Source organism: Sphaerodactylus townsendi, linkage group LG08, assembly GCF_021028975.2.
Source record: "Sphaerodactylus townsendi isolate TG3544 linkage group LG08, MPM_Stown_v2.3, whole genome shotgun sequence".
In the NCBI taxonomy this organism is placed as follows: domain Eukaryota; kingdom Metazoa; phylum Chordata; class Lepidosauria; order Squamata; family Sphaerodactylidae; genus Sphaerodactylus; species Sphaerodactylus townsendi.
In genome coordinates this window covers 89,821,960-89,965,970 of record NC_059432.1, presented here as the reverse complement: position 1 = coordinate 89,965,970, position 144,011 = coordinate 89,821,960, and the positions used below count along the sequence as shown (strand labels likewise).

At 44.1% G+C, this 144,011-nt stretch overlaps 1 protein-coding gene across 2 annotated transcripts; it reads right to left on the bottom strand.

The window, feature by feature from the left end:
- Positions 1–23,531: 23,531 nt before the first annotated feature.
- On the bottom strand, positions 23,532–99,899 carry LEKR1 (leucine, glutamate and lysine rich 1). Of its 2 annotated transcripts, XM_048504918.1 has the most exons (11): positions 99,689–99,899; positions 91,482–91,601; positions 88,499–88,674; positions 80,556–80,741; positions 68,981–69,062; positions 54,366–54,443; positions 52,601–52,804; positions 43,314–43,395; positions 30,334–30,489; positions 28,055–28,354; positions 24,639–24,885 (listed from the first exon to the last, which is right to left on the bottom strand). In XM_048504918.1, exons 1-11 carry the CDS (start codon positions 99,835–99,837, stop codon positions 24,784–24,786), a joined length of 1,635 nt encoding a protein of 544 aa, XP_048360875.1. In that variant the 5' UTR covers positions 99,838–99,899; the 3' UTR covers positions 24,639–24,783. The 2 variants fall into 2 exon arrangements, with proteins under 2 accessions (XP_048360874.1, XP_048360875.1); XM_048504917.1 differs by lacking the exon at positions 80,556–80,741 and having other exon boundaries at positions 23,532–24,850.
- Between the last annotated feature and the right edge of the window lie 44,112 nt (positions 99,900–144,011).

The following is a 144,011-nucleotide window of genomic DNA, read 5'->3' as shown; positions in this document are numbered from 1 at the left end:
TCTGACAGGGTGAGATTAGTCGCTTAAACTCAAGGAATTCAGTGGTCTTTAAAAAGTCATCTTGAATTGAACCTTGAGCATATCAAGAATGCTGGATAGCTTGATTACATTCACAGTCTCTGTTCAGTCAATTACAACACCACCTCTTATAGAAGGGTAACTATTTTTAGAGTCGTGTGTGAAAACAAAAACGTCAGCAGTCCAAACAGAGTGTTAAAGTAGCAACTGGCACACAGGTCTGTCACCACACCCAGAGAATCAGTCTGTTTCAGTTGACTTTTGATCTTTCTCTGGAAATTGTTGACTACTTTATGGAGTGACTGTATAAGGTTTGGCCTTCCCTTGCCAGGCACATGCTGTCCTTGGTTGAAAATGTCACACAATGGAAGCTTCCATTCAGACCTCAGAATCTGAACAATAAAATTTGCTGCAGGTACACAGCTGCTGTCAAGCTACAGGAAACAACTGAGTGGTAAACCAGTTAAAAGTAAACCAGTTTAAAAGTAGGGTTTCCAAAACAGGCCACAAGCTAGGTATACTACTGTTCAAAAGCATGGCATCAGTCATGAAACTAAGGCCTGGTTTGACACATGCCAAGGGATAGGGTAGAATACTGAGACGGTTGAATGGAGTGCACAGTTTTGGAATGTAGGGGGATGAACGTCAGCTTTTAACGTTTCTTCAACTGCCATCCTTTTCTCACATGCACACATTAACACGCAAAATCATGAGCACAGTGTAATCCCATGTCACAAAGAAGTGTGTGAATATCACAACAGGTCTAATTGCATAGGTATATCCCACCCAACTGACACCTTAGGAGCAGCAGTGGCGTAGTGGTTAAGCGCAGGTGTACTCTAATCTGAAGGAACCAGGTTTGATTCCCCACTCTGCTGCTTGAGCTGTGGAGGCTTATCTGGGGAATTCATATTAGCCTGTGCACTCCCACACACGCCAGCTGGGTGACCTTGGGCTAGTCACAGTTCTTTTGAGCAATCTCAGCCCCACCTACCTCACAGGGTGTTTGTTGTGAGCAGGGAAGGGAAAGGCGTTTGTAAGCCCCTTTGAGTCTCCTTGCAGGAGAGAAAGGGGGGATATAAATGCAACTCTTCTTCTTTCCATAGAATGACAGCTGAGGGGGAAAGATTTATACCACTGATCATTTCTATGAGGCTACAATGTACACTGCAGTGATGTGGATTACATCACTGGAAAGAAAACCTCAGTCTTTGGGATGTTCATGTGAAAGGGACCTTAGAGTACTGTGGAACTGAGGGTTATGTCAGATTAATTGTTATATTTCTCAGTCTTGGCTCTAACTAGCATTTAAAATGATGTGATTTTAATTTAGAATGTGTGTCCTTCCTGAAAGATCCAGACTGTGGGGTAAGGCAGCCTCGGGCTAAGGATGTTTATGTGAGGTAAAGTGTGAAAATAGAGCTCAGGAAAATAAAACTAAAAGCAGTGAGCCAAAAAAAAATTAAATAAATCTTAGGATTTCTCTGCAGAGCATATGGGCAAGATTCTGTTTTTGCCTATACCCTGGCTAGGAAAAGTGAGATTCACAGTTCAACAGTATACTGAGAAAGAAGATACATATTCTGAGTTCGGGTGTTTTCACATGGAGATGGTTTTCACATCATAATTTACAGCAGCAACGGAATACCCACATGGTATTTTTTGCCCACGGTTTCCTTGATTAACCTCCCATGGCTCCCATTCCTCCCTCACACCACTGGAGGGCTTTTTCAGGTTATTAAAAAAATGGTAATTGACATTTCATGATAGTATTATAATGCTATAGCAATATGTCAATTACAGTTTTCATTTTAGCCCTGAAAAAAACCCTTTCCATTGGGGCAGCTGCAGGGCAAGGAAGGTGGTGCCAGTGTGGGAGGGACTGGGGAAAAACACACACTCGAGCAAATGTGCTTGGGCTGCAATCTTTCCTGCTGTATTTATGGAATAAGATCTTCAAAAACTCCTTCACACGTGTTGCTTGCTGCGTGGCATAGGGCAATAGTGATCTCATATGTCAAGAGAAGCTAATGCATTAAATATTAATGAATTCTTAAGGTCTATCTCTCTCAGGAGGCTTGCGGAAAATATCAATAGACATGATCATTGGAACGTGACAGAAATGCACGGCCTTTCCATTTCCTGCCTACCTTTATCCTCTTTAACAATCCAAAGGAAAAAATCTATCCCAAGACTAAAAGACCCATCATTTTTCATGACAAGGAGATAAACAGAAACAAATAACTGTGGCTATTTTAGGAACTGAGGAACGAGGAGAAAATGTTCTGGGCCACCTAACTCATCGCTGTCCCAATGCACAAAGGTTCTTCAGATAATATTTTCCATGGATTTTTCCTGCCCAAGCAAGCACTGAACTTTCCAGCACTCTGCTAACTATAGGAGGGAATAGAAGAGATCTCACACGAGACCATTTCTCTCTCACTGTGTCTGCCCAAAATTCCTTAGCTAAAGGTTACTTCAAATCTTGCATTTTATGCTTTGTCTTGTGAGGAAGCACACAGAGCGGCCTCAAAATCACTACTGGCCTGTCCTTAAGAACACCAAAACTTGTCTTGGTGAAAAAAAGAAACAGTGTATGAACTGGAATGATGTAGCGGAAGCTGGGAGGATTCCGCATGGGCCCAGGGAGCGACAGGACACTGGCGCAAATGACACCGATGTAGCCCTTGGGCCATTCGCACACTTGTGTGGGTGGCCGGGGACTTGCTGCAGCCCGTGGCAGAGCCTCTGTATGAGGCGTGCCACTTTTTAAAAAAAAAACAAAAAAACACCCCTTCCTCCATGTCCCTGCATAGCTCCGTCAGGACGAGGGGACATGCCCCTGGGGCCCAGGCGATGCCCCGGGGGTCGGAGAGCAGGGGGCGTGTCCCCTCGTCCTGACAGAGCTACACAGGGACATGGAGGTAAGTTTTTTTTTAAGTGGTGCGCTGGAAAACAGCGACATCCACCACGTGCCGTTTGCTCAGTACTGGGTGGACGGCACTGTTTTGCATTTGCCTCTCTCATTGAGCGAGACAACAAAACACTGTTTGGGGAGGGAGAGCGGCGCTGCCTCGATTTGGAGGCAGCAGCCGTGGGAAGTCCCCCCCCCCCCCATGGTGTTTTTACCAGGCCGACACCAGTGAGTTCGGACCATGCAGAATCCGGCCTGGTTAGAGCAGCTTTTGGAAAAAGCAATGTTGTTTCACGTGAATGATAACTATGGCATATAGTTATGACGCAGTCAAATTGTGGGCCCTCCCCCAAACTTTTTATTACTGTTTTATCACTATTGCTGGAATTCTTTTTATATCTGTTTCTGTTATTTTGTAAATTCTGATCACCAGTACAGCAGTATAGATGTTGAATTTTTATCAGTATGGATATAATATAGAGGCTTATCTGTCTCCTGGTTAACCATGTGATTCGTGTTGTGATGCATCAACTTCTGCTATCTCCTCTCTCTTCCTGGTCACGCTGGCTAGCTAACTCGTGCTCTCTCCCATATGCCCATGGCAATGCTTTGTCACTGCAAGCACAATACAATAGAAGACAACTACAGCTTCACCAGGGCTGAAAAATGTCAATGTGACAGTGCCAGTAGTTAAAAAGCATGTCAGTCCTTTGGCATCCAGGTCAACACTGGATTTTTATGTTCTCAGTACCGAATAGAGTTAAATCTAAGCTCTGCCAGTGCCTACACATCTTCCTCACTAGACAGAAAATAGGTGGCCTTATTTCAGGTCAGCAATTCAAATGAGAGTGTCACAGAACAGCAGAGAATACATGCTTTGAGCCAGGAAGACCTTATTCAGTACACCCTGACTCAGTGCAGTTCAGCCAAGAATGTATGTGTGGGCTTTGACAAGTCACTGTCTCTGAGCCACGTTCTTGCATCAGCAACACAGAGACAATAACAGCAGGCAACTTTTTAGACTGTTGGTATTACTGAGGTAATGTACTGCTACGTCTCACCACTTTTTTGAGTCATGAGAAGTTCCAGGAGGGAGCAAGGTTGGTTTCCTTTGGAGAAAAGAGCATTGGAGACTTGTGGCATTTTTAAATATTTGCTTTTTTATTTTGCAAATGTACCAGCTGAGGCAAAGAGGTACTCTGCTATGCTATGAAATCCAGAGAGAGAGAGTTACCCAAAAATGCTTGGAATACACATGAAAACTTGCTGTCTTGTGCACTTCCAGATCTCTGTGTCGAGGTATCTTTGGTCTGTGCTTGACACAAGTAACATTTTGGGCTATAGCTCAGAGAAGGACTTAGGATGATAGACAATGATGAAGTTTTAATCTTTTATTGAACACATACAATTTATAGAAGGAAAAGCAAGAAAATGCAGGTAGATTGAAAAGCCATAAAACACTAAATTTGGGGAAATATTATGATTCCTGGTAGAACAGGCCTGGGTATGCTAGATTTCCTTCAGGCTTGACTAAAATCAGAACCCCCACCTTCATTGTTTGGTATAATCATAGAATGTCCCAGGCTAGTTCTTATGTTTTTAAAGGGAGAGGTGGAATAGGTGGGAAAGAGATGCAGTTCTATCTGAGCAGCACTTTGAGGGAAGGAAGAGATGGAATGTGGGAAGGAGGAAAACAGAGAAGCTTAAAGAAGTAGAGCAAAAAGTTTCATCCATTGCCAGATTCTGCAGTACTAAGCAGGAAGAGAAGTTCTGAAGAAGCAAAACCTAAACTCAGGTTGCCAGTCCCCTAGTGGGAGCAGGAGATCCCCTAGCTCCAACTTGTAAAAAAATGTCCCTTGGGCCCATGCCATGCCATGACATCATTTGTGGGGAAACTCAGAAGTAACAGTATACCATTGCTGATGGCTGGCCCAGAAGTGCTCGCACCTTGGTTTCTCCAAAGAAATGGCCAGGCAAGAAGGAGGAAGTGTCTATCCAGTGGTTTCAGCATTTTAAAACAGATTTTTGGATCTGGTAAGTTATTGTCCTTCAAGACCTCAGACATTAATCGTAGCCTGAACTTTGATGTGCCCTCAGAATAGAGCCATTGTCAAAGGAGTGTCCCAGCTCCCAGGGAACATGGATATTTTCTTGTGAGTAAGCCTTTCAGTTGCCTGTAGCCTGATCCTAATCTCTCACCTTTGATATCAAACATGGATTCTCTCCCATAATCTCAGGCAGCATAAGGTTTGAGAAGTCATGGAGAGGACTCAAAAGAATGACTCCTAACCCATGGCTGTGTGTTGGGAGAGAGACCCATAGATGCATCGGCCAACCCACAGCTGCGTCTTTTTGCTTCTCTCTCTGTCTACCAGAACCTGAACTGGTTTTCACGCCCACACCACTCATCGACTGGAGAGGGAGTCTTCTCTGCCAATCCCTGAGGGATACTTTTCCAAACAATAAAGACTTACTTAGGAGACATCTACACTTCTTAAGAAACACCACCATGCCTTTTATCACAGGCCCTGGCTCAGCTGAGACATGCCACTTTAGCCCAAGTCCATAAGCCAGATCCATTCACAGTAGACAGACTCCAAACTCACAACATCCCATTAAGCCTTTCATTTATGAATGCCACATTACTAATATTAATTATAATGGGTCTGAACCTGCACTTCTATAGAAATTCTGAGTAATTATCTTCATCAAAAGGTACACTTTCATTCACTATAAATCTCATGCTGAGTTGCTATGCATTTCTACATTTTTGCCATTAAGGGATACCTTGAACCTGTAGTCTTATATATTTCACATGTCAAAATTCAGAAAATACTAGTCAAGTTATGAGACCCATATAAGACAAGATCGTGACCATCCAAATATTTACAATTGTCAGATTAGCCCCAGAATTTGGTATAAACCCATGAGTGTGCATAATCACAAAAAAAATAGGACATAGTGTAGCTGCTACTTAGTTTCAGTAGAGTCCACTGTCTGCCACAGGGAGGCACTTCTGGTTTCTGGAAGAGGAACAGAGCTGTACCAGAATTAAGAGTCTGTTCCTTAGAGCATCACAATAGAGTGCTTTGATTGGAAACTCCATACTGAATGACTGCAGCAGTTTGTCAAAAGGAGGGGATGAACCAGTAAAATATGTGTTTGTGGGCTGTAGGTTTATGGCTAGCTGGATCCTACAGCTCAAACCATTTTAAAAAGGCCTCTCAAATGTTGCAAGGTGACTTCTCTTGGAGTTCTATTCCCATTTGTATACATTATGAGCTCACCAACAGTACTAACGCACAACTGAGATACTGAGATTGTGTGAGCCCCGAGGCTCTGATAATCATTTTTCATTGAGATCCAATGATGCTTTGATATCTTTTTTGTCTGGGGCTTGTTTTTTTTCAAGGACCCCAGGCATCTTTAAGTAGCCAAGGGCTCCAAAGCTGCTGAAACCCATTATGGGCCCACAGGTAAACATTCCCGGAAGCGCAGCCCCCTCACCCCCACCTTCAGAGGAATACACTGAAAGTACTTGACTAGAAGAGGGGGCACATCGCTTGGTTTTCTGAGCCCGCATAATGACTGTCATTTGTGGAATTTTGCGCACATAGGCCACCTCCCCCTCCCCACACACACACCAGTGGTGGCCTTGAGAACCCCATTCTTTACCCATCCTTTTCTATTGGTATTTTTATTCCAAAGACCAGAACAAAAGCAGCGGCAAGTGCTTTTAACAATCAGTTTTTGCTAAGGTAAACAACCATCCTATGACAGTCACTCAAGGACATGGGGTAGACACACAGATACAACCAGGTTTCAAAAGAAACAGCACCTTTTCATTGAGGTTTCACCCTCCCCACCGCGGCATGTGTGTGATGAGGACATCCATTTCAATTATGCCTTCAAACAAGGGGGGGGGGCTGGTTACTGCTGACCCTCACCCCTCTGTGGCACATCCATTTTGTGTCTCCCAGTCACACTTTATGCCAATTGGCCATGCTGACAGGGGCTGATGGGAATTGTAGTCCATAACATCTGGAGTGCCAAAGGTTCGCCACTGCTGCCCTAAGCAGAAGAACCAGCCCTAGGTTTTACTGTACTTGCATAGGACCATCAATTATTATTTACTGTCTAGGAACTTACTCCCTAGAAAGTATGTTTAGCATTTCAGTTTTTATTATCAGAATCTGTTGGGTTTTTTTAATGTCACTGTAAGACTGGATCTCTCAGGGTCCATTTTCTTCATGAGGGTGTGGCCCACCCAAAGCAACTGCAAATGTAACCTTCCAAAGAAGCTATTTAGTTTTCCTGAGTCTGCAATAAAAGCAATCTGGACCAACACAGAGGGATTTATTAACTCGGTCTTTCAGCAGACAGACATCCACCAAGCTTTGTTTGAGAAGAGCCCCAAGATGTCTCTCCTTTTGTGTCTTTGAAAACTTGCCTCTCTGATAAGCTTGACACTTGGAGGATGAACAAGGCCCTTTGCCCCTCCCTGTGACCCCCTTCCCTGGAGAAGGTCAAGCTTCCTTTCCATTAAAAAAGCGGCAGCCACCCACAGAGTTGTTTACAAAAGAAGCTTAAAGGCCTGCTCCCTCACACTTGCTTCCACACAGGTTTTCTTTTGTCACTCAAGCAACTGCGGGAGGGGGGTTACCCTCTGGCCTCTCCACTGCCTTGAGTGCCAGCAAATTGCACTAAGTCTAGTCTCTTACAATATTCCCTGTTCATAGTGGCTGCTCTGGTTAGAACCAGATTTGCAAGAAAGGGAGCACAGGGATGCCATATGATATCTCCCTCCTCTCATGGCACAGCAGTCCTTTTCACCCCTTTCCACTGCCCTAATGAATGTTCAAGTATGGAGGCTGCTTTCAAATCACTAAAATATTATCCAGCTATGCCAGGAGTCATTGGGCTTTTGTGCATTTACTGCTTGCTGTGTGGCTGTGTGCTTCGCAGTGGGGTTTCTCACAGTTTTCCATTTAAAAGGGAAGTCTCCTGCTGCAAAGTGTCCCCAGCCCATTCGATCTGCCATTTTGCTCACCTGCTGCTTCCTTTCCATGTAACCTTCCTCTGGGGAGATTGCCTGCTGCTTTTGGGGTGGGGGGGATAGAGTGCTGTCTTTGGTCTATCGATAGTTTGGTAGATCACGTCAATTTCACTGGTCTATTGAATTATTGGTAGACCAGCAGTGTGACAATAAAAGGAACAGCATGGCCAGAGGAGCTCTTGGGTGGACGGGGAAAGGCAGGAAGGATTGAGAAAACCCAAAGGAAGGGGAAAACATCCTGATTGCAGGAAAAGCGAAGCGGGCAGAAAAGTCACATTTCACTAGGTTTCAAAAACAATGGGGCTTCTCTGACCTGAAGCGCAGTGAGTTTGCAAGAGGCCAAAAGGAATGTCTAACTGAGAATCTAACCCAGAGGGAATGTGAAGCAGAACACAAGTGCTTGAATGAATACCCATCATGTATTGCTTCTCTAAATGAAAGGGAGGTTGTATAGCTGTGGAGGCGAACCAATTGGCCATGCTGGCAGGGGCTGATGGGAATTGTAGTCCATAACATCTGGAGTGCCAAAGGTTCGCCACCACTGTTGTATAGTAATAAAATAAAAGTAACTGCTGAAAAAAAGGCAGCAACCCCCTCCCCTTCTTATTCTCTATAATGCCCTCTTTTCTCATAACTTGTCCAAGTGTATCAAATTCCTGGAAAGCTATCACTAACCATAGAAACAAACTAGACATAACTGTGGGGATTCATGACTGGATCTTCCAACATACAGCTAAAGAACAGTTCCGCATCCATGCCATGTAAAAATGTTGCTGTTCTCAACCATAAGCTGGGCAGAACATCCCTGACTTACAGATAGGTGCTATATAGCCAAGAAGGGTGCAGCTCTGTTCGAGCACAGCTGGATGGACTTTGTGCTGTCCTGGAGGAAAAAAACTAGATTACTAGGCAGCAAGGTCAAGGTCAAGGCCAGAACTTAAAGTCTAACAGGGTAACATCTGATTTCAAAACAGGGAACTTTGCAACAATGAGGGGGAAAGTTAAAAAGAAGATCTTCAGGCCCTCCTGCAAATCCCCAGGCATTTCCCAGCACAGAGCTGGCAACCCTGTGAATGGTGATTGGGAAGGGAGGGAGGGAGCAGAGAAAGATAAGGATATGAGGGCTGCCAAGAGGGAGGACAGAAGAAATAATGGAGGGGGGGATACAGGAGGTTCCCTGCAGTGTAACTGGGCCCAGCTTATCTGGCACCAAGCAACTGAGCCATAGTTCTCCTGGGGAGAGGCTGCCAGGGGAGAGAAGGAAAGAAAGATGTAGGCGGGAGGCAGATACAGGTAGGTGGAAAGGAAAGAAGGAAGCAGGAAAAGGGGAGAAATTTCAGGGAAAGGGCTTTCAGGAAAGGGAAAGAAGACATAGCAGGGGAGGGGCCGGCCACATCCAGGGATTTCTTTTAAGGAAACAGTTCGTGGGAGAAGGGCAGTGGTGGGATTCAGCAGGTTCGCACCACTTCGGCAGAAACGGTTGTTTAAATGGTGCTTGTAAACAACCAGTTAAATTATTTGAATCCCACTACTGGAGAATATGTACACAAACACATATATCCCTGTACAAGTATTCTGATCCAGATTGGCAGATCCAGTCACGGAACTCCAGCATCTCATATAGTTACTATCAAGAGTTTTGATTGGCTTTTCCTACTTTTTGTTCTGCTTTAACTCTTCAATTCGTTCTTTACTAAATTATTCTGCACCCAGCTTTCTACTTTGTCATTGACTTTCTCAGACCCTCACTGTATTGCATTCTCTGTTCTGTCACTTGGATACTTTTTTGAGAAGAGCCTGCCATGGGTCCAGTGTGTGCCGTCTCCTCCAGTGTCTTTGGGGTTTTCTTGGGCTTTGGTGGGCCTATTTGTTGTCAGCTGAGTGCATGTTTGCAGTGGCGAAGCCCTTTGTGCCCAGCAAGGTGCAAATGCCTCCTTGCACATTTTTAATGGGCTGTTAAGTCCATAAAACGTGTCACTAGGACACAAGAGCCCCCCCCTTTAAGTAATTGAAATGCAATAACATGGCACAGCTGTCAGGCTATATTTTCAGTTGACCTAAAGGACTGGTTGAAAGACACACACATGAGGCTATCCTTTTGCCCTCTCTCTCCTTCCATAACTCAAAAGAAAACCAAAGTCATTTGTTGTGCAAGACCCGAGGCCTTCTGCTGAGTGAACTTTGACAGAATGTGTCAGGCTGTGAAACAACTTTTCATAGTATGGAAAGAAAGTGCTGGGGGTCGTGTAGTGGTCAGTGTCATTCCCTGGGTACCATAAAATTAGACAGGGTCAACATAAAGACTTCTTTCATTTTACAAGGCTGCTTCAGTTCCTCACAAAAAAACCCCCCTCTGATCTTTTTCACTATCCCAGGGAACAGGGCGATTTTTGTTTTCCAAGGATGTCCAAACAGAACAGATGCCACAAGTGAGAAGGCCCATTTTCTTGGCAGTGACTCAGAGTGAGGACGTGGCTCTTACTGTACCGCTTCACTGCACTAGTGCCAGATCCCTGGTCTGAAGAGATTTGAGGTAAAGTTGCCCCAAGCCACATGAGACTTTGCAAGTGCTGTGGTACACACGAGAGGAAACACTATATCAGGGTCCCCAAGATTAAAGTTAGTATTGTGAATGGGGCCTAGAAATCATCTCCTGTTGTCTATGTCTGATCACTTTATTGCACAGGTGTCAAACTTGCACCCCTCCAGATGTTATGAACAGCATGATGCTGGCAGGGGATTGTGGGAACTGTAGTCCATAACATCTGGAGGGCTGCGAATTTGACACCTATGCTTTATTGTGTATTTTCTTTAGAGGTCTGTAGGATGTCTGGAGAGGTTTTGCTCACACTCAAGACTTAAACTGATTGTTATATTTGGGGTTGGGAAAGAATTTTCCCCATGAGTAAACTGTGAGCCTTTCTTTCTACTGCATGGTTTTGGCTCATTTTCTTGGGTTATTTGCTGCCACCGGCATGCCTCTGCAACACACCCACATGCTGTAGCATGCTGGGATCCAGACTGCATGACCTGGCTTAGGATCAGGATCCAAGATGGAAAGCTCTAGAAATGTTGAGCAGAAAGGAGATCTCCATCAACCAACAGCTAATGGGTTGATTAATGATGCTGTCCCTCAACATGCAGCCGGTCCCCAACAAATATGAATATGTATTTACATATTTGGATGCTCCTTTAACACACCGACATTCTCCCATCCCGGCTTTTCTGTGCTGTACTCACCACGTAAAGTGCGGGGGAATGTACACTATGTATAACCACACAACATTCTTTAGCATACTACATCAGTGAAAAATGGTTGCTTTTATGTACCTGAAGTAGAATCATGTTACTATAGTAACATGTGACCTTCCCATGCAGCCTTCTGCATGAAGAAGAGCTTTGGGCAGATGGGGAAAGGATGAAAGAAGCATGCAAAAAAAAAAAAAGCCCAGAGCTTTGAAGAGAGTTTTCATTACGGATATATTTAGGATAAATTAATGGTATTAAGTATAGTCTTAAATTACACCGCGCATTTGCATTTGCAGTAGCAATGGATGTAAAGTGGAGAAGCCTCCCTGTGTGGATGCAACCCACAGATATATTAATTTGGCAGCCACGCTTCGCTATAGGCAACTGCTGAAATGAAAGGTATCAGACTTTCACATAGTACATGAAATGGCTTGTTGTGCAAAAACGGGAATAAGAGTTGTTACTCAATGTGCCTCTCTTTACCCACTGAATGACTGAAATAAAAACATCCACAAGATGGAGAGCTGTTGAAGAGTCCCTGAAAAGATAAGAAAACAGCTGGCGGAAACACTGCTGTTAACACGAAGCAAAAAAGCTCTCCTCTTCTCTCAGGAGTTTCTCCACTTCACCACAGCAAAAAACAAAACAAAACCCCATGCACCAAAGAGAACTTGAGATTCAGCAGGAGTTGTTCCCCGGTCTGTTATAACACTGATGATTTTGCTTGGTAATGACTACTCAGAGACTCTCCAGCCAATTCAACACAGTTATGTTCTTTCGGAGTGATAACGCCAATAAGTATACTACTGACCTTAGTGACAGAAATGGATCCTTCAGAGCTGTTGTGTGAAGGACATGGTGTTAGAAAAACAGGCTCTTAGCTCCCTTGGTATTCTGAGGGAGATTCACACCCAGCCTTTTTTAAAAATCTGTTAAATCCTGAGAAAGAAACCAATACAAAATGTTAGTATGGCTGGAACACAGCAAAATGGGATGTGATGTAAGAGTTTGTCTGTAGGTATTAGTTTAACAAAACCCAGACCCAAAATGCTGTATTTGCATAAAGAGAATAATGATCATTAATCCAAATGAAGCTGTTCACGTATTATTCAAAAATCTATTATTTAGACCTCTGGTTGGCTGGTTTAGTTTATAAGGCTGGGGGATGGGGGGGGGGGGGTAAGGAGAGGCAGATAAGTAATAAATCTTCATAATTCAGCATGCTCAGAAACATTTTTATTAGAGCAAGTCAGCCAAAAACCAACTTGCAATGACATCTGGAAAAATAGAAATGTGTAAAGTCACCCTTGGGTTTATAAGCATTGCTTAACCTACAAATTGCTTCCATGTTGCATTAACTGCAGACTTAATGGTAAAGCAGGGATTCCATAGTTACAGTATTGGGCCTTCTTGGATGCTTCTGTGCCTTCACCTCAGAGTCTCACTGTCCCACCATTACAGTTCTCCAGTTATGGCTCAAGGCGTCAAGTATCCTTAGGCCTCTATTAGTCTTGATCTCCATTGCCCCCCCCCCCCCCAGCGCATCTACCTGAGAGCCAGTGTGGGTGTAGTGGTTAAGAGGAACAAACTGTAATCTAGAGAACTGTCCCCCCCCCCCACTCCTACACATGAAGTCCACTGTGTGAACTTGAACTAAGTCACAATTCTCTCAGCCCCACCTACCTCACAAGGTGCCTGTTGTGGGAGGAAGGTAAGGTGATTGTAAGCCACTTTGAGACTCCTTAAGGTAGAGAAATAGTGGGAGATATCTAGCCGCCACGTGAAGGTTGGCAAGACTGGTTATCTGGCAGAAGACAATAGTATTAGTTGGACCTGTAAAATATTGGTGGAGTTGCAGTCCTGGTCTTGGTGTTGGGGACCTTCCAGCATTTCTAAATCACCCTTTATCTACCATAACAAATGCTTCTCTTCTTGCAATAGCAACATTCCCTTAAACGATTCAAAGCTTTTTTTACAGAAGCTGAGCATCTGTGAGCTTGATTTTCACAGTAAAGAAAATAAAGAAATTGCCCGCTCATCTATGGGGTACCATTTGTTGTTATCAAACAACCACAGGTGCCAAAACTAGGCCTTTGAACAGTGCAGGTGGGAACTCTTTAAAAATCAGTCTTTTTCTTCTGCTCTTGACTTTTGTCCCCAATTTTCCTTTAGGAACTTTGTCCAAAAAATAAGGCGAGCTGTAAAAGACCTCCTTCAGCAGGCTGTTTGCTGCAGCTGGTCTTTTTATTTTGAATGTGTTCAATGTAATCAAGTGCCTATTTCTGGTAATTTTTTCTTCAACGTTTACTACAATTGAAGTCTTCAAAAGCTCTGAAATGTCTCCAGCTGTAACCAGGATGCACCACACCTTGGTGCTGACGGGGGACACATATACCCCCCCCCCACGACCTTTTGAGAAGCATCTGCCACTCATGTCATCTTGGAAAGTGCAGAAGATGCTGTGTACTTCCTTGGCCTCCAGAAGAATGGGCTTCCAGAAGAATGGAAAGGCTCCTGGTACAGATTTAATTCCTCCAGAACTTTCCAAAGCCAGTATTTCCAGGTGGAAAAGGATATGTTGGCAGCTGCATTCACTCAGATAAATGAGCCAGGAATTATGCCATCAGTTTGGAGACTTGCTCTCACACTACCAGTTTATAAGAAGGGAGAGAGTGGATCTATCTAACTACAGGCTACTTATCCTTTTATCATGGCCAGAAAGCATTATACTTTGTCTCTTTATTACTGAGTTATGGGCTAGTTGGAAACTGAAAAAAATCCTGGGGAGGAAACAGGCCAGTTTCAGAAAGGGGCTGATACAGATGATTATGGAGAACAAGAGCTGGATTTATACCACCCCCCTTCTCTCCTGTAAGGAGACTCAAAGGGGCTTACAAACTCCTTTCCCTTCCTGCATCACAACAAACACTCTGTGTGGTAGGTAGGGCTGAGAGAGCTCCAAAGAACTGAGACTAGCTCAAGGTCACCCAGCTGGCATGCATGGGAGTGCACAAGCTAATCTAGTTCACCAGATAAGCCTCCACAGCTCAAGTTGCAGAACAGAGAATCAAACTCGGTTCTCCAGATTAGAGTGCACCTGCTCTTAACTACCACGCAACACTGAGTATCTTTTGGCTTCACAGTTCTTAATCAGTAAATATATCTGAAAGTCAGGGGATCCTTGTTGCTGCCTTCATGGATTTGAAGGCAGTTTTTGATATTATACCCCATGCCCAACAGTGGAAGAAGTTAAAATTAACATCTATTGACAATAGATGATTGGCTTTGACTGGGATTCTGTATGCTCGACTCGAACTGTACAGACTCACTATAGACTAGATGGGCACCTTTCCAACAATTTCCCCACAGAAGGGAGTATGTCAGGCGTGTGTGTGGGCCCCTTAATTGTTATCCAAAGTCACTGTTTTTGGCAAAAAATCTCACGTACACCATGAGTGGCAAATTGATGGTAGTGGTATCAAGGAGATCCCTTATTTTAATTGCCAATGGGTTGGGTCCGACCAGAGATTAACTTGGCTGATGCAACCTGCTCATGTTAAAAGATTGGCTGTAGCGGCAACAAATATAAGTCACCAGCAGTAAAGCAGACAAGAACCAGAAGCTCTCTTAGGCCCCTTCCGCACACACAAAATAATGCATTTTCAAACCACTTTCACAACTGTTTGCAAGTGGATTTTGCTATTCCACACAGCTTCAAAGAGCACTGAAAGCAGTTTGAAAGTGCATTATTCTGCATGTTAGTTTCATATGAAGCTGAATGTGAAACCCTTTCTTTCAAGATCTATAGTCCACCGTTCCATAGTTCAAAGTAGCACTAGGAAAACAAATCAAACAACCAGTTTCTAAGGCATTTCAAATTTCTGACTTAGCTTTAAAGGGAAAGTAGACAAACTGATGTAGGATAGGACAATCAGTTGTTGTTAGTGATGGTAGCTAGGCTGATGGTAGCTAAACATAAGAGGTTGGGGGTAACCGTAGGAGGAGATCATGGTCTTCATGCCCTACTTGAAGTCTTTTGGGGGCAACTGGTCGACCATTTTGGGAAATAAGATGATGAAGAAAATATATATTTTTGATTGTATCCAGTAGGGCTCTTTTCTGTTCTTGCTTGAAAGAATGTATTCCCACACACATGGCACATGCTATTTTTACTCCTTAGCATGTTTTTATCAGCCTGGTTTGTTTTTTATTCACTTGATAGTATTGTTTTAGTTGTGAGCTGTCTTCAGGTTCTAGGCAGGCGGCATGTCATTTTTCTAACGGACCTTCTTTGCCAAAAGTCACATAGGAACAGTTTATTTAGTAATTACATTGCTATATTAAAATATTTATCCCTTGCCTTTTCTTGTGGCTTAAGGCAGCTTAGAAATCACAATTTTTAAAAAGCAGATTAAAATAAAACCTTAAATAAACCCTGTACTTTAAGAGATACTTGCATTTTTCATCAAAGTGTTGGCAAATAAAATGGCTTTACAGTTTATTACTTATCACACAGATCTATGTCCATTTTGTTCAATCATAAACATGATTTTGGAAAACAGTCTTACAGAGACATATACTGCTATTTCAAATCAGGTGTTTATTTTAGCTTCCAGTTTGGGAAGTTGTCACTACCAGCGTTGCTTCCATGACTCTCACCTAACCCATATCTTTTTGCATCCCAAGATGGCTTGGATGATGCTGTATTTTGCATCTCAAGAGGCTTGGATAATGTCAACAACAACACAAGCCTTTATTGGCATATAGGCTTGGATGATGCCGTATTTCGACCCTGCCTTGATATCAAAATATTTTGATTGAATTGCCTCAAGTAAACTGCTCTGGATTGTTTCCATTCCGCTTTCTTGTAATGCTACTCTACTGCTTTCCCCTTTTCTATTCTGTATCTAGGTTAGGTCAATAAAACTTAACCTGGTTGACCATCTAACCCACTCTTCTTCGGTCCTTCCATGGGAGATTTATTGCATTAGTCTAGGAACTTGAGTATACACTGGCAGGGGCGTACCTAGGCAAACTGGAGCCTGGGGCAAAACCTGAGTTTGATGCCCCCCCCCCCACGGGCTGCCAACCTCTCCCACAGTAACCAAACAATGATTTTTTTCCACCAGGTTGTTTCAAAGTCACCATCACATTATAGAACATGCCCCAACTCACAAATCTGAACACAGCAGAAATATTTTTGAAAACATTTTCAAAATGCTTTTGAAATGTTTTATTACTGCTATGAAAACATTTTATAGTGTTGTATCCAATCCCCCCCAATTGGGGAAAACAGCATCACTTTCAATGTTATTTAAACAGAGGACCCCAGATTCTCCCTTTAAGGTGGATTTAAAAGGAGAATCTGGGCTCCCTAGTTTAAACAAGTGATGCTGGAATCCACCCCTAAACAGCATTATTTTTCAATGGTGTTTAAACTAGGGAGCCCAGATTCTCCTTTTAAATCCAATCCTTAAAGGGAGAATCTTTGGGTCCCCAGTTTAACGCTTTTGACATTGAAAGTGATGCTCTTTGGGGTGGATTCTCCCCACCCTGAAAACAGCATCACTGTCAATGTTAAACCCGGGGACCTCAGATTCTTCTTTAAATCTATGACGAAGGGGATGGATTTAATAATAATAATAATAATAATAACCTTTATTAGGCATTGAGAGAATAAAAGAAAGAAAGAAAACAAGCATTGGCAGGGAGTGGATTTAAAAGGAGAATCTGGGGAAATTTAGGGGTGCCTACTGTCAGGGGTGCAATTATTAAGATATAGCACCAAAATTTCAAGAGTATCTTCGTGAGACCCTACCTGATGATACCACCCAGGTTTGGTGAGGTTTGGTTCAGGGGTCCAAAGTTATGGACCCTCAAAGGTGTAGCTCTCATCTCCTATTAGCTCCCATTGGAAACAATGGAGGATGGGGGCACTCCCTTTGGGAGTCCATAACTTTGGACTCCCTAAACCAAACCTCACCAAACCTGGGTGATATCATCAGGAGAGTCTTTCGAAGAATCCCTGAAATTTTGGTGCTGCTAGCCTAAAAACTGCGCCCTCTGCAGGCCAAAAATGGAAAAAAACACTGAAAATACAAGAAATTCCACAAACGAACCTACGCCCCCCCACAAGGCTGCTTGGGGCAACTGCCCACTTTGCCCAATGGGAGGAATGCCTCTGTACACTGGAATCAAACACTCCCTGCCCCAGAATCCATGTTCTCTCTATATATGTGTAGAGAATGCTTTTCATATGCTTGCCCTGACATGGGGACTGATTTGTTAGCACCAAAAATGCAAACCACAGTATGTAGAATAAAGAATACAATGTCATTCAGATGTCTCACTGACAGAGGCCCCTTCGGGACAGGCCAATAAACCCGGACTTGGGCTGGGGAACTCCAAACCTGTTTGGAGGGGGGAACTTCGCATGGCTCCTGCCCCCCAAACGAGGCTGCCCTGTGTTCCCCTCCCCCAAACAGGTTATTCAAGAATCGCACTATCTGCGATTCTCTCATTTTAATGCAGAGTGCAGCCGCTTGTGAGTGAACGGCTGCCCCGGGAAATACTTGCTTCACTGTTTTTAAAAGTCCTCCCCATGCAGCTACACATTATGGGAGGTGGTTTTTTTTTTAAAGACTCACCTTTGTGCGAAGGTGCAACAGGAGCCCACATTGCTTCCTCAGGCTCCGTTTGCTGCCTGCACGGGACAGCAGGAGAGCAGGTTACTTTATCTCACCTGTAATCCGCTCTCCTGGTGCTATGCGGAAGAAGCCAGAAATACAAAATGGTTACGATGTTTCTATAACTGAGTTGTCCATTCACACTGAAATGGACCAAACTTTCCCCCACTCCCCTGGATTTCTGCCAATTAAATAATTTACAATTAATTTAGTTACATATTTATTTATGTGACAGGCTTCAACTTTCTCTTGTGAGTATAATGCACAAAAAAGCCCACAGGGCCTTGCTTCCCAACTTCCTCACTCCAAATAAGCCATTCCACAAACATTCAGCACCATAGTATGAGTGCAGTATTAATTAAGTAAAAACCACATGAAATGCTGTTACATTCAATGGTAAAATAAAATATATATCCAAACACGTGTTTTGAGGTCAAAGAATAATTTTTTAAAGAACTCTCTGAAGGAAAGACCGAAGGAATAGGATACCTACATGCAGCTAATTAGAGAAATGATAAAATGGTGCCAAGGGGATTCATTCATCATTACTGAAGCTAGAACAAGTAATTAACTACATTCAAAAAAGTTGGTATTGATAGACTTAGGAGAAAATGCTAACCAGGTTAACAAATACATGTTAGTAGTGATTAAACAAATCTTGATTGGTAGCTCCAGAGTCCCTTGCTGATGGAAATCCTAATTCTGGCATATTAAAGAGCATCTCTTAAGTTTCAAAAGCAAGAGCATCGAAAAGCAAGATTTTGATCATCAAGTTTTTTGGGAAAATGTATGTGCTTATTATTCAATGTTGAACAGCTTTAAAAAGATCCCCAATATCCAACAAAAGTGCTGTTATTTCACGTTTTGTCATTCCAGAAACTCAGATTGACCAGGGCAAACCAAGACCCTCCCTCCAACATACTGACTCAGAGCAAATTTTCAGTCAACTCCAGCCAGCATTTTTTTGAGTGAAACAAGTTGTGTTAATAACGCAGTACACTGTGATCTTCAGACCGACGCAGTCCAGAACTAGGTGTCTCTTTGGATAGGTTGTGCTGTATTACTAACCCTTAGGGGTCAAGAGTTTTGGGAACCTATGCAAAAACATTATGTCCTACAATAGGTACAGAACATTCACTAGTAACCCTGGGATTTCGTTTGGAGACTTGTGTTACAGTCAGTCATTTTCCCTTAAGGATTTTTGTTTAAAAGTGTCCCATTAAACATGTTTAACTCTTTGCATCTACTGTATCACAGTTAATACCAATCTAACAGATTGGTCTTTAAAATATGTCTACTTGCTTTACTTAAAACACTGGCAGAATAACAGTAAATTGAATCAGCATATCCTTTCCATGCACATATCTTTCTCTATTTAATAATTAAGGCAATGTAGTGGTTTTTCTTGCTTATTCTAGTGTAAAGAACTCTGTGTAGCTCTCTGTTAACAGAATATTTGGTGCCTTGTAGATACAGAGAGATCCTCCTTTTATTTGTTAGGAACGCAGAGTCATTCATATCATAGCAGTGTGTTACATTGACAAATGCAGAGTTCTGGATGGAAAGCTCTTCATGATGGAATGTTTGTTCTCTTCTTTGTGCACCATGGACAGAAGGGTCTCTCTTGAGGCCTGCCTAAGATAATTTTGCTGGGAAAAACTTTAATCACCTTGGCAATATTTCTTATCAGCAGTGCGGGGCACCAGTTTTCTTCCTCACGAATCAAATCTCTACCGTTAAAAGTATTTTATGCAAATTCGTCGTGCAGAACACTTTGAAGAAAAGTTTAAAAATTAGCTACTTTCAGTACAAGGCGGACACAAATAATGAATCATGGTCTAATGGTAGCCCAAACACAGATATGAGAGAAGGAAGTGGCTTATGTCTGTTGCTGTGGGCTTGCTTCCACTCCTCACTACCACATATTCAACTGGAGGTCTGTAGGCAGGCAACATGAATGCAAACGTATCTTCACAGGGCTCTGTGCACACTTTTCGGGATCTTGCCTTTTGTGGAAAGAGCTTGTGTGTTCCCATTATTACCTACAGAGACCTCCCCCCGTGTAACACCAGCCTTGTTTTGATCAATCTCCAGTCCTGCCTTTGTCTTACTACCATTTACAGTGTGTTATGTTACTATACTTTAATGATACTGCCCATTAAACTTACAGGCCAGGAGCAATGTCACACTAGATCAGTGGTGGCAAACCTTTGGCACTCTAGATGTTATGGACTACAATTCCCATCAGCCCCTGCCAGCACGGCCAATTGGCTGCCATGCTGGCAGGGGCTGGTGGGAATTGTAGTCCATAACATCTAGAGTGCCAAAGGTTCGCCACCACAGCACTAGATAATGTGTTACCAAACATGATTTGTGCTAAGTAAAATGTGTATCGTTAGACTAGTTACCATGTCACGGTGCATATTTTTGAGGAAACATGCACTCAGCGTGCTGTTCTATGAGTAGCCATGTTTGACTGCAGCTGCAGGTCAGATGGAGTTGTCCTTCTGAGCATTAGGTGAAGTGAACTCAAGACTCATAGAAGCTCATGCCGGTATAAGTTTGTTAGACTTGAAGATGTCTCGGTACTCTTATGTAATGTGAAGTGGCCTCATGGCTTAAGTCACAGCAAATTAAATTTGTTTTCCTAAACTTACCAGGTTTGTTAGTCAGGTTTTTATATTTCCCAGAGTCAAAGTTAGCTGCCTGCTATCGAATAAAGTAGTGGATTGTGTGAAACTGGAAGGAAAGTTCCTTGCAATCATTTCAGAATCTCATTGAGATCTACCTTGTACTTCTACGCCTCACGGAATGCTTCAGGCCTTCATTCCAACTTGGCTGCCCTGCAACAGTCCAGCCTAATGTGATGGAATCAGATGGAACCATTCCTGATTTGTTCCAATATGAGCTCATATGAGCTAACACTTTGTTCTATTGGGAGAGAACTTCCATTGCCATTTCTCAATTTTGAGTGATAACTGGCTCATGACTCAGAAAGTCATGAGCCTGATTCACTGCCATATCTCCCTAGACCTGCTTTTGGTACAATATTTCTGGAAATATTGCAGTTAAAACAGATTTGGCCACAGACTACGCTGATTTTTATTTTTAACTTCCTCACCCACACTGGCATTATTTTCTCATGGTGTTTCTTTGCAACCACAATTCGTCCCTTCCCCACATCACCAGCAGGCTTTTTAAAAATTAAATATTGGTAGCTGTGGTATCATTATAGTATCATAACACTATGGCAATATAGTTACTGCCAATTTTTAAAAAGCTGGCAAAAGGCCAGCACGGGGGGTGGGTGGGTGATAGCATGAGAAAATACCAAGGAAATCACAAGAATACCCTCAGGATGGATTATTACTGTTGTGATTGCTTCTGCATTTGGAGCAGCCATGAAATCAGAATGTGGGATTATTACCATGCAGGTACATCCAGAGAAAGGTAAAGCTAAGTGGCAGAGCACATGATTTGCATGCAGAAGACATTACATTGGATACCCAACATTGCCACCTGAAGGATCTCAGTAGCAGATTCTGGAGCAGGGGTAGGGAACCTGCGGCTCTCCAGATGTTCAGGAACTACAATTCCCATCAGCCTCTGTCAGCATGGCCAATTGGCCATGCTGGTAGGGGCTGAGGGGAATTGTAGTTCCTGAACATCTGGAGAGCCGCAGGTTCCCTACCCCTGTTCTGGAGATTACCTTTTGTCCACCTGCTATGCCTTGGAAAACCATTAGCAATAAGAATCCTCAGTTGGATGAACCAGTGGTCCCGCAGTACATTCAACTCAAAGGTGAAAGAGTACGAGGATGAGTGTCTGTAACAAGGGAGCTTATATCTCTGTGCCTGTGTGGAAGCTGCAACTTCCCAAGCCCTTCTCAAAGCAGCACTCCAGTAGATGGTCGGTGGGGTTTTGCAGCTGGGGACATTTCCCAAAGGAAACCAATTCCGGCCCAGAAATGCAGATTCACTGAATATAGGAAGTGTGAATTCCATGCAGCTGGAAATGTGACTATTACAAAGACAAAATATGTGTTAAAATATGATAATAATACTTGTATGGGGGGGCCAGGGAGAAGGCACCAAAGTCTCTAAACATGGTCTTGTGCCCAGTATAGCAATGGACATTCTCCATCTGTAGTAGGCTTAAAATGCTATATAGCCCAGGTGGAATGATACCACAAGGAATCCATACTCAGTAGATGTGATGGACCTAAGGAAAATAGTGAATAAACACTCCATTCTGTATATTATTGCAAACTTAAGTGCATTCAGAGGCAGAAAACCTGACTGTGAAGAGTTAATTCCTCACAGAGCCTGTGTGTGAGAGTGACATGCTAGGAGTGAAGGTTAGAAAGAGCTGCTGAGAGAATTATTGGTTGGAACTCTTGGAACCAGAGGTTTCTGTGGTTTGGGCAGAGACAGAGTATTTGGGGGAAAAGGACCCTACTCTAGCCAAAGAAGGAAATAAATTTCTAGGGAAAGAAGAATCCCTAGCCTGGTCCCAAAAGCAGAGCTAGTTTGTCTCCTGAACTGTGTGTGCAGAACAGAGGGAGCTGGCTGAGAGAGAGAGAGATGGTGTCACAAAGAGATGAATCTCTAGCTAAGAGGCTATGTGGGAGAAAAATTCCCATCCCTGGTTCTGAGGTGGATTTGCTTCAAAAGCTCTGAAGTGGTATCACAGCTTGGGAAAGGCTGAAGGGAGGAAAAAGGGAAGTTGGGCAAATACTCCATTCCTTATAGACTTTGGACACTAGAGTTTACACTGAGCCCTTCGGGGGAGGGCGGTTTATAAATATAACAATAAATAAAATAAATAAACATGAACTGATGAGTGCAAGTCTGAATCAAAGCTGCATAATAACCAGAAAGTCTACCTATTTTTTAAAAAATTAGAAAACTGTAACTGAAAACCTATAAAATGGCCAAATGTCATCAGAGTTGTACTATTAAGAACATCTTAATATTTGTCAGTAAGTCTGCTTCTTTCCTTCTCACCAAATTTTCTTTCTGCCCTTATCTTATTCCCCAGAAGAGTTTAATAAAATTCTAATGTTTTATGGCCAAACCTTGAAAAGCATCTAGTGTGATAATTTCTGAGATCGAACTCAAGGGCAAAAAAGGTGGGGAGTCAGCTCAGTTCCAAAAGCTGGTTCAATTATACATTTTCTTTAGTGAGGTACGGGGTGGGGCAATTGAATAACTCCCTCATCCCTGGAAGGTTATATATAGTAAAGCTGACCAGTAAAACAATCAGAGGAAGCGAATATCAGAAGAATTAGGGAACATTCTTGCCTCTGGGTGGGAGACGCTCCAGCATGACGATGGACTCCATATGATATCTGATATCTGAATCCCCCAGGGAAAGGAGTAACTGGCACATATCCATCAACACGGAGTTTAATAAAACTGAGGACTGCTCAGAACTGTTTCTGGATCATTTTTCTGTCAAATAGTTTAGCTGGTGCTTGTACAAATGTGTGGTAGTCTCCTCTGACCTGTTAAGCAGCTTGCTCTTTCCTCAGAAAAACACTCTAACGTTTTCCTCCATGTGATGAACTGGGATCAGACAACAGAACAAGAAAACAAAGTCTGCAATAATCATGTTTTTAATAAGAGCAGTTAACCCAGGCTGCAAGAAAAAACAGAGAACCCCAGAGGGTCTGAAAATAAGTGTACACATTTTGCTTACTTTTTAACTACCACCGAAACGAGCGGGATGAAAATACTACGATGCACATGTGTGTTGAGTGCCTGAATTTATGTACCATATTTTATACACACAAACACGGCATTTAGTTCTCACTGAGGTGGCCCACCTGTGTCCAAATCACTTCAGACGGTAGGTGGGGGTTCGTATGTTTGAATGCTCCTCCATATAAAAACTTCCCTCAAGGAAAATCAGATCTCAGAAGGACATGCCCGTTCTCCCTAACAAGTTGACTTTCTGTGAATCTTTTTGGCATGGAAGATATTTCAGTCATGTGAAACTGAACTAGTATAGTCCAGACACAGATTGACCACTTTAGTGATTGGCTCCCATGGAAAAAATATACAGGCCTGAGTGTATTTTTCCACCAATGCCAATTTCAACTTTGGGAGCAGTGTTCCGCAATGTATAACAGATATGGTAGGAAAGGGTTAAACGGTGTCTTTCCCCCAGTGACTTTCCCCTGGTCTTCAGAGCGCTGCAAATTAGCATTAAAAAAAGAGAGAGAGAGAAACCACAGAAGCGCCTATACAGGGGTCAAGTCTGCTTCGACCAGAGAACAAGACTTAAGACACCGAAAAGCTGATTCATGATTGTACTGTAAAACATAAACATATGAGCTATTTTTTTACATGACCTTTAGCTTAATTTGATGTTATCTGTATAAAACATTCAGTCCTAGAAGTGTGCTAATTGCCGGAAAGAAACCCCACGTTTCACTGGTAATTGTTGTCTGATAAGGCCGGTCCAAAGACTTGCTCCAGAGTTTTTCCCCTACTCTGGACAACCGGAGTCCCTGAAGCATCACTGCTGACTCAGCTGCCTCGTTATAGCTGCTGCGATCCTCCTCCTGGATTCATCCAGAGAAGATACTCTTCTGCTTGATGGTGGCAGCACAGGAAGTCCAGGCTCACTCCCATTGCCCCTGCTCTTGTACCAGCTGCAGGATAGTACATTAGAGGCTCTTGAAATGCCACAGAGTCCCGGGGGTGTTCTTCCTCTCCCACGACTTGAGCTTTTATGACTGTGACCATTGACCAAGGCAGGGCAGGAGGTGAGGCTGCCCTGACTGAGAGAACACTGTGACAACGGGAAATTTCCACTGAGCTTCTTTAGCTCCGTGACTTGTTCTCTGGCCTGGGTTAAAGCTTCGGTGAGCTCATAGCGTTCCTCACACTCCCTGCGCACCGTGTCCTGGAGAAGAGCATTCTGCACGCAGACAGAAAGGCATATTTCATCAGATGCTATCCAAAAAATTAAAGATAAAAGGAAGCACATAAATGTTTGGGTGGTTTCTTCACTTTTCAGCGTTCAGGGAAGAGGGCACAGGCTGGCCTGTGACGCATCGGAAGGCTCACAGCATGCCTCAGACAAACCACTTCAACTTTATTAATGTTTTGGCTGCTGCATTTTCTTGCATTAGGCGCGATGGGGGGAAAATCACAGCTGACATCAAAAGAACTATTTTAGAGGTACTGTGAGAGGGCCTTTTAACTCCTTTGCTTTGAATAGCCACATCACAAATAGCTTGGGGGGGGGGTTGTTTCTGAAACGTAAGGATATAAGAATCTTATATCTGAAATGCTTCAAAATAGGAAGCATTTTACCACAGTTTTGTTTTTTTTTGTGGATGGGACTCAGGATGGAATGGTCACTGCACACATCTAAGGTTCAGTCTGACAAATTATTTAAGCTAGTGGCTGCCATCACGTCTTGTGGCGATGGATTTCATAAGCTAGTCATGTGTTCGTCTGTGGGAAGTACCTTTCCAGTGAGAATCACTTCCATTGGTCAGTTTCTGTTTGTTCACTTTTGGCTGTCTGACCACCACCGTCAAGCAGTGGATCAAGACTTCTACCACATCATGAGGGGATATGGACAGAGAGAATTAGGTGATGGCATTCAACTCCAAAGCTAAAAATGATGCCTCCTAAAGGCTTGACAGAGAAGTTGCAGATGAGAAGGAGATTGGATTTGGCCCTGTGGAAACCCCCCCCCCCCCCCCCCCCCGGGCAATCTAAGGCAGCTCACACACCTAAAATAGCTAGTCTCCAATGGCAATCATTTGAGTCTAGTCCATGAGGAACAATTTAAACTAGTCAAAGGCACATCCCCTAATTCTGCCTCCCAGTGCCTCAACAAGATGGTACGATCTGCTATATCAAAGGTTGTAAACAGACCCAGAGCAGATCAGCTGCTCTCTCAATCACTTTTCCAAGGCAGGGCAAATGAGAGAGTGGGCAACCACTGGCCACATCATTCTTTTCAAGTGGCCGGGGGAAGGTGCCATCTGTGATTTATGATGGACATCAAGGGCTCATTAATATGGTTCTTACATGCTTTTAACAGCCAGGATGGGCAAGAATCCATAAGGGGCGGCCCTCATAGATCCCAGTCCTCATAGATCCCAGTCCATCAAGGTAACTGGGTCAAAAAAGTATATAAGCACACCACATGGTGTATTTGTGTTATTCTTATCAGCAAAAAAAAAAAAACCCCTGTGAAGGTATCATAGCTAATTGCCTATCCTAAGATGCCAAAGGCTCAGATTTAGGAAGCAACAGATGTTGAGATACTTAAAACAACTAGGATGGTTGTAACCGAGCTGACACAATGGTTGCAAAGAAATCATATTTCATTGCTGCTATCACCACAGCTTCCTAACTCTTCCAATGGCTTCTCCACTTGCACCATCAGATTCAGTATGAGTTTTCTGGCAGCGTCTTTCTAAATATCTTCTGGCACTCTTTAGGTGATTAAGCTCTGCTGTGAACCACGAGACCGGCTTCTGCCCTAAGGCCAGGAGAGGTCAGTGAGAAGCAATCTCATTATGATTCTGAGAACTCAATCATCCGTTGAGATCATTAGGGCTGGGAGGCCTGGCCTGTTACCCAGCAGGAGGTTGGGTGGGGTGACTGTCAGCAAGGCGATGAAGTAATTTCTCAGGAAAACCCAGATGTAACATCAGTCCTCTCAAAGAACTGCCAGAAAAGACTGCGGTAAGACCATAGAACAGGGGTGTTAAAACATGTGGCCCAGGGGCCAAATCAGGCCTGTGAGCCAGTGGAGGAAAGCGCCACTTCCCTGCTCCCAATGTGACAGCAGGCTTGCCAGTCCAGGCACACACACACACCACCCACTCCCAAGCTTTTCTGGTGAACATGCTGTGAGCTCACAAGTCCAGGCATCTAATCCACCCTGTCACAAGCTCACCTATGCAAGCACCCACCCACCCACCCCACTCCTGATCTGGCCTGGTGTTGCCTGGTGAGGCCAGGTTACATTTATATCCTATCTTTGAGTTTGACACCCGTGCCATAGATGATCTGACAATTTCAAGAGAGGACTAATATCACGTCTGGGGGTCCCTTGAAAATGATGTCATGCTACCAGTGATAGGGATTTGAATTTTTTTTTTATTAAAAATCTTTTCTGTGCCAAGCACTAGACTGCTGGTGGGCAAAGCCCATGTCACATGACAACCCCACTTCCCAAAGGACTGTCAGCTTAGGCGAGTGAGGAGGAGGAGGAGCAGAAGAAGAAGAGTAGTTTGGATTTATACCCCACCTTTCTCTCCTGTATGCTTGAATGCTAGCCCCTTCAACCTGCTTCTCCATATTAGAATCCACCTGCTCTTAATCACTACACCACGTTGGCTCTTTTATGTGGTTGTCCCCTCCTATGGAACTGCCTCTTAACCTAGTACCATCTATATTACCCTTTAGGCACTGGAGAAAGTATGTCCCCTTTGCCATTTGCTATGTTTCTCTCTTGCACTGGCTCCCACCCAGCACTTCATTCTAATTTTGGTTATACTGCTGTCTTTATTGCAACTGCTTTTTATTGGGTTTTATTTTATTGGTTTTCATATCAGTGTTTAGATTTTTACGTACCATAAGCCATTCTGACTGCCCCATTGAGACAAAAGGCCATCATATGCCTTTCAACACTAGATATATACACCCAGTGAGAAATTCCCACGCAGAAGCTCCATTGCAATGCATAGGAGCTTCAGGCTTTCCCCAGTAATTTTTATTTAACAGCTTGAATGCTAGCCCCTTCACCAATAATGTCCATGTTTTCCAGGACATCATTTCAGCAATTTACAGACATTGTATTTGAAATGGAGCAGGTTAAAAATGTAAATAATGAAAAATAAATGTCCTGCCTGCACTGAATCGATAATCACTGGACATGAAGACCTGGGAAACGGTTACATGTATTTGCAAGGAAGAATTAAACACATGTGCACAGATGCAGAGGGATCTAAGGAAGGATCTAAATTATGAGCCAGTAACTTTTATTCAACTAGTCCTGAATCTGAGACCTTATTATGCAAGACATGATGACACACCTGGCTGTATAAAACTAGTTTTTGAGTATCTTATGGTAAACCTTTGGTTAAATCCTCACCTCTTCTTGAACCTGATGCAAATTCTGGCTCAACCGTGCAAGTTCGTGGGTTATCTTTCCCAGCTCATGGGACTTCTTTTTCATTTCTTCTGCCATGTCTTCTGTGACTGCTTGATGGGTACTCTGTTCTTCTGACAGCTGGATCTCAAGGTACGCCACCTGCTTTTCAAGGCTTTGCCGCTCTTCTTCTGCCTCCTTGTTTTTCTCCGCAAGTTTGGTCTGTACTTCATGAAGCTTCTTTTCAAGGATGTCCATTTCCATTTTCAGATTATTAACGGCGCTGTGTATTAATGAAGGTACCTGGAAAAGCAGATCTGACAGTCATTTGTCTGCAAGACTTTTTCTTGATTAAAATATGTTTAAAGAAATTTTTGCAAGAGAAAGTTTCAGGAGGACAGCCATGGCGGTCTGCAGCGAAAGGCCTAGATCTGAACACAGTCACGCCTTAGAGATCGGCAACACTTTCAGGGTATAAGCTTTTGAGAGTCAAAGGTCTCTGATGTCTCTGATGAAGGGAGTTTTGACCCCAAAATCTTGTTTGCCTCTAAGGTGCTTCTAGATTTGAATCTTGCAAGAGAAAGGACATGCAGCACTAATGCCGCTTTGTGTTGGTCAAAAATGAGTGGTATAAAAAGGTGTTTTGCAGAAATAAAACATGGAGATAGGAAGAGAGTGACCAAACTGCCCAAGGTCATCAAAGCATTTGAAATGGCCATGAAGGAACTGAGCCTCATGAGTCGCAAAGTCTGGGAGTTGTTTCGAATTATCCTCTTTTAAGTGAGCTGCAGAGCACTAATATTTAAACGGTTCTGGGATACTCATGTGACACGAAAGAAATGGTTAATTAAAGACTTCTAGAGCCCACCCACAGATAAGACTAACTGATGTATCTCGGTAAGATTTATTTGTTTACATTATTTACAGTCTGCCTTTATTGAGATTCAAGGCAGATTACATAATGTCAATCAAATACAATCTATGGTGTAGCCAATAAACAGAACAGAGAACCCGAAACAGAGCTGAAGTCTGAAACAGTCTGAAAAGTCTGGAATGGCTTGAAACTTCACTGGGAGCTAGTAATTTTGTAGCTGATTTAGGAGGGACTGAATGGTTTGCAAAATTCTGCCTGTTGCAGAAAGTGAGCAGGCTTGTCTTGCGGGTGGCGGTGGTGGTTGCCAAGTGTCACTCCAGATGCCCCTGCTCTGGGCTTGCAGAAGCACATGGTGCTCCTGCAAAGGTATGTGAGACTTACTATTACACACTGCAGATGTTCTGCCTGTAAGGAGCCTACATTCGATTCTAATTTGAAAATGAGGCTATCATGCATTGAGAAATGCTCCTTCAGAGATTGTTCAGAATATCTGCTTAATGTTAATGAGACCATGGCATCTTTAAAACCTTCAATCAATTGCTTGCACCAAGCAATTACCAAGGCCGTTCTGTGAGTCATTACATAAAAAGAAAGAAGTAACGTTAAATTTTGAGAAAATGAAAATACAAATGAAAATCTCTTTCAGAGCTGAAATGGCCATTGGAGACTGTTATTGCCTCTTTAAAATGGCTAAATCTGCTTAAACTACAAAAGAATTAAGCTCAGTCCTAGAATTCTTGGCTTGAAAAGAATTAAGCTTGCTTGAACAACTCACTGTTCTCTGATAAACAGAATTTATTCCTAGCCTACTAGGGATGGAAGAATGACTTATGAGACGTTTACATTACTCGTTACCCTGGGACAACAGTCCTTGAAGTCATTTCATTTCCGATTGGTCAATCCATCCAATCTAGGGTTGAACTGAAAAGGTGAAGCGAACTAAACAAGAGCTGGAGCCTCTGGAGTCATTTCTCTTCCAGCCTGGCTCAGTGTAAGTAACAAGATTGTTTTTGATGGAATACTCAATTCTACAGAACATCATGACCCATGAGTGACCCAAAACAATCATCTAGGGGCGTGACTGAATCCCTGGAATTCTTTGTTCTTGTAGACAGGGCAACAACTCAGGAATGGCAACCTATGAAGCTTGATCACATAAACAAACCTGTTTTGAACAAGATTACATGCCCCAAACGTCCTTAGATCATCTACCCAGGTCAACAAGAATGGTTGGATTATAGATTGTTTATAAACGTCAGCCCTAAATAATCAGATTCTGAAGGAGCTTGGTCATTTGTGGCTGTGTCTTAACATCATTGCCTCATATGACCTACATGAAGAAATTCAGTGAATATTATTTTTCCAGTACATCTGTAATCCCAAAACAGTTCATATTTGTTGCTAAAACCTTTCTCTGTAGCAGTTCATCTTGATCTCTCTGATATTTTGCTGTCATTTCCTGATGCTTTTGTTTCTCGATGTCTAATTCCATTCTAGCTTCATTCTGGATTCTGAGAATCTCTTCTTTGTGATGGGCCTCTTCTTTCTGCTGATCAGCTTCGATCTAGAAGGGAAAATAATTTGGCTTGTCGGTAAGTATCTATTCAATGTACATAATATCTACATGGAACATCCAGTGCCCGATCCAGTCTAGTCAGCTGAAGAAACAATCAGACTTTTAAGTTAGTCAAGACTGGGAGATGGGGACAACATAGTTTCCTCAGAAGTAAGTCCCATTGAGTTCAAGGGAAGACACTCCCAGTTTGAGACCCATTTTATTCCTTTCAAAGAACTTGTTATGAATACCTTATACTACATTGTGTCTTGTGTTGTTTAAAATGATGATGTGATGAGGAGGGCAATGATTGGTCTAACTCTATGGTCTTGCCTAAAGATTCGCCTGAGGGGATTCAGGGATTTGATATGGGAACTAATCAAGAGCTGGCAACTCCATGATGACTTTAGTCTTCAGAATGTCAACTCTGTTGGCACTAGAGATGGAGCAGAGGCCCCTTCCACACACGCAGAATAATGTGTTTTCAAACCACTTTCACAACTGTTTGCAAGTGGATTTTGCTATTCCGCACAGCTTCAAAGAGCACTGAAAGCAGTTTGAAAGTGCATTATTCTGCATGTGCGGAAGGCGCCAGAGAAAGAGTTTAGACTGACAGAGATTGAAGGCCAAGAGATACATGATTAATATACTGATTTTTTCCTTCAAAGTGAAAACCTATTGTGAAGGAAAAGCCTGCACTAGGACGGAGAGGTTTTAACCCTTTGCCCAGTGTTGAGGCAGGGAAAGACAGATATAATACAGGTAATAGAAGCTTCAGGATGGCAATTTCATTCGGGACTATTTTCTAATGCAGAAGTATACTATTTCCTCTTCTTCCACACCACAACTGACTGCAATTCAATCTTTTAGTGGGGAAAAAAGTATAGCTGATGTCAGTGGACATGGGGTATGCTTTCTAACATCAAATTATTCCCACTAGCACACTGGGTAGAAGAAGCAGAAATAGAAACTGTTGCGCTAAAATATATATATATATCAATCAGTAGCTGTCTCTCAGATGCCAGACAGGAGTCCTTTTCCTGGTTCTTTTTGCTACAGTTGGAACGTTCCTGTCTTTAGCTACTAAATTCTAGTATTCCCCAAGGAGACAAAAAGTTGGTAACTGTGTTGATGCTTTGAAGTGACAGGAAGAAGCATGTGCTCAGATGGACAAAGAATTCATTTCAGGAGATGCAATAACTATTGAGGACTGTAGATTAACTCTTAAGAGGAAGGGCAGGAAGGTAGTCAGAAATCCAGCTTCTAAGTAGGGTTTCTTTTTACCCTTGGAAAATATTTGTGGAGAGCCAATTTGTACATGCTTCCTCTTATCCACTGGGGCCAAAGTGTGTGTGTGTGTTTTCCTACCTGGATATTATCTTAATGTAGGACAAAAATAGCTTTCATCACAGCTACTGAAGCATGGAACAAGTTTCATTTTGCTTTGAGTTTTGGGTCAGGCAGTAGCCTGAAGTGTTTATAAGGACCAGCCTAGTTTGCAAACAGAATTCTTTGACAAAAAGGGCTGAAATGAATTTTGACAGTACTGACATCTCTGGAAGTTACCCTGTGAATGACAATGAGTCCCATTTGGCTAATGCCTAAAACCAGGGTAACTAATAAGCCAGACTAATGAACATCCTGAAAGATACTTCTCTCTAACTCCATTCAAGTTGCATAGCAACTACCCATTTCTTCTCTCTTTTTTTGTAAAAAAAATTAATAACCAAAATGCACTTAATGCCAGCATGCCACTTTAAATAACTCAGTTTTGAAAGATTCCCCTCTCCCCCCATTTTTTTTAACAAACTCATGGACGGGAAAGAATTTTTTTAAAGAGAGAACATTGTATGCCTATGTAATGGCACAGTGACCCTAGGAAAGGCGACATCTCTTTGCTCTGATGAGAGCGTTTTCAGAACACTTGACATCCAGCACATTTTAATAGCTGTTAGCAAATATGTAATTGCGGTCTCCTACTTCTATTAGTTCTCTCTCCTGTTTAAATGTCAAGCTGCACAACAGATTCCAATTGTGAAATCAGAATAACCTCCTGCTAAAATTATATCCTCCATGCGAGAAATTTAGTTGTTTAAGACAGCTCGATCTACGTATTAGTGAAAGTCTAAAATTATGTCATAACAAGGGTGATCTATGAAAGGAAAGGCCTGACGGTCTGAGGCCCCTTCTGCACATGCAGAATAATGCATTTTCAATTCACTTTCACAATTGTTTGCAACTGGATTTTGCTATTCCGCACAGTAAAATCCAGCTGCAAAGAGCATTGGAAGTCGATTGAAAGTGTGTTATTCTGCATGTGCAGAAGGGGCCTGAGAGCCAGACATTGAAAATTGAGAGATAATGACTGACAGTGAGTAAACAATAAAAGGAGTCTTTCAATACATGAAAGATTTTAAAGGCAGCAATAAAGCACAGAAGGTGGAGGAAAATGGTTCATACATTCATAGATGTCACCTGATGTAAACAGCATTCAATTGTGATGCACATCCATGAAAAAAATTATTGCTGGTCAAACACCACATACAGAACATAACATCCTGAGATCATGACATGGCCAGGTGAAATCAGTTCACACGTCCAAGTTGGAAGTCATCAAGTGTTGAGTATTGAAATGATAAGAAATCATGGGTGCTATATGGCCTGTGTGAAAAGACATGCCAGAGATTTGGAACACTCAGTGAAAGCTCTACATCACCTGTTTCCATGGCAGAATATGCCAGTTCACCCAGAAGATCAACATCCTTTGATTGTATAACAACCAACAAAATGTATGCAGTTTTTAAGGGATAAAGTGATCTCCAACTGGAAATCCTCACTTATTTCTGCCTCATTCATCCATACAAGGCACAGCTATTCTCCATCATATTAACAAATATAGTATGCATCTACATTTTTTCAGTGTACTCCAGAGAGTTGCTGTATAGATGTTTATTACTTAAGTGGTCCAGAGAGTAATTGATGAATCACACAACTGACACAGGCTTGTGCCTTGTCACCCAACTCCCATATAGAATATCTACAAGATCGAAATATCAGCCGAATTTTGCCATGGAAAAATCAGCCAAATATTGCCATGGAAAAATCAGCCGAATTTTGCCATGAAAAAATCAGCCGAATTTTGCCATGGAAAAATCAGCCGAATTTTGCCATGGAAAAATCAGCCGAATTTTGCCAGTCTGTAAATTTCTCTTAGCAGAGTTGGATCTTGTCACATTTTTCACTGATGCAACAGGAAACAAAGTTTTTTTTGCACACACGACCCCGCCCCTGGCTATGAAGAACCAGGTGACGGGGTTGCCATCAGGAAGGGAGTCAGACAACATCACCCCTCTTTCTTTTTGCACCAACAATAAATCTGTAGGATCCAACCCCAGTGTGTCTCTTATGTTATGCATTTATGCTGACATGTATATGTTTATTCATGCAGCAATCCAGACACTGGCCTTGAAAGAGTCCCATCCCTGCTGGCCCAGCCTCTTATAGGCTGGCAGGCCCTCGTCACGTGCCGGTTCCTGGCCATGTGACCGCCTGCTCGGCTGGCAGAGGGAGGAGGCATTTCACTCCTTCCTCCCCCGCCGCAACAGCATCCCCAGGCTGAAGCCTGGGACGCGATTTCTGCTGGAATGCTTTTAATTTTGAACATGAGTGCATAATGCATCTAAACGTCCATGGAAAAATATACACAAAGACTGTCTCAGTGAAGTGATGCATGAATATGGTTGCACAAATAAGTGGACAGGAAAATAAGTGAGGTTTGGCATAGCTACTCTTGGGTTTTGGAAGTTTTTGGGAGATGCTGCTTCCGTAAAATTTCTGTCTGGACATTTACTATGCTCATTGATGGTTATGTATTATGTGAGAAAGTACACACACACGAAGAATGTCAAGAGGCCCTAGTCCAAGGACATCCTGTTAAAGGACAGACCCAGAACAAACACTTACAAACCCTGAGGTCTGAATCTAGAAACCCCAACTTTGGTAAGCTGCCACCAGCCCCTTTGGTAAGTTGCCACTACCCAAGCAGCCAGAAGCCAAGGGGCAAGTTTTCAGCCATCCAGAGATTACAGTTAAGAAAGTCACCCCATGAGGCAGATCACTTGCAAAGTTAACCTGATAGTATGTAGCTACAATGGTCTAGGATTTAGACTGGATTTAGATTGGATTTAGACTGAAGCCATCTAAAGACAAAACACAACAAAATACGATTCAAGGAAATGTATTAAAATTGTGCAAGGATATGTAATCAAAAGAACATTAGCAGTGACAAATAAAACAATAAAACCTAAAGCAAAAGGAACTAACAACACACTAAAATAGCCTTGATTCAAAAGGCAAGATTCAATCCAAGATGCTACCATTTGTAGCTGTGCTCCTTCATCTTCACAAAGGTCTCTTTATTCAGAGTAAGAGTCCCAAGGTGTCAAGAGGCCATAGTGCCAGGAACTAAGAACAAGCTGGTCAAGGACCAAAATACTGAATCAAGGAATAATAGAGGAAGGTACCAAGAAGCACACTCAGCTAGGCAGAAGTGATAATGGCCCAATGACCAATCAAATCCATGCCTGGGGAACTAAGAAAACCATATAATTCTGTTGCCCGTGCAGTGACCTCAAGGGTCTGAATGAGATAACAAAGTAGGATTTATTCTGCAGCCATAAACCCTCCCTTGCTTACGATGACACAGCAAAAATCTCATCAGTTTAATTACTTGGAATGTGAAGCTATGGTTCTGTGGCCTTGATGACCTAGAGACTGAAGCCTGAGACCATATTTTACCCTCAACTCCTGGTCCCTTATCAGTATGTAGGGCTTAGAGCTTTGCTGCATTACAAGCACACAGTTAAATTCTTCTCTATTATTTGAATGTAGGCCTCAATGATTGAACTGATGTCTGAAAGAACAAGAAACTGTTCAGGGGAACTCTGTTTCTTGACAAAAATGAAGAAGAGGAAATGTTTGGATTTATATCCCGCTTTTCTCAATTGTAAGGAGTCTCAAACTCTTTCCCTTCCTCTCCACAACAGACACTTTGTAAGGTAGGTAGGGCTGAGAGAGTTCTGACAGAAATGTGACAAGCTCAAGGTCACTCAGCAGACTACATGTGAAGGAGTGAGGAAGCACGCAAGATGTTCTTTCCATAGGAAGGTTTTACTTTAGCAGTTGCAAGATTACAGAAGCCTATGCTATACAAGACTGTAAGACTACTAGCAGGGCACCCGTGCTTCGCTACTTCATCACAGGCTCTCTATGAATTTCGGGGTGACATTCAACATACTTCTTTACAGCCTGTTTGTGAACTTAGGGTATTGTAGTAGTGCACTGCCGACCCAGCAGTGCCGTAGTAGAACGTTGGGGCATCCGCCGGACCTGCGGCCTGCGGTGTATCGCACCCCACTCCCTCATCCCCATGAGTCGGGTCCAGTGAACTGTCTGGCTCAATCACGAGGCATGGGGACAATGGTCTTGCCCCAGGTGAGGATTAGGCTCGAGCAGCGTGCAGCTCTTCTCCTTACACATTAGCCAGATGAATCATGCATCACATGATGATCTCCCGACCTCCCAGCTCTCCGGAACTCCCCAGCCCTCCCTCCCTACCGCCCCGATAGAGTAACAATAAAGGTGCCAGGAACCGGCGGGCGGAGACTTCGCTAGAACCGCTGGACCTCCGGTCTCCCGCTGCTGGCGATCCACCAGATGTTATCTCGGCGTCTCGTCCTGGTTCTTACAGCTGACCCGGCGTGGGTGACCTGGCTGGTGCGAAGCCAGGAATCCTCGAACCTCCACTCTGCTTTCACGCGTCGCCTGGGAGACGCGATGCGAAGTCCGGCTGGATCGGCATCCCAGGGACCCACCGTTTGGGTGTCGCCTGTCCTCTGAACCGGCATCCAAGAGGGCTCGCGTCCTAGGACGCTCTCGTCCGTGAATTACCGGTGAAGTATGGGAGCTTGCAAAAAGCAGGGCTTATGAGGCAAACGCGTTGGCGAACTGGCGTTAACGAAATGCGGCAGGGTCCCGTAAAGAGAGAGCTGCGCAAATTGGTTGGGAGATTGAGCTCAGTGTCCATGGTACCCAGAGGGGGACGTGATCTTAGGACTGGGAAAACATCGGGCACTCTTAGCACCCAAGAGCCTCAGCGCCCGATATTAAGCTGCTACTGGCGATGGAGACAATGTTTTGTCGCCATCAGCCTGCAGACCCTCTGTCTCCCTTGCAGTAGAGCGCCCTCCTTCGATCTTTCACCTTCAATTTCCAACCCGAATTTTCTCTATCCGCTAAGTTGGGCCGCCTGTCCTCCTTCTGCCCCCCCACAAGCTCCTTCACCCATTTCCAAACTCTCCGGCTCAGCCGCCCCCCCTCCCTACTCCGCCCTTCATTTTTTCGAAGCCACTGCACCTCCGTCCGGCGCGCCAAGTAGCACGGGTTTCAAAACTCTACTTAGAGCATTATTAGCCCGCGATCTGCAGAAGAAAAAAACCAGCGGAGAGCGATGCCGGATTGCTTGCATTGTGCCCGATCCACTTTCACAGATACTGAGGGAGGGTGGCGTCATTGACGGGTTGTGAGTACAGCCAGCAAACTATAACATCCTCACTGAGCTCCGCCAGCGTCGCGAGGCGATAGGAATCACTAGCCCTACATTGAGAGGCATGCTGGAGAACTGTCGCCGAGGAATCACCTAATGGTTCCAGGCGACTGGAAAACCACCTTTCGCGTGCTCCTGAGCCCTGCACAATTTGTGATCTGGAAGCGAGAGTTCGCCAGCAGTGCATCAGCAGGGGAGCAGCCTCGGCAGCGCCCTACCTAACGCTTCCAACTTTACGGTTTGATGCTTTCGCCAACCCCAGCGATCGAATTGTCCTGCCTGGGGCCCGCGCCGTTGCAGCCTCTGGAGTGCATTACAAGGCGTTATCAAAGTCCCCAATGCCGGCCAGCCAACCCAGAGTTTCTCCACCATCCGGCAAAACCCCAAAAGAGCCCTATGCGGGGTTTGTGAACGAGGCTCCAGGGAGGCCCTCAAGAGGCAGGTTGACAGCGAGGGAGGCCAGGGCGAACTCAGCAAAAGCGTACTTGCCAAGGCATACTCGCTGAGAGTGCCGCCGCTGATCACAGGCCTGGGAAGGAACCCGAGCTGGCGATGCCAAGCTTGCCAGGATATGGTCTTTTAAGCCCATCAAGCCAGCCTTCTGAGTGGCCGCCCTCTCCGCTGCCATGAGGCAGCCCAGCAAGTGTTTCAATTGCGGCAAGCAGGACATTTCGGTGGCAGAGCTGCCCGGCCCGGGGCCTACCCTGGCGGAGGAGGGGTCTCTCCCCAGAGGCGAGACCCCCCAAGGAGAATCTGGGGCGGGGCTCCCAATGCCTGCTGGGAGGCCCGGCCAGCGGAACCAAGATCCGCGCCTCAAACCCTTCCCGGAGCTCCCCATGAGATGCCCGGCTGCCAGCTCAGTATAGTGGTCCCATCCCACGGGAGACCGGTAGGCTGGTCTTGCCAAAAGCTTCCGCCCGTGAACAGGGGTTGTTCATCATCCCAGGGTCATGCATTACATGCACCAGGGAGCCATCCACATCCAAGTATGGTGAACATCCATAGAAACTGCAAGTTCACCTGAACACCCTGCCTCTATGCTCTCACTTGCGGTCTAATCTAAGTTCCGGCTAATCTAAGAAATCTGATTTGTACAAAACCCCCCCTCTATACTTCCTGCTCCTGCTAGCCTTCTACTTCCAAAGTCCTGCCATGCCTCCGCCGGTGCCCCAGAATAGCCGCATTTCAAAATCTCTGCAGAGTCCACAGTCACTGAATTGCCACAGAAAAGAAATGCTGGCCAGGAAGGGACTGCAGTTTGCGAAGACCCTCACTCAAGTGCCCCATGGCAATCACGGGACAATGGGGCATGGAAGGGAAGATGCTCACACAATGGCCTTAAGCCCAAAAGTCCTTCGTGAAGAAGAAGCCCCTTGGCCCTCTCAGCTGTAAGGTTCCAAACCAGATCTCACTTAGCCTCTAGCCTGTGCAAAACCTAAGCTCAAAGCTCCCAGTGGCGGCAATCGTTGGTACCTCAGAGCAAGATCTCAAATCAAGTTGTAATCCTCCCTTGCTACTATATGCTCTGTGCCTATGTCTCTGTATGTCCTGCCCCTTTCAAAGAGACCCTAGAGTTCTCCCCTCATAGGAGGATTTTTCTATTCGCTTCTAAGCTATGCTCTTGTGCTTCGTTAAAATTTTTCTCCCTTCTGATTATGTGCCAATGCCTTGAAGGCTTAGCCCATTACAGCATCCGCTCGCGGGACACAGCTTCGTCGCGTGTTCCCCAGGATACCGATAAGGACCTGCTTCAAAGCCTTTCCATCATAGTTTAAACCTTCAAAACTTTCTTCAAACCTCTCCTTGAGAACCTTTTTCCTTAGTCCATCTGAGCCTACACTGCCACATTGGCGTGCAGAAGCGCCGGAAGGTTTATATAAAGGCTTACCGTCACAGATCCACCGGATCCCTATAGGTGCCTTCAAAGACTACTTGCTAACTTCCATTAAGGAAACTGTTCCCTCTCCCTTCCTCTTCTCTTTCTGTTTTCGACCAGTAGAAGCGGAGGGCCAATTAGCTGACTGGCCCTCCTGGATTAAAATCTGGGCCCGTCGATACCGCCAGCACTGTTAGGACAGGCCCCAGTTTAAAGGGGCTGCCGCCATTATCTTCATACTTTAAACCGTTTGGGTTATGGCTGCCAGCGCCACAGCAGCACAATACCTGTTAAGGCCAGGCTCGGCGGTAAGGAAGCGGAATGCCGGCGGACGGCAGTTCCCAAGATAATTGATCACCAAAATTTAGCACCATCCAGCTTCTGCATTTAACCGCCAAGGTCACCCGGTAAGTGCAACTCCTTGCACGAAACCCCCCTTCCCTTTCTCCTTTGTTATTGATAGCGAGGAATTTGCCTCTAATTGCCTGATTGCTTCATTCCCGGATGCACCATCCCCAAAAGGTGCTTCCAAAGCCCCCCTTTATTGTTTGCTGATTAAGCATGCATACCCACAATCCCCAGGACTTCGCCTGTTCCCTCTCCCCTGAGGCTCGGACCCTCGCCTTGGCAGCACCCTGATGGCCCAGCTCTGAAGCCAATTCCACCAGAATTATACCTCCCTGCCACTCCTGTCAAACAACTAAAGAAGAGAGGTGTAAGTGACCCCAGGAGGGTTGCATTAAAGCAACCTTCTGCAGGCTGCAAAACAAGCCTTCTTCCCTTCCCATATTAAATCTAAGCACTAACTTCGATCCCAATCTCCTTCATCGCTCTAGGAGCTGAGCCTGGCGGGGACCCGACCCGTAACCTGGAAGGTGTGACGGTCCCTCTTCCTGGTTCCGTGGACTCCGATTAGCCATGACAGGCCAACCCGCGGAATGAAGCCGGAAAACCAACCCCATCCCGAATTAAGGCGCTGTCTCTCTAGAGAGTCCCTTAGCGATCCCAGCGGAGCGCCCGTGCGTAGCGCTTAAAGACCGAATGACCTGGGGAGGCGTCAAAGTGACCACCAGCCGAACTAAGCTGCTCGCGTAGCAAAGACCACCCGAGTTACCGAGAACCTCTGTGCAGCTCTCTTTCGCGATCATCACCACCAACTCAGCGACCACCATCCTTTGCCGCTCTGCTGCCTCCTGCCGTTGGCCGATCGTACCCTGGCAAGCTTTCACCAGACCAACATCTGGGAGCGGTTTGCTGCCCGCTGCCAACGTCTCATCTTTCGCTGCCCACCAGGCCGGTACCGTAAGTCCGGAGCCTGCGCACGGGCTCCTGCCTGCTCCCCGTCTGCAAAGCACCGGAACTCCCTATAGCGAGGTCTGGGCTGAGCCCCTTCATGAATGCTCATCCATCGGGTATTCTATAATGGCCGACTGGGGACCGATGGGTCAAACCCTCCCGGCTGGCGCTCTTTCCCTTGTCACCAAGGCGATTAAGCTAATACGAGTCCAACACCTGCGCCCGCATCACCGGTATGGCAAACGGAGGAACGACCGGGCCATTAAGTCGGCTCGACCAGGTGGAACTGCACACATGGAGGACGTTTCCCCAGTGTTCGAGAACATCCACTCCCCAGGGGCTGGTTCTGGACCTGCGAGGAAGGCCGTTTAACTACATTCCGCCCGACTCCTGCGGAACTCTTTGCTGCCTCGGTAAGCCTCACCATTGTCTACCCCAGGCTCCACCCGGGGAGCCGGACGCCCGCCCGCCCGCCGCTCGCCCTGCCTTTCGACCCCTCCTGTCCGGACGGCGGTCGCCCTCTCAGCGGAGTTAGATCTCCCCAACTTCTAATGGGAGTCCCGGACTACGCTTCCTACAATGCTAAAGACTATTGGCCGACTGGCTATTGCCCACTCTGAGGATCCATCAACTCTACCTCCACGCTCTGGATGCCCTGGCCTCCGAGCAGCAGAAGGTTTCGATCAGCGACCCTGAACAATCGTGCGCTATTGATTATTTGTTGTTGTTACATCGCAAGGTTGTGAGAATGTACATAATATGTGTTGTTTTAATCTTTCTGATAATTCCCCAGTTGATCCACATGAAAGTCTGCGTGAGCTGCAAAGTTGTATCTAATCTGAAGGTATGATGTTTGCCCCATTGGTGGTCAGCCCTCTGGGCCTTTGGCTGCGAGGAGAATGGTTGAGTGCTATTGTACAGCTCTGCATTGGTTAATTGTGTGCTTGTTGTCCGGATCTTGTTTACGTTCAATCGCGTCTAATATTATAGCGTGTGTAGAAACCCCTCGCATTTCCTTACCCGCAGCCAAAGTTCTAATGTTGCACAAACAGCTTAGCCAACTTGATGGCGGCGGAGGGAGACAAAGCGTCACTTTAAATCGCCCTTAGCGTTTACGACCCCGTTTTCTAAAATGTAAAAGGAGGAGATGTAGTAGTGCACTGCCGACCAACAGTGCCGTGGTAAGCGTTGGGGCATGCCAGGACCTGCGACGCGATTATCGCACCCCACTCATCCCCATGAGTCCGCAGTTAGGTGAACTGTCTGGCTCAATCACCGGTAGCAGGGACAATGGTCTTGCCCCAGATTTGAGATTTAGCTCAACTGGCGATAAATAACTATCATGCGGTAACCAGATGAGATCATGCATCACATGATGATCGCGACCTCCAGCTCTCCGGAACTCCCCAGCCCTCCCTCTGCGCCCGATGGGTAACAATAAAGGTGCCAGGAACTGACGGAGCGGAACTTCGCTAGGAACACGGACCTCCGGTCTCCCGCTGCTGGCGATCTCCACCAGATGTTATCTCCGCGTCTCGTCTCGTTCTTACGCTGACCGCGTGGGTCGACTACAGGGTATGTTGTTAGTATTTGGTTGTAGCGGTGTTCTTAATGTGAGGGTGGGTGGAGGAGTACTTTTTCACAGCCTGTCTGTTAACGTTGGGTGACATTCAGCATATTTCTTTGCAGCCTGTTTGTGAACTTTGGGGTGACATGCAGCATATTTCCTCACAGCCTGTCTGTGGACTGATGGGTTTGTTTCCGCATATTTTGCAGCAGCTTCCTGTAGTTGTCTTTTTATAATGCTGTGTATAAAGCGCTTTCTGCATTTAATTCCTCTTCTCCCTGTAGCAATTTCAGCAGAAGGGACAGGTTTGCATGCGTTGTGGAGGGCAGCGTTAGAGTGCATTTGGTGCACCTTGGTGAAAGACATGAAGCTGGTAGTATTTAACTGTCACCCTTAGAATGTTTGTGCAGCATGCCTGTGGACTGAGCGGTTGGTTTGCCCTTAGAATATTCGTGCAGATGGCCAGAGATGAGCAGTGAAAACAGTAAATGTGTAATAACTCAAGTAAAACTGAATATTTTGAAAAATCCTTTCTTAATGAGCACCTGGAGTACGTAAGGAACAGGTGTGCCATATTTCATGTGTGTGGCTTCAGTGGTTCCTGAGTTCTGTGCATGAGTCAGTGAGTGGTTTTTCGCATTTATATATATAGATACAGAACTCTTCAACAAGAACAAAGTTGAACACACACAGAACTTAGACTCTGGTCCCTTGTCAGTCTTTTCCTGCCTAGATGTTTCAGAAGTTCTGAGAACAGTTTTGACATTTGTGTATGTGTGGTGACTCTTTTAGCTTTTTATATAGGTTAAGTGGTTTCTATCATACCACTTTTTAAAGAGATTCCTGGATTACCTAGCCTAACCCACAACCTGAGAAGAACAGCTGGAGTCATTTGGACTTATTTCCCCTGATGCTATTATAGATTACATTAACAGCATAATTTATGGGATGGGAAAGCATCTGCTTGTTTCTCAAGTGTGTTTCCTGGAAGCAGGTATGTCCCAAATCTTGTTCATGAGCTAGCTATAGGAGGAATGACTCATCAAAAGAGGTGTCACCATTTCAGTTTCAGTTCTACCAAAATTGATGAAAACCTTTTTTATTCCATCTGCCATTTGGAGTCCATCACTGAAAAAAAAAAAACTATCCGTGTAGTTTTTTTAAACTTGAAGATGCTCGTTCTGTTTACGGTCAATAAAAATAGTTTTTATGGTGTTTTATAGGTTGTTTTTAAACTGCTTCTACTTGTTTAATTTAATGTTTATTGTTGAACATTAATCAGTGTCCTGAGAGTCTGTCTGTAGTGTCACATGCCCTGGATAAACTGTCCTAAATAATATATAAATAAATATTTTCTTGCTGACTAACCTTAATTTGTACAAAGGATCCTAAAGCATCGTAGAACAGAAGCTGCTGAGAAACTGCTGCCAGATTTATTTGCCTGACTACTGACTGAAGTGAAAACGAATAAACTGAAAATTCGTTATTACCTTTTCCTGCCAGTTCTTTTCCCTCATCACCTTCTGCCTGAACGTTTCCTGTAGCTCCTTCATTCTGCTCTGATGGGAGTCCCTAAATGTGACAAATATCCATTTTTAACACATATTACCAACACACAGCTGAAAACTTATCAGTAACTGTGGTTCTTAACCTTTAGCAATCTAAGGAGATCCTTTATAATTTAGAGTATTTCATGGACCTCATAGGCCTCCCCATCTGTGCCTCACAACACACTGCACAGCCCCGTTCATAACTGGAGGGGAAGGTGGCTAACTGCCTCCTATCCCTTCTTCTTTTCTTCACCTATCTGCTACCTGTACAGGTGTGAGGCAAAGTGTGTTCTCTTTAGCTACCTCTCAGCCATTTGCAAAGTGCACATGGAAAATCACACACGTCCCTGTTGTTCGCCTCAGTCCCTGTCCCGGACATTTCAGGCCAGCTATTGTATGCTGTCTACTGTAGCAAGTGGCATCATAAAAGTGAGCTGAACTTTACTCTCCACACATTCAAGCAAGACAGTCAGAGACAACTTGCAAACTCCATGAAGTATTTTCATGTTTGTGTTTGTAGACCACAGTTGCAGAAATATTGTCCTAGATTATGAGATTTCTCCTTTAGCTTGCAGTTCAGATACAGTGCATGCTGTTCTTTTTTTTCCATTGATTTTGTTCACTGGGATTACAACATAGAAAGTAATCCTGTCAGGGCCTGCCCGTTTCCATATTACATTATTACACACATGTAGCTTTCTATATGGATAACTTTCATTTGTTTGTGATGATTTTCAGTTCACGATTGAGTACAAATTTGCGCAACAAATAAAAATAGAAATTATTAGTACGGACAATACTGTAGTAATTTTCTCACATTTTAAAATCAGGACCTCTAATGAGTTCAGAGTATTTTGCCTGAAGGACGATATGACAGCCATCATTCACAAAACAGGGACAGTCAGGGCACAGGAGGGAGGGAGGCCATTTGCCCTGGGCCTCGAATTCAAAGGGCACCTCAGATTTACAGTGCAATCCTGAAGAGAGTTATCTCCAGTCTAAGCCCATTGAAATAAATGGGCTTAGATTGGAATAACTTTCCTCATGATTGTACCATTTGACACTTGATGGGGTTTTTTTTGGCATTTAGTAAGTTTTGCAACTTGACACCCTTTTTGATGCCTTATTTTATTTAAATGTGTCATCATTGTAATGTTTGTTATCGTTAGGGGGCTCAAAAATCTGAGAATGGGTTGAGCCTCTCCAAAGTCAGCAGTTTAGCGCATACAGAAGTGGTTGCATAATGGCTCTGGCAAGTGTAGAAACTGCCATTCTGGTTCAAATCTCACTTCAGCTGTGAACTCACAAGATGGGCCTTAGGCACACTATTCTTCTGCTCATTCCCCCCCTCCTCCACCATGTTGTAAGAATTACTGACATAATACGAAGTGTCTTATAGACCCCATGCAAACGCTAACTATTATTAAGTTCAAGGTTTGCCAAGCTCCGTCCTGTCTGGGTACTTGCTCATTTGATTGTGGGACTCCATCATGAGCTTAAATAGCAATCAATACTTGCAGTGTCTAATCATGGACTCTATAAGAGAGGCTACTCTTGCCACGCTGACCACAGTATAATCGCACAGTCATTCTGGTATGATTCAGTTTAAGAAAGGGCAGGGAGTAAGTCTTTGCCACTTGTGGTCTAAGGGTTATCTGTCTGTAGAAGAAAATCATGACAGTAGAAGGAAATCGACTGCTATTCCAATTTGATTCTTCCGACAGTACAAGGGAATCAATTGCTATTCTAATTTGACTCAATTTATGGGCAATTACAGGAGGAACTATAAAAGTCACTTTTCAAGTGAGATAGCAGACTGTTTGGTTCCATCCCTCAAGCCTTCTCTTTCTACAGAAACCTGTAATTTATTTTAATTAACAATACATAATTTTAATTTAATTTAATACTAATTATATTAGTTATTCATTTTACGAATGTAAATTTGATATGTATTTGTGATGGTATAACGTGCACACCAATAAAGATTTTTATGATGATTATGATTATGAACGGGCAGGAGACTCAAACCACGGGCATATATCACTCAGAGAGGAAGGGGATTATTTTGGACATTGTGTGCAGAAGATTAGTGGTGTGGCTGCGTCTACAGAAGTACAACCCACAGGGAAGAACTTTATCCGTGACACCAAGCTACCACACCCAGAACTGGTCACACAATTCAGCCGCGATTTCAACATGTTCATCGTTTGTACTTCATTATTCTCACAAGACACGCAGGCCAAGCGCCAACATGCCCAATCCCAATTAGCTCGAAGTAAGTAGTAATTTGGACACAATTTATCTCTTATACTAATCCCCCTCAGAGGCAATCTGTCATGTCGGGAAGAAGGAAATGTTTATTGTTAACTTCTTGACCTTTGTGTTTTGAACTGGGAGAAATTCTGGAACTTGCAGAGCTTTGTGGGTGTGTTAACTCTGGAAGAGGTTTTCCTGGATTTTAAGAAAACAGGTGAGACTGAAAAACTTGGGTCTAATGAAAATGCCATTAAAAACATAAAAACAAACCTGCTGGATCAGACCAGTGGTTCATCTAGTCTTACATGGTGACCAACCACTTCCTCCGGAGGTCCAATAACAGGGCACAGGGCCTACCCCTGATGTAGCCTCCTGGAACTGAGAGGCTTACTAGTGTGGAGGTTTGCTTTGTCACCATGGCTGGTAGCCACTGATAGTTCTGTCCTCCATGAATCTGTCCAATCCCCTTAAAACACCACGCAATGCCAGAAAATGTAGCTGCGACTCAAACAGAAGCTCCACATTCCGTAGAGATACAAGAGTAGGCGTCAATTCTTTAATGAACAGGACCATACAGAGGTAAGGCAAGTGTTATTTTCATATACCTATCTTCTTATCCTGTTCTTCCTCTAAGGAGCTCAAGGGCAGCATACATAATTTTCTCTTCCCCATCTTAAATCTTCCCCATCTTTTCCCCAGCCTTGGGACCGGACACCATTGATATAGTATATTAATATAGTATATTAATATATTAAAAAAATAGCTAAGATTTTATGATGCTGCCTTGCTATTTTAAGGATTTGATATTATAGTGGCTATTCATAATTTATTGTTTTGGCCTATGTGGCCCTTGTACACCACTCAGAGTCCTCTGGGGGTGAGCGGTTTATCAAATGTAAATCATCATCATCATCATCATCATCATCATCATCATCATCCTGAAAACACTAGGGCAGCAAACATCTTTGAACTGACAAAATTAACATCTGTCAAATTCAGAAGGTAGCCCTGCTGGGATCCGCACGAATACTACGCCGATACATTACAACTTCCTAGGCCTCTGGGTGAGGCTCGAATTGTAATAAAGGCCAACAACCAGCTAAAGATCTGGCAGCTGTGAAATCTACAACAACAGCAACAACAACAACAATAATAAATCTCACCACAACCCTGATGAGCAAGTTAGGCTGAGAGAGAATGTATGACCCAAAGTTACCCAGTGAAAAGAACGAGGACACTGCTTCAGGTGACATAATGAGGGAGAAAACGAGAGTGAATGAGGAGTGCATGGGCTCCACTCTCACCTCTTGGCAGATCACATTGATACCATCCCCCTCTTCCACCTATGTGCAACTGCCACAATGTGAGCACAGTGCTCTGTTCTGATCAGGGAGGCACACGTAGGAGGTGGAACGATCATGGTCTAACGATCATGTTGTGCAGGTGAGGGGAGAGGGCCAGCACAACTATTGACACATTCCCTTTATATTTGTTGTGACCCAGTGTGGTGTAGAGATTGAGAGCAATGGACTCTAACCTGAACTCCCCACTCCTCCACAAGAACAGTGGACTGCAATCTGGTGAACTGGGTTTATTTTCCCAGCCTGCTGAATCACCTTGAGTCAGTCACAGTTCTCTCAGAACTTTGTCAGCCCCATCTACGTCACAAGCTGCCTGCTGTGAGGAGGGGAAGGGAAGGCAATTGCAAGCCACTTTGAGACTCCTTAAAGGTAGAGAAAAGCAGGGTATAAAAACCAATTCCTCCCCCCTGCATTTCCTTCTCCTTCTTCCTCTTCTTCTCTGGATATGTCACCTGAAGAGGGCTGTTAAAGTTGTGATTGCACTGGAGCCAGCATCTGGAATTGCTCTACAGAGAGTCTAGTCCCACTGAATGCCTTTTATGAAGAAAAGACAAAGAATCCTTATTCACAACAGGGAAAAATGAAATGTGGCCTGTCTTTTCATACCAATAATTTCCATTAATGATAACTTATTCAATTAAACGCTCATTTGTTTCAACTGAAAAGCTTATTGGTAAATCAGTTTTAAATAAAAAGTTTTTCTGAGAACAGAACAGCCTGTGAATTAACCATAAAAATAACAAGAATAATCCTGCGATTTATCTTTTTGGGGGGTAGGGGAAATCTAAAATAGATGTGATCTGTGGCCGATCAGCCAGGCCAAAGTTTTCAACTCCTGACCTGACCTGTGTAGAAGAAACTTAGCATGTCACTTGCAGCTTCCCCCATGAAGAAAGAATTTGTACTTGCTGAAGCTTTTACTATCAAACATCTCTAATTAAAACAACACAAGAAAAGAACAAAATAAGTTATAGGATAAAAGAACTAGAAGAACTAAAATCAGAGGGCTGGAATATAAGTTGGTGGTTACATCAACAACTAAATAGTACTTTTCAGAAAGAAGAAAAGCCTTTTAATAAAATAGGAATCTATGATGAATTAGAGGAAATAATGCAAAAAAAAGAGGATCACTTAATAAAAAGATTTTATGAATTATGCTTGAAATTGGAGACGGAAGATGAAGCCATTAAAGATTATATGATTAAATGGGCACAAGACTTCGGACATACAATATTGTTATCAGATTGGGAAAAGTTATGGCATTCAGGGTTGAAATTCACAACCAGTAATTATATCAAAGAGAATTACTATAAAATGTGGTTCCGGTGGTATCTGACACCTGTTACTATAGCCAAATATACGACAAAATCTAATCTTTGTTGGAAGTGTGGAGGAGAAGTGGGAACCCTCTACCATCAACTATGGACTTGTGGAAAAAATAAAAAAAGTTTTTGGTTAATCAATACATCAAGAGATACAAAAAAAAAAATTGTAAACGCATTCTCATTCAAATGTACACTAGACTATTGTATTCTACTAGGTATTTTGTAATAATGTACAGAGAGAAAAATGATACAAAATTATTACAGTACCTAGCATAATAATAGCAGCTACAAGGATAGTTTTGGTTCAAAATTGGGAGAACAGACAAAATCCCTACAACTTCAGGATTGGCAAATAAAAGTGTTAGAGCTAATTAAAATGGCAAAACTAACTGGCTTTGAAATTTTGGAAACAAAAGAAAACTTTTTGGAACAATGGAAACATTGGTTCATATATTTGGACAGAAGGAATAATCAGAAATATGTTATATTAGAAGTATTATAAGTTAAATATAGAAGATAATACAGGAAAATAAGAACTTGAAATGTTGACAAACAGGAAAACGCACATGTGGAAGCCCATCTATATGTTTGTTTGTTTGTTTGTTTGTTTTTGTTGTTGTTATATGATATATGTTACTACATGTTGTTTGTATAAGTATTTTGTCTTGTTTTGTGTATACACTTGTTTGTTAATAAAGCAATTAAACAAAAAAAAGAAGAAGATCTCCTTCAGAGGACGAATCAGCAGATCATTATGTGTATCTTAACTTCTATGTCTTAATTTTTAAGGGCTCAGATTCAGACAATTTTTTCCTCAACGGCCTTGGCATTTTTAGTCATCCAGCAGTGGGAATGGATCTGAAAGTCCAATGTTTTCCCCAGTGGCATGAATCAAGCAGGAAGCTCCCAGGAAACAAACAAACAAACAAGACTCCCAGCTGTTACTTGGGCAAGCGGCTCAAATCAAGTTTGCCTAGTGAATGATGACTGTGGATTCCATTGTAGGTTGAACCTCTTTCCACATCACCAAATGACTGAAAGTCAGTCCTCTGTCGAAAAGGACATGCCAGCTAAAATCCACCCTATTTAACCTATATTGTGAATCTCCTTGGGAATTGTTACAGAGCAAAAGAGTGGTGAATATGTTTTTAAAATGTATACATGGTAATCTATATATGTTAGCAATATCACCTGACTGTGACACAGTCTGAAAACCTTAACTTGAAAACCTTAAGATCCTTGAACTAAAACATCCATGGGGACCTACCGAAAACCCACTGGGAATGGCTACTAGGACAATCCTTGTTCTAATAAGGCTTATGTGTTACTGTAACAATCTTTAACACAGCCATGTTATGTACTTCTGCAGAATTAAATGCAGTTGCTGTGGCCTGGTCCTGGTGTTAACAATTTTCCTCAGAAAGAAGACATACTGAATCGGGGTGCATAATCTCCATGGAGGCTTCCACAGAAGTATTCTGTTGTGAAGGACAAATGTCCTGCTGAAAACTGTCTTGTAGATGTATGTATGAAGTACACCCCGTCCTTCATTCAGGAAAACTCCTAACGGTCTTGCAGACCAATCCAGAGAGGGCCCCTCTGGAGTCAGCACACCCTTGTGCCGGCGGAAATGCCCAGCAACTTACCTGTGTGGCCAGCCGCCGTGGAGCTCCACAGCACCAGACCTGGAAGCTGGTTCCATCCCCCGGACCTGTCAGTGCAAAATGCTGCACAGGTGTGTGGCAAGAGTGGGCTGGGCTGACCTCAGTCGGCCTACAGAGCCCAATCGGCCCCCGTGTGCTGATGGAGCCGCCAGCAGAGATACACCACAATTTTTGTGGTGTATCTCTATTCTGCCCTATGGAGAATGTTAAGATATGTGTTTCCCCCTCAACTTTTTCCAGCTTCCCATACCCCTTTTGGAGTGGGCAGGGAGGCACTGGACTGTTATCATCCCCGCCCGCCTAAGACCTCTGGATTGTGCTATTGGAATGTGAAGAAATTAGGGCTCCATTATCTCCATGCATAAGTTGCTTGTGGATGTGGAAGCTTCAGTACCCACATGGAGCTCCTATGGCTGCCACAGCAACCACCATGCATAAGAACATAAGAACATAAGAACATAAGAAAGAGCCTGATGGATCAGACCAGAGTCCATCTAGTCCAGCACTCTGCTACTCGCAGTGGCCCACCAGGTGCCTTTGGGAGCTCACATGCAGGATGTGAAAGCAATGGCCTGCTGCTGCTGCTCCCGAGCACCTGGTCTGCTAAGGCATTTGCAGTCTCAGATCAAGAAGGATCAAGATTGGTAGCCATAGATCGACTTCTCCTCCATAAATCTGTCCAAGCCCCTTTTAAAGCTATCCAGGTTAGTGACCATCACCACCTCTTGTGGCAGCATATTCCAAACACCAATCACACGTTGCGTGAAGAAGCGTTTCCTTTTATTAGTCCTTATTCTTCCCCCCAGCATTTTCAATGTTTCCCCCCTGGTTCTAGTATTGTGAGAAAGAGAAAAAAATTATCTCTGTCAACATTTTCTACCCCATGCATAATTTTATAGACTTCAATCATATCCCCCTCAGACGTCTCCTCTCCAAACTAAAGAGTCCAAACTCCTCTCCAAATTAAAGAGACATGCACATCCTCACTACATCCACACAGCCTCTCCAATATTGGGGGGAGGGGTGACTTTAAAGCAGACAGCTAGAAAAAACAAGCACGCTCTAATGTCGGAACTCCTGAGAGTTTAACCAAACAATGATATTATTATTTACTTGCAGCCTCAGAGATTCATATGACCAAAACTGAGGAACCTGCAGCCTTTGTCAGCAAACGTTACTTTAAATGCTATTGTACCACTTACCGGGAAGTAACGGCAAGCTTTCCTCACAGAACAGCATGTTTAGAACAGGGAGAGGGGGGAAAAAAACTATATAAGCTGTAAGCTGTTTTTAATGAAATCAACACAGTTGCCACAACTGATCAGTGTACAGGACAGCAGAGACCCGACAGCATGTTGCTGGCTCCTGGCTCACTGTGCAGGTTGAAAAGCAGAAGCACAGCCAGAGTCACAGGGGAGGCTTAGGTGGTCACTTGCCATCCAAGCTGACAGACAGCCCATTCTCAGTGGTGGCTAGTGAAGTAAGGAATCCGGGGGAATCCGTTGAATGTGGGAGTGAACTGCTTCCTTTCCAGCCCCCTCTACCCCTCCCTCCCTTCTTCCCAGCTTACCCCTCACAGCATTTCCTCATGGACAGAATTTGGGAGAATTTGGTGTATTTGCTGTGGGATGCACTAAAAGGTGGGTGTGCTGAAACTGACCCATGATAGAAGGACAGGGTTGCCTGTTGGGAACAACAGGAGAGGTCTGAAGGCCTGTTGGGTAAAATGGGAGCCAGGAATGCCAACAAATTTGCACTGAAATACATTACAGCACACAAAAAAAGTGGCAATGAAAATGCAGTACAGATTTTGGAGGAAGGTCTCTGAGCCCTAACAGACTGCTCTGGGACGGGTATGATGGCCCGGAGTGTGGAATGATGGCCTCTGGGACCAGTTGGTTCTGTAACTGGAAAGACAGCCCTCAGTGAGGAATGACACTATCTGGGAGCAGCAGATATGTTCTGGGGCTGGAATGACAGCCCCTGAGAGTGCAGGGTTGCTAGGGGTGGTATAGGACACACCCTGCAGGGATAGTACAGAACACGCTGTAACATTACATCGATAAATGGCACATTCTGGGTGCTGCTGGCCGTTCCCCAAGCAATGTGCCTGTCATGATGTTCTCTGCCTCTGCTGCACTCCAGCAACGTTTTCTGAGAAGGACATATCTCACTAGATTTCCGATCAGGAGGGATAATACTTCTGTCTGCCCCCGCCTTCTCTAGCACTGCTACAGGTTGCCGTGATGGTAACCTACGTTCAGAACTTTGAATGTTTAAAGGCTTGTTGCTACTGATTCCAATCATAAGAAAAAATGACTGAAAACAATGAGACTGAAGCTGGATACACTTAAATGTGCTTGGAACTTGACTTCCTCCAAATCCAGCCCCTCTCATTACGACTATATTGTTAAATGCCATTTCTCTCTTCTTATGTTAAAATATCACTCCTTTCACTGCGCAGTCATATGCTGTGCTTCATAATGATTTATTCTGGGTGTGAAGAGCCACAAAAAGTCAACTTGCAGGGGACTTTCAGTTCGATGACATTCTCAGAAAGAAAATCCTGGGCAGAACGTCCTGTCCTGCAATGCTACGCATGACAAGTCATTTCTGATTACCTTTCTTTCTTAAGCATTACTACTTCTTCCTCCCGCAGCCTGAGATGATTCTTAATTGTTTCCAGTTCGCTCTCCAAGTGGCTGGTTCTTTTTTTCAGACCTTCTTCTTCCTTTTCTTTCTCAACTGCCTCTTCCTGTAAACATTTGCATACTTGTTGGCAGGCGAGCAGAGATTGCTCTTGTTCTTTCAGGGTATTAGTAAATCTAAAAGGGAAAAAAAGAAAGAAAGAAAACCAAATGTCGTAAGCGAAACATCCAGAAACATATAGAGAACGTAGTTTTATATGGTCCTTCCAGTAAATAGGAATGTTATGCAAAGATAATTTCTGTGTTTAAACAGTGTAGTTTCAGCATTGTGAACTAGGGTCACCAGCACTGGGTTAGGAAATAGCAGAGGTGTAATGGGAGAAAATGGCACCCAGGGCTCCCAGCCTGGGTGGGGATGCCTCTTTGCAGGAGGGGTGTGGGGGCAATTTTGTGCCCCCCTTGTGATCTAATGAGTGGCGCCTGGGGTCAATTGACCCCCATGTCCATCTTGCAGATACACACTGGGAAATAGCTGGAGCTTGAGGAGGGCAGGGTTTGGGGAGGGGAGAGACTTCAGTGATATACAGTCCACCTTGTACTCTTGATTTGTATTTCAAAAATGTCTGGCAATGCTCTAGAACCTATTTTTAAATGCCAAATAAAGGTTGTTGTTAAATATTGTTACAGCAGCCATTTTCTCCATAGGAATGGATCTCAGTTGGCTGGAAATCAGTTGTAATAGTGGGAGATCTTCAGCTACCACCTGGAGGCTGGCAAGCCCTAGTGTGTACTGAAGTATATGATACAGATGTGGCCTATGAAAGATTACCAGGAACAAAATTAGGATATAGTTATTATTATGATGTTTTCTACAGTACTTGAAAAAAATTAAGTACTTGAATTTTAAAAAAATCCTATGAGAGCCAGCATGGCGTAGCAGTTAAGAGCAAGTGCACTCTAATCTGGAGAACCGGGTTTGATTCTCCGCTCTGCCACTTGAGCTGCGGAGGCTTAATCTGGCGAACAAGATTAGCTTGTGCACTCCAACACATGCTCACTGGGTGGCCTTGGGCTAGTCACAGTTCTTTGGAGCTCTCTCAGCCCCGCCTACATCACAGAGTGTTTGTTTTGAGGGGGGGGGGGGAAGGGAAAGGAGTTTGTAAGCCACTTTGAGTCTCTTTACAGGCGAGAAAGGGGGCGGGTATAAATCCAAAAGCCTCCTCCTTCTCTTCTTCTTCTTCTTAACACAGTTGTGCTTATGGAATGGAAACTTCCTGCTTCCTTCCACAACCCTCAGTGCTCCTGGAAGTGTTGTTCGTAGAGGTCAGTGGAACCTCAAAAGCAGGATGAGGGGCCAGGAGAAGATTTGCAGCATTTGTGTGTGTCGGGGGTGGGGTGGGGTGGGGTGGGGTGGGAGCAGATTTTGATTCTCCAGAAGGGCATGGGATCTATTCCTTAAGTTAAAAAAAAGAAAAGAAAAGACAGACCTTGTCTGCAGGTTCACAATCTATTAGATGTAGAAATTCGAAAGAATAGGAAGATGACACAATAAGAGAAGGAGATGCTGAGGGGATTTTAAAAGGTAGAGAAGTGGCACGAACACAAGAAGCTCAGACAACAAGGGAAAAGGACACTTAAGACAATTGGCAAAGCAATTGTTTAAAAAGGAGGAAAAGATTTTTTTTAAATTCAGAGCTATTTTGCATTTGTCTACTGCTATAACCAGGGGAACATTTACCGCGATTCTGATCTTCCAATATCAGATTTCAGTTTTCGCAGTTCGCTTTGATAGTCCTGGACTTCTTTTGATGCTTTCCTAGAAAATAAAATCTCACATTACTAAGTTCTCCGCTTCTAAAATCACTATAAACTTCCCATGTCATGACAAGGTTCCCTGGAGAGGCAGCATAGAAAAATTCTAAATAAATACATTTTCATTTGGTGAAATTTTAACACGCTCCAGAAGAGGTTCCGCTTTATCCCGTGGCAAGAAAATATCAAAGTGGGTTTCAGTACTTTTTTCTCCCTATTGAAGCTTGAAAGGAATGTTGAAAACGGTGTTTGTTTTTTTCATCGTATCTGCCACAGGAATGCATACAAATTGTATATCGTCTGCATTCCTCCCATCCCCCAACTTACCCCTGTTGGTTAATGCATTGGCCCGACAGCAAAATTGATTTAATTCCTCATAGTTTTTACAGTCATTAAGACCAGAACAGTTTGTTGGCAATCCTTCTTTACCTCCTCTCCAAATCCAAAAAACAAACAAACAAACAAACGGGAATGGGTAGGGTACATTTTTCCACTGCTAAAAAAGGAAGAAGTTCGTTCTACCCACCAAAACATATTAAGCTGGGGATCACGGGACCTGCATGCACAGAGGCCATATATGATATGAGGGCTCGCAGTGTGAGGGGAATTGGGTGAGGCTGAGTGAAAAGGCTGGTTGGAAGCAGCCCACAGCATGAGAGCCAAGAGATTACCAGTCCACATAATCGGCGGTAGAAAATTTGCCTTGCTGCCACTTTGTCCTGAATACTCTTTTGGTGGCAAGTTAGCTAGGCAGAAATACAAAGGAATTGAACAGTGTTGTTAAACAAAATGGGTTAGAAAAGAAACCGAGGCAATGAGAGTCAGAAGGGAGAAACAGGTAGAAAATAGTTCAGAAATGATAAGCAGAAGGAAAGCTGTATAAAGCAGCCAGCCAGAACTCCAGAGCGTTGCCATTTATCTAGAACAGTGCAGGTCAGGCCAACTGAGAGAGCCTGGATGGGGCAGGGGCCATGGGGCCACTGGACTGCATGACCAGGCAGCAGGTCAGGAAAGCGTTTGGTCCACGAAGCCACAGGCAAAAATCTGTGGATGCAGCTCAACATGTGTGACCAGAGGTCTGACAGCATATTCGGGAGAAAGGTCCCCTTTCTTCCATCTCAACTGCCATGGCTAAGGTGGAGCAGCCAGAAATCTCTTGATGATGCCTGGATCCAGTTCAACCGAGAATTTGCTCCACAAGGAACATTTTGTATTGTATTGTTCGATTTGTATACTGTCCTCCCCTCAGGGCGGTGAACAACAACAGTATAATGCCAAACATCAGTAATCATAACATCAACCAAAAAAAAATCAATAAACATAGCGTCAGTAAACATAGGACCCCACTCCCTGCAGGTGTTTCCAATGGGGTGGGTGGGGGAAGGACTCTCACTCCTTCCCGTGGGCAGCAGGCGGCAGCTCATCAGGTGGACTTCTGCTTGGCTGGCAGGCAGGCAGGCAAACCAACAGGGAGGATCTGTTCCAGGCAGGGCTGAACAAGCTGGCTGCCTTGGGCTGCTGGTGGAACTTTGCATAGAGCTTGGAACATTATTTGTGTCAGACTCTGATACCTGTGAGCTCCTCTGGGAGCTAGCTTACCCCTGACAAGCAGGGTTAAAATAAAAATAAATAAGCATCCACCAATTGTTCTGTCAAGTACTGAAAGCTCATTGTGCATCCAAGTGAATTCCCATGTATACAGATTAACTGCTACCTGTGTTAGGAAACGGGGTCATTCTAGACAGCTACACCAGTAACTCCACACTATACAAACACATAAAAGTTTCTAACACTGTGTCAAGTCATTGGCCCTGTACAGTCTGCAGAAAGCTACAAAAAGCAGCACCCATCTGTTTAAATGGTTCAGTACAATAAATACGAAAATATATCTACTGCAGGCTGAATAAATAATGTCTAACACATATGTGTGGTATTTCAAATGTATGTGGATGCTAGTGTGATATAATAAAATACAAATTCATTTAAAAGCATTACTGAATTCATGGTAGCTTTTTGTCATTAAGTATTTTCCTAATTGTTATGTATTTTCTCTGTCAATGGATACTAATAGTATAGCTGCTATCGGGTTGGGATCCATGAACTTTTTTTGACATTACAAAGGCCCCTTCCGCACATGCAGGATAAAGCACTTTCAATCCACTCTCAGTGCACTTTGCAGCTGGATTTTCCTGTGCGGAAGAGGAAAATCCACTTGCAAACCATTGTGAAAGTGGATTGAAAGTGCATTATTCTGCACGGGCGGAAGGGGCCAAAGGGGTTCTCATCCATGAAAGGTTCGGAATCACTGTTTTAGAGCACGTCTGTCTGCATTGTATCGATCTTCCAAGTATATATGCGGGGGAGACAGGGAAGGCAAAAAAAAAATCTGGACGGAGCTCTTCACTGGACTTTTTGGGCATCAAATTGCAGTCACCTTATGGTGACCCCAGTAGGGTTCCAACTTAAGGCAAGAGATGTTCAGAGGTGGTTTACCTTTTATACAACCTGAAGAGAAACCAGAGTTGTCTTGCCATTGCCTGCCTCTGTGTAGCAACTGTAGACTTCCTTGGTGACATCCAAGTAGTAACCAGGGCTTACAAGATCAGGCTTCCTTGGGCTATCTAGGTCAGAACTTTCTGTGCCATGGACTAATTTAAATCAGGGCAGTTCAGATTCACTCAATATCTTTTTTTAAAAAACCTGTAAACAGAATCGACATCTCTTTCTGACAGACAAGGCAAAATGAGGATTGAATGGCAAAACCTCTCATTCAGAAAAAGAAAATCATCACATCAGGAAATGGGAAAATTCAGGATCCCCCTCCCCCAATATGTGGGGCTTCTCCTTTCAATAATCTAAGTTGTGGATTTTATATTTATGAAGACAGAACTATACTTTGAAAAAGCCTCTGAGTTTATTTCAGCAAGACATTCACTTACAAAAAGTCCCTACTACTGGCATTTGACATATGATGCTCTTGATCAGTCCAGATATGTCAAACAAAAAGCCCAAATAAATGACCAGTGTGGGACCTTGCAGGTTGAGACCCCCCCCCCCCCCCCCCCCCACACACACGGAAATAAAGCAGGCAGAAAATAGAATCAAAGTCTAAATGTTTATTTTGACACAAAGATCAAGAAAATCAGAAGGTACTCAAACAGATGCAGGCTCTTACTCTCTCACACACACACCGCAAATGTCAACCCTACACAACATAACACCTAAGCAATAAAAGCATATGATAAAGGGGCCCGAATGAAAATATACAACAAGTCACTCTGACATGGTGAGAGGGTCCTGGGTGGAAGCTAAGAAGGCAGAAGCAAGGCAGGGACTGAGGTTGACTCAATATCTCTGAGGGTCTTGTGTTCAAACTACACAGAGGCAGTAGCGAAGAAGTCAAACATTCTGGGTTGGGCGGTGGGAAGGGTCGATTTATACTGTAAAAATGTTGGAAGAAGGAGAAGAAGAGTTTGGATTTATATCCCCCCTTTCTCTCCTGTAGGAGACTCAAAGGGGCTTACAATCTCCTTGCCCTTCCCCCCTCACAACAAAGTCCCTGTGAGGTGGTTGGGGCTGAGAGAGCTCTGAAAAGCTGTGACTAGCCCAAGGTCACCCAGCTGGCGTGTGTGGGAGTGCACAGGCTAATCTGAATTCCCCAGATAAGCCTCCACAGCTCAGGCGGCAGAGCGGGAAATCAAACCCGGTTCCTCCAGATTAGAATGCACCTGCTCTTAACCACTACGCCACTGCTGCTCAAGAAGGTGAGTAGCAAGCGGGTTCCAAAGCCAGTATTGGCTTGGGACCAAAAAGTACCACTTTGATCCTAACTGCTAGGGAGGAATATTATAGATGCAACTAGAACAACTAGAATGAACCAGACACTAGCTGGTCTGGAGGAAGGACAAAGAATTAGGTGTGAATTGATGGTTATATATCCTTGTGTATTAAGGGTGTGTTATCATAGCTCACCATTGAGGCATTGAGGAAGGGACTAATTCATTGAACTCCCATGTAGAAATATCCAGCCTGCTTTTGGCATTCCATGAACAAACCCTCCACCGTCCACCTTCTCACTCCTGTCCTTGTGGGCTCCGATCCCTTCTCTTTTGCAGCAAACCCCATCCAACCCTGCAAACTGTAGTTTGTGCCTAGGTTGGCACCCTAGCAACAGAAACCGCAATCAGAGGAAAGGCGCACAAGCCCAATGCTCATTCACATAAATGTCAAACTATGGTTTGGAATGATGTATGAACCATGTCACTGCCTTTGGAAAGAAACTTTTGAAGAGGTAAAAAAAAATAACAGAGGAATGGAGGAGAGAAAAGGGGATGAAAAAGGAGGCATGCCCAGCAGCCTTCTCACAACGGAAAACATTACCAAGCACAGAATATAACGGATCAAACATGTTAAGTCACTGTCTACATACTTCAAACAAGTTCAAGCAGGAGGCCAGTAGGAAACACCAGTACTTAGAAAAGGTGACTGATTTGGAGTTCAGTGCTGGGTATCGCCACTACCAAGAAATGATGGAAGCTGTCTTTGGGGAGGGAGTACTGTAGGAGATTCTGCTATGCTGTTTGCCAAAAGTTTGGCTTCTGGAAATAATAGGTAAGGTCTTGTGGAGCTGCAGCTCAGTGATAAATCATCTGCTTTGTATTCCAGGTTCAATTGCTCACATGCTCATTTAAAAGAATCAGATAATAGAGATGCAGAAAACCTCCAAGGCCCCGGAAAGCAGACAGAGTAGTAGACAACCCTGGTCTTGACAGACGAGTGGTTTGACTCAGCATGGCAAAGCTCCACATGTTCATGTGTCTTCAGTCCAGAATACATTCACTTCTCGCACATGTTATGCCATTGAACCTTCATAGTCTGCTTTTCTATGGAACTAACAGAGCTCTATGAAGACAAATTGAACCAGGAAGCACAGCCCAAGGGAAGGCCGGACTGTACCTGAGGAACAACTTGCTTAGAGTGATAAACAAGATCTGAATCACCACGTCTGGAGGATCAGGTGGGACCCAAATAGCACATTCTCTCAGCAGATCTTTGCCAAACTGTAATGAACTAACTACAGATCCTTGGGTATTTTTTTTCCATGTAGAAAGAAAAGAAGACAGCAGATAATTTTTAGGGTGATAATGGTCCGCGGAGACACTGTTAAGCAACTCCCTCCCCCCCAAGTGCTAGTTCTGCATTCAAGATTACAGCCTCCGATGGCTACTTTTCACAGAAAAAAGCAATGCTGAAAATGCAATGCCACTGCATAATAATTTTGCCTTTGAATATGTCAAACTAATTAATTTGGGGCTCACACAGTACAGTTTGGGTGCAAACCTGCAGTCAGTGATAATGTATTATGCTGACTGGTGGGTTTTTTTTTTTAAACAGACATAATTTTCAGATTCCCTTTCATGTTTCATTTCCTCCCATGTTAAAAAATCAAACATAATTAGTCAACCGTTCAATGATTTATTTGCATAATTACCTAAATAACTGCTACAAGAAAGTGGAAACATTTGTTGAGAAATGTATGAAGACCTTTAAGTGCAAAGAATTTCTTTTGAAATTTGTCATGTCTAATGATTTCCGGAACTGGCTGTCACTATGATTTATGTAACTGCTGAATTAAAGTATTACATTCAAAAGAACATTGCACATGCCATATAAAACATGAGTTAGCTTGCCAGCGTCACTGGTAGGTATTCCTTTAAAAAACGTGGATATTCTTCATGACATTGCACGAATTCTCAAGAAGAAAATCCAGACAAATATAACAGACATCGCAAGTATAATGTAACTATGATTACAGACTAAAAGCACCCCATTCTAAGCATCAGAACGGATATCGTGAAGTATAACATGTGCTGAATTTCAGTAGTGTCGAACATTTTGGTATTTAAGTTATATGTACAAAGGTAGTTCCAATCAGCTTTTCAACTAGTGAACAAGGAAAGAGGAAGTCGGCATCAGCCACCAAATATGGCTATACTGGGGATTCTGGGACCTGCATGGACAAAAGACATGTGGAATGAGGGAATGTAATAAGGAGGAGAATTGAGCAATGATTTGTTAAAACATTTGTTGAATCCAACCCGTATTCACACTACTGCTCCCCCAAAAGTCAATTCTATTCACTTAATTACTTAAAATACTTCTATATAATTTTTTGATATACTCAAATGTATTGTTCTTTAGGGTCTTGGGCAGAGAAAGGTATTTACTACCGGTAGCATATGCCACTCAACACCTTTCAACTGGAGATATCAATGCTCTACCGTTATTCCACAGGCCCTCCTCAGAAACAACCAATCCAAATTTATTATCCGTGACGAGCAACATGCTTTTGTGAACACTGTTTTAGGAAAAAAATATTTGAATACATTTGTTTTTAGGTACTCAAGAGTATAGGAAGCCATTCCTTTCGGACACCCAGTATGTTCAATGTTTCATCCACATAGCCTTTTGTCTCATAGCCACAGGTGTGGTGCTGGGGAGGTTGTTGAAATATTACCAAGTGACGTTATCAACAAGAATTGGAAATAGTATCCTGCAACTAGGTTATAATTTCAAACCACACAGATCCTTGGCTGGTTTATGTTCTCTACCGCGGATGTTCTACATAATGAAATTTTCTGTTCTGACAGATAGAAATCAGAAGATGGGGGAGCTGAAAAGGGGTGTTTTGGAGAACGAAGTCGGAGGGAAGCGGCAATTTAGCATAGAATTACGAGAGCACACTTTTTAAATAGCTTCACTCTTTTGGGTGATGACTCTTGTGGGAAAGCTCTTCTTAGCAAGGATTATCAGGACCTACCAGAGGAACAGCGTGTCTCCAGAGAACACTGCGTTTACTTGCAAAGAATTTCATGGACTCTCTCAGGTGGTTTCCACAGGGAGAAAATCGCACTGGGTGAGGGGAGCGGGAATGATGGAATGCTTGAAGCCTGCTTCTGCTATTAACCCCAGTGAATCCAAATAATCTGACTAGAGGTGCCTTGAGTGCAGCTTGAAGCTCAGTGGTAGAGCTCATGCTTTGTACACAGAATGATCAATCTCTGCCATTTCCACTTAAGGGGCTTGGAGTATATGGCATTGAGAAGACCCTTCTCTTCCAGGGCGAGCAAACCACAAAGAGCACAGGCGTATTTGGGGGGTGGAGAAGAGGTCTCACAGCCCAGGCACAATTAACTTTAGTCACATGGGTGGGATGCATTTGGACACCTGCCCCTTCCCTCCCTGCTTCACTCTCCTGCCTGCCACCTCAATCCTTGGAGAGGTAGGGGCACAATTTTGGTAGGAGGGTGTGATGTGGGGTGGCCCGGGGAGGCACAGTTTTATTACTTGTCCTGGGTGCCATTTTCCGGCGGTACGCCACTGACAATGAGCTAGGTGGAGAAAAGGCCTAGCTCTCTATACCTATCATCATATTTTAGCAGGGAAAGAGAAGGCTCTGTCAGTGCAGTAGCAAGCAGACAGACAGAAGGCTGCAATAATTAATGCTTTACAGCTGTATTAATCATGACAAATCGCGCATGTCACTGTCTCCTAACAGGCACAGAGCAACTGAAGGCTTCCTAATTTGTGAAGTCCATTCCATGCCATGCCATGGCCTTTATTGGCATCTTCAATCACTGGCCAGTTTCCAGCAAAGTACGAACCACAGCTCCTGGGCAAAATGGAGTTAATCCCCTTCACACAAACTATACTCTTTTCCATAGAAAGAACAGTACAGTCAGTTGAAGTGCAGTGGTTGAGAAAACAGTGTGATTCTGCATCAGAATATAGTCCCAAATGAATATGAGAATTAACATTCATTCTTCCACACTGCCTCTGTCAAAGCCATTGTTTTTGTGCATTACTGAACATGGTATTTTGGTCCAAGAGCATTTATACAAAAATCTATTTTTACCTTGAATTGGGTGAGGGGAGAAGGGCTAGGTAGGCACTAGGATCCAGAAGGAGCATTCAACAACAAAGAAGGTCCGGCATGCTTTGTTCTGTGGCAGAGGAATATACAACTCTACTATTATGCTTCTGTGGAACAGAGTATAGGGTTGGCGGCTTGGGAAACTGGGGGCAGTGGCTGGGGAAGGAGGGAGTTTAGCAGGGATGTGATGCCATAGAGTTGATCACCGGAAGCTGGCGTTTCCACCAGGGAAATGGATCACTAAAGTCTGGAGATCTTTTAATTCTCACAAGAAGTCTAGGCTCTACCTTGAGGCTGGTAACCTTAGCCTCCATCTCAGATTCTGAACTTCCAGATCCCAACTGGCAAGGAAGAAATGAACTTCCTTTTGCCCAAGCGCAGGCATTCATACATGGTGGAAAATCAAAGATTGTTTCAAGGCTTCCCAAGCAGAGAAACATTTAGTTGCACTTGCGACGTAAGAGGCAGGGAGCAGGAAAAGTGGATTAATGCCTCCCACTGGAAAAACACAGTATGGTTCCAATGGCAGTATGGGGCCACGGCTCATTTTTGAAGTACAAAGTGTCCTTCATGTGTTCAAAAACACATTCGTGAATATAAACTTGATCTTTCTTGTCATTATTTTTTATAGGTGAATGAACAGGACAGATTCAAGGGAATAGCCCCAGTCTCCCAAGAGAATTTTAAAAGTTGGCAGATATGCCTTACAGGTGTCAAACTCGCGCCCCTCCAGATGTTAGGGTCTACAGTTCCCATTAGCCCCTGCCAGCATGATGCTGGCAGGGGATGGTGGGAACTGTAGTCCCTAACATCTGGAGGGCTGCGAGTTTGACATCTGTGCAGAGAGAAATATACTTACCTAGTATTTTAAACTTCAGGGATATTACATTAACTTGGGTTGCTATTAATAAACTTAGTTAATAATATTTACATTTAAACTGAAAGAGTAGATATTGTTTCACTAAATTAGACCCAGATTATAGCCATATCTCAAAATTATTTATGTACGTGGCGCATGCTGTTCTTTTTATTTACACTACATTATTTACATATTTGAAACGCTTAGCAACAGAGTACTTGCAGTTTGGATTAAAATGTGAATGCAGGAATTACAGGGTACATCCTGCAAAAGAGAACCTTCTTTGATATTCAAGGAACTGTGTGAAATATATATATTTGAATCTGGGTCTCCCAGATCCAAAACTGGAACTAACCACTATACCAAACTTGACTGGAATCCAGTGGTGTCACCATGCACACAAAGCCTTTCCACAGTGCATGGAGAAGAGAGCAGCTGATTTCTCCTTGTAGCAGCAACCATGCGAAGAATGCTCCCCTAGAGGGGTCCTTGACTTTGAAGCAAACTCTTCCAGGTTTGCAAAGGGCTGTGGTAGGCGAAGACAAAAAGTCCTCATGAACAAGGCCCAGAAACTTGTCCTTTTAAAATCCATGAGAGACAGATGACCAAGTCAGATTTGGTCTGGCTGTGACTAGAACTTTGATCGTTGTATTGAGTCATCATTGCCACTACCATCACATACTACCTCAAAGCAGACACTATGCGTAAGTGGTCTTCAGCAGTAAGATTCTATTGTGCAAGGCAAGAGAGTCAAATATGTCTCGCTCCTGCACGCTGCACTCTGTTCTGAGCCAGCCAAGCTGTCACAAGGTTTTCTGCACCCCTGCCCCTCAACAGCCTTTGCTGTGTGCGTCTATGTGAGATTTATGGGTTTGGCCTGAAGTTTCAGCTGGTGCAAGTGTTTTCAAGACAACATCTGAGCTCCATCTCTCTGTCAGCCTTGCTCTAAGTGTGCGGGATTTCCTGTTTTCTTTGTAGCTCCTGGATAACATAGCACGGGGAAGGGGGGAGAAGTTGCAGCTGTTACTTATTGGTGTGATGACAGATTTTGTTTTGAAAAGCTGGATCTAAGACTGGGGTTTTTGTCTTGGACCTTGTGCTCTACTGCACATCCCTTAGACTTCTGGCCTGCCAATGTTGCCTATTTTTCATCCGTGCTGAGTGCCTTGCCATATTTTTTGCCTGTTTGCTTCTCTCCACATCCAGAGGGAGACCTTGCATCTTGAAGTGGGATACTGGCAAGTAGCATCTAGGTGATGTGCTAATATGGGGCATTTGTTATGTCCACAACTCATTGTTGGACAGTGTCTTCGGATTTGCTTATTTACAAAGAGGTAGGTAAGGGGGGGGGGGTTCTCGGGTTCAACTGCCCCCATTGCATGTCCGAAGCTCTGCCCCGTTTGTGGTTTTTTGTATTTTAAAGTGTTTTTCGATTTTTGGCCTGCAGGGGGCGCATTTTTAGGCTAGCAGCACCAACATTTCAGGCTATCGTCAGGTGACACTTCTGATGATACCAGCCAAGTTTTGTGAAGTTTGGTTCAGGGGTCCAAAGACCCTCAAAGGGGGTGCCCCATCCCCCATTGTTTCCAATGGGAGATAATAGAAGATGGGGCTACATCTTTGAAGGTCCATAACTTTGGACTCCCTGAACCAAACTTCACCAAACCTGGGTGGTATCATCATTTAGGAGAGTCTCCTAAAGATACCCTGAAAGTTTGGTGATGCTAGCTTAACAATTGACCCCTGTCAGCAGTCACCCCCCAAATTTCCCCAGATTCTCCTTTTGAATCAAACCCATCCAGCATGGATTTAAAGGGAGAATCTAAGGTCCCCAGATTAAACCTTGAAAGTGATGCTGTTTCAGGGTGGGGGATAATCCACCACAAAATAGCATCACTTTCAATGTTGTTTTAACTGGGGACCCCAGATTCTCCCTTTAAAATGGATTTAAAAGGAGGATCTGGGCTCCCTAATTTAAACACCATTGAAAGTGATGCTGTTTGGGGGTGGATTTCAGCATCACAGCAGCCAACCATGGGGGGGGGGGGTGTGCGCAAACCTCAGGTTTTGCACTAGGCTCCATTTTCCCTAGCTACCCCTCTGCCTGGAGGGGAGGGAGAAGGGACTGCTGGCTACCAGCTGGGAACCCAGTCAGTGTGGGGGTGGGGCGGGCAGGGCAGGGGTGTCTGCCATCTCTGGCCTCGGAGAGCTGCTTTTATAAGCACTGAGGGGCGGAGCTTGGGGAGGTGTGGCCATGTCCCCAGGGGCAGGTGGGGGCGTGACCTTGCCCCCGAACCCCCCCATAAAAAATCTATACCTACGTCACTGCTTATTTATATCCCACTTTTCTCCCTGATCAAGGACCCCTCCTCCAGTTAGACTGAGAGGCTGTGACAGTCCCAAGGTCACCTGACAAACTTCCATCGTTGAGCAATGTATTAAAAGCCCAGTCATCCCAGGTCCTAGTGTGGCATTTTAACCACTATGCCATAGCTGCCCTAATGTTGGCTGCCTCATGGATGTGATAGGGAAAATCCAAAATTTCCCATCTATGTGGCAGCTACTCAGGTTTTGCAAGGATCTTTTCCAAGCCACTGAAGCAACTTAAGTTTCAGAGAACAGTGAGAGGAACCTTGGAAGGTACACAAATTCCCCACTATGCTGTGGGGGAATGGAGGAATTACCAAAAGCATTACACTCGGGACACATAACCTATGTGGAAAAGGTTTTATTGTAGTGTTCTGTGTTTTCTAGTCCTCTGCAGTAAGAGTACAATGGCCACACTAGGGTTAATTATGCACAATGTGCTTGCTGCGTGAAGGGGGAGAATGTCCGCCGCAGCAGGATTTCTTGTATGGACCTCTTTCCTGGAGCCCTGCTTTCATTTTCCATTCTCTCTGCAGCAAGCAAATGCATTTTAATCGCGACTTTTAATTTGCTTCGCCGCCAGAGCAGGCAGATTTGCCAGTGAACACAGCTTTGCTCTGGACATCTGCCCTCTGCCCAAAGCCAGCCTTCCCCCTCCATGCTGCCAGTTCCTTCCTGATTCTCTAAATGCAGATATGGTGAGGTTGATATCTCAATAAAAAACAACTTAAAGGGCTATTACAAGGATAAGCAGGGCATCTTTTGGGCTCCACCCCACCTCCCACACTTTGCTTTCCCCCTCCCCGATGATCGAAGGGCTTTTAAAACTTTAAATCTGTTTTAAAACAAACCTCTCTCTTCTCTTCTCTTGCAGCAGTGGCAGAGAGAGAGAGAGAGTGGAGGGGAAGGGAGGAAGAGAGGATATCAGCTCTAGTGTTGAGACTCCTGGGTATGATGAGATCTGTGCCTTTAAGGCTGTTGATAGTCACCATTAAGAGAACCAGGAGAACCAGAGGCCTAGCAGAGTTCAGCAGAAAAGCTGCACTGCAGGCTGTGGGCTGCCTCCTTGTGTGTAAACAAGAGAAACGCAATGAAACTCCACTGCACGGCTAAGAGGCCCAAGGTAAGTGTTCCATGTATAATGGGCTAGGTCTCAACTCTTATTTTCCCAGGATCCTTACCTATGCTTTGTTCGTAACTACTGCTATTCAAAGCTCACTGTGCCACAGAAATTGATGGCATTCCTACCAGTGTCATAATGGCTGCTTAAATACCTGAGCATGTAATCCTTGTCTTGTATGTACTTCACTTTCAAAGTCAAGCAAAAGCATCAAACCAAGTAGGTTTCATGTTAAAAGATAATTCATGAATTCATTCCCCTCCATGGTCAGAATTCCCTTTTGTGAGGTAAAATCCCTAGCTACAAACTGCAGACTTAATAAACTACTGGACATAAGAACATAAGAAGACAAGAACTAGCCTGCTGGATCAGACCAGAGTCCATCTAGTCCTGCACTCTGCTACTCGCAGTGGCCCACCAGGTGCCTTTGGGAGCTCACATGCAGGATGTGAAAGCAGTGGCCTTCTGCTGCTGCTGCTGCTCCTGAGCACCTGGTATGTTAAGGCATTTGCAATCTGAGATCAAGGAGGATCAAGATTGGTAGCCATAGATTGACTTCTCCATAAATCTGTCCAAGCCCTTTTTAAAGCTATCCAGGTTAGTGGCCATCACCACCTCCTGTGGCAGCATATTCCAAACACTGGAACACTTATTACCGAACAATTAAAAAAAAACACTTTACAAAAACACTAAAATTCTGCCTTTCCCTATGTGGTTCAAGGCAGGTTGCAATTTGTTATATTAAAAGCCCAAATATAAAACAGAACCTGTCTTAAGAACCCTGCACATAAGCCATGCCTTAGGTTTCACCGTGCCTTCTGGCAAGCTGTATGCCAATAAAGGTATCTGAATTCTTCTGGCAATCAGATACATCCGATGGTACATCCTGAGATGCCATGGCCAGCATGTCTACTGAGACTGAACAATTGTGAGGACGGAAAAGCCTGGGTCCCTGGGATATTATATTCTGCCTCCTCTGAACTTCTTGCTCCATCAGCCCTTAGGTAGCAGCAGTGGCGTAGTGATTAAGAGCAGTGGCTAAGAGCAGGTGCACTCTGATCTGGAGGAACCGGGTTTGATTCCCAGCTCTGCCACTTGAGTTGTGGAGGCTTATCTGGGGAATTCAGATTACACATGCCAGCTGGGTGACCTTGGGCTAGTCACAGCTTTTCGGAGCTCTCTCAGCCCCACCCATCTCACAGGGTGTTTGTTGTGAGGGGGGAAGGGCAAGGAGATTGTAAGCTCCTTTGAGTCTCCTACAGGAGAGAAAGGGGGGATATAAATCCAAACTCTTCTTCTTATGGTATCAGGAGGCTACACTCCGCACACCCAAGTCTGCCTTCACAAAAAATACACAATGTGGGTACAGTGTAAGCACATTAGAACAACAAATACGTTACTATATCCAGACTGCTGTACATATACAATCAAGAACACAGCTCAAGTGATAGTGGCTTAATAATACAAGAAAGTGCAAGCAAGTGAAAAAGTATAAAGAACCACCAACAAAAGAAATGCAATAAGGGTACAGCGCTGAATAAAGGAGTAATCCCTCCAGTAAACAACTTCAAGTCTTGGTGCATAAATCAAATAACCTCAATGAGCAAACGTAGCAGGGGGTCCACTTAGTTCAGGTTCCGCATCCATACAATGTAATAATGATGTAAATAGGACCTAAGCATCAAGCCGAAAAAACAGACTTAGAAGTCTTTAAGGCAGGATGACCCGGTGGCAAGAGTTCTCAAGTGGACTCTCCCAGTTAGGTGGCAACCCAGCTAGCATAGCAAGCATACAGTGCTAAATAGAACAGTAATCCCTTTCATAAACAACTTCAAGCCTCAGCACATAGCCTTTCTATATGCTTTGCGGAGCCACCCAGGGTAATGAGTTTTGCCTTGCGATTGACCTGGAGATGGCCCCAAGACAAATCCCTCGTGTAATACACCGGCAAGATTTGCCTGAATACCGATGAAGACTTTCCAAAAATAAGGCTATACCACGGGTCAGTTTCTTTACTCGCTCAAAAAGATTTCATGCCTGTAAACTTGGGATGCAATATAATATACAATATACTAGTGGTAATCCAAACATAATAAAAAAAAAATTCCCATGGGTCATAAACTTTACAATAACAATCTGTTGCTCTCTAAGATCATGGATCTGAACACTGTTATTAATTTATTAATTACATTTTAGTACATAATTACAGAGGAATCAGTCAGAAAGAACTATGCGTGATATGAATAAAATTAGATGCCTTACATGAACAGCTCTTTATAATAGCCCATTTCAGCAGCTGTTTTCTGGAATTTGTGTTCCGTTCTCTCCACTTGACTCGTTAAATCTGAAAAATTAAATTATCATTCTTATTAATCCAATCCTGCTCCCCCCCCCCCTCCCCGGTAGTTTACCAACAATACAGTGTGATTTATATCTTGACAGCTGACTTCTTTAATTGTTTCTTTTAGTGATCTGTGGTAAACATACTACAGACGTTAAACAAAAACCTGCCGAGATTTTAAACTATTAAGAAAATTTTCCCTCAGAAAACACAAGAATATAATGTATTCCCAGTAAGGATATGTTATTAAAAGCCAAGGGGGAAAAAACAAGGAATCAGTATTCCAACAGAGCCGACATCATGAGTAGTATATATATTCATAAAACCATGGCTTTGTCCTAGCCTGCCAAGTTCACATATTACAGCTGCTAGCAGGCACAGATGTGAGAGAGGGAGAGAGCGGTCTTAATTTGAGTCCAGAGAAACAAGTTCCAAGCCATCTGAAGGTAAGCAAAGTTAGTGCTCTATTGGCAAATACGGACAAAGCTGCCTCACTGATTCAGGTAAGCTGGGTGGACTGTTAGTTCTGGCCTCAGTGACTGGAGGAGATTCTGCAAGCACTCTGACCTCCTGCTTTTGGCTTGTCTGCAAGCCAGCTCTGTCTCTGTCCTGTGAGGCTTCTGGCTGCTCTTGAGACTCAATCAGCTGGGAGCTTGTCAGGAGGGAGGTCAGACTTAGTTGGCACCCTAAGCCCCATCAGTACCCCTACTTCCCTCGCTGCATGGTATCCCAACAAGCATCTTGCCTTTTTTCAGAGATTCTCAGAAATGTTTTGCACAGAAGCGGTACATGCTAACCATGCCCAGTGCTTCCAGAATATTAATTAATTTGATACATTTATATAAATGGAGCAGCAGTGGCGTAGGAGGTTAAGAGCTCGTGTATCTAATCTGGAGGAACCAGGTTTGATTCCCAGCTCTGCCGCCTGAGCTGTGGAGGCTTACCTGGGGAATTCAGATTAGCCTGTACACTCCCACACATGCCAGCTGGGTGACCTTGGGCTAGTCACAGCTTCTCGGAGCTCTCTCAGCCCCACCTACCTCACAGGGTGTTTGTTGTGAGGGGGGAAGGGCAAGGAGATTGTCAGCCCCTTTGAGTCTCCTACAGGAGAGAAAGGGGGGACGTAAATCCAAAACTCTTCTTCTTCTTCTCTCTGCATGTTTTAAGGTGATCTACAATTCTAAATAACTACCTACAAAAAAGGGAAGGAGAAAACAAGCAAATTCAGACTGATTCTACAATGTCCAGATGGAAAGGCTGGAGCAGGAGACCATTCAGGGGAGAGAGGGACCCATGGCAGCTAGTCAGAGGCAGGCCAATGGAGGGAAAGACTTGTAGCCACTTCTCTCTCCCTGAAGCAGCCTGAGAAAACGGCTGCTGCCGTGAGAAGGTTTCACTGAAAGTTGGCCTACAAATAAATTAACAACTGGCTAAAAACTACCTCGGAAACTGATTATTGTGGCATGCACTTTTGCAGGTGTTTCTGTGACACTGTGGGTCAATGATTCATTGAGGTACCACTTTGCTGCTGAAAGTTTTAGATGGGTAACACAAGATCACCCATTGTGCCAGTGGAATGGGACCCTGAAGAAGAAAAGTGACACAGGTGACACAGGTGGGAAACTATCATTTACATAACCTCTACCAGCACATAGAAATGGGCAAAGTTGGTGCCTGTAGAGTAGAAAAATTGGGGCCTGCAGAGCAGAAAAAAAGATCTAAACTATGTTCACTTCTGTCCTTGACAGTAAAGTAACACTATCTGTACCAAAGAGGTACCTTAACTACAAACACTACCACTTTAATCAGAAGAGCACCAGATCAATGCTCCTCTCATTCTCTACCCATAGTTCAACACAGGATAGGATTCTGACTAAACTTACAGGTAATCATAGCACTCGACCAGGGGTATATGAGCCCCAGCCAGTTAACAAACATCTCATATATTAAAACACACAGAAAAGGCCCCACACCACTCTGCTCCCATGACGAAGGCCACACAAATGGAAACGTGTTGGTGAACACAAAGTGCTCTTCTGAGCGTTTACAGCATAAAATCTAGAGCACAGCAGATTTAACATTACATTGCAGAGTTATTTCTCTGACCTCTATAAAGATCAGCAGGCTCTAACGTGGCATCACTCTGTCTTGTCTGATATCCCACTATGGCCTCCAGTGACCACGGATGAAATTAAAATCATGATCTTGCAATTGCAAGATGGCAAGGCCCTGAAACTAATTTTATACCACTCAGAATTACTGAAAAAACTAATGTAGAATGGAATTCCCAGTTTTGGCTGAGCTTTTTACTCATATCAATAGCACCGCCTGTATTCCATCTGATTGGAGTGCTGCAATTATAGTCCCTATTTTTAAAAAAGGCTTATCCTCAAATCCAGCTCATTACCGACCAATTAGCTTACTTAGTGTTGCAAGCAAACTATATACTAAATATCTGTGTATAAAACTACTTGAATGGCTGAATAGAGAAAAACTATTGGAGGATGAACAGGTTGGCTTTCAGAAGGCCGCTCAACTTTTATGGATCACTGCCTGATACTAAACTACCCAGAGAAATATGTGCTTCTTGTCAAAAAAGGATCACTATACTTAGCTTCTTCGCTGGATCTTAAAGCTGCATTTGACAATGTAACTCAGGAGGTCGGCTTCTCAATGCTAGTAGAAACTAATATCTATAGACGCCTTCTCCACTTAATGGTCAAGTTACGGAGAACACGCACCATACAGGTAAGGTTCTCACACAAAGGTCATCTAACGGCTCTATCTCTACTCAGAAAGGTGTAAGGTAAGGGTGCCCTCTCTAGGCACCCCATTTGTTTAACTTTTATGTTAACACATTAATAACAGGGTTTCATAAGAAAGATTCCATGCACCTATCCCATCATTGGATAAGAGTATAGCCATTCCTGCCATGCATGCCGATGATGCTTGTTGTATTATCATTGACAAGAGTGGGGCTAAAAAGAGCGCTGAAGATATTTGTTCAGATATGCACAGAGGAACAGCTGGCATCAACTACACAAAGACCAAGATAGTGCATTTTAATGCCAAATTTAAGAAACTGAAATGGCAGTTGTTAGGTCATCAGATTGAACAAATAAAGTGTTTCAAATACCTAGGTGTGGTTTTCCAGTACAACGGAAAACCCTCAGCCCATATACAAACAGCCATACACACAGCACAAAGGAGCCTGCCAGGCAATCCTAAGATATTTTCGATCACAAGGGGGGTGGATTTATTCCAGCTGCAATTAGATTATTTGAAGCTAAACTCCTGGCACAACTCACCTAAGGGAGCCCCATTGGCAATAATTTCGGATTTCTGACTCTATTAGAGAGAGAGTCCCATCCACATTCCCTCAGAGCTCTTTTTAACACTCCTAAATGTACAGCTAATGTAGCTTCAAGACAAGAAGCAGGGTAAGCTAAAGTTGAGACAACCTTTTGGAGGCTTATTATCAAATACTGGCTTAAAGTCCTCTCCCATCCCATGGGTTTATTGCCTTTGCTTCTGGCAGCAACACCATATCCAAGCTGGCTAGAAACAATAACACTTAAAGTTACACCGTGTGGTTTGGATCCTGTACAATTATTGGAACTGGATCAGTGTAGAGCAACAGCGTTGGTCTATCAACGGCTCAATGATATTGAAATGCAAACAGATTTCTCCTTGTTACCGGGCGTTATATAAACCATTAAAATCTTGGACAGGTATCTCGGCTGCCCCTTACCTGTCCAATATAACATCTAATGAATGTCATTGGCCTTTTCTGGGGTCTGCTTTTGACGCTTTTCCATCAGCCAATCTAATGGGCAGATTCTAAAAAATCCCACTCCACATAGGGTGACTATGTGTTTGTAACTCAGGGGAAGTGGACTCTGTATTACATATTTTATTGCATTGTGAACTCCATAAAGGGGAAAGTGGGAGGCGTTTAATTCATCCATTGTTTATCCAGTGCTGGTGAAATTTAACTAGAGTTAATTCCTCACTCAGTTCTTGTGAGAATTTTGCTTGAAGACCGAAGTTTCTCTCTTATATCTCAGCAGGTAGCTAAATTTTGTATGCTGGCATATAGTAAGAGAAGAACCATGTTGGGACCAAGAGCCAGACCACATGAGGGTGACCGTAAGAATGCTACAAGCTGATGATATTTTTTGTGTGGATTTCTGTTTCGTGGATTTCAGTGCAAATTCGATTGTTCTTTTGTTTGTTGTTCCTCCTTTTTCTTGTTCTTCTCTGCTCTTTTTTGCTGGCCTAATGGCCGTAATAAAACTGAACTAAAACTGAACTGAACATTACATTGCACTCCCTGATGTGGGTCAACATGTCTGTACCTCTCCCATCCCATCTCTACAACTTCTCAGCCCCAAACTCCTCCACAAAAGCACTAGCAGCTGCCATTGTCTTATGGAACTGGTAAAATTTTTGCTTCTTCAGATAATATGCACCAGAATTTTAAAATTGTTTGTATTCAGAATACTTTCTTTATCCTAATTTTCCCCCTCCCAGAACATTTTTATATTGCTGTTCAGATATAGCACGGGAAACATCAGATCAGGACAAAAAAAAACAAAACCAAAAAACCTCCACAATCTAGTGTTATGTCAAAATGCTGTTGTCAACAGCTATAACAGAACTGGTCACAATGACCCTTCTGTTACACGCTAGGCATTGCAGAGATAGTAAAGATTCCACACAATTACACCAAATGTTGAGATAACTTTCAGTCAACCTTTTACATTTAAAAAGCCTATCTTCTCAATAAATCTAATTTTCTGACAGGGAGAACAAAATTACCCATAACAAGTGGACAAGTCGCTATGTCCAAAATTCTTCCACAGCAATTGCAACCAATAATTCAATGCAATAACAAGGAGGGATCAATGGGCCAAAAGAGGCTTGTCTGAGAAAATAAATATCAAAAGAAATGGAGTTTGCTTAATATAATAAGGTTGTGAGACATCGTTGTCGAAATCAATAACAAATTTCAAACTACAAACTCAAGATGAATGCTATGCAGAGCTACTCCAGCCTAAAATCGCAGATTTCAATGGGCTTATGCTGAAATAACTCTGCATAGGACTACAGAGTAACCTAAAATCTAACGGACAGTTCTTATCTTACAGATTCCACATATGAAGCACTGGAAACATATATCAGGCAATTTCTGTGTTGACTCTATGCGTGAATCATTCTTTTCATAGAACAGACCTGTTTTATAAACACTCTCAGAATACAAGCTACTACTAAAATATACCCAGTATGGATATTTTTTGGCTGTTTGGACAGCACCAACTCTGGTTTGTAATAAAAAATGAGCCAGGTTATCCTCAGGTTTACACGCTTCCTTGTTCTCTCTTCTTGCAAGATGTAAAACTTGCTGATTTTTAAAGAAACTTCAATTTGTTGTGACACCTGTCCTGTAATATTCCTACAAACCCGGATTCCAAGCCAAGATTAAATTAGGGTTTGGAATCCTGTTTTGTTACACTAGATCAAAACGAGAGTTTGCCGCTTCACCCAATCTGGAAATCACAACCAACTGCAGTTTCTTACAACCCAGAAATTCTTCACTTGGCTTGGCATGGGAGGACAGGAGGGAGAGAATTCACACGCCCATGGGTTTCCTAAACTCCTCCTCCTCGTAAATAAACCAGAACTGGTTCATAAAAACTGAATATTGTGTAACTATAACAAGAGTGCTCTAGATGGTAAATACCTCTCAAACATGATAGCCATTGCACAGAGCCAAAGTCACAGGGCAAACATTTCCTCAACATCAGCCATTTATGCATGGGACTTCTCACTGCACCAACCTTATCTTTCCTCTGGGGCAGATTTTCATTTACGTAACAGCATCAGGACATTATACGGGTCAGATTTTCATTTATGTAACTTTCCCGACACCACTGCAATGTGAGTGAACAAAAGGCCAGAGTTTCCCGATGCAGGCAAACCGTGATCTTTTTCTCAGCTTTGCCAGGACTGTGATCTATAAAGAATGCACCATGCCTTCCTTGGGTTATGTTCTCCCTTCTCTGCCAACTTCTCCCCTCACACAGAGGGGATCATTCCTCCCTTTCATCAACCTGCTCTCCACCCCTTTTGCTCTCTCCCTCCCCTTCAATTTTTGTACTTGTGAAATCATTCAGTATACCTCCATTCCGCACCCCCCCCTCCGCCCCGGCCCGGTTTCCCCCTAGTCTTGTCAGTTGTATTTATCTCACACACTACTGCTGAAAACGACCCTACCTGTCAGCCATTTTCTTCCCTCCTCCCTGTTTTTGAAAGAACTTTCCCTCCTTCACATTAGGGGACTAACATTAGGGCAAAATAACGCAAGCCACTATATCTTAGCTTTAGAGTTTTACTCGCAAATACTAAGCAAAATAAAAAAAGAACACACAGTCAGCCTAGCTTATGTTATTGTGCTCTAATGTTAGTTCACTAATGCAAAGGGAGGAATTTTTTCAAAAACAAAGTGGGGGAGAAAATGGCTGAGGAGGAGCTACAGCAGATTCGGGAGTGGGGAAAGGTAAATGTAAAATTCAAAGCGTATGCTGTGGGAGAAAATCCTGCGGCTCAGTTGAAGGCAAACCTCGCCGCAAGCTGCAAATGTCTAAATGGCCATCAACTTGCATGTAAGCCATGATATATGGGTGAGCCTTGGTTTACCCATAAAGGACATTAACCAGTTGGTTTGTCTGTTGAAAGTCAAGTTGCGCAGAATCTTCATCCTACATGAAGTTAGGGGGGGGGGGGGGGGTGCCCAGCTATTATGTGTTCATGTGGGCATTTCTAGAGGATAAGTCTGTGTCCAAGACAGGCATTTCCTCTGCAAGTGTATTCCTGACAGTATACTGAAACTAAGTGCACACTGGAAGGCTGAATTCCCACTGAAAATTTAATCTAGATACAACCAAGTTTCAGAAGAATCGGCACCTTTTCATCCAGGTTCCAACATCCTGTTCCAGCATGTTTCTAGTGAAAATGTCTAGGCCTGCCCCTTGGAGGGGTGCCTGCTGTTAGGGGTGCAATTGTTAAGCTAGCAGCACCAACATTTCAGAGTATCTTTAGGAGACCCTCCTGATGAAACCACCCAGGTTTGGTGAAGTTTGGTTCATGGGGGCCAAAGTTATGGACCCTCAAATGTGTAGCCCCCATCTCCTATTAGCTCCCATTGGAGTGTTTTTTCAAAAAGGTGCATATACAAGCAGGTCCAGAAAAATCCCGTGATAAGGGTGGGGGGAGCGCCAGAAACAGGACTGATCTGTGTTCTGCAGTTCGACAATGGGCAGATCGCGAGGAGACCTGGATATTTCGGGTCACTATCCCAGGATTAATCGCCAGTGGGAAATTAGCTTTGGTCTCCCCCCAAATACTGTTCTGTCAGAACAAGGTATACAAGCACAACACAGACTTTAAACAGAACACCTTTGAGAAGAGAGGTTAATGTTCTTTTATCTCAACTTGTACTGTTCTTTGGAATCTAATCTCGTTTGGTGCAAACATGACAATGAGAAGTACAACATATGCAACACAACTGTTCCTTTTTTCAAAAGTACAATAACACATATTGAATAAGAAAACAGAACAGAAAGGAAAACGCTATGCAGTCCTGATGCCAGTTATATGTTCCAGAATTTTAAAATCGTTTGTATTCAGAATATTTTCTTTTATCACTACCTGATGGCTATTCTTTGTATTTGTTTGTTTAATCAATCATATTTTTATCCCGCCCTTTCCCAGAGGGCTCAGGGTGGGTCACAACAAGTTAAAAACGCAGTAAAACATTTAAATACAACGGTAAACATTATAACTATAAAAACGCCTAAAACAGCTAATAGTTTATTGAAAATAATAGATGGTGACTTAAAAGCATCTCTTTCCCACTCCTCCCACACAGTCTCTTTCCCAGTCCTCTCACTCCCCTCTGTTTATGTGACAGAAATATCCCTTGTCAAGACTCAGACAACACAGTGATTACACCAGCAGGGGTCTGCAACCTGCAGCTCTCCAGATGTTCATGGACTACAAATCCCATCTGCCCCTGCCAGCATGGCCAATTGGCCATGTTGGCAGGGGCTGATGGGAATTGTAGTCCATGAACATCTGGAGAGCTGTAGCTTGCAGACCCCTGCACCAGAGTATGTAGCAACTCTGCCAGCATCCACCAACTACAGTGCAGTGTGCCACAAATATCCTGTGAGTGGCACATATGGACTTAACCAATTGATGTGGGATGGTGTGGTTATGGCCCCCTGACCTAAGGCAGTCAACACCCACTTGCACAATATGAGGGAGGGAACAAAGAGAACATGGTTCCCCACCATCCCTGGAAGGAGCACCCTGATATTGTGCACTATATTCTTTGTAAGATCAACCAAAATATTACAGAGAAGTGTGCAAACTTTGAGCTCCCCAGAAATCTTCATCAGGTAGAATTTTCAGCTCAAAAAAAGGAGAAAAAGTTCATGAAAAATTTTATCTGCAGACTGTAGAATCTTAAAATTGAATAGAGGATCGATTAGAGACTTAACCAGATAAGAAAAAGCTGTTTTTTGGGATGCTTTAGTGGCTATCAGGGCGGATAGTTGGTTATCAAGTCCAGCAGTTAAGTGGTTGTTTCTTTGCCACTAATTGGAATATATAGATCTCCTGCAAGAGTTAAAGAACAATGGGATAGCCCTGATATTCACAAAGGTAATGCTCTATTGGCAAATAAGGGAAAAAGCAAAATACATGCACCAGGAGAAAAAGTGCCATTTTCCTTTCTGTTTTGTTAATACAAATTTGTTTTTCTCCAAATAGTAATGCTTTACTCTCAACATTAGTGTTAGTCAGGAAAGAGAAGCTGCGGTGGTCCTTGTGCCATTTGGTATGCACCACCATAAAATAAAAGCCTTCTGCAAACACATTTTAGCCTTCCTAGAACTCCTGGAGGGAAAAAGTAACTTTGAATGTTAGACACACCAAACAAAATGTGCTGATTTAGAAGGGGAAGGGGATATATCTGCTCCATGACTAATCAAAATGCATTCCTGCTTTTAAAAAATCCTGCTTGGGGAAAATGTGGATTCAATTTACCATTTTTTATTTTATTTTATTTTTGCACCACCACTTGTCATAATGTGCTTCTGTTTACTGAAAGTTGGAGAGCACTCCACACCTTCTTGGAGAGAACAGGAATGCTGTTTACTAATTTTCTGGTCATAATGACCTCCAGGAAGAGAAAGAAGATTAGGAGGGAGGAAACAGGCATGTCAAAGCATGAATGTTTTCAAATTACCGCTGCAAGAAGAAAACATGAATTTATTAATGCACTGATTTGGGGGCTCAACAGCCATAACACAATCCTGCCTGTTACTTAACACATTTGTCGTTTCAGTGAGAAAGCTAATGCTAAGCCTGCATACCTAATTACATTGTGGCTTTAGTAAAAATGTGCCCGGTTACTTGGGGAGGTTATGTCTTATTAAAATGCTTAAAAAAAACCTTTTTAAGCGGAAAGGGAACACAGAATTTTAAAAATAAATAATCAAAAAGAATTATGTCCATGGAATAACACATACTGCCCTATGAGATGCAATCAGACAATAGAAAGGGTGGAGAGAAGGCAGGAGACTTGTGAATCTCCATCATAGACTTTCAACAGAGATGGCAGACCTGAATAGGGTAGAACAGAGGGTTTACGCCACCACGGACACTGCTGTATGTTCATATATTTTTGATTAACACTAAGAAGTGTTGGGTCTAGTACATTGTACTTATAGCCATTTGGTGTAAGTTGTGGATAGAGCTGTTAACTTGAGTTGCTCCTCCTGCGAGTCACTTTGACGATGGTGGATACACAGACTGGGTCTTTAGCTTCTTTAAATATGTTAGCTGACAAGGATAGGATTTTGAAAGGTCTGTTGAATAGCGGCAACTGGGCAGGTGCAGGTGATGGGCCTAAAAACGAACGAACTAACAAATAAATGTAGGCTCTTCAGCAGCTCAGACAGAGCAAAAGCTGGACTTCTGGGGGCCTTCAATCTTTATTAGGATCCCAGATCAGTGAAGAAACATAGCAGTGGCACACAATCTACAACGATCATATTAGATAATACTCAATATAAGTAATATACGATGTTTGAAATATAAAATACAATATTGGGTTTTAGTATTGAGCCACAGTTTTCTGCTTTATTGAGATGCCAGAGCACAGAATCTTGTTTCCTAAAAGGTAGTTTCGTTGGCGCTATCGGCAAGGAACAAGGAAACATAAAAGTGATTTGCTCTATCTGTATATTTAGACAAAATGGTAGAGGTGAGCCAAGTTCGAGTTTCTTGACAGAAACTGCAACGTAAAAGCACATGCTCAATGGTTTCTGTCATTCTTGACTGGCATGGACAGTGATAAAGGTCATAAGGAATGCGGACATAAGAGCCCGCGTGGTGTAATGGTTAAGAGCAGGTGGATTCTAATCTGGAGAACCGGGTTTGGTTCCCCACTCCCCCACCTGAGTGGCAGAGGCTTATTTGGTGAATTAGATGTGTTTCCGCACTCCTACATTCCTGCTGGGTGACCTTGGGCTAGTCACAGTTCTTCAGAACTCTCTCAGTCCTCCTACCCCGCAAGGTGTCTGTTGTGGGGAGAGGAAGAGAAAGGAGCTTGTAAGCCACCTTGCGCCTCCTCACAAGAGAGAAAAGGGGGATACAAATTCAAACTCTTCTTCTGCTTCCTTCCTATAAAGTCGATGGGAGGGACCAGGCTAAGGTTAATGCTCTTTGAGGCTTAAGGTATTCTGGAGTACACTAATAACTTGGTGGAACCAAGTTTTTATTACTGTTCCCCACTATGAGAGTGCAGTGGTTCCACGCTCTGTCAGTCTGGAGGAAAATGTCCCATAATCTTTGTTTAATTAACACTCTGGCCCATTGATGCCCAAGATGCAATAAAGCTATGCTGGACAAGGCAAGATGGAGTCATTTTTCTTCTATCATTCTCAACCATCTTGAATTGAAATTATCTGCAAAGATTAATGGAATTAAGCCACAGAGGCTCCTCACCAGTTGTTTTCCCTGATAACCTTCCTCTCAGATGGAGCTCCAAAGGATTTTCAAAGGCCTCGTCCCTTGCTCATGTGTCTGCATATTTCATTTCAATCTAGTTATGGTGCAAATCGATTCACTTTATTCTTTTGCAACCTTGGTTCCCTGCTCCCTTTTCTTGGTGGATTACACCAAAATAGAAAGGCCTGCGCAGGTGCAGGGGTGCAATCATGCAAGCAAAATTGTGCTTGTTCAGGAAACAACACATCCTGGTGGCTGAAAATTTCAGCGCAAGAAGCACATATAGACACAGGAAAGGGGGGGGGGTCTGGATGCATCCTGACCATGGTGCACTGCAGCCGGGTGAAAGAATGCACATCATTATGAAAAAATGCTGCTGTCCAGCGTGTTTTAATCTTGACGCCTGCCTTCTCTTACCCTGTGTTTTCTTTTGCAGCTCCTGACATTTCTTTTGCAATTCACCCTCTTGCAGCAGAGAAGCTTGAAGCTGCTCGATTTCTGCTCCAGCCGCCTCGGACGTCAGCCATGCCTGTTTCACGTCCTCCTGCAGGATAATATTTTCTCTTTGGCATTTGGCTAAGCTTTGGTTCAAAGTGGAAATTTCTGAAAAATACATAAAAATTGTGGTACGTAGGGTTTTTTTTAAAAAAAATCTTGTGTTGTTAGAGATCTGGAATATATACAAGCCAATCACAGCATATACAAGATATTGGTTTGTTAACAGTAGAAATCTAAGAGGAGGTGACTATTTGGTTATGTAAGTACTAGCAGTAAAGCCCATTGTACAAATACAATAGGCTCTAGAAAACTGTTGGGGAGGTTGCTCATAAGCTTCTTGCCAGCTTGGCTGGGCAGCAAGAGTGTTATGGATGGCAGTGCCCTTCCATCCTTCTTTCCTTCAACCTCATTTGTCCCTGACAGTGGAGAGGCCTGGCCACCAGGGGCATAGCTTACTAAAGCAGTGCCCGGGGCTCACCGCAGGCACTGTGTCCTTCACTATGCCCCCATGACTCGCCCCACCAAAAGCTGCACATGGAGTTCAAGTGAAGACCAGCTGTCCAGCCCTGATCTCCAGGATCAGCCCGTTTGCTGCCGGCCTCAGCTGGTTGGGCTGGCCCTTGTTCAAATCCCATGTAGAGTTTGGGAATGGGGTCAGCCCCACTGGCCATGGGGCCCCTCGCAGTGCACCCACTCACTACACCAATGCTGTCTGCATGCCCTTTTCCACCTCCCATTTGCTATGGGAAGCACCCGGCCCTCCTCAGGACAGTCCAACCTCCTTCCCCATGTGCAGAACCAGTGTTGCTCTGGGTGGTGGAGAGTGGGTCTCTTATCAAGGCCTGGGGAACCAGTACAGCAGCTTTGAATGGACACTGTGAGGAGGCCTGGCCCAGATGCTTTCCCCAGTTGAGAAGACCAGCGAGGGGCTTTAGGCAGGGCATGTGAGTGGGGTCGAGGCTTTGTGCACACAAGAGAGTTGCATTTCTTAGGGGGCTGGGAGGGAAGGTGCATTGGTGATGACTGTGTTTTTAAAGCAAAGTATTGTGGGAGGTGTAGTCCACCCAGCCTCTCTTGCTCAGGAAACAGCACCCTCTGGACTACATCTCTCAGTGTCCTTCGCTTTAAGGAGTGAGTCATTGGAAATATGTCTTGCCTTTTATATAGTAGGATTAAGCATGAAATTTAATGGGGTCAAAGATGCACAAGCAGGGCAGATTCTGGCACTTCCTATTGTTTTCTACAGCCCCAAAAGCTGTTCCTGGGGTTTAGGGGAGTTCCTTCAGGAATGGATGGGTGGGGTATTGACGTTTTGAGACCAATCTGCGGAAATTGCAGTGTCCTCTTGCACACACAGATGGGCACTTTTCAATCCAACGAATATGACTGATCTTTAATGAAAAAGCAGTAGGCAGACATATCCTTGCAAACATATCCAAAACCACGAAGATACCCATAACCCTTTAGAAGCAGCTTTGTTCAGCGGTAGATTGATATAACAAGCAACATTTAAACCTGCTAATTATTCAAATTTGCTCTCAAATTTTTACAACTGGTCACATCTGATTACTGGAAAGATCCACATTAGCAGCATCTAATGGGGAATGTTGGGGGCTGCCGTGAATGGCAGGAGGCACGAAAGCTGTCCTCCGTAAATGGAAATCCCTTCAACATGAGGAAATCCTCCAGGGGATCTAACTGCATACTTCCCTGAAAGCCCTTAAGAAGAAGTTAATGCCCTGTCAGGCCCTATCATTTAACTCAGTCACATCAATGTATCAAGTGAAGAAAGAGAAGCTTGCTCCTAAAATAAACTGAATGTTTTGTTGTTGCTTCACTTATACAACAACAACAAGAACACCTTTAATGGCATAAAATCATACAGCTATAAATAGGTAGTTAAATATATAAGATGAGGAAGAGAGTACAGAAAAATGATGCCAAGAATAGAGTTGTTGAGTCAGCACAAGAAATTAACCCACGTCTTCTGTTCTTTGGGGGCATCGATTGCCTGAAAGAAGATGAATCTTTGCTTTATCAGAAAGTGAGTGCCAGTGTTTAACATGTGGCTCAATAAAAAAATTTCCTCAGCGAGTTATACAGTTCACGGTATAATAGAATATGATCGAGTGATTTAATCTTTCACTGGGAACAGAGGCATAATCTTTTGCAGTAGGTATCTGTAAGAATCCACCCCAAAGAAGTGCAGAGGGGAGAATATTCATACAAGTTTGCATGAAAACAAGTGTTAGCCGCGGTGAAGGTAAGCAATACAAATAAGATGGAAGAGAACTATTTGGATGTCTTTGTAACTGTTTGGATGTATTTCAAATCTTACAGGTGGGCTAAATGTCAAACGCTGAGATGAAAAATGTTGGGTTTCGATATCAAACAGGCTTTGTTTTAAAAGGTTAAAAATATGACACTCGTCCATATTAACGAAAAAGTCCAAGGAGAAGGCCAAAGAGTTTATCTTGCTAATTATTTGTTGCTCCATTTGGTAAAGTACAAGCCATTCAACATCAAACTGGTTAGACTTCCAGGCATAGAACTTCACTTATATGTAAACTTGAAGTCTTTGGGTGGAACAGTCAACCCACACGGTGTGATCCAATGACCCTCTCATCACAACTGATGGGCTCGAACACCAAAAAGTAAAGGATGAGTTACTCCCAACCTCTTTGGGTTGAACAATGTACATTTTAGCACACTGAATACAGCACGGGTGGGGGTGGGGTGGGGTTACAAGTCTCACAGTCATGCAACCTAATAAAAGTAACTATTTCCGTCTCATATAGATATAAATGGAGCAGCATGAGCACCTCCAGATTTAAAGAAATTCAAATCAATATTTGTATATAACACCCTGTTTTCCAATATACACATGAGAGAACTAATTTCATGGTAAAGGAACAATGTGATTTTCAATATAGTCTGTCTCTCCTGCAGAGAGCCAAGCAAGCTAATCCTAAATAATAAAGCGCTAAGCAATCGAATGCCCAACAAGAAACCCCACCACCAATGGAGGAACAGGGCTCCAGCCCTCCATTGGTGGAGGGGTTGCTGTCGGGACATTCGATTGGTTCCTGCATGGGCAGCAGCAGCGCCTTGGGCCCGGCCACCCCTCCTCACCTACTTAACCCACCCCCGAGGCTGGGGCCGCAGAGCAGCTTCATGAGCCCGGCCACCCCTCCCTGCCTCCCCATCCCACCCCAACCATCCAAATTCGACCCCATAGCATGCCTCACCTTGCCACCCTCCCCACACACCCCATTCCTTGCCACCTTCCCCATCTCTCCCACCCCTTGCCATCCTCCCAACACCCCTCCTCACACCTTCCACCCACCCCAAGCCTTAGCTTCTAATCCTCCCACACCCCAACATTCATCGTCTAATCCTCCCCCACCCCCCAGTCACACCTACCAACCCTCCCACCACCCCAAGCCTCATTTTCCCACCACCCCAAACCTCACCTTGCAGACCCAGATCTGGTAAGCATCATGTCGGGAGCAGGGAGGGGCCCTGCAGCATCAGTAAAGCCCATTGCAGGGGGAAAATGCTTCCTCTTTGACCCTGCTAGGGCCCACTGCATCTCCCACACAATGGGCTTTGCTGCTAGTCTATTATATAATGCAGAACAGTGGTTCGGTCAAGGCTTTATACAGCTATGGAGCAGATTCTCTGACCAAAGCTAGGTTACAGGGAGAGGACTGGACCACTTGCTTACTTGGGTAACCCCAAGGCTCACATACTACCCACGTTCCATGTTGCCATCTTACTATGTTATTGGCTTATCGTTCATATAACTCAAAAATTATTCTTATCAGTGAAACTGTTTAGCACTTCTAAATCCATCGATTGTTGTCCAAATCCATACCTGCAAAACAAGTTTCTGGATTGTCCCTGCTGCATACACAGAAAATAAAATACTCCCTATGAAAGCCCTAAGAATCTGTATTTAATGGAAGCCTAAACAGCAAATGAGAGTCACTGGAAAGGAGAGATTCTCTTTGAAGGCCAGTGGGTAGATGTTGTGTGGGATACTCTGGTGACAGGAGAAATTAACGCATAGGTTACGCATTAATAGAAGTCAAGCTGGTCTGGAAGACTTCTTATTGGGCTGGGCCCTTTCTCAGAAACAGAAATAAATCTCTGGTTTAAACTGCCCTAGACCTAATAAATAGCCTTCTGTATGTTTGTACTAGGATAGTTATGTCTCAGACAAGATAAACAAGCTTAATGTGTTTTGATTCAAAAGTTTCCAAGTCAAATAAATCCCCAACCTAAGAATACAACCCCCACGACAGAGACCCTTTCCCCTATGAAAAATCAGTTGATTTATGTCTGTGTATCTTGTGCACACATTTTCCACTGGACCGTGAATAAATATGTATACAAGCAGAAAATTCCCAGCATCCAGCAGTTGAGGGTTGTGAACACGCTTTGGGGCTCATTCCAGAGACTCCCAAAGTAAAAAGCAAACCACGTATGTGCAAGTGGGGGCCTGTGAAACCTGTGGAGGAAGGGGAAATCTCATTTCCCCATCTCCCTCCCACTGCTTACCTTACAGCAGGGGTGTCCACCTCTGGCACTCCATATATTCATGGACTACAATTCCCATCAACTCCTGCCAGCATGGCCAATTGGAATAAGAATCATAGTCCATGAACATCTGAAGGGCCAGAGTTGGACATCCCTGCCTTATAGTGATGAGGGCAAGGCCTGCTGCTAGGGTTCGGCTGCCAAAGAAGAGCTCCACTGCTTTTCAGCTGCCAAAGAAGGCTCCACTGCTAGCTCCCAAGCTCCACTGTAGATCCCTGTGGTGCCCGGCCATGGTAGCTGAGCCCAGAGTGAATCCCTATGCTAGCTGCCATGTAGCCCAGGCTCCTCTGCCACTGGGCCCTAAAGGGATAAGTGGGGTGTCTGTGCATGAGCAGATGCTTAATTTAGTTTTTTGGGGGGGATTTAAAGCCCCCATTTATTTTAAAAATCTTTTTGGATCTTTCCAAAGACCCAGGAGGTCCCCTAAGTCTGCAGAAAGAACTGTTGGAAAGGAAGTGTGCCCCCTTTCTGAGAATTTAAGTATCTGCAGGCAGGGGCTCATGTGGGAATTAGATATACTTCATTCCAGCTTCTCCTTCCTCCTGCGTTTTCACAACAGTGATCAGACTTCTCAGAGGCAGCAATGGCTAAGAAAGAGATGGTTCTGACCATACTGCTAGTATCTCTGAATCAGTGCGTGTGTCCATCAATATGCAATCTGTGAGGAGGCTAAGGGGAAAAGCAAACAAAAAATGGACTCAGATAAATCATGCTAACAAAATACATTCCATAATATTTTTCACCACTCTAGTTACAAAGGTTCCATCACAACAAATGTATTCATAAACATACACGATTTACAGCGCAACGTGGACTTAACTGCCCATCTGTACAATGTATTTGACAAGTGACCTTCCTATTCAAACATGGGTTTGGATCCAAACTTCAGTTTCCCTTTCCTAAGCACGAAACTCTTGTGTCAGTTGCTGTCAGGTTTATTAGTCATGACAAGTGAGGACTGAATGACTAAAATGGAATGTAATTACAAGCAAGGTTTGACTTGCCAAGTGCAGAAACAGCAGAGCACAGTTCAAAAGTGGCAGTTCAGGTCAGGGGTCACAATGTTACTCAGTTGTCCGAGCTTGAATTTCCTCTGCCCAATCTCTGCGTTAACCAGAGACCTAGTTCAGAAACTAGATTTCTTCTGCTTTTGCTTCTTAGAGACAGAGAGAAAGAGAAATGTGTACATGTTTCACATGACAGAAGATATTTAGAAATAGCCTTACACCATTTTCTCAAAAAGGCAGGGACAAGGATCGCGTTTAGCAAGAAATGCGAGAGGAGAAGGGCAGCTGCCAACATTTGCAGAACCCTCCTGGAATAGTTAATCAAAGTGTGTTTGGATCAGATGAAGCACAGATTTTTCGAAAATTACCAGGAAAAAAAATAGTTTCATTGTGTGCCTCAAAAACAAGGGAATCATTGCAAAGATAATGTACACTGAGAACAACGGGTGGGATCCAGTGCAAAATTTCTGCTTGCGCTGCAATACTTCTGCAAGGGACTCTGGTGATGGGCAGGAAATACATTTACAGAAATAGACGGGCGGACGGACGGACGGACGGACGGACGGGCAAGAAATAGACAGCGGTAGCTGCTTGACTAAGTCAAACTTATTCATCTCTGCTTGCACAGGATCTTTTCTGGACAGCATAATATATGGGGAAGAAAGTGTTTTTTGTGGCACAAAAATTCGTGAAAGCAGAACTGCACTGTCCATTTATGCTTCCACACCACTGGATTCAAGACAATATCTTTGTTGTGTATTTTCCTACTACGCAGCTGACACCATTGGACTTTCCATACAGATGCGGTGTCAGAATAACTCAGATCACATTCCTCTAGCAGGCAATTATTCTGCTTTTGGCCTAAAATGTTGCCGTGAGTTGAACTCTTGCGCAGGGACGTGATGTCACCTCGGGTGGCACACGGAAGCCTAGAAAGCAGCAGCCTGCCAACATGTCCTTCCCTTGCCCTTTAAGATCAAGTGTACCGCAAGTTCTCTCAGAGCAGACATCTACCCCTTCAGGCATCTTTGGAGATTTGGCATTCCACAACTATTCAGCTCTGTCCTCTGTGGCTGAAGGGGAAAGGTGCCAGTTGTGATTTTTGTGATGCAGAAAATCCTCTCTGTTGGATTTTGTTCAAGTTATTTCATACCATAACCCATCTCCCTCCCCCCAAAAGAAGTCAACAGTCACATTCTGCAGTCTATGTCTGATGGGCAAAACTATGTGGTAAAGAGAAAATGCAGGACTTTTAGACTAAGACAAAGAGGGGAAAGAAAGGGTAGAGGCAGAGGTCATACTGTGCGCCCCCTCCTGCCAAAAAAATTGACAGCAGCTTCTCTGCTTGACACTCCAAGATTAAGAGGAATAGATAATCCTTTGTGAGTGGTATGAACCCTCAACATTTGATCCCCAGTAAGTAGAAAGCAAGACATTTCAAGGTGGAAACCAACAGAGACCAATCAAAATACGGTATAAAAAATGAAAGAAAGAAAAACTCTGATCTGGAGCCTATGCTTTTGTTTCTCTCATGCAGACAGCTCTTCCTCATGTCCCAAATTTATTCCAGTTCCTCCCTGTCCCCCATTGCGGGCCTCCTACAGACCCCAAATTCTGCCCCAAAGGGTCCAACAGCATTTATTTATGCTCTGCCTTTCTGGCAATATATGCCCAGATGCTGGATTCCATCAAACATATCAGGCTGCAGAAGGGAGGGAGGAAAGTTGTATTTTGCAAGAGCTCCAGCAAGGACGGTGCTTAGAACCCAACCTTCTGCAAACTGCCCTGGGTGCCAACACTGGAAGAAAGGCAAACCATACGAGTTGCAAGTAAAGAAGTAGAATACCTCCCTGATGAGAATGACAGTGCATTTTACAAACTCTAAATTTTAAGAAGGCCTGCCAAAGTTTGTTTATTCCACTTTCCCTCCTTAGACTTAAGGACTTTTTAGACCAGGACAAAGGGAAGAGGGAAAGGAAAGGGTAGAGGCTGTATATACGGTGCCCTCCCCCTGCCCAAAAAGTTGGCAGCTATTTGAATTATTATTATTGTTATTAACTTCATTTATTACCTCTTTCTCCTCTCCTGCATTTTATCCTCACAACAACCCAGGAGTAAGATGGAGAGAAACTATGTGACTGGCCCAAGGCAGCTTCCAAGGCAGTGTGGGGATTTGAAACGGGGGTCTCCCTAACCGCTACGCCGCACTGGAAGTGTAAGACACCGAGAGGAGTTGCAAGCTGGCCAACTCACCAGCAAATGCCGTCTGCTTCATATTTTCAATCTGTAAAGAAGTCTGTCCTTTTAGCTTTGTCCATTTGTTGATACTGCCAAACAGGTCTGCTTTGATACTTTTAAACTCTCCTCTGATGAAAGGAAGAAGTGCACAGGCTTTTGTTAAGGCTGACTGATGCTGCTCCACTGTTTGCCTGTAAAAACATGGAGGTGGGGGGAGATAACAATTCATTGGTAATTGATTTTTAAACACAATCTTACTTTCCTATTTAAAATATTTTTTTACACCTAACAGGGCCCAAAGCAGTTCCCAAACTTTGGGGGGGGGGGGTTGCTGTCAAGTCACAGTTGACTTATGGTGACCCTTGGTGGGGTTTTCAACACAAGATCAGGCTAGTTGGGGCTATCCAGGTCAGGGCCCAAACCTATACACACAAGATAAAAGAAAGCAATAGAAGGGCAACCCTCAAATCCAGAGGTGTATCTTGCAGCCTGGTGCAAATCTGAGTTTTCCGCCCACCCCCCACCCCCAAATGGGTGGCCGCCCTCCCCCACAATGACCAAACAACATTTTTAGCACTAAATAATCTCAAAGTCACCATCACATTATAAAACATGCCCCAATTCACAAATCTGAACACAGTCTTGAAGTCAGTGTATGGACCCAGGGGGAAGGAGGAGGGGTACGGGGTGGGGTGATTTTCCACCCCTCCTGTGACTAAATGGCTGCAGTTCGGGGACATTTGGCCCCATATGCCCTTCTGGGCAGTACGCCCCTGCTCAAATCTATTTTGGCCCACAAATCCTCACCCCAAGTGTCAATTCACTACTGAGAAAGAAAATATCCACAACCCAGCACGATCATACTGCTTCAACAAAAGTCCTCTGGTAGAGAACTGCTCTGCAGCATCTTCTAACAGCAACGTTACAGCTGCCCACTCCGCTTCCTCTGGGAGGCCATCTTATCACTTTCACTAACACTGTGAATACAGCACAACAGCTGTTAAGCCTCTCCCATTTTACTGAGTTTTCTGCATATGAAAGGCTGAAGCTAGTCTTTCAAAAAGCTTGGTTTATAACAGATTTGACCAAATACTGACTTGGAAAGCACGACTTCCAAGTAATTCGAGGAAGAGGAAGAAGAAATATTTAATGTTCTTCCAATCCATGCTGGGGTTTTCAACAACACTCTACTCCCCTTCTCAAATCTTAGCTATGATGGGATCAAGGGAGAAAAAGAGGAGGCAGTTCCCTGGAGAGCTGCAGGGCCACAGTGCTGGAAGTTCCTAGAGACAGTATACTAGACTGGCTAGGAGGAAGAGCAAATTGATTGATGGGGAGGAGAAAGAAGAACAGAAGGCCTATAAACTAGTAGACAGAAAAGGCACTGGGGAACAGCAGCAGCCAACACAGGATGCTAGAGCAGGAGGGAGCCAAAAATCAAAGATGATGGGAGCAATACTACCGTGTTTCCCCAAAAATAAGACAGGGTCTTATATTAATTTTTCCTCTAAAAGAGGCGTTAGGGCTTATTTTCAGGGGATTTCTTATTTTTTCCCCATGATCCCCCCCCCCTCGTGACCAGATCAGCTGCGCTGGGAAATCTGTAACTAGGGCTTATTTTCAGAGTAGGGCTTATATTTCAAGCATTCTCCAAAAATCCCAAAAAATCATGCTAGGTCTTATTTTTGGGGTAGGTCTTATTTTCGGGGAAACGGGGTATTTAGGAGTAACTCCAGTTTTATTCAATGGGGCTTATTCCTGGGGGGCAGGAGGGAGTGAATGAAGTGGATCCTACTTCTGGGCAGACCTGTTTAGGATTCCTCCCACAGTCTTTAGGATTGCAGTCTACGCACACTGCAGTTTGCTGTAGGATTCTTTTGTAGTCCTTGGATACAGACCTTTTAGGCATACCAAAGGTTTAAGTTACTTGGAAGATTTTAAAACAAGAACACTCAATAAAAAGGAGGCTACCCCAACAGCCCATTTTCTTTGTGTGGATGGGAACAAACAAAAAGAATTCACCATGTTCCAGCCCAGTAATAGACTCAGGTGAATCTAAGTGGTCTTTTACTTTCTTCCCCAAACAGCAGCTCTGGGGAGAGCTTAAAAGCGGTTTGTGACTGGCACAAAGAACAGAAGGAACCACTGAGATTCACATGGGGGTGGGGGTGGAATCTGTGAGTTCCTGGTGTAATGAAACAATGGATTCCTATGTTTCAGGAACAAAAACTGGATTACGATGCATAGCTGTCACTAATTCATGCATACATTACATTCATTCTCTATAAAGCCAGCATGGTATAAAAGTTAGAAAGTCAGACTAGGAATTGGGAGAACCAGGGCCTAGTTTATAATCAGCTATACAAACTCACTAGCTGACCTTGGGCCAGTTACTGCCTTCCACCCTAACCTACCTCACAGGGTTATTGTAAGGGTGAAACGGAGGAGGTGAGAACAATATTAAAGCTGCTTTGGGTTGACATAGGGGAGAAAAGCAGGATATAAATAAATACAATTTGTTAGACAAATGAATTTAAACACGTGGGCGAACTGTCCTTCAGACCAAATACAGATTTGTTTGGTCCAAGCCTTTCACAGCCCAGGAAACACTCAACAGCCAAGAGGTTGGTTTATTTATTTGGGGGAACATTATTGCAGTACAACTCTGTGACATCACTGAACAAACCCACTGATAGGAACAGATTACACGGCTATCAGTGTATCCCACAGACATTTCCTTGCAGGGCCGGAGCCAGGGGGAATGATGCCCAGGGCAAGCGTGCGCCCTGTCCCTGCCACGCCCCACCTTTGCCACACCCCCAGAATGCCCCCGCCCCGCCCCACACCAGCATGTGCCCGGTGCGTCACGCGCACACACGTCCCCTTGGTGCTACACCACTGTTGCCCTCCAATTTATAATTTCCTCAAACATATCAAATCACCATGCAGGAGGGAAAAACAATTAGAAATCCTATATACTGCCTGAGAGATTTCTTACCTCCACCGTTGTGCCTGCTTGTGAAAAGCTTCTTTCTCTTCTTGGAGGCATCTCGATTGTTCACTTAGAATTCGTATTACATCTTGCTTCTGTTCCATCTCCAGGTGTAATTTCTTTATTCTGTAAGAAGTAAATAAGATACAACATGTGCATAATTTAATAAAACCATACAGTCTATCCTAAGGGCTTTTTCCCCCCTGGAAAACTTTTATCAGACACAGTAGACAGCTTTCAAATAATTATGCGGAAAATCAAATGTATGGATTCACTGAAACTTATTCCAACTGGGAAGGAAGACATCTAAAACATTTATATAACCAAAGGTTCAAACAATTTTGGTATTTTTAGAAAGGCGTACATGTAAAAGTAGACTTATACAACAAAGACGTTCTTTCCTTGGTAGCTTGTGTTCCTAAAGCATTACAACAAAGCGGTTTCATTATGGAACTCTCCATTCTAGGTGTAAATCTGACAATAAAAGGGGTGTGTGGGGGGGGGGTCCACATGGAAAAGTACTGCAACAGCCAAAGAGGCCATTATGATTTTAAAAAACACTTCACTCAAATTAGTGACATTACGACACCCCAACAAAGCCCTGATATATTACTCATACAGAAGAATCATAAATACTATAAACAATCCTCCAGTAGAACAGTGTTATAAATATCTCCTACTAAGCTGCTTCACACTGAATTTTGTTTCCAGGAACAGACCCACAGAGTTATAGGAGGTATCACTTTAGCAAGTCTGAAATTTTCCATGGCAAATTTCCTTCTCAACCACACCCTTTCTCCTAACGACTGGTTCCTTTCTAAATTGGTCCTGTCAACTGGCTAACACTGCATTCCTCAGTGGAGTTACACTTTTCTACGTCCATTGAAGTCAACGGGCTTAGAAAGGTGCAACACTGCTTAGGATGGTGTTGTAAAATGGTTTACTCATCTTGATTTTAACAGGTTAATCTATTAAAAATAAATAAATCGGCATGCTTTCAAAATTTGAATGACGTTGAAAACCACTAAGAACAGGGCGATCTTTTCTGCACTTGTACATTTTCATATAATCTGTGAAATTGAACATCCTGCTAACCTCGCCACGATATGGTTATGCTGAAACGAGGAGAAATTTGTACAGAGAGGCAGCAACAGGGAGAACAGAATGAGAAAGAAAAGAAGAGCTAAGCAGGCCTATGGTCAGTGTAAAATGGGACCATGCTATGGGAGCATGAATGGCAAGTTGTGGAATTCAAGTGTATCCTTCATTTCTCCCCAATGGAGAGTCAATATGGCTTACATTTTATCCTCACGACAACTCTATGAGGTAGGTTAGGCTGGTGAGTGGGCCATGACTAGATGACAGGCCCCCTCCTCCCTCCCTCCAGGATGGGAAGTCCCCTTCCTACCCCCTTCCCTTCCCCCCAAAATTGTAGTTCCATCCAAAATTGAGGTGGGCTTGTGGGTGAGTGGGGTGGATGGGCAAGTGAGCGGGGTGGGCAGGTGAGCAGGGCAGATGGGCAAGTGAACTCTTAAAAGGGCCGTGGCAGCACAGAGGCTCCTGAACGGGGAAAGAAATGGTAGGCACTACTATACAAAAAGGGAAGTCTTGCTGATAGTCGTCTGATGCACTATAAATGCTCTCTTATCTAAGTTCAATGTTTCATAGTGCACAGAATAATGGTTTTGATGGTGGTGATGCTTAAAAATTATTCTTTAATGCTTTAAGAGAATCAGGACCACTTTGACCTGCAAAACACACTACTTTCACTTCCGTTGAACAACTACCAAACGCACTTACATCTTTTGGTGAGACAGAGTATAGTTCCTTCAAAGTCCCAGCTTTCAACAAGTATCTAGCCCTTTTAGGTATGGAGATATGCTTCCCAGAAGTGCAAGAGCACTGATACACTGACCTACATACTATACTAGCCCACGCTTAGGAACTATTCTACTTATGTAAAGGACATTAATTTCTTTAAAAAAAATAAGTTCGAAAGACACTAATGTTAAACATTCATACAAATTTCTGCAGACATTAAATATGCACTGGCTTCATAAAGGGAAAAAGTACTTAAAGTATGTTTTTGATGTTACTGTCCCTCAAGATATGAAAAGATGATAACATTTGGAAAATTTGGGAATATGAGAACATGTGAAGATATGAGGTTTTGGGAATATGAGCACATGTGGAAAAGAAATCCTACGCAGAACTGCCAACTCAGAAACACTGAGTGAACTCACGGTTAAAGGTTTGTACTGATTCTTCCTTTCCAGTGTGTCTCTCTTCAGAAACAGTGTGGGGAAAAGACACACAAGGCTGAAGTAAGAAAGGAAAATTATCAGAAATCATATCCCTAAACCACACATATAGACTCGAACATGACAAAATGCAGGGTGAGGGACAGATTTCTGGTGATTCTCCCTTTTCTTTTGCTGAAGGCCTCTGAGTCTCCTCTGATGCTGCACCTGAGAATCCCTTAACTTCAGGAGCAGCGCTGAGGCCCCTTCCGCACATGCAGAATAATGCACTTTCTATCCACTTTCACAATTGTTTGCAAGTGGATTTTGATATTCTGCACAGTAAAATCCAGCTGCAAAGTACATTGAAAGTGGATTAAAAGTGCATTATTCTACATGTGCAGAAGGGGCCTGAGAGAGGGATGTACAGGGGGGCAGCATTGGGCAGAAGGTGGAAGTCAAGAATCCCTTCTTCAAAGCCTCTCAATTTGTTAGACAGTCCTTATGCTCGAAGCTTTGAAATGTTCCTCTCAACATTCAAGCCATCTACTACTGGTTTCTTTCCAGACATTAACAGTGTCATCTTAAGCAGAGAGCTACACCATTCTAAAGCCACTGAAGTCAATGTTTAGAGTGGAACAGTAAATCAATCTTGATTTTTTTAGTGATTATTCAGAAAAAAGTTGGATGTGGGATTTGCACATGCACTGAACCAATTTAGTAAGGTACGTGAGGTTATGATCTCACACTCCTGCAGCAACTCCAACTCATAGGCAGAGGATTCCCTCCATATGGAAGGGCAGACAAGCCTACTGGCAGAAACCTCTCGGTTCAAATAATTGTATACAAAATGAAACACTGAGGAGGACTTTTTTCCATATTTCCAGCACCAGTTTCTGTCCTGGCCTGGAACACCAAACTCAGCTCTCAGGTTACATATTAAAATTACAGATGTGAACTGGCAGGAACTGATGATGTCACAAAACAATAATCTACAAACAACAAGCACTCTAGAATGGCAACTGCGTAAAGTCAGTTTCAGCTAAAGCAGAGTGTTAAAAACTACTAGAGGTATTGTGGTCCAGTTTCTTTTTTCATGGACTGGATTGTGCTGCCAGGGCTAAAACCAAACAGTTGGTAATGATTCATGCTTACGACAACATGAGACACAGCTCACAGAAACTGATGTCTCATATGACAGACAACTGCATTCTGGGAAGCTGTCCTGGTCATAGAGCCACAGGATTGACAGGGGTGGAATTCTGAGAGGAAGTTGGGACTATGATGGTTGGGAATGCTTCTGTTGACTGAGAGGGAGAGGTGAAGAGGCAGAATCTGGAAGCTATCTGGTGGAGGATTCCCCCTCAAGGGTCAAAAAGGAACACCTTTTGGGTTGTGGGATCCACAACTATTTGTATAGGGACAATAGGTCTAAAGTTCATAGAGTGATTCCTAAGAGTTTAATGGGAGATAGCTCTGCTGAAAGGAGTGATCCCAGGCCAGTAACAAAGAAACTGGGGAAGTAGGTTAAGATTCTTAACTCATACAAGTGAAGAAACTTAAGTTTCTACAAGCAAACAAGAGACTACCAAGAGGAAGACCTCTCAGCAGAAAACACTTGTAGGTGAAACATCTTAGTTACATCTTGAATCACAAAATATCTCTTGTGTATTCTCATCCTTGTTTCTCTGTTAAAAGCGAAACACGTTTTACGACACTTTGCTAAACTCCATGAACTAAGTGGAGACAATTTTTTTTAAAAAGTTTAAAGTTTTGCTTCAAAAACCCTTTTGGATGTCATATATTTCTGAACATCTTATTATACTGTCATATCTCAATATGGTGGTATTTTCATAGAATCGTAAGTTGGAAGAGACCACAAGGGCCATCAAGTCCAACCCCCTGCCATACAGGAATATACAATTAAAGTAGCCTTGTCAGATGGCCATTCAGCCTCTGTTTTAAAACCTCCAAAGGAGACTCCACCACCCTCTGAGGCAGTGTATTCCATTGTCAAACAGCCCTTACTGTCAGGAAGTTCTTCCTAATGTTCAGGTGGAATTTATTTTCCTGCACCTTGAACCCATTACTCCTTGTCTCAGCCTCTGGAGCAGCCGAAAACAAACTTGCTCCATCTTCAATATGACACCACTTCAAAAACAGAGTTCACCTTTTGCTCTCTGTTCAGCTGCCTTCTGCTTCCTTTCGCTGCCTCTCAGAGTAATAAATCCAAGGAGTACTATCTGCTAACCAATTAGTTAGCTAAGCAGCCTATGCAAATGCATATGAAACTTGAGGCTGTAGTGGGAAACCCGAAAAGGCTAATTTAATTAGAACGGTCTTATTATGCATTGCCTTTCCAGACACATATCTTTGCTCAGTACATGACCTCAGAAGACTTTTGGGTTTCTTCACCACAGTTTCAGCAAGCACAGCCAGAATAATCTTTCTTCAGCAAACACTATTCCCCAATATATTTTAATCTAATTAATACAGACAATAGGCTCTTGTGTGCCTGGTTCAAACTTTGACATCAATCTCTGAGTCACACTAAAAGGCATCCAAGTAAGTGGAGTCACACAAGTCTTTCATGGCAGGCATAACATGAACATTAGACAAAAGGGTAGAAAACCATATCTGCACTCCACAAAGATAACACACCTGGGCAGAGGAGACATTAGCTTCACAATTTCTGAGGGTGGTAACAGTTCCATTCAAAAGTACTTAATTGCAAACGTCATCCAATAAGAATGACAATGCTACACCATGTGCTTAAGTAGCAAAACTTGAGAGTTCTCATATAAGGGGTCCTCTGGTGATCAGCAAGCCCCTGTACGCAGGCAAACTTCAGATGGCCCTACATCAATGTTTGTACCTTGCCTTTGTAAAACTGGAGAAAAGGCCAATTATCTGGGAACACCTGGGCTCTGAATGTTGTGTATTCAAAGAGACCAGATCAATAAGGTTTTATCTCATGTACACAAGGCACTTCCTCAAATGTCCAATTAGGGCCCCAACCCTTTTCATGTAACCTTTCCCCCTTTTTGCCATTATAGCCTGCTGTTCCTGCCAGCAAAGTCTCTGATATGCACATTTTTCAGATCTTACCATACAAAAAGGGAGCTTTTTGTAACTAGCCTTCCCAGCCTTAAGAGGACAAAAGGGAATTACCAGTTCCAGCAGTAAGAACACACACAAAAATCAGCAACTTGTAATAAGACAACTTTGAGGACGAGACTCATGACTGGATGGTCACAGAACCAAAAGAACTCCTGCAACTGTGAATCTGCAGGCATTCATCATAATACCAGCCTGCTGTACAGAGCAGTCAGAAGAATTGCTGGGACAATATAAATGAGGTGCTTTGAATCTTCCAAAAACCCGTATAAGTGTCAAAAATGATATATATGGGTGATCATTATCATAATCGCTGCTGTTCATGCCATATTTTAGGAGTCAGCAAACTTTCACAATACAAAGATCTAAATGATGTGAAAATCCCAACCAAGAAATCAACCAACAGGTGGTAGAAGAAAGCCCTTTAGTACAACTAAAGCATTTTAACATTACTGATAACTAATTATGGATAATTAATAATCCATAATTTTTCTGCAGTCCAAACATGGGTTATTGAGAGGCCTTTATTAGGCAGCAGAACACACAAGATCTTGCACTAAGTCACGAGCACCCTGTGAAACTATTTCAGTGCCCTGGCTTGCATCTGAATACTGGCAATAAAGAATCCAATAAGTCCCTTTGAGCCATAAAAAAAGATTATTTTTGACTGCCACTCAATTCATACATTAGTTATTCTAACGTTCTACCTATCCCACCAATGTATCTTAACTGAAAGGTTTCTTTTTTAAAGAACCATACTTGGTTTGTCGAAGGCTTTCACGGCCGGATTCAACTGGTCGCGGTGGGTTTTCCGGGCTGTGTGGCCATGGTCTGGTAGATCTTGTTCCTATACATGTAATAGACTTGTCTCTGTGATACACCTCTGAAGATGCCAGCCACAGATGCAAGCGAAACGTTAGGAACAAGATCTACCAGACCACAACCACATGGCCCGGAAAATCCACCACAACCATAATTGGTTTGTCACTGAGCTACATTTGGCTCTAGAGCCACAGGCTGAAGACCCCTATTGTGGGCCACAAAGAAAAAAAATTAGCTTCCATTCCTGGTAGTAACCTGCATCGATCCCTCACTATAGTGCAAGTCTTTGCCGCAAACCAGTCATGACATCTGAATTAGGATTTATATTCCAAAACTATTGGCACTATCAGCCATATGCTAAACAACCAGACACCAGTGATTAAAATTGACAAATGAGGTAGGGAGGATTAATGTGCTAGAGGTGAGGGAAGGGGATCATGTTCTCCCAGTTTGAAACAGTATATTATTACTATTATTATTAAATAGTAGTAATAGGATTAACTTCATTTATTGTCCAGCTTTCACTGAGACTCAAGGCAGACAGCACATGAAAAGTGTTCTAAGGCAGCGGTTCTCAACCTTCCTAATGCTGCGACCCTTTAATACAGTTCCTCACGTTGTGGTGACCCCCAACCTTAACATTTATCCATTTTACAGATGGAGAACACTGATGCAGAGAGTCTTAGGCGACCCCTGTAAAAAGGTAGTTTCACCCCCAAAGGGGTCGCGACCCACAGGTTGAGAACCACTGGTCTAAGGTATAACATACCATAATGAAGACAGGGGCAATCATAATATACTAGGGAGGGAGAGGTCATACATAACTATAACAGTAATTTACCAACATATCAGGCAGAATCTCTTTAACTTTATGCCTTTTTAAATATTTAAAAATATTTAAACATATTTTATTGCATATGCACTGCATGACTGACAGTAAGATCTTTCTGTTGTGGTGACAGCTGCTGGCAAAACAATTCTAAAAATCTGCACAGCCAATCAATTTCCAGTGGCTAATCAACTAGTCCTGCTCAGTTCTTAAACTAGGAAAGGTGTCCATGGGAACCATGATGCCCAAGAGGACTACTCTGGGGATCTCTGTAATAAACTGAACAACAGGCTGTATTACTAATCATTATGGAAAGTAATCTTCCATGCTGTTACTATTCTAATCCCTTTGTAAAAATGCCTCCTTGAACATTTCTGTTTTGCACGTTCTGTGAAACAGTAAAAGTGTGGGTGCTTCCCTCCTGACCCCCTCGAGCAGGTCATTTCACAAAGTGGAAGTCAACACAGAGAATATGCATGAACAAGCCATTTGCAGGGTGGCCTCTTCAAAAGGCTTTGCTCAGCTGAGCAAAACTGTCACAATGGAGCACAGCAGGATAGGTGGCATAGAACTGTGGGTAGAGCCGTAGCGAGGGGGAACTGCGCCATGCCCCCGCACTGGCGTGCGCCCGGTGAAAGACACCCCCCGGGTCCCCTGAGCACTACGCCACTGCATGTGGACCCAAGGCCATTAAGGGCTTGGTCAGTGACAACCAAAACTTTGAAATGAATCCAGTAACTTATTAGTAGCTAATGGAGTGCCTACTGAATGTGTGTGACATGCACACTTTGGGCCCAATAGCAGGCAGGTTGCAGCATTTATAGGCAGGCAATATTACATCTGGCTAAAAAGCAGGCATGATAACAAATCGCACAAGCTGCACCTGGGAGGGCAACAGCGTGACGTCATTGCCCATAACAAGGCAAACCTCCCAGGTGCCAGAAAACGACTGAATGAAAAGTTAAGTTTCACTTTCTGATAACAGCAAACTTTAAAGTATCTTCCCATTTCGCTTTCCATGACCTTATCAACTGGTGCTCAACAATGCAAGTCTCTAAGACACAGTTCAAATGATAACATTTCATTAATGTGAGTTCAGCTGACAATTATACTTGATGCAAGCTGTCTGGCAAGACAGTCAAAGCCTGTTCTCCTCTAATTACATTAATGAACGTATTAATTTGAAATGAATAACGTGCAACAACCTTTCTGTTTTTGATTCACTGGCTGCTGTGCACTGGTCGAAATCTTGACTTAGGCGCTGTAGCTTTTCTTGGAGTTGTTTTTCCCGTTCCACACTTCCCTCATATAACTTCACCTTCTCTTCCATGGCTTTGACTTTCTCTTCTAACATTTTAAACTCATGAAGGATCAAATAGCTGACTCCGCAGTATTTACACACGGTCTCATCTCGGGACATCTAGAAGAAACAGTAGGTAACGTGTTTAGGGAATATATTAAAAGAAAAGGGGATTGGAATTCTTCAGTGTTTTTATCAGTGACTTGGATAAAGAGATGGACTCTAACATAAACTGCAAACCCAAAAACCGGGAAGGATAGATAATATCTGAATAGGCAGTAAAAGCAGAACAAAAACAGAACATTTGTTTATCATGCAAAAGGTCCAAGGTTCAGTTCCCAGTATTGTCAAGGATTAAGTCACAGGTGATACGAAAAACCTCTGTCTGAGACCATGGACAGTCCACGTCAGTCCACGTAGACCATACTGACTTGCTTATTAAAATATTTATACCCCGCTTTTCATCTTGGTTCAAGGCCTGGTGGACCAACGGTCTGATTCAATATAAAGAAGCTTCATGTATTCAAAATAACCCTGATAGGTTGTAAAGCTAGACTGAAATTAACTAAATGAAATTCAGCAGAAACAGCAGCAAAGTTTTGCGTTAAGGTAAAAAAGATGACATGTCCAAATACAGGACAGGGGACGACAGCACACGTGGCCTAACAAGAGCACCTAGGGAAAAGATCCCTGGACTGCAGTCAACCATAAGCCGAGCATTGAAGAAGAGTTTGGATTTATATCCCCCTTTCTCTCCTGTAGGAGACTCAAAGGGGCTTACAATCTTCTTGCCCTTCCCCCCTCACAACAAACACCCTGTGAGGTGGGTGGGGCTGAGAGAGCTCGGAAAAGCTGTGACTAGCCCAAAGTCACCCAGCTGGCGTGTGTGGGAGTGCACAGGCTAATCTGAATTCCCCAGATAAGCCTCCACAGCTCAGGCGGCAGAGCGGAGAATCAAACCCGGTTCCTCCAGATTAGAATGCACCTGCTCTTAACCACTACGTCACTGCTGCTCAGCAGCATGACATGGCTGCAGAAAGACTAATAGAAGTTTAGGCTGAATTAACAAAATGCATCGTATCTGAGTCAACAGAAGTAACTGTGGCATTCTATTCCACACTAGTCAGATCTCTGCTGGTATACTATGCCCAGTTCAGGCAGCTGCAGTAAAAACGTAGACCAAACTGCAACCAGCTGAGCTCACAGGAGGCCAGGACAGTCATGGGACTGGAATACAAATCTTGTAGGGTATCACTGGGCACATTTACCCTGCATAAAAGAAGACTATATGGGAGGCATGCTAACACTCTTAAAATATCTGAAGGGCAGTCACTCACACAGAACAGGACAAAGACTTATGCTTCAAAGGGCGTGATGTAGTTTCCAACTGAACATCAGGAGAAATTTCTTAATTATAAGAACAAAATGCTCTGGTTTGGATTTCCTGCAGCAGGTTAAACTAGGCCCCTTCCAGCTGTATGATTTTATACTAATCTCAAATTAATTGGATACAGCAGCCTCAAAGGAAAGTTCTCTTTGTCAATTCTCTGTCAGTTCTCTCTACCCCATGCACAATTTTATAAACCTCTATTATGCCCCATCTTAGCAGTCTCTTTTCTAAACTGAAAAGTCATAGACTCTTCAGCCTTTCCTCATAGGGAAGGTGCTGCAACTGTCTCCAATCCATTAGCCTGAGTAGGTTTATCGTGACAGACTTTTTTATCGCTTCAGTCGTGTAGGCTTTTATTGTGCTAAGTGGGTTTTTAATATTGTGGACTGCCTTGGAAGTCAAGCCTGAAAGGTGGTCCATACATAAATAAGGACATTAATAAAAGCAGCAGTTTGTAGCCTAAAGAGAAAGAGTGGAAAGAACGTGTGCAACCAAGCCATCGGGAACATGAAATTGTTCTCTGCAAGGGAAACAGCATCTTTAACCTCAGTGCTGCTGTGTTCTGTTTTCCTCCATGTAGATAACTGTTGTCAAGTTGACTTATGGTGACCCCAGGAAAGGATTTTCAAGTCTGGGAAGCTGAGGTGGTTTTGCCAGAGCAACCCGAGTAGTCTCTCACTCAGGTTCTGACTGAGGCCAATCCTGCTTAGCTTTCAAGACCTACAGAGATCAGGCTATGCCAGGCCACCACACATCCCTCTGTTCTACTCGGCCATCTGTTAATTGCTGTGGACAGCACAGGAGGCTGACAGGAAATCAACAACACAATAGAGGTCCTGACAATGGAGGCAGGCAGAAATCTTCAGTCCTCCATTGCAATTACTGAAAGCTGTGAGAGTTTCGTTTCAGGTTTCCCACAGGTGGCACAAGTTTTATCAAGATTGCTTTTCAAAGCCTTATTTCATTCACCGTTTCACATTATCAGCCTCTTTGGATGATTCTCCATTTATGTTTGTAACTTGCGACACTTCAAAAGCACTCCAAAGAAATTATGACTGTCCCTTTTGCAGGCAGTAAGACAGCTTGACAATACATTTGTGGTCCACCCAAAACCACGAGTGGGGTAGAATTCATAGAAGGAATCACGTGATCTACTGTACATGGGGCTTCTGAGTCAAACAGAAACTACAAAATTTGACAGGTGAGAAACTGGTCATTGTCTACACAGCACACAGCTCCATATTTGGGTGCATTTAAGAATCTTCACAAACCAGACATCACACATTTGCTGAGAACCCAACAAATATTTTTTTAAAAAATTATATTTTGGTAATCTGCTTTAGCAAACCTCCACAGTTTTCATTGTTCTTGCCTGTGCAGCAGCAAAGAGATTACCCAGGGAAGAGGGGAGGAAACCCATTCCTTTCCAAAGTCACTGACCTCCCAGCATCCCTTTGGTCTTGCCAAGAAAAGACCAGGTATAAGTCAAGTGCAAAATGATGGAGACAAGGGTCTTGGGTCATCATGGCTAGCACTCTCAGTTGGACCTATCCTCCATCAATCTGTCTAATCACCTTTTAAAACCTCCATGCTAGAGGCCATCACTACTACCAATAGCAGTGAATCCCACAATTTAATTACTCATGCATCAGGAATTAAAGCTTTGAATTGTTTATTAAACTGGATCAGCTATGTGAATTCCCCCCACCCCCAACACAGGTAGAAACGAGGCAGCACCATCACATCTGTATCAAAGAAAGCACAAAAAGTACATAATCCATCACACAATTTTTTGAGATATGAAGAGATTATGGTTTTGACTTTTGGAAGCTTGTACCCTTAAATTATTGTTGGTCTCTAAGGTGCTGCACGACTGAAATCCAGTTCTGCAAATGCAGACCAACACAGCTCCACTCAGAAATAATCAATCATGTTTCCATTCATATTACATGGTTTTTAAAATACTAAATTCACAAAAGACTAGAAAGAAGCAACAGGAACAGGGGCGAGAGAGATCTGAAAAAGAAAACTTAATTTTGAGAAGAGGAAGAAGAAAAATATTCAAACATAAACAAAAGAGAAAGAGACATTTTTTAAAAAATGGTTTCACTGCAACCAAAACAAGAAACATGAGCAGGGCTTCACAGTGAAATGAGCCACACTTAAAAATAGGATGTTAATGGCGTATCTCAACACTGTGCATTTTAACTACCCTTTAGCAAAGCTGTGTCCCAAACGCTGACCCTAGGCCTTGCTCCGCCAAACTTTATTTATCCTAATTCTTTTTTCGCTTCATGAAGCCTGACCATAGCTACGGTGGCTCTGAAGGAAATGAAAAATTAATTCTATTTTTCCTGGCAGTTACAGCTTGTGCTTGAAAATATGAAACTGCTATTCAGAATAAATACCGTAAGGTTCCAAAGTACTGAAATTGCTTATTGAATGGGGACAAACTGAGCTGTAATGTGAAGGGAAGGGAGGCCTTGTTATCTTGAAAAGAACACTGTGATGCCTTACAGCACTGCTGCTTCTATCTATCAAAATAAACAGTTATAGACATTTTACTGTATGTCCTGAGGAGGGAGGGGGAGAAATTGGTTCAGGACCTATCTGAAAATGCGACTGTTGTTTAATTTCTTCATCAACAACATCCACTGAGATCATTTCAGGAGCCATGTTGGTCTGTATCAGAAGAGCTAGGTTTGAGCCCAGTAGAAGAAGACAAGTTGTTTTTTATACCCCATTTTTCCTGTATTGTAAAGAATCTCAAAGCAGCTTACAAACACATTCCCTCCCCCTCCCCACAACAAGTAGGTAGGGCTAAAAGAGTTCTGTGGGAACAGTGACCAGCTGAAGATCACCCAGCAGGCTTCATGTGGAAGAGCACACCATCAAACTTGGTTCTCCAGATCAGAGCCTGCCACTGTTAACCACTACATCACACTAGCCCCTTGGAGACCAACGAGACCAATGAGATTTTTGGTGTACAAGCTTTTTAGAATCAAAGATGCCTCACAAAAAGAGCTATGACTCTCAAAATCTTATACCCCGAAAAGCTTGTTGGTCTCTAAGTTCTGCACCTGAATCTAACATGCACTGAGCTCTACTAATGAATTAAGTTGTTTGAAAATAAGAATCTGAACCTCATGCTCTTGATGGCGCTTTTACTGTGTACCCTCAAACGTAAAAGGAGTGGGTGGGTGTCAGAGATCTGTGCTTTAATCACTGTTTTCTTTTCTTGCATATGTTCCTTCACATAGAAACACGTAAGTATGTTATTGCTTATTGATCAAAGAATGTTCCACGCAGCTCCCAAACACAAACAGCACAGCAGACTGATTTGCTAATGAATCTGTGCCTGGACTCAGACCCTTCCAGAACCCTAAAAAGTGTCTAGCAGATTGGTACCCACGATGACGTCACTTCTGTGATTTCAAAATGCGGCTCAGTTCAGCCACATTTCAAATAATGGCAAACACACACACACACACCACTTTCAGGCAGTTCCTAAACCGAACAGCAACAGAAGCAGACCTGTACCCTGTCATAGCGAGCTGCAGTCAATGATGGCTAAGTTTCCACACACCCTGTTTGCCGCATTTTACATTTTGGGAGGTATGCTTGAAAATCCTCAGGCATACATCTCTCTGTGTGGTATAGCAAGGTCCTCTTCAGGACACTTCTCATGCATTCTTTCTTAAAAGGAAGAATTTAACAGTGATTATCAGAAGCTGAATTCTTCCCAAGGCGACAAACCATTCCCAAGCCTTTTTCAGAGAGGGGGCAATATGCAGGATTGGCTGGTTCCCCACGAACCAAGGAAAGGGGGGTAGACTTGCAGGGACTGTGAGCAGCTATTTAAGCTCCTCCAACACAGAACCAAGGAGGTCATTACTGTGATTATCAGCCGTATCACTAAAAATACTCTTTTGTCAATTCATAAGGAATGAACAGAAATAGGTCTATGGCACAACTATTTATTTATTACTCAAATCTCTCCTTTGACCTTGATCTCTCCCCTACTTTCTCGTCTTTTTTCCCCCCCTTAGGTCCAAAATCAGGTATACAGGCAGCTCTAATAGAAAATCAGTTGCAACGTCTTGAAATGTTTTCAGTTTACTAGATAGAAGTATAATTCTTCAGTTTTATATGGCTATTAAAAATTCAGACATGACTCTATAGCAAAAGAATGAAACAGACTAGCTTTTAATTAAATGTATTAATCATTTAAATGTGTAAGTGGCCCAATACAATATCCCCCCCCCCCCAAAAAAAAGGTTAAGCAGCAAAGGTTGAAACAATATATAGTATGTAAACTCATACAACTCAAACACACCTACTCCATTCTAGCTACTGTTGTCCTTCACTTGGAGTACTGTGTCCAGTTCTGGTCGCCGCATCTCAAAAAGGATATTGAGGAGATAGAAAAGTGCAGAGAAGGGCAACAAGGATGATTGAGGGACTGGAGCACCTTCCCTATGAGGAGAGGCTGCAGCGTTTGGGACTCTTTTTTTTAGTTTTAGAGGAGGAGGGAGGCTGGCTGAGGGGGGATATGATTGAAGTCTACAAAAATTGTATGCATGTGGGGTAGAAAATGTTGACAGAGAGACATTTTTCTCTCTTTCTCACAATACTAGGAACCAGGGGGCATTCCATTGAAAATGCTGGGAAGAATTAGGACTAATAAAGGAAACACTTCTTCACGCAACGTGTGATTTGGTGTTTGGAATATGCTTCGCCACAGGGAGGTGGTGATTTGGCCACTAACCTGGATAGCTTTAAAAGGGGCTTCGGACAGATTTATGAGGAGGAGAAAGTTTCGATCTATGGCTACCAAATCTCTGATCCCTCCTTGGATCTGAGATTGCAAAATGCCTTAGCAGACCAGGTGCTCGGGAGCAGCAGCAGCAGCAGCAGCAGGCCATTGCTGTCACATCCTGCATGTGAGCTCCCAAAGGCACCTGGTGGGCTACTGCAAGTAGCAGAGTGCTGGACTAGATGGAATCTGGTCTGATCCAGCAAGGCTCTTTCTTATGTTCTTAAGAGAGCTAGTATGGTTTAGTAGTGGTTAAGAATGTTAGACTCAGGTTCGAAATTCCCACTTGTGCCATGGAAGTTCACGGAGTGATCTTGGGCCAATTACCTCACAGGGTTGTTGAGAGACTAAACCGGAGGGGATAGGCGGCCTATAAGTTTAATTAATTAAATAAATAAATAAATAAATTACATAAATTTCAGTTTATGTAAGTTTCTGCTAGGCATGGTTCCCAAATGAGGGCCAAAAACTGCAGCAATTGCACAACATACATGTCTGAATGGGTTATTTACCAAATGCTTTAGTCAGAATTTCTTGTCCTCTTGAATTCATTTATTTATATGTGTATTCTGCTTTTTGACCAGAGTCCCCAAAGCAGCAGACAACGTTTGTATTATGGCAACAACATTCCACTGCAAAAGAAAAGAAACATCTTTCAGTCTAAAAATTAAAACAACACAATTAATTCAATGTTGAAGAGAAAGATACCAAGAGAGAAAGAACTACATGTTGAGAAATAGATTTTTTAAAATCCCTAAAACAAAATCGAAAGAAGCAACAACAAAACGCCTCATACGTATGGAGAATATTTAGTTCCTCTGAATGTGGGACGTGAGGCTTCCTAATGAAATCAGTGCAGAGATGCAAAGCAGCCTCTATTGCGATCCCACCTGGAGAGGTTTGTGATGGTTTGGCATCCAGATTCAGGTGATATATATTTTTAAGCATCCTTTTGAAGTTGCCCCTTGTTTGCTTTCAGTGCTTTCCCATGTTTTAATGCAGTCTTTTCCAAACCTGATTGATGCAGTCTTTTTGGAAAGTCTGCAAAGTACATTACAGAGATTAGAGGACATATTCTGTCCACTTTGGGGCTATTTTCCTCTCCTCCTGTACCACCTGTCGGCCATTTTAAATTGATAGTTCATTTATTTAATCATTTATACCCAGTCTTTTTTTTCCAATGGACAGAAGTCACTTGCACCGTACTCCCCTTCTCCTGGTTATCCTGAGAGTGTGTGTCTTGGCCAAAGTTACCCACCAAGCTTCCATGGCACTAGTGGGGTTTTCAACCTGGGTTTTCTAGATACTAGTACAACACTTATAAACACTATACCACACTGGCTGTCAATTTCTGGACCATCGACAAACAAATTACCATGATAAAATTGCTCCTCTAAATTAAAAAGGTTATTCTTTAACCCTTTCAGTTGTGGATCTTGAAATAAAAGGGCTAGAGAAGTCTTTCTTTTTAAAACAAATATCTCTGCTAATGCAGGTAGAGAAAATCGTGGAGGGGGGGTGTACTCATGAGTTGTGGGAAGGGGGCATGCCCTAAATAATCGCAAGGCTAAGCTGCATATTTGACTGATAAATCTCAGAAGTATAAAACACAACACACAAAACTTAGTTTAAATGGGTATGTCAATCCTGCTATGCCAAAATAGGGCAAGTCACAGGAATCTTGACCTGGGTACGGTTTGATGGATTGAACACTGGGAATGATAACAAAGACCAAAGAGATGAGTGGAATTAATTCCACTAGGGTGGAATCGTAACAGAAACGCCTACTCTGCGGATCACCTCATTTATTAGTGCGTTTTCCTTTTGTTGCATGCTGCTCTAAAGAGAAAGAAAAAAAGGCGCTTTCATCCAGGGCTGGCAGAGCAAAGGCAGTTCAAATAGAGGGTAAACAGATGTCCCGGTTTAAAGGGATTGACCTGGGCTTAAGGGACTGCTTTGGGTCACAGGGAATTCTAGTGAAATCCGGACTGTGCTGGTTTCACTATTAGGCAGTTCCTTATTTTACTGGCCTCTTCCTCCCGTTGTGCCCTGAATGTTCTGTGCTGTCTGTGTATACCATTGGTCGCTAATTTTAACATAGGGGGTGGGGGGCCCAGCAGGCTGCGGACACTGCCATCTGTCACGCAGCGGCACAGAAGAGGGACAGCAGCACGCATGGGCGTAGGAGTCAGAGCAAAATGCTACAGTGGTTCCATTCTGCAGTTCCCAGGTTCATCGCAGTTCAAGCCTTACGCAGCAGCTGCGTGGCAGTGACTAGCCTGGGGGCATTATGTTACTAGAAACAACTAAGAGGAGATCTGGGATCTCTCTCCGCCAGCAGTTTTTTTTTCCACGAGCTGTGTCCCAGAACATTCTGTGAACAGCTGGTACAGACTCAGCCAGTGCCTCGTTCTGGAGAGGTGCCGCAGTTGGGATTGTGCTTCTGGATGTTGCCCTAGGAAAATTGGTACCCGGCTAGAATATTATTTTCCTGCAAGCTCCCTAGGGTGTCTTAACAATGCAGCTATGAAAAAAATAAAAAGAGAACTAAAGGAATTGTCAAATTGTGATCTCTGTAACCTGGGATTTCTTGAAGGCTGATCAGCTGCTCCTCAATGAGGCCCCTTCCGCACATGCAGAATAATGCACATTCAGTCCACTTTCACAATTGTTTGCTATTCAGCACAGTAAAATCCAGCTTCAAAGTGCATTATTCTGCATGTGCGGGAGGGGCCTGAGATCAGCAATGATGCCTAATCTTGCCTATAAGACAGCTTGGTGGAAAGTCCTGTCAAATCACAACCAATTTATGGCAATCCCCATAGAGTTTTCAAGACCAGAGACAAACAGAGGTGGCTTGCCATTGCCTGCCTCTGTGTAGAGAACCTCTCTACATCCTTGGTGGTCTTTCATCCTAAGTATTAACCAGGGCTGACCTTGCTTACTGTGGTAGCAACCTCCACCTGCAATGTGGAGGAAACACTGAATATGCTTAGGCTGCATTCTCTGTTCATAGGCAACACCAAAGAGACCCAGCAAGCTTAGCTGGTGCCCTGCCTGAGCTGAGAATGTGCCCAAGTACACTTCCCAGAATCCTCTGCAAAATGTTGTACTTGGGTACATGGCACACCTGAAAGGCAAAGCAACAGATTCAGGAAGAGTTTTCTGAAGTTAGACATTTTTATTGATTCAGATATTTATAACCTGCTTTCTGTACCAGCAGGGAACCAAAGCAGGATGGTTCTTCCCTCCGTTTTATCCTCACAAGTGTCAGGAGTAATGTAACAGCTGCCTGGCAGAAACTACTGAACCAGCTGATACTGCAGGTTCATCTAATTGCTTGTTAAATGGTTAAATAGTCACAAGCTCCGTGCATGCTTCAGTCATTGGTTATAGAACTGTATAAGTGTAGTAGATATCAATGATCTGATGTCCTTTGCTGAGGACAGATCACAAGCCGGAGGCTCTGTCACTTTATTCTGCATATATGCAACTACAATAATATACCTTTCCTTGATTGAATTACTTGGCTCCAGTCATTTGTACTACACACTGCACTTGATTGATGGCTCAGCTGCGAACTCTGTCAACAAGAACCCTGTGAGATCATTTAGGCTGATTGTGTGACTGGCCCTAGATCAGCTATAACAGTAAGCTTTCATGGCAGAATACGAATTCGAACCTGGCCCTCCCAGATCTTAGTCCAACTTGAACCACGCCCCTGTGCTCATATTAAAATGTACATTAGCCAGTCTCTCTGTCCTTTTCTAGACACTGTTTCAATTGTGCTAAGAAATTATTTGTATACTATGCTCAAATGACACAAGGCACATTTTGATATATCTGCGCAGTATGTAAAGTGAGAAGCAGGCTACAGAAAGGGAGACTGCGGTCAGGCAGATGGGGCCCCCTCTGAAATCTGTTGTCCAGAGAGACCGTTTTATCTTCCTTCCTGCTACAGTCAGCCCTACACAGTTCTGAGTGACTGCTAAATTGCCTTGACTGACAGCCCTTCAGTTATCTGGCTGCCCTTCAAATCAGAGTTCCCGAGACAGCTCTAATTTTGTGTTTTGGCATTTCTTGCCCCCGTATGCCATATTTCATCATGTGCTAATTCCTTGCCACTCTGCACAAGTGACAGGGACTGGCACAAAATCAGCTGAACTGATGACGTCTTGTGCTCTTGAGGGAGTGATGACAAAGGAAAAGGGCCCACAGTTAGTGCTATTTCTGTGAGCATGGTGCTTCACAAAGAACAAGAGCAACCAACTTTTTCCTTATGGCTGGGTTGTGTGCTATGTTGTCGAACACCAGGAGCACAGAAAATGTTCGTGGGGATGTGCCCTTGGCTATGTAATAAAGCAAGCTGAAAACTGAAAACCTTGGCACCATTACGTGCAGTCTACTGAAGATTTGAAATGGAAGTCTGTTCCAGTTGTGCTTGCGCCAACCTGAAGATGCACGAAAGCAGGCAGAGTTCGTCTCATGGAAAGAACGTCGGAATGCTTCAAGACATATTAAAATATTATTTATTAATATTCTGCTTTTTTCCACAGTGGGGACCCCTAAAGCAGCTTATAGGATCATTCTCCCTGCCTCCATTTCATCCTCATGTAAACAGCCCTCTGAGGTAGGTTTGTAGAGTGTGTGATTGGCAGGGCCGGAGCGAGAGGGAACTGTGCCTGGGGAACACATGCGCCCTGTGCCCCTGTCACACCCCCGCGCTGGCGTGCGCCCGGTGCACTGCACACCCCCTGGCCCCTTGGCACTACACCACTGGTGACTAGTGCTACATCACATATTATACATATCAGCCAGTAGATGCTAATATAAACACTAATGCTGTACCTTGAAATTACTTTGCTAATAATATCAGCAATTCAAAATGCACACATAAATCAGGTACACAACATTGAGAGGGGATTTTTTTTTTGCAGTGTGATCCCAAACAGGTCTATTCAGAAATAAACCTTTCAGAGTTCAATAGGACTTACTCACAGGTATGTTGGCAGAGGATTAAGGCCCAAAGTGTGCCTGTGGGCTTTCTCATGCACAGAACCTATCATACTCCCTGTAAAGTTCAAGAAAGTTTCAAAAATACTTGCATGTGCGTTTCTGTTGGGTCTTATTTCTTTTGCAAGAATTAAATATATTCACAGCCACACATGGGGAAGTAATGGCATGTTAAAATAATATAGTTGTATTTATAAAACACCTCAAGCATGGGAGACACTTGATTTATGCTATTTATTGTCTGCTGTTTTACTGAGTCTCAAGGCAAGTCAATGCAATCATTTATATTATATGTCTGTAATGTACTTCTATAAACTGCCTGGGGAAGTTTGTGTCCTGGGGGATTTTCCAGCATTTTGTTGGGCATGTAAAGTAACGTTGTTTCATGCAGCTTTTGGTAAGCATTATGAACTTGGCCAGTTATTTTAATTTTTGTTTCGTAGGACCTTTGGCTAGTGTTATGAACCAGGGAGCTGGGCAGTTGTTTTTAACTCTTCAGAGGGGTTTGTGATCAAGTTGGAATTTTAACTGGTTTTATTGTTCTATACTTACTGCATTTATTTGTCTTTGTACTGGATCTGCATTTACTGTATTTTGAAATGTTGTAAGTCGCCCCCAAATCCCCTACGGTGAGAAGGTGTAGGGTACAAATTAAATATATTCAAAACTACCACACATAATGAAGACTACAATGACTTTTTAAATTTTTTTTTGAAATATAGCTACATAATAAATGGCTTAGCTGAAAAATAACCAGACAGCAACTTTCTTAACCACTTTATAAGGAGGGCTTTGACTCTCCAAAATTTATACTCTGGAAATTTTTTATTGATATTTACTATGCAGCTAGATCCGAGTCTTGCTTTTGTTATAACTCCCCTATCACCCAAAGTACATTAGCGGGCTCAGTGTGATCCTCAAGGCCCCACCCCATCCATGTTTACTCGGAACTTAACCCCAACCCCATTAGAGCCAACTGCATTTACAAGCAGGTGGACATCCTGCAAACAAACGCGCCGCTGGCATTCTTCCAAGAACTAAGTCCCATGTAACTCGGTAGGATCCCGTACAGTCCTTTCCATTTATTTGGAAACAACAAGCTGAACTCGGTCGGACTAGATAGACAGATACGTAAAAACTCACAATCTAGGAATGGGGTACAGTTTCGTTTTCTCCCGCACAATGCAAGAGAAAAGCTGCGCATGCGTGATACGGCTCAAAGAAGCCAGAGGAACTACTTCCGCCCTTAGTTCCCTGTTCTTGCCTATCGGCATGGCCAGTTTACTTAGGTAACCGGGAAGCGGCGCCCGATCTCAAGAACTTCATGTAATCTACCCGTCTCTATTGCGTCTCTCCCACCGCGCTCGGCACGGCTTTCCTCTTCAGGTGAAATTATGGGGGGCGTCCCTCTGCCACCCTCTTTAAGCCTTTCCCATCGGCTCAGGGTGCGCAGACAAGGGAAGCCGCCGAAATAGCACAGTTGGATGCCCTTCGCAGAAGCTGGGGACCATGTCACAAAATGTACTTGCAAGCTTATGGGTGTGAATCTGGCGGGAAACCCCGTGGCTTGAACGTCGTGCTCCGTCTGAGTGAAGATATATAAGTTTGTTTTGCTCGGAAAGCGTCCCATTTGCAAATCAAAGCCAAGGCGTCTGTACCACATGGCCCCTCCAGGGTGTAAGGGTGCTAACAGTGCCTTTATAGTGATATTTATGTATTTTAATATTACCCTTTCTGAGAAGAGCCGAATCATGATTCACTCCTCCATTTTATTCTTACAACAGTCTTGTGAGGTAGATTTGGCTGAGGGAGTTTTCCCAGGGTTTTATGATTAACTGAAAAGTTTGCATACCATTTTGAGTCATTTCAGTTGGTCTTTATAAGAGGTGGTACATAGCTTTTGTTTTGGGATATTGCTTCGGACCCAGGGGATTGCATTCAGCTTCTTTCTATTTTGTCAATAAAGAGAAGGATTTGTCAAGTGGAGAAAAATGAATCTGGGAAAGATTGTGCTTCTCCTCACTTCCCAACAGAAAGTAACATTGCCCAGTTTGGCTTCTGTTGATTATTTTTGTTTTGTGCATTAACTAAAATTGATCTCCAATATTGCAGCTATGTGGACTAGGATAGTCTCCCTCTGCTGTCAGCCTTGAAAGGGGCCTGTGTGTTTCCTTTGGTGCTAAAACCACATTTTAAAATGTTCAGTTGGCCTGATCTCTTAAGGAGTAAGAGGTTGAATTGCAGCAGGAGACTCCCCTTTCTTCTTTACCTCCTCCTTCATCTTTGAGGTTGTAAGATGTTTCCAAGTGACAGTGCTAGGAGCAATCAGCTCCCATGAAGAGTATTCAAGAGTGAAAGTTTAAATTTGTGAAGTATCTGTGCTTCCTTAGAAATAAGTTCTGCTGTGTTCAGTGAATCTTCCTCCAAAATAGAGTAGGTATGGGATTGTATTTTAGGCTTGTATTGGGTTACTTAAAATATTTCTGTCTCACCCTTTCATATAAAATATCCAAGGCTTGCAATAACATAGCATTAAATAGCTTCTAATAATAATAAAAACCCAGTAATCATGTGTGTGTGTGTGTATAAAACAATAAAAACAAAGCAACAAAACATAAACACGTGAACACAGGGAGGAGGGAATGCTAAACAAAACAGAAAAGTCTCCCGAAGACTTCACCTGCTAGTAGAAGTGATAGAAGGGACATCCAGATCTGCCCAGGCAGGGAATTCCATAATTTTGGTGCCACCGTGAATTTAATTCATTCATTTGTGTCTCACCTTTCTCCCCAACTGGGACCCAGAAGGGCTTCCATCATTGTCTTCCATTTTGTCCTCACAGCAACCCTGCAAGCTAGGTCAAACTGAGATAATGTAACTGGTCCAAGGTCACCTAGCAAGCTTCTATGGCGTGAGTGGGGATTTGAACTCATGTCTCCCAGATACTAATCGGACACTCTTAACAGTGGTTCTCAAGCTGCCACATGTCTAATTTCAGATGCTAGAGGCACCTGAACTAGAGCATCTGAAGATAACAACACTGGTCAGGTAGGTTCATATAGCAGTAGGCTGCTCTTAAGGTATGCTGGCCCCACATTTTGTAGAGCTTGATTTGGGCGTAAAAGCAAATTGGGAGCGAGTGCAAATGGAACAAGACTCCAGTCTGCATTCCAGCTGCAGCATTTTGTACCACTTTAGCTTCTGAACACTATTCAAGACTTATATAGAGTACATTGTAGCCATCTAATGTAGAAATTGGCAGGGTAAGCAACTCAGTGGCAAGATCTTTGACATAGAACCTATAGGAGAATAAAGTTGCTGCCAAGGGAGGGAATTTCACAACTGAGGCTCCATCATGGAAAAAAGACCTGTGTTCAACAGCCCCACATCTAAAAGAAAAGGAGTATCCAGAGAAGGAGGATGATCTCAGAGAAGGAATGGTTTCTCGGAAGGGAGCAAGAGGCCAACACCAGTTACGTTTAGATAGGAGATACACAGATCTAGTTTAGTTGCTCTCTTTCCTTCATTTGATGAAAGTAAACTGTGAATATGTAGGCTCCAGAGCCCTCACTGTGTAGCTGCCTCACTCTTGTAGGCTGGAGGTTGGGTGGGGGCTTCCTGCCCTCATTCCTGCACACATAGTTGACTTTGTGTTTCCATATGTGGTTGGAACAACACATTAGTACAACAGAGTTAGAAGAACAAACTATTTAGATTGCTCAGTTTTAACCAAGTCAGCTAATTTTGTCTATTTGTAATCTCTTAATGGTTTTGTTTGGCAGCGGTGATCCAATCTAAGTCCTAGAATACCATGGACCGACATGTCCCTGTGCATCCATTACCGGAGGAATTACAGAAGGTACGCTACTGTGGAAAAACCTGATGTTTTCCTGCTTTTCATATTAACGTAATAAGTGTAATTGCACTGACGTCAATATAGAATGTTGTGGTTGCTGGTTTCTTTGCAGTTTATTAATATGCCTAATAGATTGTATTTGACTTCATTTTTATTGGTTGTGACTCTGGTACCAATATTTGCATGTAAACTGTTTCTGTATACCTGTCCCTCTTGGAACGGTCACTGTTGTGTATTGAGCTATTGAGGTTTCCATAGTTGTGGGGTGACGTCAGCTGAGAGTATGATATTTTAGAAGAAGATGATTTTGGATTTATATTTGCCCCCTTTCTGTCCTGTAAGGAGACTCAAGGTGGCTTACAAGCTCCTTTCCCTTCCTCTCTCCACAACAGACACGTTGTAAGGTAGGTGGGGCTGAGAAAGTTCCAAATAACTGTGACTAGCCCAAGGTCACGCAGCAGGAATGTAGGAGTGTGGAAACACATCTGGTTCACCAGATAAGCCTTTGCCACTCTGGTGAAGGAGTGGGGAATCAAACCCGATTATCCAGATTAGAATTAACCTGCTATTACCCACTACACTGCCCTGGCTCTCTTAAGTGAGTGTATGCATAGTTTCTCCCTCTCTGCCTGATGTATTACTGTGGAAGTCCTCCGTGTAAATACACTTTGTTTTTTCCTTGCTGCTTGTCTGCTGATTGAGACATAACTACTGGTCACGAAGGTGGGATGTAGACATGAGCCTTTTGAAGCTTGAACTCCTTTGCAGTGGGAGTAGACTGGTATTGTTGGAGTGAAAATTAGGGCCTCTCAGGGCCATATGGAAGAGTTCAACCCAGTATGTCTGAGCAAGTGGGAAAACTATGAAGCAAGGTTGAGGTTTTATTTGACTGCTAACGGGGTCACAGAGGCCGGAAAAACGTGCAGCAGAGACATTTGACCTAGCCCAGGTTTTGCTAGCACCAAGGAAGTTGGCAGCAACCACATATGAAGATATTTTGGCTGCACTGAGAGAACACTTCATTCCCCAGCACTCAGAAATAGAGAAGGAATGCATTTTACAAGCAAAATCAGGCCCCAATAGAAAGCATTGCCGTTTACATCGCTGAACTGAGATAGCTAGCACAGCATTGCAATTTTCCCAATTTGGAGAATTTTAGTTAACCCTGATTCTTTATTATGCCTGTTCCTGTTCAGCAATAAAATGTAATGCATTCAGAAATAATATCACCTGTACTTTGATGTTATTGAATTGTCAAAATTTTGTATTGTTATGGGAGGTGGAGGGTGGCTTACAGTCCATAATTACAGACTAATGCATTTTTTCATGGCAATCTTTTAAAAGCAAAACAAAACGACACTAAATCCTTCCTGAAAGGTGTCGCACAATAACCATTTGTATATTCTGACAGTAGGCACAATTAAGTTTGCAGTCCTGTGCATACCTAACTAGAAAGCAGCATCCCTTTGAACTCAGTGGGATTTACCTGCCTATTAAAAATGCTGAGGAATATGCTTTCCATCTTGTATATCTCTTTTAAAAGACATTGAAATTTGTCTTTGGAAAGATAATTGGCTGCACTTCAACAGAATCATTAATAATGTTTATGAGACGTTTTTAAACAGCTGAATTATTTATGCCAAGTAATTAGGGGGGGAGTGTTGAATTCTGGGCAGAGATGCCAGTCTGCCATTCAGGACCCTGACTGGGTGAAAAGGCGGCATAAAATATTTTAAATGAAGAGGTACATTTAAAAAAAAATTCCAATGGCCAGTAGAGTTCTGTTTTGAAGAAGAACTGAAAGATGATTAGAAGAATCTGGACAAAAATAAGTACATAAGAACATAAGAACAAGCCAGCTGGATCAGACCAGAGTCCATCTAGTCCAGCTCTCTGCTACTCGCAGTGGCCCACCAGGTGCCTTTGGGAGCTCACATGCAGGAGGTGAACGCAATGGCCTTCTGCGGCTGTTGCTCCCGAGCACCTGGACTGTTAAGGCATTTGCAATCTCAGATCAAGGAGGATCAAGATTGGTAGCCATAGATCGACTTCTCCTCCATAAATCTGTCCAAGCCCCTTTTAAAGCTATCCAGGTTAGTGGCCATCACCACCTCCTGTGGCAGCATATTCCAAACACCAATCACACGTTGCGTGAAGAAGTGTTTCCTTTTATTAGTCCTAATTCTTCCCCCCAGCATTTTCAATGAATGCCCCCTGGTTCTAGTATTGTGAGAAAGAGAGAAAAATTTCTCTCTGTCAACATTTTCTACCCCATGCATAATTTTGTAGACTTCAATCATATCCCCCCTCAGCCGCCTCCTCTCCAAACTAAAGAGTCCCAAACGCTGCAGCCTCTCCTCATAGGGAAGGTGCTCCAGTCCCTCAATCATCCTTGTTGCCCTTCTCTGCACTTTTTCTATCTCCTCAATATCCTTTTTGAGATGCGGCGACCAGAACTGGACACAGTACTCCAAGTGCGGTCGCACCACTGCTTTATATAAGGGCATGACAATCTTTGCAGTTTTATTATCAATTCCTTTTCTAATGATCCCCAGCATAGAGTTTGCCTTTTTCACAGCTGCCATGCATTGAGTTGACATTCCCATGGAACTATCAACTAAGACGCCCAGACAGTTGAACAAACAACCTGCCGTTGCCAAGATGCTGTCATGGACTTCTCTTAGACTTGGCAAGGCTAGGTCTTTTCACCCATGACAACATTCAAATTCTGAGGTCTCACATACACACACCAAGCAAGGAACTGCAGACCGTAAAAGGCTTAAGCACCTAGTGAGCTTGTACAGATCTGGTTCAGTCACAAACACTGGCCAGGCTTTGGGGGGGGGGGGGGGCGCAGTTTTGTGTGTATCTGCCCATTCTGACACCACAGAACTTTGACTCTTCCTCTGAGAAATAGATTATCGATTCCTATATACTTTTCTTTTTAGGATGCTGCCCCTAAAAAGTGTCAGCCACATGGATTCAGTGTGCCTTCAACACCTCAGACACAAGGGAATATAGAGACAAGCAAGAGCTTAACATGACTTTTCAAAAACTCATTTCCCTGTGCAAGTGCAGGGGTTGTTGGCAAAGGTGCTAATTGCACAGAGAAACGGCAGACTCACCAATTAAAGATAAAGTGGTGTAGTGGTTAAGAGCAGGTGGATTCTAATCTGGAGAACTGGGTTTGATTCCCCACTCCTCCACCTGAGTGGCAGAGACTTATCTGGTGAAGCAGTTGTGTTTCCGCACTCCTACATTCCTGCTGGTTGACCTTCGGAACGCTCTCAGCCCCACCTGCCTCACAAGGTGTCTGTTGTGTGGAGAGGAAGGGAAAGGAGCTTGTAAGTCACCTTGAGTCTCCTTACAGGAGAGAAAGGGGTGGGTGTTAAATCCAAACTCTTCTTATTCTTCTAGTCGGCATCCTAAGCTGCAGCCACCCTGATGGGCATGACCGCAGCAGTTGAGGAGGCACTTGATTTTTGGGTCCAATTGGCACATATGGAAAAAGCTGAGGTTTTTGTTAGCATAATTTTGTGCCCCTGACAGGGGGTATTCCAAGGCTGAAAGAGCATAGGGAGCCAACTAAATCCAACCACTCCCCCAGAACTGCCCACAACCATGCCAGCTCAGCAGCAAACACCCCTGTTGTGCCAATGGCAGCCACTGTTGGACTGCACCAGCACCTAACAGCAACAAAGTGGGGCTAGGAGCCTATGCCGGCATATCTGGCCTTTACACCAACATATCTTTTGCGGCCGCTCAAGACGCCCATTTGGCGATCGCCTGCCAAAAAAGGTTTCAGGTCATTGTTTCAGATATATACTGGGCTTTGCTGCAACGCAGCAGCGGGCGAATTCTTTTCCCAGGGCGGCGTTGTCGCTTCTAAACAACAACCCTTTAAAGGGTTGTTGCTGGGGAGCGCTCTTTCCTGTGGCGTTATATGCAATCGCGTTTCGGCCGAAGACGCTGAAATTTGCCGCTTTGATTTCGATGTGGTATTGCCGCTTTGCGGAGCTGGAGTTCTCGGCTTCGTCCTCCACCTAGGCCGAGGGTGCAGCGTATGGGCTGTGACACCGCAGGCTTAATGAGTGCGGAGCCGCCTGCCGTCTGCCGGCCTCCGCTTCACCCGTTCGCATGCTTGCATGCGAACGGGCTTCCACCCCCACGCCGCCCGCACTCTTGGCGGCGTGGGGGCGGCAGGAGGCCGTGCGGAAACGGCCTTAGAGATACATCAGCATAAAAGTAAACCGGGTCTCTGAGTGAATTCGTCTGGCTTTAACAAAACAGGGAAAATGGAACAACATACGTGAGAGAATGCTTTCTTTCCACCCAAAGAATGCTTTTAATTTCCCAATCAGAGGGATGGGCAGACCCACCTCTGGAGCTGGCAAGCCCCTGCTTGGGTGCTCACCCTGCTGGCACGAAGGGCAAACATGCTGGCAGAGGCGTGACTTACCTTCATGGCACCCGACCCGGAAGCTGCTGTCCTTCCCTAGGCCCACCAGCACAGAAACCATAGTCAGCTTCCACTGTACACTCAGCCCCCACCCGCTGATGGAGTCAGCCAGCCTTGTTGATACGCCACATTTTTTGTGGCATATCTCTGTTATTCACTATGGGGGATTTTTGCCGGCTGTTGTTGTTTTGGGCTTCCCATGCCATGGGGAATCCCTTCAGAAAGGGCGGGGCAGCACCAGAGCAGCAGCATCCCCACCCAATCTGCATGTGGTGTAAGTATTCCAATATATTGGGTTATTGGAAGTTAACTGCATCTTGCTAATAAAATCAGACATCTGTATTTAGGGTTTGGCATAGTGACTGTATAGCTGGCAGCTGTAAGACACGAAGTGGGAATACATCGATAATACAGAGGAGAAAATTTGCTATACAAATCAGTAACCCAGACCATCTTGTAATGAAACAGCTTTGCATGTGTTCAAGTAAGAGATTGGGGCAATATTGTGTAATTAAAATCTAATTACACAACTGGGGTTTCCCAATATAATTCAAGGAAAAAACCTTGTTTGCAATCTCTCAAGATCTTTTAACAATCACATGCTGCTATAATGGAGCCCCACACAAGGTTGCTGGCAATAACACAGTTACATAATTTGAGCAGTGCTGGAAAAGACTGTCTACCTTTTCTAAAATAAAGTTCCCATGTAGACAGACGCTGAAAGCTACTGGCTACATATTTTAAATGGATTTTCCATGTCGTCAGTGCATCAAAATGGATGCTCAGATATTTATAACAGCCTAGCTCACACTTCATCCCTGCACCCTCCAAGGATCCCATCTTCCTATTATCTCCAAACTTCAATACTTAAGATTTATTTTCACTAATGCTAAGTGATTTCAGTGATTAATAGTCATTGAAGCAAAGGCATTAATGCTTTTAGCAATCAGCCTGAGCAAAAGTCCCTTGTAGATGAGCTTGAAAAATAATTATGTGTGGTCTGAAAAGCAGTGAGAAGATTCCCAGCCCGCTTCCAAACCTCTTTAAATAGTGCCTATTACAAGCATGAGGCTCTGTTGTGATGAAGGTAGTTGCCAGTCTCCAGGTGGTGCCTGGAGATCCCCAGAACCAATCTCTGACCTACAGCAGACCAGTTTCCCTAGGAAAAAAATGGTTGCTTTGGAGGAGGGACTCTGGTAATATAGCCTTCTCAGGGCCTCCGCTCCCAAATCTTGCCCTCTTCAGGCTCCACTCTCAGAATTTCCCAACCCAGCGAAGGCAACCCTAATTGAAGAAATCTTGCAAGAGGCAGACCAAACAATCCATAATCTGCATTAACAGCTGCAGCTGCTAAACCATCACCATGAACTTCTCCTACACTTGGCAAGGCCAAGACGGAAGTATTACTCAAGGGCAGGGCCAGAAAATGGGAGAAGTGGAGCAAAAGGTGTCCACATATCTGCAAAGCACGTGGAATGCCTGCACCGGGCCATGCATTCATTCCAGCCTTAACAGCCCGAAGGTATGTGATTCAACAGCTGAGCAGGTCCGGATGAACCACTGCCTGGTGAGCTGCCTTTCCTTCTCTGACTGAAGAAGTGGGGCAAAAATGTCATAAAACCAATACCCAGCCTCTTGGGATCATTTGCCGCAGGTTCTTGCAGGCCCTGAGAATATAAGGGACAGAACGAGCCACCATTCAAAGCTCTGCTTGCATAACTGCCCTACAAGAACAAACTGGAATCAATAAAACATCACAGCAAGAATGCACCAGAATCTCCCCAGACCAAGGACATTGTGTTGCAGCACATAAAGCGAGTTCCTCTCATTTCTGAGCTCAGCCCAGGCGCCGGCAAACTTGCCTACACTTTAGGGGGAAGAAACAAATTAATAAACTATGACATAACCATTCAACCGCCCACCCCCACCCCCTTTCATATATGCACACAGCTATCTATTTCAAGCCCTGACCTAGATGGCCCAGGCTAGCCCGAGCTCGAGCTCGTTAGATCTTGAAGTCGGCCCTGGTTAGTGTTTGGATGGGAGACCACCAAGGAAGAGGGCAGGCAAATCATTTCTGAACATCTCAAACCCCAAGGGCGACATCCGCTGCCCCCTGACCGCCATTCCCACTCGCCGCCACCACTACCCTTTACTCCAAAGCCAAACATGCAAGTTTGGATGAGCGGAGAGGGTAGAGTTGACCCCGCCCCCCCGCCCCGCTCCAATTCCCAAATTTTAAAACACAACATAGCTCGTCATTATTTTGACGAAAAAAAATCGACTTTATTGTTGCATCTGCAGCCGCTTGTGGGGCGACGCCGAGGGCTGCTGCCGGCGGAGACGGCGCGGTGCAGGGTCCGGCGGGCGGTCCGGCCCAAACCCCGGCGGCGTCCTTGGCGTGCCCTGGCCCGGCCGCGTTCAGCAAGCGGGAGTCACGGCAACACCTGCACGCCAGCCCGGCGGCGGCAGCAGGCGAAGGGCGCCGGGGTCAGTGGGGCGCGGAGGAGCGGCGAGTGCGTGCGCGCCCTGCTGCCAGCCCGCTGATCCCGTCGCCGCACGCAAGGCCCGGAGCCCAGCAGGCAGCGCCAGCTGGCCTTGCGTGCCAGGCGCGCACGCAAGCCGCTGCACAAGGCAGAGCCCGGCACGGCAAGGCTTGCACGCAAGGGACACCGAGGGCGCCCCCTCCCCCGTGCCCGGGCCGCCGCTCTCGCGCGCGCTCTGGCAAGGCCAGACCCAGCAGGCGACCAACAGCTACTGCAACGGAGCAGCGATCTGACGAACTTTCCCTCCCCAGAGACGTGGCTTCCATGCAGCCGGCGAGGCGGGTGGGAACCACTGCAAGGCGTGATGCAAACCCGGGGGGCGGATTTTAGTAGCGCTGCAAGGCACGACGGTGGGGTGGGTGCGGGATTTTGCACTGCAAAGCACAACCTCCGCGCCTGAACAATTTCCTGAAAGGGGGGGGCTGGTTCCCGTTCCTGATGGGACTCTGGCATTTAATCTGGAATTCCTGAATTGGAGGGGACGGGGGAGATTCCCGGTTCTCGTTCCTGATGGGACTCTGCGGCATTTAAGTTGGAAAGTGTCCAGGCCTTGCGACCTGGTGAGGGCACAACGTTGCCTGCTTTCGCGGTAAGGCGGCGCTGAGCCACGGAGGTTCAACGGGGATGATTTCTCAACCCGCTCCCTCCATAGGTGTTGCACCTATTGAATTTCCGCCTTAAAAAAAAGTTGTTCAGAAAGAAAAGAAGGCAAGCGGATAACAATACAATGCAAGATGTGTGGGCTGGCTGCGAGTTCCCAGTTCTGCACGTGGTCTTCATTCATTCCCGTTTGCCTGAAAAGAGGCGCCGGGACGGAGGCCTGGTTCGGATTAATTCAATTAAGCCTTTGGATGCGTGTGAATGCAGAGGTCACGCGTAGCCCTAGGAAGCCGGCTAGCATTCGAAGGGTCCACTGTAGATGGGAGAGATTATTAAAGGCCTGTAGAGATTTAAAAAAAAAAACCGTCACCGATTCATCCGACCAAGGGCCCGGTTTGCAAGCTAGTATGCATCAGTCTATATGGAGGTCACCCTCTCTCCAGGCTGGAATAAACTGCTCAGGGGGAAGAGCGCCTCTAAGCATATGCAAAGTGTCCTTCGCTAGTAACATTTTTTTTCCGAGGGTGGGAAGATGACTGAAGACACAAGGTCACTTTAGCAGCACCAATTTACAGCTAATGCCTTCTATGTTTAAACTAGACATGAGCAGGCACAACTATGTGACCTATCTGGATTCCCAGGCCCGCTTCCCTTCCGGCTTCTTCATCGCCTCCCCTCTGCTGCTAAGGTCTCTTCTGCAAAGCAGTTTGCAGCTGGATTTTCACTATACGGAATAGCCAGATCCACTTGCAAACCATTGTGAAAGTGAATTGAAAGTGCATTATTCTGCATGTGCGGAAGGAGCCTAACCCTCCAGGCTGGCAGCGCTTGCTGCATTTTTTCCTTTTTCAGCTGCACTTCGCGTGTTCACGGGCTGAACTGACTTGCAGTGAGCCTCCTGGGATCAGGTTTGCAGACGCACTGCTGGAAGCTTCGCATGCCGACCTCAAAACTGGGCTGCCTCGCTAATCTGGAGCTTGGCGAGAAGAGCCCTTTGATCTCCCGAGGAAAGCTCCTAATCGCCTGGCAGCTAGAGCTGCTCCAGACGTGCAAGGTGGTGGCTGGAGATCTCGTGGGATTACGAGTGATCTCCAGGTGACAGAAATCAGTTCATCTGGAGCAAACGGCTGCTTTGGAAGGGGCACTCGGTGCATTTATGCCCCATTGAGGTCCCTGCTCGCCTCAGGCATGACCTGCAAAATCTCCAGGTATTTCTACCCCGAGCTGGCAACTTTTAAGACGGATTTCGGTGGGTCTGAACCTTGTCCCAAGAAACAATAACAGTCTCCCACCTCCAATCCAAACATCACAGTGAAATTGCACTGCAGAATCTCAGAGTGATCAGTTCCAGTTTTGGGGGCCCCTAGGCAGAGAATGCCCAAGGGTCCCCCTGGCCTCATCTGACCACCACCGAGTCCCCCCTTCCATCCACCAGCCTGTGTGTCCCACTCATGTGCCCCTCCCACTGTTACGCCGAGCATGCCCACAGCTCCCCTCCCCGCCTGCATCACACCCTCCCCTGGTAGTGCTGGGCTGCGTGTGAGGCTAGGAGCACAGGTGGTTTGCAAATGAGGGGGCGGGGAATAAAAGCATAAGGATCAGGTTTGTGGGCACTGGTCCCTACTAGCATCCTAGGCCCTGGCAGCTGCCCTGTCTCAGGGTATGCTGATGCTGGCCCAATTAGAAGAAGCAGAGTTTGGATTTATATCCCACCTTTCTCTCCTGTAATGAAACTCAGGGTGGCTTACAAGCTGCTTTCCCCACAACAGACACCTTGTGAGGTAGGTGGGGCTGAGAGAGTTCAGACTTCAGAGGGAACTGTGACTAGCACAAGGTCACCCAACAGGAATATAGGAGTGCGGAAACACATTTGGTCCACCAGATAAGAGTCCATCACTCAGGTGGAGGAGTGGGGAATCAAACCTGGTTCTCCAGATTGGAATCCACCTGCTCTTAACTACTACACCATGCCTGCAGTCGCAATGCTGAGGGAGAGGGTGAATACAGAGAAAGTATGTGCACTCCCCTTTAAATATGAATGCAAAAGAGCTGGGGTGTCAGAATCAGTGTGTGTTTGAATACACAGCACAACCTGCTGAGGGCTTTCATCTGGAGCAGAAGTCAGCAAGGTTTAACTGCTGAACTTCTTTCAGGGCCAGTGGGCTGACCCTGGGAGCAAATACCTATGCAGAGTTATATGAAAGACCCTGAGCATGTGCCGAGTGTCTTTCCCATCATTCCTGATATATGTATGCCCGGATGCCACACATCCTTCACTATTCACATGTTTACAATTGAAGGAAGGTGATCTTGGGACAAAAGATGCTGCTTTTGCAGTATCTTCCCCAAATGAATTGCTTCCATGTCTAAACCATATATTTTCTGGGTGGAGAAACATTTATAAACTTCATTTGTAACCCTCTGTTCTCCCCATTGGGGACCCAAAGTAGCTCACATTGCTCTTGATGCCAATATTTTATCCTTACAACAACCACAAAACGAGCTTCCATGGAAGAGGAGGACTCAAACCCAGGTATTGCAGACCTAGGCCCCTTCCGCACATGCAGAATAATGCAGTTTCAATGCATTTTCACAATTGTTTGGAAGTGGATTTTGCTATTCTGCACAGTAAAATCCAGTTGCAAAGTGGATTGAAAGTGCATTATTCCGCTTGTGCGGAAGGAGTCCTAGCCTGACACTCTAACCACTGCACTCAACTGTCTCTCAAGTGTGGATTTCCAGTCGACTGCAGGATCAGAAGGGAGAGGGGCTGAGACTCATAAAAGACGGGGATTAAATCTAAATAATAAATAGATCTGTGGCATGCACTCCTTGAATCTCATTCCTCCTCTCATTCCTCCTTGAATCTCATTCCCATCCTGTCTTGCTATGATTACGTTACAGATGAACTAAACCCTGACATAGGAAATGGTACATTATGAATGCGCAGTAAAACTGATGATGATGGAAAGTACTGTCAAGTCGCAGCCAACTTTGCAACCCCACAGGCTTTATCAAGGCAAGAGAAATTCAGAGGTGCGTTGCTATTGCCTGCATCTGCATAGCGACCCGTGTATTCCTGGGTGGTCTCCCCTCCAAATGCTGACAAAATGTTTGTGAGATCTGATGAGACTGGACTAGCCTAGACTATCCAAACGAGGGCAATAAAACTGTCTGAGGTACAAAAATCCATGCATGAGCAAGACCTTTAACTTCCTGGTCTAGAAGGCCACTGTCAGAAGAAGAAGCTGAGCCAGCCAAGTGTCCTTGCAGTCCTGGCACTTTTACACTGGCCTCTCGGATCAAGAGAGCCCACAACTGTTCACGTTTCACCTCAGCCCCTTGGAGCCTGGCCAGCCCCACATAGGACACTTGGCTCAGCTTGCTCCAGGGCTGTTATAATTTTCCAGTGCCTTGTAGAAGAAGAAGTGTTTGGATTTGTACCCCACTTTTCTCAACCATAAGGAGTCCCAAAGTGGCTTACAAACTCCTTCCCCACAACAGACCTTTGTGAGGTAAACGAGGCTGAGACTTCTGAGAGAACTCTGATTAGGCCAAGGTTACCCTGCAAACTTCATGTGAAGGGGTGGGGAATCAAACCTGGTTCACCAGATTAGAGTCCACCACTCATGCAGAGGAGTGGGGAGTCAAACCCAGTTCTCCAGATTAGAGTCCACTGCTCTGAACCATTACACCACAGTGGCATTTTTAGCACTGCGTTGTTTTGCAGCACTTGGCATTCATCCAGATGCACACTGCTTTTAGTTGTGGGGAGATTTTCCAGAGAAGGAAGGAAAGATACAATTTTTGGAGACAACTAGCTCTTAATGAAGCACAGCGGCATCTCTGCTTGGAGTGCTAATAATGCCCTAATGCCCACGACACAATAATATTTATTCTGCCTGTCTGCTGCCCTTCACCCTAGAGCTGAGAGCAGCTGGTGCGGGGTTCCCACAGTCTCCCATCCGGGCAGGTTACAAAACAAGACCTGCTTCACATCAACAGAGGAACTATTTCGCATTCCTGCATGCTGTTCTCCAGGCTCTTCTGCGAACACGCCTGACACAAAACAGAGCGAGGCCTTTTCCAACCAGTTTGGGTGAAGGGGGAACTTTTGCAGAACTGCACGTTTCTCTGCTCGATTTCGCCATGCCCTCTCTGCAGATCACTTCAAGTGTTTTTTCCTAAGTGTTCTTTAAAAAAAAAAACCCCGACACAAACAAAGCCCTGGGACCGTTTATTTGGCAGAGGATTGCCTGCTGCAGGATAAACACAAGATTTGCTGATAATTCATTAGCACTTAGAAAAGCAGGTCAGACAGTACAAGTCCTATGAACTAATTGTACAAATGTGCAATACAGATGAGGTCAGTGTTATCTACTCTGATTGGCAGCAGTTCTCCGGGGTCTTGGGTCATGGCATTTAATATTACTTACTGCCTGATTTTTGTAACGGAAGATGTCAGAGTTTGAACCTTTTGCATTCCCAGCAGATGCTCTACCACTGAGCAACAGTCTCTCTCAAAATCCGGGAAGCAGATTTCATGCATTTATGTGTGAGACCAGCTCTCTTTTCTCCTCCCAGTTGGATCTACTGTCTGTGCCCTCTTTGTGCAGAGCACACTCTGCAATAACCTAGGCTCTGGCTTTTTCAGTGGCTTCCCCATGCTTCTTGGAACATACTTTCCTGGTTTGTTGGCAAGGCTGTAAAACCAGCTTAATCTGCAGATCTTTGGGGACAGTTTGAGCCTGGTCCAAGGGAATATATTTCCAGCTGAGCACAAGGAGTTTTCAGAATAATTTTAATCTAGTTTTATTGTTTTAATGTGTTCGTAGTGTGACTTTTTCCCACACTTTTATTGTATTTTGCTGTAATGCCTTGTGTCGTTAGTCTGAAACCATGATTTTAAATTAAATACATAAAACAAAGGAAGTCTGTGTACATAACCTGGGGAGTAGGAGCTGGGTTGTGCATGCACACAGACCGTTCTTCTGGTTGCTGCCTCAAGCAGTGACTTCCACCTGTGAATGGGCCAAATCAAAACATAGGCAGAATGCTCAAGTATTACTGCACCATCTCCAGTATTCAAAGGAGTTAAATCAAACATTTAACCCGAAGCATAGAACAATCAAGTAATGATATTACAGTGATGTTTTGTGTGAGAAACAGAGAAACAAACTATGGCCCCCTCTCTCCGTGACAGCGTATTTGTGTTTTTTATCCAGTGTACATAACGCAGATGTTTGTTTTAATTAGGTTTGCATAGACCTTACCATATCCATTTTTTCCATATGCTGCCACTGTAAATGAATAGTTTCCTTACCTTGCCTTCTAATGGTATCACCTCTGTGGACCTTTTGTCTTTGTGTACAAGTCAAAGGGTACCCGAAGAAAGATACATTGTCAGGGTGGCTAAAGACTAGTAAAAACCAAAGTGGACTTTCACTGCTCTATCAATTATTGGTGATGATTCTAATCTGGCTTTTTGGACTCCAGATGTCCCTTGTGTGTGACACGATCTGATAGAAAATCATACCATCGGCCCAATTGTCTACTCTGACTTGCAGCAGCTATCTAGTGCCTCAGGCAGAGAAAATGTTAAGGCCTATTGCTGCCAGGGATTGAGCTGAGACCATCTGTATGCAATGCATGGGGGCTCTCACAGGCCAGAAGCGCTTTGTGGGAAAACACAGAGAAGATGAGTCTAGCAAAGGTCTTGCATTTCTGCAGTATGTTAATTTTATGTAGCGCAATATTAGCATCTGTCCATCCACGCACAGATTTTTACTGCACTATCTCTAGCCAGCTGCCAGCACTCAGATGTATTCACTTCATTTCTCCCCATTGGAGATCCAAAGTGACTTATGTCTTTCACCTCTCTTCTGCTTCATTCTCATAACAACCTGCTGAAGTAAGTTAGTCTGAGAGCTTATGGCCCCTTCCGCACATGCAAAATAATGAACTTTCAGTCCACTTTCACAATTGTTTGCAAGTGGATTTTGCTAATCCACACAGTAAAATCCAGCTGCAAAGTGCATTGAAAGTGCATTATTCTGCATGTGCGGAAGGGGCCAAAGACTGCCTCAAGATTACCTAGCAAGCTTTCATTTCAGAGTGGGGATTCAAATGTGGGTCTTCCAGATCCTAGTCAACATTCTTACTTCAAATAAAGGAGTGTGGTATTGTAAGGGAGGGCATATTCGCTACACCACACCGGCTCACTTGATTTGTACAAGCAAGGGTTAAAAAGAATTACACCCCCCACATACATAAACGGAGTTTCTGCCTGAAATTCCAGGCAAGATCAATCTATTCATGCAAATAAATCAATAACTGAATTCTAGGGAAAGATTGGGCTAAAGCTCTTCTCTGCTTCAAGAAGTAGGAGCTTTACAATGTGCCCCCCCCCCCCAGCAGTCTGAGGGGTACCATCAGAAACCGTCATCACATGATCAGTCTGCAAGTTCCCTGTGAATTGATCTGTTTCTAGTTTCCCTTCCCCAGTTTGCGGGATCTTTTAATAAACAATAGCCTCAGTGAGCTCCAAAGCACTCCTATCACATTTTACAAGGTGAAAGCTCCTTGCAAACTAATTGTGCTCTGTCACGCAGGAGGGCCATATGTTCAAAGGTCAAAATCAACAGCTCGAAACTTGTTTTCCCCAAACGCTAACCAAAAGAGCTGAAATAGCCAATCCTGTCTCCTTGGACCCAAAATATGTTTACTGGAGTTTTCTTTAGCATTGTTTAATAATGAAGACACCATAGTTATAAATAAATATGTAGGCATCAGTGGTGTATTAAGATAGGATCCAAAATGGATGATCCTTTTTATTGGATCACTTGTGACATTCTTTCTATGTATTAATTTTGTTGTTCGTGAAAAACTGTTTGTCACTCCTGAAATGTATTTATTTATTTCTATTTAATTCATGGATACCCTGCCTTTCTCCCGAATGGAGACCCAAGGCAGCATACATCATTATCTTTTCCTCTATTTTATCCTCACAGCAACCCTGGTAGGTTAGTCTGAGAGAGAGTCACTGACTCAGCGTCACCCAGCGAGCTTCCATAGCACAAGCGGGGATTCCAACCTGGGTCCCCCAGGTACTAGCCTGGCATCCTATAATGTAGAAGTTGCCATGTGCATTTTACCCCCCAAAGATCTGTACACTCTTAACTATCGACAGCCTTATTTTTTGGCACGTGTTCCTGATAAATCTCTTAATTATCTCTAATTTGGTGTTTGTTGAAATCCTGGTAGTGTTAAAGCTGTGATTCTTTACAGTTCAGCTCTCTCCCCAGATTCTCTTAAAAGAGAACTCCTTGAGTATGTAAGTAGATGTATCTTGTCTGTAACGCACATGCACAAGTGTGCATACACATGGCCAGTAAGATGCCAGAGTTCACAACCTGCTGGTGAGGCTTATTTTGAATGGGTAATGACTAATTGTAAGAGTTTTTTTAAGGGGCTGGGTGTGAATCTTTAGCCTAACATCCTTTTGTTTTTGAAATAGTACAGGAACCATATTGTAGAATAAATTTCCACTTTAGATACCATAGATGCCAAGTTCCTAGAAACCCAGATCATATCTATTCTTGAAAAAGATCTGTCTTTCAGAGAATTAGGAATATCCTCTTGAATATCCATTTTTCTGTCTCCATATGTCAACCAGACCCAAGTTGTCCAGCAAATTTTAAAAAAGTGTTTTGGCTGTTTAACTTGCATATTTTTAATATTATTTTCAGAAAATCTATCAATTTGTGGTAAAATTACTCCATTCCAATCTCCCAACAGGCACCAACATTCGTAGGAAAAGTGTTTTAAGCTTAACAATAAAATGTTATTTAAACACTCCTTTGTCTTTATTTGGAGCACAGATTCCCAACACCATAGTTTCAACTCCAACTTCCCCCACCTCCAAACATATCCACCATGCTCATTAGTCAATACCAATTTAGGATCAAAATGTGATTTGATAAATAACACCACCGTTTTTCTTTTTAATACTAGCTGAGATAGAATCTTCACCTAAAAGTTTGTGGGACAAAAATATTTTATATTCTTTTTTTCTGATATTTCTTGTAGGTTTGCATGAAAGTATAGTCAATCTTGGGAAAGGCCTGCCTGTTCTTACTTGGGGTGATGAGTCACTATCTTCAAAAGAACACAAATCCCATGCAGAAAATAGCAGGCAACACATATGGAGAACATAACTTTTACACACACACATATTGCTTTTATGTATATGTGCTATACATCCACTGACACCTTGAGACCAATCCAATATAATATGTACCTGGCAGTGTGTGGTTCATGTACCTGGCAGTGTGTTCTTTTGCGCAAAGGCACTCAGCAAAACAGCCATATCTTTTCTGCCTCGTGACTAATAGCAGCTTTAAAGAATCAGTTTCTATTAGGATTATCCCACACCCCAGGACTGAGTTTCTGATCCAATTCAAGTCTCTCAGCTGCTGTTTAATGTTGAAGAAAATATGTGTTTATGCACCACACAATGTCCTCTGAACAACTGCACCCTTCAGTACCTTCATTTAGACAGGTACTGTTCTCCATATGTGGGTTGCCGTTGGAGCAGCATCAACTGTATGAAATGGACAGCTACAGGAAGCAAATAACACCCACCGCATCCTGAGATTTTGGAAGTAATATAACACTGTTCTCTTTTTTTGAAGGACTGCTTGAAAGTAGATTGGTCTGGAGAGTTGTCGCTTGTTGGCTGTTTCGAGCTGTTTGTCGTGATCATTACGTGTCATTTGTTTTATGTGTTTATAGTTTTGTGATTTCAGTCTGTGAGCAGCTCTTTGAAATATGGCGATAAAGTGGCACCGGATAAATATTTCATTTATCCAGTACATTCTTCCCCCGTCTTTCCTGCCAGTGAGCTCAGGGTGAACTCATTCGTCTTCTTCCTCCCCCCCCACCCCCCCACCTCCATTTTATTCTCATAACCAAAATCACCTGGGAAAGCCTCTTGGAACTATGGGATTTCAGCCCTGGTTCTCCCACATCCTAGTCCAGTGGTGGTGAACCTATGGCACGGGTGCCAGAGGTGGCACTCAGAGCCCTCTCTGTGGGCATGCGCAAACAGTCGCCCCCCTCCCCACACATCTAGGCTGGCCTGGGCCGCTGGGCTCGATTATTAGCATTAAACCTAAGACCTAGTTTTGGGGAAGCAGTGTAGGTAACCCTGTTAAATGCTGTTAAACCCCACTGATTTTCATGCGAATAACTAAAGCATGATCCTTTACCTGGGAGTAAGCTCAGTTGCTGGCAATGGGACTTGCTTCTGAGTAAACCCTCCTAGGGTCATGATTCACCCATTGGAAGAGTTGCACAGTTGCTTCAAAGCAAAGCCACCGACTACCACCAAGCTTACTCCTGAGTAACGCACGCCTCGGAGCCCTTTTCTAAACTAAAACCTCAGTATTCAGGTTAAATTGCCGTGTTCACACTTTGCAATAAATAAGTGGGTTTTGGGTTGGAATTTGGGCAATCTCGGTCTTGAAAAGGTTCAGCTTATCACTGTCCTAGTTCAAGGGTGGCCAATTTTAGAGTTCCTAGGATAAAATTCATTATATCATACAATTCCCATCAGCCCTTGCCAGCATGGCCAGGGGCTGATGGGAATTGTAAGCCATGAACATCTGGAGCATCATAGGTTGGCCACCCCTGTAAGTCTAATATTAACAACAAACAGATAATAAATAACCCGATCCACAATTTCCTACACAACATATGTCTGGAGAAATCTTGCAAAACGTGAAGTTCAGTCTGTCACAAAAGAAGCTGTGTCTCTTTGAAAGCTCACAACTTTATTCTAAGAGTTCGGCTGCTTCCTCCTGGTCTCTTAAATCAGCTGCCTGGTGTGTCCTCAAGCCGCAGAAATACATGGCTACTGAGAACACGTCGGGCTGTTTACAATTTGTTTCCCTTCTGCGGGAAACACTTGATGCATTTAAGGAAGTATGATGTAGCCCTCACAAACGTACGCCAGGATGCTAACACGGTGGCTACCCGTCTGGAATGATGCCAAAAAAAATACATCAAGGCGCCACTCACTTGCTTAAAAAAAACACCAACAACCTCCCTCTCCCCCAATGGTGAACATTTCAAACAGCTGCATTTGCTATAACTGGGCTATTCTTCTGCAAATTACTCCAGGGCAAAGTGTGGGATCCCCCCCCCCCCCCCCGCATAACCGTAGAAACCTCCTACTAATTGGAATCATGCCTTTGGGGCCAGAAACGCTGCTCTAGCCGAGGTTGCGTGCAAAGACGTCGGCGGCATGAAATAAAACCTTATTATTATCACCACTGGAGAGTTCAATGCCGAGCCCTGCACGGATTGGGGGAGGGGGGTAGCCCGGCCCTTTGATCAGCAGCAGAAAACAAAGGCGCGCCTCCGGGCGTTTGATTTTGCCCTTGGACCCGACGCGCCTCCTGCGAGAGTCTGGCACGGGCGTTCGTTCGGGGGGCGGGCTGGGCTAAGGGGCAGTAAGCGGAGGCCCCCACGGGGAGGGGGTGCGGAAAGGGAGAAGGGTCGGGGGTCGGGCCCCTCCGAGCGGCCGCCGCTGCTGCTGCTCTTCTCACGCTACCACGGCTGGGTAGCTGTCAGGCGAAGGGCGTCGTGCAGCTCGGCAGCGCGATCAATTTAAATAAGCGCAGCGTTGTGGTTGTGCGATGGAGCAGTCACGCAGCTGCCAGCCGCCAAGGGCTGGCGGAGGTGGGCGGCCAGGCCTGGGGGGCTTCTTCCCCCGACGTGCTGTCGCCGCCGCTTCCCCCTCCGGCCGCCAGGCTTTCAGGACCCCGGGCAATGAGACGCCAGCCCGCGCGTTCCCCTCGCTCGCCCTCTTTCTCCAAAGGGTGGGGGGAGAGGGGAGGAGGACAAAGAGAAAGGGGGACGCGTCGGGAAGGGTGACTCAGTGGCGTCTATCTTTGGAGATCGGTATAGAGCAGAGTTGGAAACGTGAGAGCCTGCAAGAGCCAGGGGGGAAGGGGGCGGGCGGGGAAAGGCCAGACACGCGCGCGCACGCACCAGGTGCACCCGGGGGAGGCTTCCCGCAGGCGGCTGGAAAATCGGGGTTTCTTCCCTGCCGCCCCCACTTTCTTTTCTTCTAAATCAGGCAACTGGCAATGCTTAACGAACCAGAAATAAGACCGCGGCTGCCCCCACCCAAGACGTCGTTACGTTACGGAATGTGGGAAGATGCTTGGAAATAGGGTTCGATCAGGGTCGAGAGTGGGAATTCCTTTTAATGATTGATAGGGCTCCAAGATCTCCTTGTAACGCGGTGGCCTTCTAAACGGAAGGCTAATGAGCATATGCAGAGTGCGGTTCCTTGAAATCCTTAGCTGGGGCTGCGGAACGTGGACAGAGGCAGGCCTTCTTCAATTGGACATCTGTGTCCACACTTCGTTATTATGCCACTTCCGGGTTGGGAAGTTCCTAGAGGATTAGGGGTGGAGGCTGGAAAAATGGGGTTTGGTGAAGGGAAGGACCTCACCAAGATATAATGGCACAGAGTCCAGCCTTTTTCCTCAGAGGAACTGATCTCTATTGTCTGGAGTGGAGAGAGATCGGTTGTAATTCCAGGAGAGGCCCATGCCTTACCTGGAGGTTGGCAACCTTGGTTAATAGAAAATCAGGTACCTAGGGTTAATTAAGAAAGTGCTTTAAAGATCAGAGGCTGTGACTGCTGCATGAAGCCTGGCTTCTAACCTCATGCCTGCCAAGGAAATTTGGGTTCTCTTCCCCCTTCGGTTCTGAGTCAGCAACTTGAGCCATCTCACCATCAGGTGCAAAATCTGATTTTTCCATCCCCCACCACAACCAAACAGCAGTTTTTTTCACCAAGTCACCATCACAGGAGGGGTGTGGGGGGGTGATTTTCCACCCCCACGTGACTAAATGGTCACAGCCTGGGGATATTTGACCCTATATGTCCCCCTGGGCGGTATAAATAAACTTGCTTCCTCCAAATTATCTCCTCTACCTTGCTTGCTATCCTTCCTCACACACTGATCCATTTACAACCACACTTAAGCACACTGACCCAATTCAGGGCAGGGGCTGAGGTGTCCTTAGCTGTCCCTCCTCCTCTTTAAATGTCTTCTTCAGGTTTGCAACATTTTCCAAAGTTCAGAGAGGACCATCTTCCAAAAATGTGCCTGAACTGGAAATAAAACAAGTTGGTTTAGCCATGTTTTGTATTGGTTGTTCTAGCAAATGGCTAAGTGAAATCCCATTGATTTCAACAGACCAGATTTATGGATTGTACTCACAATCTGTTTTTAAACAATAACTAATAGTTCTGTTTAATAATATTATTTCTGTAAAAGTTATCTGCCTGAGGAAGAAACAGGATGGAGAAATGGTTAGAATGTTGGACAATGTTGGAACGTTGCTGGGAGGCCCGGGTTTATATCTTCACGCTTCTATGAAGCTTTCTGGGTGATTTTGGGCCAATATAATTTCAACTGAATCTGCCTGGCCAGGTTGTTGTGAACGCAAAGGAGAAATCACTGTACCTCACCCTGAGTTCCTTGGAGTAAGGGAAGGTTCCAGAATGTACTAAATCAAAGGGATGTATATTAGGACTGCAAGATGAAATGTTCAGTTTGACTGAAAGCAGTGTGGTGTAGTGGTTAAGAGCAGGTGCACTGTAATCTGGAGAACCCGGTTTGATTTCCTGCTCTGCCACTTGAGCTGTGGAGGCTTATCTGGTGAACCAGATTAGCTTGTGCACTCCAACACATGCCAGCTGGGTGACCTTGGGCTAGTCACAGTTCTTCTGAGCTCTCTCAGCCCCACCCAGTGTTTGTTGTGGGCGGGGGGGGGGGGGAAGGGACAGGAGACTGTAAGCCCCTTTGAGTCTCCTTATAGGAGAGAAAAGGGGGGGATAATAAATCCAAACTCCTCCTCCTCCTCTTCTTCCATTCAATCAAGAAAGGTGACGTACACATTGCTGAGATAGGCCTGGAGATAGGCCTTGTTTTCTTTTCTGTGCTAGAGCTCATAAAAGCTGGTATGGCAGGAATGAGGCAGCCCATTCTCTCCTGAAGCTTTCCACTTCTAGCTCAGGAACAGGAACTGTCTGGCCATTGCTGTGTGTAGAGGTTATGCTCTCTGGGCTTGTGTGGTTGAGCATAAAAGCCTCAAGTGCAGGATAGTACAAGTTTTTTAAAGAGTGGGCCACAAAAACGCATATGTGTGCTGGCCATATAAATTTTAAAAAATTAATAACAATGGTGAAATACAGCCTGTTAGCTTAAAAAAAACACGGATTTTCTAGTCCAACACACATAGTTCAACACACATAGACACCACCATTAATTAACTTTGTTCACTTGAGATGTCTTATACTAAATCATGCTGTTGATCCAGGGTCCTTTCACACAAACCCCTTAAAATGTTTGTAAACTGTTTTACCCCCCCCCCCCCCTTACCACGATGTATGTTCACACACAGCCTTGAAACAATTCCTGGCCGCCATTTTGTGATCCCCCCCCCCCGCTTTTCTAGTTATTTGTTGGATTGATGCTTCACATCCTTGTGCCACAGTTCCCTACATCACACATACTTGATCCTTCAAAGTTTAGCCCCCCAAGTTTATTGTTTATGACAAACGAACAGAAATGAAGAAATTTACAGGCAAGGGGCAAGAAGAAAGCTCAGAAAATGACAATGAGGAGGAAGTCTAGGGACAGCACAGAAGCATGAGAAACACCGCAAAGAGACTGTACAGCCCAGAGATGCCGTTTTGAAAATGTTTCCACTGAAGACTCATTTTAAAGGGCATTCACTTAACATATTTTGAAGCTGCAAATAAAACATTTTGGGAACTAAAGGGAGTAAAAACAATGCAGAATTCCATGGAGGAAACATTTTATTTCCTGCCTCAAAACGTTTTAAAAGGTTTGTCCGGAAAGGGCCAACATCAGTATTGTCTGCTCAGACTGAGAGCAGCTCTCCAGGTCCCAGGTGGATGTCTTTCACATCCCCTGCAACCTGATCCTTTGAACTGGAGATGCTGGAGATTAAACTTGAGGCCTTCTGCATGCCAACCAACTGCAGCTCCTCATTAGAGGCCCAGTGTTAGAGGCCTAGTGTTAGTAGGAATCTCCCAGAATCACAACTCATCTCCAACCTCTAGATCAGTTTCCTGGAGAAAATGGATGCCTTGTAGGGTGGACTGTATTGCATTGTACCCCACTGAGCTCCCTGCCCTCCCAGGCTCCAAATTTCCAGGAGTTTCCTGAGCCTAACCTGCCATACCAGTGGTCAGGGGGACCTGGGATCCCTAAGTGCTAGTCATTTTGGCCTGGTCAGCCATTCAAGCCTACTGCCAGACAGTTATTTCAAACCAAACTGTTCTGGAGAAGTGCGAAGTATATTCAGTCAGGGGACATCTCAGTTCTGTCTCCAGGTTTATATTTCTGACGATAAACCTAAGCATTGTTTATAGTTGGGTTACATAGCCAGAAATTTCAAGACATTTCTGGGATCTGTATACTTGTCTCCAAAATCCCAGGAATACTGTATCTTCTTCGTGGGTATAGTTTGCTTTCAGCTCAATCAGATCCTCTTAAAACTAAGCCACACTGATAGGGCAGATGTTCGCCAATATTTTTTATAACATCATGTAATTATAGTAGAACTGGAATGGTTTTTTAAAAATTGGTGCCAAACATTGAAATTTCAACTTGATTTTTTTCTCTCTCTCCAAACCCACCCCCGTCCCCTTGCCAACATGCATTTTGCCCCAAAGGGTTCTTTTGCAAATATTTCTCTAGAACTTCCTGAGAGGAAAAGCAGTATGTGTTTGTGAGGAGGGGATTTAGAGTGGAAAAAGAGTTCGTGAGGAAAAAGTTTACAATCTCTTCACCTCCCCTGCTGCTTTCCCACCTCCTGAAACTGATTTTCTTTCTAAAGAATGGTCATAAGAAATTGTGAAAGAGAGCATTTCTCATCTCTGCAGTTCTTGTCACTGTGTCACGTCTACACTTTTGCGTAGATGTGATGAGGAAAGGTTAGGAAGGTGGCGGCTGCTTGCAGCGTGAGGATGCCATTCCTAAGCTGCTTGTTGCTGCCGTGGTGGGGGCACTCCCCCCCTTTATATAGATGCAGCCTTTGTGTAACAGCTGAAATATCCCCAAGGTAATACAGGTGAAAGCAACATTTTGCTTGCTACCGAACATTCAGTTGTGAGAGAGCTGCAGTCAATCCCCACATGATTATTTTTTTTGTCATGGTCACACAGTACATTTTAACATGTACACATCAAACCTTTTACAAGCACAGTTTAAAAAATATAATGTCTAAAATGGCTTTGGGAACAACCTGGTTTCGAAAAGCATACGGTTGCCACCTTTCCCCTCTCTACTGTTTTCCTCAACGGAAAGCTTTAGATTGACTCAGAGTTAAAATACACACGTGAGGCTTCCTGCAGCACTTAAGGAATCACGACTCAGAAGAACAGGCGGTCTTGGAGTGTGCTTTCTAGGAATCAAGCTCATAAAAGTCAGGGACGAGGTGCTAAAAGACCTCATTCAGAACTGTTTCACATCTTCTGGGGTATTCGTTTCCCCTTGAAATGGGGTTTGTCTGCACGAAACAATCATCTCACAACTCTTTTTTTCCCCCTTGTCTAGTGAGAAATAGATTTGCTGTGGAGTGTTATTGTCACGTTGGTCCCTGAGATATGAAAAGGAAAATGAAGATAAGATGAGAGCTTTTTATCAGACCAATCCACACAGGTAGAAAAGAGTGGAAGCTTTTGAACTTCATAGCAAAGGGAGTACGGTAAATAGATTTTTCCCCCCCTGTTGACAAAGCCAGTATATAAGAGAATATTTGCCGTGCTACCCTAACACTATCTATTAGGTGAGCTTTCTTACCATATGTGAGGTTAGCATAATTTTATAATGCACTGTTTCAGTTTTATTTACAACCTGCACTTCTTCCTTCATGAATTCAGGAAGTTCCCTGCCCAGGCATAAACCAAACCCCGACCAGCTTAGCTTCAGCAGGGAGGCCCTGGAGGTGAGGAAAGACAAGAAGGAGGACAGCCTAAAATCAGGACAATATTTGTGCTCTGCAAAGTCAAAAGGTTGGATGTGGCATACCAGGCAGCAAACGTCTGTTTCCTGATCTCCTTCATTGCTCCCTGTTATAAAGTTACCTCTGGTGATAGCATTGTTTAAAAAGTGAATTGAAACGAAGGGCTGCTGGAGTTGTGTGTAAACAAAGGCGGCTGTATGGAAGAGTGAGAGAGAACCTTTTCCAGACCTTACAGTCCTGTAGACAGAGAACCTACCAACCATGAGATACAGGAGCACATGCTACCTGTGATCATCACGATATACTTGATTGGGCAACCAGGGTATTTACCATGCATATACAATTTTGGTATGCATGAATATGAACTCTGAAAAACACAGTGCTTGGTTTGTATGTTCCAAGGTTGTACAAACATGATAGATACATGAGTTGCCCCTGTTCACATAACTCAACAACCGCACATATTGGAAGGATTGCAGATAATGTGTGCTTCTGTCCTGAGGGACTGGTAGGATTGCGATACTCATGACTGCAACGTCTCAAAAGGGTTAATGCAGGATGACTCCATGGAAAGTACAAAAGCCAACAGTGTGAACAGAATTTGTCAGGATGCTGAAAGATCAGAGGAGGGTCAAAAAGTTGAGCTGAGGGAGGGAACTGAAAACAAAGACAAGGAGATTGCATTTCATGGGCAAGGAGCTGTAATGCAGGCAAAATGGCTTGGTAGGGAAGGTCAGAATCACAAGTGTAGAAGATGCTTCGGCAGCAGTTTGGATGGCTCTAGGGATGGTAGCCTCCAGGTGGCACTTGGGGATTCCCCCAGAGTTATATCTCAATTCCAGACTACAGAAATCAATTCCCCTCAATAAAAGGGTGGACTTGATAACAGCGTCCACCATTGAGGTCCATCTCCTCCCCAGGCTCCATCCTCAAATCTCCAGGAGTTTCTCAGCATGGATTGGGCAACCCTACCTCTTCATCCTCTGCCAGTAGGGCTAACCATGGGGATAAGAAAAGGTTTTCTGATTTTTTTTAAAAGGCCAGAGGTGAGGAAGTCTAGGCAGGAAACGACAGGATCAGAGACAAGGCTTTCCATTCAATGGAAGGAGGGTGTTGTAGAGGGAAAGGCAAGAGGATTAATATCTCAAGGAAGACGCTCTGGGTGCTGAGGAGATAGAGGAAGGGCATGTTGGAGTGAGGGAAACAGTTCTGTGAGAACTGGACAAAGATGTTTACATCTTTCCCAGAGCTTAGCAACTTCCAGCAAGGTTGTGAATACGAGCACTCTTCTGCAGTTCTACTCCTGATTGACATATGCATGCTTATGACTCAAGTTTATTGCAGGGGGGTTTATGAGAAACTCTTTAAGTGCAAGTGCCCTTTTTCCTTGCCAGAGTGTACATGCCCATTCTCACAACATAAAGTATAATAAAATAAGAGAGCCCTGCTTGATCAGATCAGTGGCCCATCTAGTCCAGCATGTTGGCCCACACAGTGGCCCACCACTTCCTCTGGAGGGTAACCAACAGGATATAGAGTCTGAGGCCTTCCCCTTATGTTGTCTCCTGGCATTGGTATTCAGAAGTCTACTGCCTCTGAGTGTGGAAGTGATGACTCATGTTTAGCTGTGAGTCAATGAGAAATGAATTAGCCAGTCATCAAGAGAGGGCCATTTATGTGTGAATCAGACCTTAGAAAACTGGAGGAGACTGAAAGCACAGAAATAGCCACAGTGCGCAGGTAAGCAGAAGCCACCACTGTCTTCCTTTAAGTGAGGTATGGCAGTGCTCAGCTGAGAAGCCCTGATGGCACACAGCAATTTTCAAAAGAGATGCATTCTTCTTCGCTGGGCTGTTTCCAAGCCAAATTTTTTTCCTGTGTTCTTTTCTTCTCCCGTTGCTTCTCTACAGAGCTGGATTTGAAGGAAGATGGATAGGTGGAACTTGGCACGGTAGTACTAATACATGAGCAGAGGCAATTTGGGAGAAGGGGCATTTATACACCTTCAAATGGGTTTTACAGGTGTCAAGGTTAAGAGTATGGCATTTGGTCTCTGGGATTTCAGGTTTCATAATGAGGGGTTATGAGAAACATTCAAGTGCCCCCTTGCCTGACCAGAACATGAATAACTGCTGCTGCCCCCACATCTTGTACATTTTCAGTATTAAGCAGCATGTGGATGTACAGCTAGCAAGGACACCTAGACATGCTGACATCTGCATTTGCACAATGCTGAGCATTCCTTAGTTGAAATTTGTTAGGATCACCAAACAGCTCACTATTTTTTACATTTTAATTTTTTTTAATTGGGTGAGCCATCAATGGCTTTTTCCTCAGAATGATACATACTGACAAGAGGAGGGGCCATGGTGGCTCAGTGGTAGAGCATCTGTATGGCATGCAGAAGATCCCAGGTTCAATCTCTGGCATCTCTGGTTTAAAAGAACAGGTAATATGCAGTGGTGGGATCCAAAAATTTTAGTAACAGGTTCCCATGGTGGTGGGATTCAAAATGTGGCATAGCGCCAATGGGGCTGGGTGGGGCATGACGGGGGCGTGGCCGGGCATTCTGGGGGCGGAGCATTCCAGGGCGGGGCTGTGGCAAGGACGCAGCCACTGCGCCGGTTCTTGGGCGGGAAACGAGTGCATGCAGGCGCAAGCTGCCACGCACGCCGATGCACCTCCTGCTAGACTGCTTCAAGTTCTGCGCGCTACTGCTGAGAGGAGGGGCGTGTAACTAAGGCAAAAATCACGTGGCAAAATCACCAATTAGTAACCCCCTCGCGGCACACACGAATAATTAGTAACCTACTCTCGGGAACCTGTGAGAACCTGCTGGATCCCACCTCTGCTAATATGTGATGTGAAAGACTGTCTGAACCTCTGGAAAGCTGCCACCACTCAAAAGTAGCCCTAACTGACCTTGATAGACTGAATGAAGACAACTTCATTCATTCCTGTCACAACTTCCACCAAGAAGTGAGGTAACCCCCTTATAATTCATTCTGAGGATGGGATGGAACTGGCAGGAATGAATAATATTCATGAAAGTTCACAGTCGGAATAAATATTATTCCAAGAGATGTAGGAGGAAGAAGAAAAGGTGGTAATGAGCAATCTAAAAAGATCTGTGGACAAAGACCTTGTTTTCTGCCATTCAGCGTCTAGGGCTCAGCTGATCAGTTGCTCCGGCCATGAAGTGTTCAGCAGGAGGCTGGAGGAAAGTGGGCAAGCACTCATTAACCTTTAGCCCAGCACACTAAGACATTCTTGCTTATGCTTCAGTTACTGAGGTAATTCTTGGTGGCTCAAGAGACATGCACACATGTGTGCCTTATGGCAACTTAATTCAGAACATTTGGGACAAGTAGAGGTTATTTTGCTATTTTTCCCTAAGGACAGGTTTTTACTGAACCTACTCTTTCCCCGTTTTGGTTCTTCATTAACTGTACTTGGACAATGGTGATCAGATTTTAAGCCTGTGTGGTATACTGGAGAGATGTGGGTTTAAAAATCCCTCCCCAACCAATGGGTGGTCAGAGTAGATTTGCCAACCTCCAGGTGGATCTGGAAGTCTCTCAGAATTACAACTGATTTGCAGACCACAGGATTCAGGTTCCCTGGGCAGAATGATAGCTTCAGGGGGGGGGGGACTCCATATCACCACTTCACCGTTGAACTCCTGCCCCCAAACTCTACCTTCCTCAGTTTCTACCGTGAGGAATTCCCCAACCTGGAGCTGGCAAGCCTAAGTCTGAGGCAATTCATTGTCTCTGAACTTAATCCAACTCACAGAGCTAGTTGAAATATAAAATGGGTGTGATGCAGTCATAATTATACTCTTTACCAGCAGTGTTTAACACCAGTCCCTGAGTCAGAAAAGGTTCTGTTACGGGTGAATGGTAGCGGTGGCTGTCTTTAGATCATCTGTCTGCTGTTTTAGGCTTATAGCCATCTTCCGTGTTTCTCTGGAGGCTGAGGCAACAACTCCTAAATGTGCGTTCACTCTTCTCATGACATTCTGTTCACAATGACTCAAAATCGCTGACCCATCTTGATAGCCAAAATGATAATGTTGCAGTGTTGTGCTGCAACTGGACAAACTGAAACAGGTGGCAACCCTTCAGGACAGGACAGGGTGTGCTTTTTATTGTGTGTTCTTGTCTTAATTGTGACCTTCTGCTTCACAGCTGGAAATAAATATTGCCTAATAAGAATGAGCCTGTTGTAATTTGGCTCCCATTTACCTCAGTGGCAAAACTCCCACTGACTGAGAGACTGCAGGGGGAGATGCCGTGTGTAACTTGTTTAAGTTTTTTAAATTCTGAAAATACTAACTATTCAGTGTTAATAACTTGATCTCAGTATTCTGAGAACAAAAACTGCTTTTCAGAAAACACAAGGATATGGAAATTAAATATATATATATTTATCCTGACAGCTGACCACACCACACTGGATATACCTGAAACAAGTAAACAGTAAATGATGTGGCCTGTATTCACCACACACTGTTTGAATCCAGACTGAAATTGGTACAGAAGGTTCAGTTGGTACAAAATGCAACAGCCAAATTATCTGGCTACAGGGATCATACAATATGCCTATTCAGAAAAAAATTAATTAGCTGCTTATTGCCTCTGGGTCTCGTGCTGGTCATTATTTCTTAAAACCTGAACTGCCTGAGATCAGATACTTAGGACCGCCTTCTCCTGCAAGAAGGCAGGAAGAACCCCCTGAGTCAGACCAGGGTTCCCTCTAGTTCAGCATTCTGTTTTACAAAGTGGCACTGGCGTAATGCCCATTGGGCAAGGTGGGCAGCTGCCCAGGGCATCACCTTGTGGGGGGCATCAAAATGCTGGGTTCGTTTTTGGGTATTTTAGTGGTTTACCATTTTTGGCCTGCAGGGGGCACAGTTTTTAGGCCAGCGGCACCAAAATTTCAGCGTATCATCAGGAGACTGTCCTTATGCTACCCCCCAAGTTTGGTGAGGTTTAGTTCAGGGAGTCCAAAGTTATGGACTCCCAAAGGGGGTGCCACTATCCCCCATTGTTTCCAGCCGGGAGCTAATAGGGGAGATGGGGCCAAGTAGCCTTGAGGGTCCATAATTTTGGCCCCCCTAAACCAAACTGTACCAAACTTGGGGGGTATCATTAGGGCAGTCTCCTGATGAGACCCTGAAAGTTTTGAGACGGTGCCTTCAGAAATGTACCTCCCACAGCCTGCAACCCCCATTGACAGCAATGCAGAAAAAAAACTCCAATGCAGAACAAAGACTCTTGGGCAAATTTCTGGGATGTTCCTGCAGGGAGTGTAATTTTGATGTATCGGCACCAAAATTTCAGGGTATCATCTGGAGATGATGGAACCCCCAAGTTTGGTGCAGTTTGGTTCAGGGGGGGGCAAAGTTATGGACCCTCAAAACTGTAGCCCCCATCTCCTATTAGCTCCCATTGGAAACAATGGGG

Bases quoted from the DNA above. Each gene is read 5' to 3' on its own strand.
- LEKR1 (XM_048504917.1), bottom strand. From the start codon at position 99,837: ATGTTAGAAGAGAAAGTCAAAGCCATGGAAGAGAAGGTGAAGTTATAT. The intron at 43,396-52,600 runs GTAATCAGAAAT...TGTCACATTTAG, and splicing joins GTAATGCTTAAGAAAGAAAG to GGACTCCCATCAGAGCAGAA. The intron at 24,851-28,054 runs GTGAGGATTTAA...GTCTGCGTGCAG, and splicing joins TGCATCAGGTTCAAGAAGAG to AATGCTCTTCTCCAGGACAC.